We start from the raw sequence: 133,952 nt of genomic DNA, 5'->3' as shown, positions 1-133,952 counted from the left end.
CCCCGCAATTCAAGCTCTTTTTGGGTGACCACCACCTGTTGTCGGTCCGCCAACATCGGCTGTGGAGAAGGGTTTGGGCTGCTGGAGAACTTCTGGAAGCGGGATCGAAGGCCAGCTGGCTGCCTACTAGGTATGTAAGCTTATTTTCTCTAGAGCTTGAGCTTCGGCAGCTCTCTTCGCTTTCGATTCAAGGATTGGATCAGTTGCACGGTCCAGACAGAACATTCCTAGTGTAACATGGACTCTCCGCTTGTGGGCAGGCTGTCCAGCTACTGACATCATCAAGTCGAACGCTGTATTTTCGCCACAGCTTCGGCCCGCTCTGCTTCAGCAGCATCCTCGGGCAGGATGGTCTTCGACGCCCACATCTGCTGGTGCTCAATGCTGGCGTCCGTATGCCGGCTGGTACGATTTCAAACTGCTGTTATCTCTCAACCCTCTTTGTGAGGCCTCTTTTCAGCCTTTTCATGGCCTCCTGATGATCCAACAACAGCTGCCAGAGTGAGTCCAGCCTTCGGAACACTTGTGATGACAAATCAGGCACTGCGCAGAAAGCTCTGATGCCATGTAAAAATATGATCCTTAAGAGGCAATTGCTCTTTTTTTTTTTTTTCGTCAACATGATTGAAATTGTACTCCATACTGTACTCTTAAGTAGAGGTTGAAGAGATTGAAGAGAGCTTTTTTTTTCCCGAAAATTCTGCGCAGGTGAAATCTGAATGGAACAAGTCCTCATGTGCTTTTCTCAAGCCATGAGGTTTGGATAGAAGAGATGCACTGCTGCCTGCTTCTCAAGTGGCACGGTCTCTCATTTCCTCCCGGAATTTGATGTGTTCCTCCAAACTCATAGAGATGATAACGGAGCTTCAAACTCAACCCTCAAGTTTACAAGGCTAGGTCCTTGAATGCTTTGCAGTCGGTCATAAACACTGTAATGTAAAGAGCATCAAAACTCAATCTTGGGCTTCTGCTTTGTGCACAAAGGATTGATGTCGAAACACTGAACTCAACGTTTTTACATCAGCCATGGCAAAGAGTTATGATAAGCGTAGGGGACATCTTTTATGCTGATACCCCCCCCCCGGGACTCGGAGACAACTCCGTTCTTATAATGACAGAGGAGCTGCAGCAGCAAATAGATGAGGAAAGACAAGACAACAATGTCGGTTATTAGCAACTATTGGCATCGGCGAGCATCCCGGAAGCTCAAGGGTCGTTCTGACGTATCAAGACCTGTCAACGGAAGAAAGTATCCAAAAGATAAGGGCCTTCCCCCTTTCGGGCCGTTAACACAACGCGACCGGTGTAACAGCTCAGGGAGCTTCACTCGCCAACGGCTGCCCTTTTCTTCTTATCAGACTGCTTTCCAATTCCCACTTGACACACCAAAATCAGGCCAGCCATAAGAGTCATATGATCGTTGTGCTTCAAAGTTCAGCGGCTTCTGCCGCCCGACCAGAATCTTTGAGACAGCACTGAAGCTCAGCAGTCTCGTGGGATCCTGGCAGGACTTCTGGCAGCTTTCCTCGGGCCACGCCTTCCCCCTCCTCCCCCTTTCCCTCTTCCCCCCCCCCCCCCGGGGGCGTTTCAACTCCAAGCGGGAGCGCTAAATAAGGAATTCACGATGCCAGCTCAAGATCCATGTTCGCGCCGCTGCCAACATTGTAGAACGTTTCCTCTCGCGTCATCTTCATTCCCTTCCTTCTCTCCCCTGACTTTGTACTTACCTTGCAACAATGGTATTGTTTTCTATCGCCATACGTTGTTCTTGTCGCAAATGGCGCTTTCTCTCCTGCAGCAGCGCCCTAAATAACTTCTATGACCAACAAGGACGCTATGTAAACTAACGATTACGCATTTCCAGTTTCGCCATGACGCCCGATCCCGCGACGATACCATGCAGCGCTACCTATCATCAGCAGGCGGGTTGCAGCACTATTGATGGGCCAGAGCGGATGCTGCTGCGGGGGTGTTCAGGTGGATTCATCAGGCCGACAAGGGTGAAGAAGGTTACCCAGCAGCCTGGGAAGTCCGCCAGATCATCAACAAGCGCCGCGATGTGACGCCAAAATCACGCCCAAGAGATCAGAGGATGGTATGAGATCCCTGGCCAAGCTTATCCGCTGATGAGCGATGCTATCACCGCAGTTTGCTCTTGCTGTACGCATAGTGAAATTAAAATGTGGAGTACTACTGTGTATTGTGACAGCCCCAAGGCGTCTTTCCGGTGCCTATCTTCCCCTTTGTAACCCTTGTGTCTGAGAAATCGGAGAAGTTGGATGGTTGTCTCTGTCGCTGTTTGCTTCGCTGTTTTGTCGAAATTTAGAGACAGAGGTTTTTATTTTATTTTATTTTATTTTTTTTTTGAAGTTCAGCGGAGCAGGGAATGAAGGCTGTTTGAGGGATGCGGAGAATGCAAGCAATCTTGTGGGCAGAAATTTCTTTTTAAACTGTGGACGCATTCCACAGCCTCCAGAGATGTTGGAAGTTTCTTTCGAGATACAGGATGAAAATGCCAACGCTTCACAACCAGCGGCCCTTGGAGTTTGAGGTTCCCCCCCTCCCTGTCAGCTGCGCGAACGCGGCGCGGTCCATGCCATAAAGCCACACCTACTTTGAGCTGAGGTCCCTGCCAAGCCCTGCCTAGCCGTACGGCCTAGCCTTTCTGGGCTTGTCGCAATGGGCTTTCGTTCCGTTTCTGTCGCTGGTGTTTCGGTGTCGGGCTGCACAGAACCGCCCTCGTGGCGCACCTGTTACGTACTGCGTACAGCAGCCAACTCGACCCAAAGGGAGGTATCGACATCAGCATCTTATCGACTGGCTTGCCATGTGTTTTTGTTTATCTCCCTTCTGATTGACATCATCACTTGAGACAAGTCGGCCTTTGGCTACGGCTGATATGAATACGTATCGCAATTCCAAAATGCATGGCGGCGATCTCCCACAGGTCGTCAATTTTGATCATCACTTTATCACCTTACTGTAATTACCGGTATTTGTATGCTAAATACAGTATCTTACAGCTGCGATCCATGTACGCAGAAACGCGCTAAATACGAGGGTCCACAATTCCGCTCAACCTTGTGGAGGCTGTTTTTGTCGAGGCCCGAGCCGAACCGGGGGATTGCTGTCTTGTCAGCCAAAGAGTGCGGGTTTCGATGCATCAGGCTTCGCTGGCTTTTGTTGAGACATCAGGCTCCTCTCTGGCGATAGGGAACAACATTGCTGTCTGAAAATCATGATGCTGCCACGAGGCCCGCGTGGATTATCACGGTAGGGCTGATGTCTTTCGAGCTTCAGCTGAGTATATCAGATTCAGGTGACTCGAATGTTTGCTCAGCAGACCAATGTTTTCCAAGCAATGTTTTTGATGCCTCTCTGATTAAACCTAGGTCACCCCTCCCCCCTGATGGATGGATAGTCGTGGATAACGTCCAGGCCAGAGCTGGCACGCACAGGCAGGGCTGCACAGGAAGGCTTTTCCACCAACACAAAACTGCGCTGTATGCATGATCCCTTGACCCAGAGGTAATCCATGTCCCAGACGTGCCCAGGATAGGCTCGATGCGAGGTGGCATCGGCAAGCCCCCGCGTGGCTTCCCGTATCCACCACCGCCGCAGATGCTGCAAGCCTCAGTGGATGATGGGGGAAAAAAGGCCAAGGCCGTCAGTGGTGGAGGGCTGAAAAAGCTGCATTGGGCTAATGGTGTGTACTGCGGTGTGCTGGGGAAACTGAGAGGCCGGATGGTGAAAGAGGAGCTTGCTTGCGCCCGCTGCATCCAGTTCCCAACTTTCCAAGATCGATTCCCAGTCCCAGATATCCCATTATCCTCGCTCTCTAGCTCGCTAGTGCGCGGCATACTGTGTAGGTCCGAGAGATCGGGCGGCACTACTGACAGTGCCAGTCCAACGGCTCTCATTTCAACCAGCCCGCCCCCCCGTTCGACCTTTGTCGCTCTTTTTGTTCTTCTCTCTTTCTTTCGCCACTTGGAAATTCGAGTCGTTCAAGGCTTGGTTGGCTGACTGACTGACTGGCTGGCTGGCTGAGTGACTGTTCGTCTGTCTGTCTGTCTGTCTGAACGAACCATTATCTCTTGCCGCCGCCTCAGGAGGGGCTAGGTGTCGCCGACCTGGCCTCTCACCGTCAACACCCATAGGCGACCGCCAACTCACCACAAACACTCAATTGATCCTGGTTACTCTGCCCTGCTGCTGATAGGCAGCCGTCAGTACCCTCCATCTCGATTGATCTATCTACCTATCTCACTCTCCCAGTTTTGCCCGTCTCGGCGCATTGACGCTCGGCCCTTGCTCATCCAACAACGGTCACGTCCTCACCATAAATTCCCGCGGCCTTCTCACGTTCAAAAACTTGTCTCCTCCTCTCTGGACTTCTTCGCACTCGTTACTATCTGCTGTGTCCAGCCTTTCCTCCCACGTTGGAGGGCATCCTTGGCTTAATAGCGCTATTATAGCCTGTCAACCACGCTCAGGCATTCGCTACTACCCGCCGATCCCCGTAGCCCGGTACCGTTTTCAATATATATTTGATATACTACTCCATACAGCCTGCGCCCCGCGCAAACCTGTCATTGCGATCAGCTGGTTCATACCGCTTGTGCAGCGGCAGAGTCTTGCCTGGTTGTGTGTGACTCGACAGGTTGCTAAATTTCTCGGGTTTCTCACAGGCTTTCAGCCAAATACTTCGCGCCAATCTACAAAAAGTGAGGCCAAGATCGGGCGCTGAGAGCGCCACTGACATCATGTCGCTGTTCGATAAGATCAAGCGCAGTCTCGAAGCTGCCAAAAAGCACCAGGCCCAGCAGGCAGAGAAGCAGAACAAGGAATCAACCGCCCCGCCCTACAAACATGTCCCGACACACGCCGCCTCTGATGCCTTGCTCGGCGGCCCACCTACCTGGAGGGAAATGGACAGGCCAAAGATTGTCGAAGCCAACAAGCGCCGCAGCGTCCTCACCGCCAACGGCATTGGCATGAGCGGCATCTATACTCCCGTGCACGCCGGCATGCCCCGAGTATCAAGCAACCTCTCTCATGTCAGCTATCCTTCCGCCTACGCCAACCCTGTTGTCCACTTGCCACGCAACTACAGCTACAGCAGTATCCCACCGGCATGGTCGTACCAAAATCGTGAGATGCACTACGGACTTGCGGAGGGTGGGACCCTCAAGGGGAAGGAGATCGGACGAATTCGATTTGACCATGGATACCCCTCAGCACGAGCCAGCCGGTCGTCTAGCAAGGTCTCGACCAAACGCATCTATCGCGAGTCTGGTCCTAGCCCCGATTCCCCTTCAGAGAACGCCAACGATTCGTCTAGCTCCCAGGATGATCTGGAGATGAAGCCCGTTCGGCACCCGGCATCCCATTCCTCGTTGAAGACCGCGTCCAGTTCGAGGAGACCGGCCAGCGATATTGGGAGTCCACACCGCTTGCACCCAAGCCATGCACGCAGGGTTTCGGATTTGGACTACGGCCGGAGCGCCTATGTCGTCCCTCGGACACCATCTTTCGGGTCTGGCATTCCTCCCGTCCCGTCCATTCCTCCGTCGATTGTTGGTGCCGCTGCTAGCAGCTCGCGGGCATCCTCGGCTGGCTCTTCCTCAGGTTCATCGGGGAATGAGTCCAATGCTTCGAGCACGACTGCCCCTAGTAGCACATCGCCTAGTGAGGACGTGACTCCCGCGACAAGCGCGACAATATCAAAGGATCAAGTCGCTCCATCAAGTTCCTCCAAGGATCCTCGGCCTGAGAGTTCTTCTGCCCAGACTACGACCGGCACACCTGCCCCAGCAACCGAAACTCAGGCTCCCGCTCCTACTACTACTGCCTTAACAGCACACGAATCTTCAGCTCCCAAACCCACAAGCAGCATAACTGCCCGCTCTTCTTCATCCCCTCCTGAGAGGGCAAAAAAGGTCAAGCCCTCGGTACCAGTCGCCGTTGAGGAAGAAGAGAACGAGATTGTCCCTCCGCCATCACTAGAGCAAGCCAAGGCTCAACAACGACAGGCTGCAGCTGCTATGGCTGCCGCGGTCAGTACAGCTGCAATTGCTCCTGCACCTTCTGTTGTCGAGGAGGCTCCCAAGAAGGCAGAGAAGGTAACCGCAGCAGCGGCTAAGCCTAAGTCGGTCAAGTCAGGGAAGCTAACCAAGACGCTTGCGACTGCGACTGCGACACCTTCTGTACAACAGACGAAGCCGGAGAAAAAGAGCCGGTGGTCGTTGAGTCTGGGGAGGAGTAAAAGTGCTGTTGCTGCTAATTAATAATCTACGGGAACAAAAGAGAAGTTCTAGCATAGATGTGTATTCGATCATTTGTGTCAGCATTTCCTTTGTCCCGTCGGATATCATGGCGTTAAACGGGAATTTAGGGAGGGAATTGTGGGTCATTACATACGGCTAGGTATCTGTTTTTTTTTTTCTTTGTCTTGTATGGATATCAAAAATTTTTTTTGTTGCAGGATTAGGATTTGGCATGTTCCTTTGACTCTTAGATATCATAGGGTTATTGCTTCGTTCTTTGGGTGGGAAACGGGATGAGTACTGTTCTACGTAACAGACAGACACGGGATTTTTTTTGCTTTTGACTGACATCTACCTGCATAGACGGAGTTGAGGCTCTTTGAGTGATGTTTATTACAGAGATCATATTCTGAAGTCACAGAGTACAGATAATTGAACGATTGCAAAGACTATGCGTCAGTTTCCTTTTGATGCTGGGCTACAAATTAAGAGAATACAATCCTTCATTTCTAATATCATCTCTCTCTGCCACTGTTTGTGTTGTGCCTTGAGCATACGACAGCACTAACCACTGATAAGATACTACGAGAAGAGTTTTCGCTCGAGCTCCCCCTATCTCGATTTCGTAATGACTGCCTTGCCGAGGCCATACCGAAATGTGTTTCAGACCAGCCATCGGCATGTTTTAAGACAACGCATATGAGCAGAAAAATATTGACACCCAGCCCATGGTTATGGCTCCCTGTGACACAAACTTTGATATCGAAATACGTACGACCTGACCAAGAGAAGCTGAAAGATATGCAAGCATGTAAGTGAAGCTGCAGTTCTTTGCCGACCGCAGCAAACTGAACTAACGTTTCCCACACATTCTACCTCATAAGAGCAAATGCAAAAAAAAAAAAAGAAGGACTAATCATACCCATGTTGACCCATGTTGACCATCTGCAGCCATCCGCCTGTGCAACGGAGACGAACCTGGTCCCCTGGAACGACGCCGGCATATCAGTCAGGTTAAACTCTAATCTACATAATCACGAAGGTGTCACAAACAGGGCTGTAGAAATCTGGAATATACGGATCCACGGTGAATGTCAACGAAATCCCCACTCGGATGCAGGATCAGGCATTCGGTTCTTTACCCGAAACCGAAAATTGAATGGTTGAAGAAAGGGTGACCAGGTTGGCGGGATCTTTTTATGCAGAGAGATATTATCAGTCGGGTTGGAGAATGTTTAGAATTGAGCCACGTGGAAGGGCTTATCTGAAGAGCCAAGGGTGAGGGAATGAAAATGTTTATCTTCCCCTTTCGGATCTACATCGACGCAAGGTATCGGGAATAAGAGCCTCTATCGGCACAGTGGTGCCTGTGAGTTTAACCCAGAAAAGCAAAAGATAGTGATCAAAACAAAGGGAGGGTTGGGGGGGGGGGGTGGAGGGGTAAGGTAGGTAGGAGTTGAGTGAGTCAAAGAGAACAGATCCCGCGTCAGACGTCCAGATGTCCAGCCACCCACCTCACTTTCTTCCTTGCCCCTCCTCAGAGTCACAATAATACAAGTTCCTAGCTTGCATATCAAAATAAGTTAAGTAAATCACAGGTGATCGGAACGAATTGTCTCCGAGTCAAGTAAACACTGGAAGGTATGATGCATCTGCAACGATGAAGGTGTTGTCCATGCTCTGAGAGGGTAAAAACAACGTCAGGGTTGCAGTGTACACAGTATGCTGCCACAACAGCCCTATCTTTCGGCAAGGTAGGTCGCACAGCTGCCGAGCAGAGGCAGAAAGTTCTAAGCTTAAATGCTACGTTTGGAGCCTTGATGAGATCTTGCCTGAAGGTTGGTATTTCATGGAAACATGTTGCGTAGCGGGCAAGTTGTACAATTTTGTTACCTTCAAACCTCGTTGAGCTACCTAAGAGTTTCACCCGCAGTTTGATGAGTCCGAATAGGGACTTTTGTCTTTGGGAAGTAACACACAGATAATCCGTCAATAATGCTCTACTATGATTTTTTTTTTCCAAAGTTTGCATGGAATTTAGCATCTAACGACTGTGTATTACTGAGAGAAACCTCTCAAGTATTAAATCCACGGATGAAAAGGCGGCATTGCAAGCACTGCAACTAAAACAAAGATGGCATTAAAATTAGGAACCGATACCTACCTAGGACAGTAGTTCAGTAAACACTGCTGTAATTTAATATTCTCTCAGCTGCTCAAGCTGGAATGCCTACCGAGAAGCTCTCTCGTGCTTGTGCTTATCCGAAGCTTCAGTTGAGGCTTCTTGGTGTGAGTTATATCTAGAGCTCAAACAGGTCTTGAAAAACTGGGCCACGAGAGCCCAGTAGTGAGTTTCTGGATCGGCGCGAGTTCCTGTTTTCCAAGCAAACTTTGGAATTCTCTCATTTCATTTTATTTTTCGATTTTGGACTGACCATCATGGATTCTTTGAATGCCCTTCCATCTCATCATCATCAATGTCATTACCGCAGTCGACTCTCAGCTCTTCGATCCCCAAAGCTCCGATCTTGGCTTCAAGTGAGATGGACCCCAGCGGGTCCTGAAGCGGGATCCCATCCTCAAGAGCTAACCCAAATTTAGCAGTTAACCATCATTACCAGGGCTTCTTGCAAGCCGATTGGCCAGCCTTGCGGGAGAGCTGCAGCAACTTACTCTTACTGTGCCCCACAAGGTGTCGTCAGCCTTGTGACGGCGCGGTCGAGCTTCCCAATTACTTGATCAACTTGCAACTCTGGCTTCATCGCCGACCACCTGCTCGGCTAACATCAAGTCCCCCACCCAACGCCATGGTCGCGCTGTCATCCACGGTCGCTGCTCCATGACACAGAGGCAACTGCGGACACCGGGTTTGCTTTGCTAATTTGCTAGCGCTGACCATGGCGACCCTCGAGGGACTCGTGGCGGCCGCGGAGCAGCTGGTCTGGCTCCTGTACGCGACTGCTCGCGACGAGCCGCTGCGCTTCTTCTTTTTTCTGATCTTGCCGACGGCTTTGCTGGGCGTGCTTTTCGTGAGTTTTCCTCTTACTCGATGTCTTCCCAGGCCAATTGCTAACCTACTGTCCGCAGATCTACATAACTCTGCACTTCTTCGCTCCGAAACCACGCCCTCCTTTCCCCTCCGAAAAGACCTACATCACTACCCAACCCGACGGCACTATCAGCTCCCCTCGGCCCCTCCCATGCTGGTACGACCGCTGGCGCGCCGAAGGCCGACACAACGAAGAATACCCGACCATCCCTCCCGGCTTCCCGGTCCCCGACCAAGTCACAATCGAGCCGGCCGAGGTCGAAGTTAGCGTCGTCATCCCCGCCTACAACGAAGAGAAGCGCATTACGCCGGCGCTGGAAGAAATGGTCGAATACCTAGACGCACAATTCGGCCGCCCTGAACTCCCCGCCGCCCCTCCCCAGCAGAAGAAGAACGGCAAGAAGGGCAACCGCCCAACAACCCCCCACCGGACGGTCTTCAAGCCCGGCTCGAACAAGACCCCCGCCGCCTCGGTGCCCTCTAATGGTGGTCAACCTTCCGGGTATGAGATCATCATCGTCGATGACGGAAGCACTGATCGTACCGTGGACGTTGCCCTCGCCTTCTCCAAGAAGCATCAACTCCACGACATCCTACGCGTAGTAAGGCTGGTCAAGAACCGCGGCAAGGGCGGTGCTGTCACCCACGGGCTGCGGCACGTCCGAGGGAAGTACGCCGTGTTCGCCGATGCGGACGGCGCAAGCCGGTTTAGTGACCTGGGACGGTTGATCGAGGGGTGCGAAGATGTCGTAGATGCGTCCGACCGGGGCGTGGCGATCGGGAGTCGGGCGCATCTGGTCAAGAGCGAGGCTGTTGTTAAGGTATGTCCCCTGTTTTTTTTTTTTTTTCCCGTGTCCCGTGAGCAAACAACACTAACGAGATGTAAACTAGCGCTCCGCGATCCGTAATTTCCTCATGCGCGCCTTCCACTTCGTGCTCATGATCCTCACGCCCCCCGCCACGTCCCGCATCCGTGACACGCAATGCGGCTTCAAGCTGTTCTCGCGCGCCGCGCTGCCGCATATTGTGCCCTACATGCACATGGAGGGCTGGATCTTTGATATCGAGATGCTGATGCTGGCTGAGTCGGCTCCTGCGACGCCGGTGTTGGCGTCGGATGGGTCGGTGATTGGGACGAGTTATGGGATTAAGGTCGCTGAGGTGCCCGTAGGATGGCACGAGGTGGAGGGGAGCAAGGTTAATCTGGTGAAGGATAGTATTCGAATGGCGATTGGACTCGCTGTGTTGAGGGCGAGCTGGATGTTGGGGGTTTATAGGAGACGAGTAACATAATCAGCCGGGGTGATCATGTGATCATGCTATGGGAGGGAAAGAATCAACGTTTCAGAGCCATTTGATCTTGAAATAGAACCTTTTTTTTTTTACTACCATCATCATCATCCTCATCATCCTCATCATCATCGCATACCAAACATCTCATTACCATTACAGTCTACTTCGTACGTATGTACTGTACTATTCTACCTCGTCATCCATCCATCCGTCCGGTCCTATAAAACATAGCGATAAAAACCCTTCTTAAGCCATCCATTTTTTAACCAGTCAAATCCCAAGAGCATAGCGCCATTATTACATCTCATCTCATCACCCCAAGCAAGTAACAACCCCACTACACCCCTTTTACTTCAGCTCAGTCGCAAACACCGGCAAGAAAACCACGCATGCCTTCCACCAGATCATCACCGCCTGCACCAGCGCCACGGGCAGCATAAACACCCCCAGAACGCCCTTCCCACTGCAGCAGTCGATCATGTTCAACCAGATCGCCAGGAACGCCACACTGAAGAAGTGATACGCCAACGTCAGGGGACGCTGCAGCAACCCACCAAGCAACGACACGGGGGCCTCGGTCATGCCCAGCTGGAAGTAGCGGAAGCAGCCCTTCTGCAGAGCGCGCAGCTGCCAGTCATCTGCGGCGAACAGGCTGTACAGGGCTTGTGCGAGCACGTTGATGATGGAGGTCAGCGACTTGCGCTTCCAGTGGAAGGTGCTCATGGCGCTGTGCACGGCGTTGTAGTCCGCCAAGTCGGGCACGCGCTCCGGGTGCAGGAGCTGGGAGAGGAGGTAGGCGTCATTGAAGGCGACCGTCATGCCGCCGCCCGTCAGCGGATGCCGCATGTTGTGGGCGTCGCCGAGCAGGATGACGCCGTCGTTGCGGGTCTGCTTGCACGAGGGCAGCCAGCTGTTGGGCATCGACTTGGGGATCTTGCCGTCGGCCATGGCCTTGCGCACGGCGGGCTGGACCTGGGGAGGCAGGGCGGGGAGGACCACGCGCTCAATGTAGCCGCGGACACCGCCTGTCTCGGGCTTGGCGGCGTCCAGGGGCACGTCGATCAGGGCACGGGTCTCGTGCGTGCCGATCTGGTACAGTAGAGCGAGCGCGCCGTCGCCGATTACGACGTGGCCGTAGCCCTGGGACGGCAGCTGGCAGTCGATCAGCTCGAGGCCGTAGAACTTGGAACGCACCACGGGCTCGGTGCCGAGCAGCTCCTTGCGGAAGATGGAGGCATAACCGTCAGCGATGATGGTCAGCGAGCCGAAGAAGCAGTCGGGCTTCTTCTTGCCCGTCTTGGGATCCTTGGTCTGTGTCTGCACGCCCAGCACGGCCTTGCTGTGGGTGTCCTTAATGGTAGCCGTGACCTCGGTCTCGAAGACGCTAATGTTCTCGTGGTTCAGGCACTTGCGGCGCAGGTTCATGATGAAGCGGCCGTGATGGAAACCGCGGCCCTCCGGACGGGAAGTGAACTTGGTGACGTCGGCGTTCCAGATGATGTTGCCGTGCTTGTCGACCGGCGGATACGGGAAGGAGACCTCTTCACCACGATAGATGACGTGGTAACCGTAGCACGGCGCGGCGTCGATGCCCTCCAGGCAGTCCCCCATGCCCAGCTTGCGCAGGGTCTCGCAACCGCCGGGCTGCAGCAGCTCGCCGACAATGCGGTCGGGCTCGTGCATCCAGCGCTCGAGGAGGATGACGCTGCGGCCCTGATTGGCGAGGGCATAGGCAATGGCGCAGCCGAAGACACCAGCACCGACGACGACCACATCGGCCTCGTGGTGCTGCTCTCTCCGCTCGACGACGCGAGCCTTATCTGCTTTTGTGACAGTCTTGGTCGCCATGATGTGTGTGTGTGTGTGTGTGTGTGTGTAGTATTATGGGGGAGGGGGGTGTATGTGGGAGTGTTTCTGGAGGTGTTGAGGGGACGTTCCCGGCGCCCTAGCGTAGTGTGTGTCAAGCAGGGTCGGCGATGACGATGTCGACAGTGGTGACGTGGGCGTCAATGGCAAAAGAGGCGTGTGGTATGTGATTGCCGTCCCGTATCTCTCTGTGTGTGATGGACCGAGCTCGCGATGGACGTGGTGGACGTTGGCGTTGGCGACGGCAGCAGCGTCGGTGTTGGGGCGTGGTGTCGTTGAGATGGAGCAAGAGGTAGGATTCAAATCAATGGATGGAGTCGGGGGCCAGATTGCCTTAAATTATTAACCCTGTCGTCTCCCCTCCAAGACCCCCCAAAAATTGACAGTCCTGCCAAAAAATCACAAACTCCTTCTGCAAAGCACTGCAACGTGCAACGCAATCCAACGCGAATTGTTCCGATCGGCAGCGGTCCCCGTTACGGTCGTTTACTAGGCGTATAGGGAGACTCGAGATGAGCCAGTAGCAGAGCTCCAGAATAATCCAGCGACGTCAAGTGAAGCAACAAATTATTTTCTGTTATTTCAGCTTTTTTTTCTGGGTCGCTGTCGTTAGAAGGTCCGATCTTCTCCTGGATATCGTCCCATCTGTCCCAGACGGCAGGCACCGCGCTACTCCGCCGTAGTTCGCGTCCTCCTGGCCAACCAATCAGTGCCGGCGTCGCCACTTAGCCGCCCCTGTCGCCCCCGACCGCCCCTGACCGCAAAATTCACATGTCAGTCGATGGTGGCCTGTTCTCTGCCTCCGCGGCCAGCCGTGGCAGGTGGTCCGTGCTTGTGGCTCGTGAGCCCTCGATGGATGATGGTCCGTGCTGCTGAAGTGGGGCTGGTTCCTCTGGTCTTGGCACACGGTCGACACGACAGCCCAAGTGATGACGGAGCAACCATTCAGGGCCTTACCTCCTCATTGACTTTTTTGGTCTTCTCTCTCTTTTCTTCTTCTGGCTGAAAAGATACGTCAAAAATCAAACATCCGTTCCATTTATGCCAATGTTTTGTAGTACATGAAATGCACATAGCTATACAAAATATAGCACAAAAAAAAAAATACAGTTCCTCGACCTGGAGGTGAGGAGCAAATACTGGGTACATCCACCCCATCCAACTCTATGGGGAGCCCAACGCCCAGGCCTGAGCCATCCATCCATCATCTACATCTACAATGCTCAATCCTCTACGCCAACCCTCTAAAACGCCTCTACCGTCGCCGGTGCCTTAACATGCCCCTCTATCTCCCTCCTCAACTCCGCAAAACAATCCTCCCCTTTTGTTGTCTGCTGCCCCGCCACTCTTACAACTTCCTCCTCCAACTCATCATCATCATCATCATCACTCCTCTCATCTTCCTCATCTCCCTCATCCTCCTTCCCAACAAAATTAACCAGCCTTCTCTCTTCCCAGGGCAACCTCACACCCCTATCCCCCCGCTCCGCAACCCCCATCTCTCCAATCGCCCTCTTCAAAATCATCATGGCCTCCCGCTCAAACCTCTTCCCCTCCTGCCTCAACTTCCTCCTCATCTCAACTATTTGCCTTATCCCCGCGTCAATCATCTCCCTGGCCTGTCTCCTTAGCGTGTCACTGGGCGCAGGACACCCCCTAGCTTGGGCAGCCCACAGTCGGGCATGCCGCAGCGCCGAGCGCACAGCTTTGTGCTCGCGGTAGGGGCTGGATAGCGCGCGGGCGATGGTATCGCGGAGGGAAGGCAAGTCGAGGAGAGATGCATAGGCAGCAAGGAGGATCTTGAAGTTCTGCAAGTTGAAACACGGCGTTGGTGTTACCTGAGCACCCCCATTCAACGGGGGCAGGGAATCGGGTGTCTGCGGACAAGCCCTCACTTCCGCCGCCTTAAGCGCATACCCAACCGCAGCCTGGAAATGCCCTGCCGCAAGGCACGCCAGCGCGGCTCGATGCAGCGATGCTTCCGTAAGCCGTACCCCGTACCGCTGGAACTGTGTCAGCGTGCGCTCAACCACGGCATACACCTCCTGCCCGTCCATCGCCGACGCAGACGCCACCTCCCCCAGCCGCATTGCCAGCACGTAGTTAATCGCGCTTGTGACATCCTCTCCCTTAGCATCCGCCTCCTTAATCAGCTTAAACACCCCATCCCACATGGCCGGCCCACCTAGCCTAAACCTCGCCCTCACCGCAAGCCTCAACGCCTGCGGCGAAAGCGGCAGACTGGTGTGTCTCGCCCGGCGATACAGCCTCAACGCCGTCCCCGGCCTTCCCAGGGACAACGCCTCCTTCATGTTGAGCAGGATATCCTCCGCATGCACACACTTCGCTCTCGTGGGCAGCCTCGTCCGCTCCAGCTTCAAAGACAACAACCTCCGCAGCACCGGCCACCCCACGTACCTCGCGTCCTGCAACGCCGCCACGGCCATGACCTGCTCCGTGTGACGGTCAATGAGCGCCGGGTTGAGCTGGCGGAGCCGACGGAACAGGAGGCGCAGCTCGCGGAAGGGAAAGTTCCATTGGCGACGGCAGCGCACGAGAATGGCGTTGGTGAAGGCGGCGTCGATGGGGAAGCCGGCACGGGAGCAGCGGTCGAGCCAGGCGATGAGCGAGTCGACATCGCGGACCGCGGCATAGTGCTTGGCCATGAGGGTCACGGTGTAGCTGCAGAGGGGTACGGCTAAGTCGTCTAGGTACTCCTGGACGAACTGCTCTGTTTCTCGGATGGAGTGGGTTTCTGCGTAAGCTTTGAGCACCGGGACGAAGACCTCGGCGTAGGCTCTGTGGTCTCTCTCGGTTAAAGGTTGCTTCTCCTTTGCGCGCATTGCCTCGAACGCCGTGCGCACGGCAGCCCAGTCGCCGTCACGGGCATAGAACCGCGCAAAGATGCCTTGAACTCTAATATCAGACTCCAACGCTGGGTTTTGCTGGACCCCTTCTAAGAAGTACTCTTCCGACTTCGTCTCGTTGCCAGCCTCCAGCGCGAGCTCGATCATAACACGGTAGAGCGAGTTGGCATTGAAGACGTTATCCTTAAGGGTCGGCTCCCGCAGTGAGTCAAACATCTCCTCGACCTTCCCAAAATCCTGTGTCTCGCGCCACCTGGCAACCATCAACTTCATCACCCACTTGGGATTGAGCTTCGTCTTCGCCGGCCCGGCGCAAACCTTCTGTAAGACAGCCAATACCTCCGCGGGGCGGTAGTTATGCGCGTTCTCAACGCACTGGACGATGACACTCCCCACGGCGTGAATGCCTCTGGGTTCGGCTGGGTTTGCAAGGGCGTAGGTCGAGAGGAACAGCTTGACTGCGTCCTTGTAATCGTGCCGCTCGTAAAGTTTTGTTAGGAACCATGACGTCAACCGCTCGGCATCGTCTCCCGCGATCAGGTTGCACCGCCGGTAGATGCCCATTATGCGGTGTGTGCGTTTGGCTGCGAAAGCAGCCTCCATCAGTCGACAGCCGACTTCGTATACTCGCGGGTTGGGCCCGGAGGGGCGGATAGTGTAGGTTGGTAGGTACAGGTTGACGGCTGGGTCGAGGCTGCTCTGTAGATAAACGTCGCGGGATACCGTGGCCGGGTCGGTCCGCGAGAGAAGTGTCTCGATCAGCGTCAAGGGCTCATGATCCATGTACACTTTTTCGTCGATCGGCCCGCGGTTGATGATATGCTGCAGCAAGGTAGCAGCCTTATCGATCATACCCAGTTCCTGACATGTCCTGCACAAGAGTGCGGTAGCTTTCATCCAAGCTTGGTGCTGGTTGTCGGGAGCGAGGTTTTCCAGCATGGCTTCGAGCACGGTTCGCTGGGCGTTGGCGACCTTCTGCCTGTCTTTTGAGGCGCACGACTCGTGCACCATCGCCACGATCTCATCATTGCTGGGGAAAGCAAACTCCTTGGCCAGTTGGGACGGTGACCGGAGCCAGTTGAGCGAGGGCGGCTGGATCGGCTGTGGTCGTTTAACCTCAGATGGGACGCTAAACGACGGCGGTTTGGCCTTCAGTATCGGTATAATCGGCTGTGGCTGTGTCTGCTGGTGTTGTGTCGATGTTTGCGTCCGTTGTGTCTGCTGCCTCTGTACCTTCGCAACCTCCTTGGCCCTACCCTCCCCAGGCCCGAACTTCCCCAAGACCGCTTCCTCCCCCTCTTCCTCAATCCCAATCCTCCCCGAGGTACCAACCTTCTTCTTCCTCCCCACCGGCAAAGGCTCCTCCACCTTGTCATCTTTCTTCTCGACCCTCAAAATCTTCATTGGCGGCACAGCCGTAACCAGTCCTGCCTCCACAAGCGCATCCTCCTCGACCCCCAGCGCCAGCGCAATCGCCGCAGCACTGCTATTACTCCCTCCCACCACACCGCCCCTACTGCTCGTACTTATCCCTCTCTTCTGTTGGCCACCATTGACGATGACAGCCCTATGGTACGCCCTCGCATTCTTGATCCTCTCCCCGTTTTCAACCGCGCGCATCGCATTGTTGATCTTGCGCCGCCGGTCCTCGGCAATGAGGGCTAGTGTGCATGACGTGCCGACGACCAGGCCACGCAGGGCGGTTAGGGCTGCGCGCTTGGAGATACCGCTGGGTGTAGGGAGCGGGCTGTTAGAGGTTGGTGACATGGTGGCTGGTTGTGTTTGGTGAGTCGTATGGAATGTGGTATGTAGGGATAGCGACTTCGTTTTTCCATGTCTAAGAATTATTTGCGGACGTTTGAGCTCGGGGATGGGTCAGCGCATGTTGGGAGATCGGCAGGTATGTTCATCGAGCTAAGTTTCAGGTCTTGTCGTCGTGGGATAAGTGCTCGTGATACTCGGGGTTGGCGTTGATGCCGTTGACGTTGACGATCAATTTGCTCGATTCTTCTTTTTTTTCTCCCCTCCGACGAACTTCCCGGACGCGTCTAAGTTAATGAGGCCGTTTTTTTTTCAACTCGATATGTCGGTGCTCAGGCTCTTTTGGCGTGTAGCTGACGTCGATGTCCACTCATCATTCATCCCATCCCAAACCAAGCTTGCTCTCCTTTCGTAACTTTCTCTCTCCCAGCTGCTTGCTTGCTCTTTTCTCGAGCTTCCCAGTGTCCCGCGGTCATTTTCGGGTCTGGGCTGATCTGATCGCGGTCTTGGCGCGGGAGCCGGTACGTACCAGTCATGGTGGGGCAGCAAAAGAATCGAAAGACTCCGCATAAGCTCGGGCCAATGAGACGCGAATTCGGCCCCACCCCATGAGGCAAAAAGCTGCCAAGAAAAATTCTGGGAACCTGGTAGCTGGGAGGGAGGGATTGATGCATTTCTTTCTGTGTAACTGCATACAAACCTCATTCTATCCGGTTGAAACAAACGTGATGAGAAGACCAGATGAAAATGACAGCCCCAAAACAAAATCCATTCGACAGGAGAAGTGGCGAATACATTGCACATCTACAAGTCTATCTGGTGGTATGTATCATCTATCCAGCCCGCACCAAGAACGCCCCAAATTATGCCACCCTTCAACCCCATTCACCTCCCTTCTCACACCAGCCCCTTTCCTCCCATCCCGACCTATCAAAACACACAACCAGTAAAATAGTACAAATGGTCTATGTATATGGTATACATGATTGTACAACCCATCCATCCAGCCGACCGGTAAAACACCGACATTCCCGTCCCCAATCAACCACGTCTAATGTAGATAGACAACACATTCGCTCAATCATGAAATAAAAAGCACACACACACACACACACACACACGCACGCACGCACGCACGCACGCACACACACACAGCATTAAAATCAACCCAACCCCACTCTTGTCATCCACTTTAGGTGAATGAGCCCAACTACGACTCAGCCAACTCCTTCCTCTCAACTGGCATCCACGTCTCGAGCTTGCGTAGGATCGATTGATACAGGAACAACATGCATCCGCTTTGGATGCTGGTCCAGGCCGCGCGGGGGCCGACACCACGGAACCAACCGGCAAAGCCCTCCGTCTTGTAGATTAGCCGCAGACCCGTGATCATGGACGATGTCTCGAGAGTGACGGCGCCCGGCTTTGGTGTGTGTGTTGACGGCGAGGAGGTCGATATTAAGCGTTTTTGGTGCTTTGACGCCGCGTCGGTATTAGAGGAGGATGATGTACCTATTGATGTCGGGGATGACGATGCTGGTGGGGGTTGTGTCGGTTGAGGAGGAACAGCAGCAGCCGGCTTAGGATTCGCCGCGGCCGCGGCTTCCGGGTGAAGCTGGGTCTGTAAACGAGTCTTGACTACATCCAGCGGGCAGGTAATAGTACCAGCCAAACCGCCAGCAGCAGCACCAGTCAACAGCTCAAGCTGCCAACCAATATCACGGCTGCCCTTCCAGTCGTGGGCCCATTTCTGCCCCTGCTCGTAAAACATGAACTGCAGCGCCGAGAAGGGCAGGTCGCGCCAGAGCGTGGCGCCGTAACCGTAGAAGAGCGCGCCGAAGCCCTCGGTGCGGATGATCGTCCGTACGGCGTCTACCGTGCCCTTGTAGTTGTACCCGGAGTTGAAGTAGGGGTTGTTGTAGCGACCCTGCAGCTGCAGACGGGTCTTGACAACTTCTGAGGGCACGTAGACCGTCGATGCGGCGAGGTCGCCGATGAAGCCTGGTTAACAATCAGCCTGAGAAAGATTCCCGCGAAAAGATCATGCTGGGGGCACTGACCTGCCATCAGATAGGCAATATGAGGCTGCACCCCGGCGTCAAGCATATGCCGTTTGCTATACTCATAGCCGCCAAAGAACAGGCAAGTAGCCGGGAAGGAGCCAGACAGAGCGGGCACCCAACCGCCGTACAGACCGCGACGGATGCCCTCCTGCCGAAAGATGGTGATATAGGAGCGGCCAAGCGACGTATACTTAGGCGGGATATGCGGGTCGCCCTGCTGCCGTGTCTTGACAGTGTCTAACGAGTGCATGAGCATATCGCCGCTGCTCCCGCCAATACCTCCCGCGAGCATGCACTGCAGCAGTTGTCATCTATCAGCACTTCTCTTCCAGCATAACATTTAACATCCCTGTTTGTTGGTGGTAGGTGGGAACGCACATGCAGATAAGGCGGGCGCCCTTCCTCCTCTCCATCTTGGGTCCTCATATTATTATTACCACGGCGGACAAGCACACGTTGTAGCGGTTCGGTCTCGGTCTCGATTTGTCAGAATGGCTCTCGTTGGGCTCGTTAAGCGGAAAGATATTGGCAGTGGCGATACTGAAGAAAACAACGGCGACGACGGAACAAACAGCGCGTGGTTCTCGGTATGTCCATCATCGAGAAGCGGCCGGGGTGCAGAGGACAGGCCGACTGCGCGGCAGGCAGCCGTCTCGAGCGTGGGGCGGTCCGGACTGTGACCTCGGGGCAAAGCTGCTTCGCCTTCTCCCCTTCTCCTCTTCTCCTTGACTTTTGACCTTTTTTTTTTCTTCTTTCTTTCTTTTCTGTCTGATAGCGGTGTGACTACGGATCGGGAATCCTACAGCCAAGCACCACAGACTCTCGCATGGATCGGCCCCCGCGGGGTGTGGCCAAGAGCGTGAGCGTAGGTATATGAATGTGTAAGCGAAAGAATTGCGCCGCCCCGGCAAGCGGGTAAACTTTTTTTTCGCCTCAAAAGTTTGTATTTCCGTTTTTGTTCCCTCTCAGCGGATACGGGCGAACGACGGGAGTCACAGACTCGTGGAGTCTGGGCCGACGGGGGACTCAAGTCAGGTATCCGTTCGGTTATTCAAGGACGCGGTTCAGGGGCCCGCTTAGGAGAAGAGCAGGACTCGTAACGGTACTGAAAGGTCCTGGCGGAGGGGGGAAGGGCGGCGCGATCAAAACCGATTTCCCACTTTTCGACGCTCGAACAAATTTCGAGACGGAAACCGACTGGTTGGGTCCCTCAGAGTCGATCTGAGCGGGTCACTGCGGTTTTACCTTTGGGGTCTCGCCGGGCTCCATCGTTCTTTTTTTCGCGGCATGTGGCCTGTGCGTGTCTTATCGTTATCTCGGGGCATGGAATGGAATTGGTTGGGCTATCGTGACGTTGATATCGGTATCGCCGATGCGCCAAACGTGCCGATGGGGCCCCTCGCAGTTTGAGATCTTGTATCACAACGAAGCTCTTGGAGCACGACCATAGATCAATTGGTTGCCTTTGGTAGTTTTCCTCAAAATCCCAGCCCGTATAAACAATATTACACTCAATCATATACACAAACAACCATAAGCACACCATACAATTCCATCACCAACCACTCAACCCCTCGCCCTTCCTCGCTCAACCCTTATCTCAGGAGGCTTCCAATCCCAACCCTCATCTCTCTCAACTCCTCCGATGCACCCCAGGCCTTAAGGGGTGATCCCACCACTTGACCCGTCCAGCTCTCGATAACGGCGACAAGACGTGCGTGACCTTCCCCGTGATCAATCGCACCGAGATAGGACCATAATGATTACTGTCCTGGCTGCGATCACCATTGTCACCCTCAACCCAGACATGCCCCTCGGGGATGGTGGCAAACTCGTAAGGGTACGGCGCCCTCGTGCGGACGACATCACCCTCCAGGCCCACGATGCGCTTGACGGTGATTTTCCTCGGGTCGTAGGGGTTTCTAGACTCAATGTAAGCTCACTCACACCTCCTTCCCAATCAACAACCTCAGGAACAGGAAAGGGAGGAGGAGGGGGGGAAAATACCTAAACGTAACAACCATTCCCCTCGCCAGCCCCTCCTGGGCATAGAGCTTCCAAACCAGGCACAAATCCTTCTTCAGACTCTCATTGTACTGCGGGTTGAAATAAGGATACATGGACGGCCCGCGGATGAAGGTCACCTCGGCGACGTACGTGTTGAACCAGATCAGCGGCGGGATCCAGGTCGCATAGCGGATGAGGTAATGCGCGAACTGCCGGGCAAACGATCTGCCCCCGAGCCGCCCACCTAGTCCGCCCGCGCCGGTCGCCATTGCGGCATTTGTCTAGCTTGACTTGGTGCCGTTTTATGTGTGAATGTACGTGCGTGCTATCTACCGCACAGACCGGCTGCTGGTTCCATGGGCATGGGTGTGTTGGCCGTCAAGACAAACAATGGAGAGTGAGACGAAAGCTGGAGTTGCGTTTGATGGACTCCGTCATCCAAGCAGAGATGCCGCCAAGACGCGGGTTAATGCGATACTTGCCCCGATAGCTGCATACTCAGGGTCCAATCCGTGGCTGACTCATCAAACTCAATGGACACCTCTACGACCAACTCATCGTTTCTCACCCTTCACTTTCATCTCAATTCGTTTTTCTTGACCGCTATGTTTCTCGGATGGCTACCAATGTCTATCATCTCTGGAAAGCCTTTTTGTGATCCCCCAGACGCCAGCCATACCATCTTCTTGATCGTGATGATGACCATGTCCGCGCTATCTGTCGCCATATGGTCGCCTCTGCCCTGAATTACACACGCATTCTCTTCTTCTTCTTCTCTTGCTTGCCGATCTGCAAGATGCATGCATGCATATATGCATGCATTGCCTCTCCCAATCTTTGATGAGATTAAGATTTCGCAGAGGAAAACACACCAACCAACCACTCCTTTTGAGCCTTTAACAATGCCCTTAGACAACCTCCGGTAGGTTCTCGTCGCTCTCGCTGACGCTCTCGTCACCGCTGACCTCGGCGTTCTCGCGCTCGCGCTTCTCCATGAGCGCCTGCAGCTCGGCATCATCCGACTCGGTGACCGCCTTGGGCTCCATCTTGACGACGAGGTGCCCGCCGGCCGCCTCGATGCTCTTGCGGATGTCGACAATGGCTTCCTCTAGCCGCGCAATGCCCGCGTTCTTGTCCAGGCAAGTGTTGGTGAGACTGGGAATGTCAGACCGATTGCCTTTCACTATCTGGGATGCAGGAAGCGACTTACACATAGAGAGGGGGAGAAACCAGACGGCACTTGACCTGCAGCTCGGGGGTGTTCTTTGCCTCGGCGGTACGCAGAGCGGCCTTAATAGCGTCGATACCGTCGTATCCGAAGCAAGTGACCTCGATGTCGGCGCGCACCTTGGTGGGTTGGGGCGTCAGGCGCTTGCCAATGTAGCCCTTGAGCTCTTGCTCGACCGCCTCGCTCGGGAACTCAATGCCCTCCCAGACGTCGGGGTTGCTGCGTAAGTCAGCGTCTCCTCTTTTAACGTCCCTCCAGCACATTGACATACGTTATTGACAGCTTGAAGGCGTCGAGCGAGTGGCCATATTTCCGGTTGAGCGGCCACCCTATTGTCTCATAGAGGCGCTCGATCGGGGTCTGGGTCTTCTCGGCGACGTGGCGCATGATGGAGTGGACAATCTTAGACTTGTTGTACCGCTCCTCGCACTTGACCACATCTTCGGGCGACACTCTGCGCTTGGAAAGGTCGATGTAGCCTGTCGGGTCTTAGCATCGCCACACTCATCCCGTCCTAACTGGTACTCATGTTTCCACGCACCCTTCTCCTTGTCGACACGCAGCACGACGACGACCTCGTTGCGGCCAACGCGAATAAGCTTCTGGATAGAGCGGATGCGTCGCCTGGACAGCTCGGAAAGCAGAATCATGCCGTCGATGTTATCATACTCGAGGAGCTTGACGTAGGCTCCCATGTCGGCGATCTAATGTAGTAACAAGCCATCGCCGGTGGTCAGTCTCGGAGCAGGGGAGGAGAAGAAGGAACAAGTTCGATATTCTCATCGGCGCCGGTAGGTAAAACTCAAGCAGGACGGTGGTGATAACAGCATCGTCATACCTGCTTGACATTGACCATGACATAGGAGTCAACCTCGGGGTATTTTTCTTCGTAAAACCGGCAGTTTGTGAACGACATCTTGACGTCGGGTGCCTTTTTTTTCCCAGGCGGGGCTAGCGATTGAGATAGGAAGCCTTTGGCGGGGGTCTACTTTTTTTTTTCGAGTCGAGTTGACTGTTTGAGGGGAGTGCACACCAGCGGGGGCGATGATCGGGGTAAAGGTGTTGAAAACTTCGGGAATGGGCGCAAAAGGTTATGCCGTCGGTCGTCAGCGACGAGACACACACACAAGACTAAGTGGGCAAATCGGGGACGCCTGGGTCCTGGCTGCGGGTGGGAATCGTTGGGTCGGAAGAAAGGTGAGTCCAGTGTGAGCTCAAAGAACAGTCATCATCAGGCCCGCAGTACACCCACCACGGATATTTTCAGCAAAAGCATGGGCCACAGAAATTGGGCCAGGAAAGTGGGCTGTGGTGGCTCGTGCGCCATGCTGCGGGGTGTCCTTGGGGTTTTCTGATTGGTGGACGGGACTTGATCTCGGTGATGGTGGGGCAGCCTTGCCCCGCGATAACATCAGGCGGGTTGGGTTGATAGACTCGTCCTTGTCATCGACCTTGGCGCCTTCTTCAAGGGGAGAATCAAGCTGTGAATGCGATGCTTTAGAATATACAGAAAATATATCTAAAGAGATCTAAGGTTTGATCAAAAAGCTCTGAGATCACATTCGGACTCCGTGTGAGGAGCAAAGCAACGTGCTGCTATTAGAGGAAGTCCCATCCGGAAATAGAAAACGACCTTATACCCCCGAACCTCTCCAGACTACGATGATACCTTTTGTGTTTGTCCCTAGGAGGGTAAACAACGATCCTTCAAACTGTGTACCGAATCAACTCTTATCGCTATGAAAGGTTGATAACTAGCTAGAAATTTGGGATATGAAATAAATTCAAAGATCATACAAAGTTGTTTCCCAAACTTCAAGCTTTTGCTTAGCGATAACACCTTTTTTTTAACATTGGACACATGCTTCAGGAGGTTCGTAGTCATGTCATTCCCCTCTACCGTAAATGGCTTAATGTTATTTTTTTTTCGTACAGCTAGTATTGTCATATATATCAATAACTTAAACAACCCATGTTTATCCAAACCGTCCAACATACTATAGACATATATACAGACAAGGATGATACACCCATCACACTACCACAAAGCCACCGCTTCGACCCTCACGACCCTCTCCGTCCGTTCATCCCACAACTCCCTCCCATTCCAACACCTCGCAAACCTCCTCGCCTCCGCGCCATCCTCAAATGACAATACAAACTTTGAAAACGCGGTCCTCTGCGCCCGCTCCTGCCTCCACCACTCCGCCTTCTCCTTCGCAATTTGCTTCGCCCTCTCCAGCTTCCTCCTCTCCCGCTCCTTGATAGCCTCCCAGTTGACGGGCTCCCCCTCTACCGGATCCGGAAGCGGAGGCAGGTCTTCTATTTCGCTGTCTGGGATGGTAGCCGGATCAGGCTTCCATTTCCCTCGCGCGAGAGCGCGCGCCTCGGCGGCGCTCTCACCCCGCACAGCCATCGGCGAACTACCCGCTCTAAGGCCCTGCACGGGCCAAATGACGTTCCATTTCGGCCCCTGCCGTTTGATCAGCCTCCACGGCAGGTTACGCTCTTTACCGTCTGCAGCAATCGCTTCGTACATCGCTGAAAGGGAGAGTTTGCTCCCCGTCAGTTTGACGAGCACCCGATGACCGGGAGGGAGCCATTGCTTTTGGGTTACGGCTGAGCCGGCTGGCTCGGAGGGGGGCGTGATTACTGAGCGGAGGTGGTTCGTCACTAGGTCGGGGACGGAGGCGACTTGGGCGAGGGTTTCTGGAAGAAGCAGGCGTTGTTCGGCTTGTTCTTGAAGGTAGAGAGGTGCGTTGGGGGGTAGTTTGGGCACAGAGTGCTGCCGTTGGCATTGCTCCTGCTGCTCGGGGTCCTGCTCATCAGGGGGGCGGCCTGGATAGGAATTACGTTTGGCCTCGTTGATGTAGGAGATGAGTTCTTCGGGGGAGAGAATGACGAAGTCGAGGGGTGCGGTGGGAGGGAGGAGAGTAAAGATGTTTTCGGACGGGTCAGACGAGGCGTCGGAGGGCGCGACATCGCCGCTGAAGTCGAAATCGGGCCAAGCTTTTGGTTCGAGGGATCGGCGTGCTTGGCGACAGCGACGGGTGAGTTCGTCGGCGTAGGCTTGAGCTGCGCCGCGCGTGTCGAAGAAGAGGAAGTACTGGCCTCGGGGCTCGCGGGTGAAGGGCGAGTGGGATTGGATGACTGGTTGATTTGTCAGCTAGGATTAGATACGGTCATAATGTGAGAAAGACATACCCTTCGTAAGACCGCTCGTCCAGCCATCCATATGCTGGCCCTGTGGTGAGAGCCTATAAAAATCCGACTCAACCAGCGACCTTGACACGCTGTTAATCACAAGCACTGTCTTCCCTCCCTCAGTGAAGTCCTGAGCTGAGCGTTCCGCATGTCGGAGATCGGGATCAATCTCGGTGAACCAATTGACGAGTTCCTCGCCCAGCGTCGTCATCTTCGAGGGGTCTTGCTCATCTGGGGACGGTTCGGAGGGAAAGGGTTGGCGAATAGTTGGTGGAGGGGGCGGCTTGGGCGCTCGGGGCGCTGTTCGCCGGGGGCGTGTTGGCCTGTGTAGATCGAGCGAGGCTTCTTCAAAGAGAATTTGAAAAAGGGATTTGGGTTTTTCGGGTTGTGAGGAGTCGGGAGAGTCAGGGGAGGATGATGAGGACGAAGACGAAGATGAAGATGAAGATGAAGTCTCTGGGTCTGAAGATTTCGAGAGACGCAACGCGGTCGTCGAGAATTGTCTCGATGATTCAAGCCCTGTTAAGCATGCTTCATGACATCTCAATTGGCGCGCGAGACGCCAGCCGAGGCGCGGGCAGCTCATGTTGGCGATTGTGTTGTGTCGTTGATGTTGGATGAGTGAAGATGAGTGTTTGGTTGTTAATGGAACTGGAGATGAAATTGTCAGGTTATTACAATACGAGAGATACGACCATGCATTTGCCCCTGGCAGATAGCAGCGGCTCATTTTCAGCAAAGCATAGAAGTTAACACCTCTAGAATTATAAGTACTTCGAATCGAATAGATCAAATTGTTCCAATTCTTTTCAGAGACGCCCAATGCTAACAAGATACTCGACTATAACTGAGATGTTGTGGATCCGTCCTTCTGGGCTTACATCGTGTTACCGTAATTTACAAAAGCAGAACCTTAAACGAGATTCACCCCACCATGATTTTTAGTTTCTGATTCCAGTTTCACCCCTCATCTCTCAAAACTGTTTTCCAACCCTCAGCCCCTGAGTTGGGAAATTTAATCGTACACCTCGAAGACTTAACTTGAGGGACACAATAGTACATTTTACTGCTATCTGATGGACAATCCTAACAAACAATAACATCACCATCACCATCCCCATCCTCTTTCACCAAAATGAAGTCCCTCGACTTCCGCGTCCGCAAACTCCACGTCAACACAGACGCCGACCGCCGCCTCTCCAAACGCCAGCCCTCCCGCATTTACGTCAACGAAGAAGCCCTTATCGAACTAACCGGCAGCAAAGATGGCGGCCGTCCGGTCTGCGTTGAACGTGTTTCGTCCAACCCCGAGGAGCCCCCCTCCCGGCACGAAGCCACCCTCTGGAAGGCCCCCGAACGCTTGGACAAGACCGCCACGCAAATGTACGATGCCTTCCGTGATGCATGCGGCTTCAAGATAGGCGAGACTGTGCGCATCACGTCAATTGGTGGGACGCTGCCAGATGCGGAGCAGGTTGTGTTGGAGCAGTTGCCGGGACAGGATGGAACTGAGCCGGAGTCATTGGCGCCGGATGAGATTCCGGGATGGGAGTTTTTCTTGGCGGGGAGGTTGAGCCAGGTTGAGCATGTGTATGCGGGTTTGGTGTTCAAGAACTTATTTTTGAGGGGCCCGGAGAGGTCGTGGGTTGTGGCGAGCGTTAATGGGAGGGCGACGGGGAATGCGAGGTATTTGGATAAGAAGACTGTTGTGAGGGTTGCGACGAGCGGGCCCGGAGCTGTTCAGAGCACGGGAATGGCTGGTGGGAAGTTGGAGGTGACAGGTATTAGGGGGTTGGATGAGCCGATTAGCAGGTTGAATGACCTGCTGGCCTGCTTTACGGATGGATTCCAGGTTGGCAGGAAGCCAGCTTACCGGGGGATTGTGATCCATGGTGGGCATGGCACCGGTAAGACGATGCTGCTGGACCAGATAGCTGCTACGGGCTGGGGTACAGTCTTCCGCATTCACTTCAAGGACAAGCTGGCCGACATCCAGGAGACCTTCCAGCGTGCCCAGATGCAGCAGCCTAGCATCGTACTGCTGGATCAGCTGGAGAGGTTGATCGACAAGGACAGGAACAACCGGGCCGCCGTGATCCTCGCCCTCTGTGAAGCCCTGGACTCCCTGTCTGCGCATGCTGCCACAACGGGAGAGCTGCCCCAAGTCGTGGTTATCGCCACCTGTCTAGACTACACGACCGACGTGCCCGAAGAACTAAAGGACCCAGGTCGCTTCACCTGCGAGATCTACCTTCCCCTGCCAGACGTCGAGGGCAGGAAGGAAATTCTCGCATCACTCGGCCTGGCCGTGCACCCAGACCACGAGCAGGAACTTCTCCGTCACCTGAGCGAGCGCACACACGCCTACAATGGCAAAGACCTGTGTCGCCTGGTCCACGAGGCTGAGCTAATCGGCCGTGTGCGTTACCGCAAAGAGCTCAAATCATCCAGCTCGACACCAAATCGCCTGCTCACTCCTCCCCCAGGCGAAGGCGAAGAAGACGAGCCCGCCCCAGCAATCTCATCTCCCGCCGCAACCAAACCTCTCTACCTCCTCCCCTCCGACTACCACACCGCCCTGCGCTTGATCCGCCCCTCTGCCATGCACGACATCAACCTCAAACCGCCACCCATCCGCTGGGACGACATTGGCGGGCAAGAAACGGTCAAAACCTCCCTGCGTCGCGCAGTCCGCTTATCCACAGAACCGCCCGAGGTCCTTTCCCGCTACTTCGACCGCCCACCAAAGGGATTCTTGCTCTACGGCCCGCCGGGCTGTTCCAAGACCATGGCCGCGCAGGCGATGGCGACGGAGTCGGGGTTGAACTTTTTTGCTGTGAAGGGGGCCGAACTACTCAACATGTATGTGGGTGAGTCGGAGAGGGCGGTAAGACGGTTGTTCCGCAGGGCGAGAGAGGTCGCGCCGAGTATGATTTTTTTTGATGAGATCGACAGCATAGCCGGCCAGAGGGCTGGGTTTGGACATGGAGGGGGCCATTCCAGTAGTTCTTCTTCAGGGGGCAGCCATCATGGGGTGAATGTGTTGACCACGTTATTGAATGAGATGGATGGGTTTGAGACGCTACATGGGGTGGTCGTTCTTGCAGCTACCAACCGGCCTCAGGCATTGGATCCAGCGCTGCTCCGTCCGGGGCGCTTCGACGAGCTGATATATGTCTCTCCTCCTGACGAGGCAGCAAGGAAGGCCATCTTCCAGAAAGTCGCTGCTGCGAGGAAGAGCTGGCATCCAGATGTGGATATCGACAAGTTGGCCAGGGAAACGGAGGGGTATTCGGGCGCCGAGATCAAGGGTATTTGCGCAGCGGCGGGTGTGGCGGCGTATGATCGGTATATTGCGGGTGGCGAGCCGCTGGTGACGATGGAGGATCTGGAAAGGGCAGTGAGGAACCAGAAGAGGCAGATTACGAAGGAGATGATAAGGGGATTCGAGGAGTGGGAGAAGCAGTTTAGGAAGTTTTAAATCAGCTTCTACTCGCAGGTTGGGATGACCCAGAGAATAGACAAAAATAGGATTATGGATAGGGATGCGGATATGACAAATATAAGAATCGAATATGTATACCTGAACATTGCTATGTACATGGGCCGGCCATCGTTTTAAAAATCCCATTAAAAATGGCCCGTTCTTCAAGCTCTTGACCAGTCCCGAGGTATCTCTAAGTAAATAAGTAGTGCCAATGTCAATGTACAAATGAAACAAATCAGCCGTCAAGGCAGGAAAGTTTTGCTCCAAACGCCGTGCCGTCGAAATCAACCCATTTGCAAATAAAGCTGTCGCAGACAGCAAGAAAACAACTCCCCTTCCACAAGAAGGGAAAAACCAACTGAAAGAGGGTCAAAATGATAGTAAGAACCAAACGAACAAAAAAAAAAAGTTCATCAGGTCAAGCAACATCCAAAACAACCCTCTCACTCCTCCTAACATCCATCCCCGGCGGAGGAGCCAATACCGTCACCGGCGTCGACCTCCCTTTAATCACCCCAATGGTAATCTCCTCCTTCCCATCCCCCTCATCCCCTCCCTCATCCCAGCTCTCGTTCCCTTTGCCTTTTTCATCTCCCTCCGACCCCCGTCTCTGCGGCCCCGGCGGAACTTGAGGCATCTTCGACCTTGCGGTGCCGCTCCCAGCGACGGTGGCACTCCGCTTAATCGTCCCCTCCCCCAAGAGGATTCTTTTACTGCCTGCCGGCGGGCCGTTGACTTGTCTTAGGACAGGGAGCAACTTTCTTTGTTGGCGGGAGATACTAATCTGTCTTGCAATGGAGATCTCGACCGCCGCTTTCAGCGCGGCGTCTTCTTCATCTACCGAAATGCGGGGGTCTCGCGTCGAGGGGTTGAGGAGGGGGTCTGAATCCGAGAGATCGCCATCGAGATCTAGCGAGGGTTTCCTACCGTTGTTAAGGGTTGAGACAGAGGGCTTGTGGACGAGGTTGAGGTTGGTATTGGACGGATTGCGAGAGAGGGTTGTTGGCGCAGGAACGGGGATGTCGGTTGTAATCGCCATCGGAATGGCCATTGTCCCGGGAGAAGGGGGCGTTGTGGTGAGAGGGGAGGTTGACGAGGAGGGGGAGAGGGAGCGCTCCCTTCCTGGTTTATCGTTGGGTTTTTGGGACCCGGGGGAAATAGTCGTCGCAGTTGTAGTGGTTGATTCGGGGGAAGAGGAGGAGGAGGAGGAGGAGGGAGAGGTTGTTGAGCCTAAGCCTGACATCGACGGCGGCGTGACCATCTGCCATTGCGGTTCCGGTGGTGGAGGGGGGTAGAAAGGTAATTTGCGGGACATGTTTGGTACTGGGGTGGTTCTGCCCGCGGTAGCGGCCGTTGGGGGAGTTGGCCTCAGTGTCGTAGACGCAATTTGGTCCGTCTCGTCGTCGCTCGCCTTCTCGGTTTCGGACTCGGAACCTGTGTCTGAATCCGAAGAATCCAAAATCAAACTCGACTCATTCGGGTAGAAATACACGGTCGTCGGTGCCCGGCTGGCATTACTAGCCGTCGTGCTCTGGCTCTTTGTCCGAGCATGCATGGCCTGCCTCTCGGCCTGCATCTGCTGCTCACGTATTCTTTCTAACCACTCGGCGCGTTCCATCGTCCTGGGCGATGCCTGCGGGATGTTTCTCTTCCTCTTCTCCTCTCCATTATGCTCATTATTCTCAAAGTTCGCTCTGGATGGACTAAGTAACGCCGGCGAGGTATTCGACCTCTTAAGGCCCTTCTGAGGCGGTGGCGCCAGTCCACCGGGCATAGAGCCTCCCATGCTATCCGTATTCCCTTTCGCGGTTGGCGAAGGAGGGAATAGCACGAAAGCAGGGCTCTTCATCGGCTGCGGGGAAGTTGCTCTACGCTCCCTCATGCGCGCCTTCATCTCTTCTTCCATGACGATACGGGTTTCGATGCGTTTTAGTTTTTCGAGGGCGATTTGTCTTCTTTCAAGGAGGGATGGCTGTTGTTGTTGTTCTTGTTGCTGGGACTGTTGTTGAGATTCTTGAGAAGACTTGTCGCGGTTCAGCACGCCGCTGAACATGACGCTGTAGCGCTCGAGACGGACGTCGGGGATCTCGACGTCGAGAAATAGCCCGCCAGTCGATGTCGTAGTTGTGCTCGGAGTGGGCCAGCGGTCTTCAAACGATCGTTGAGGAACTAACCTTGGGGGCTCGCGTAGCGTCGAGGCCGGGTCGGGCGCTAGCATCTGTGGTTCAGGCTTGGAGATGATGATGGGCTTGTGCTTGGGAGCTTTGCGGCTGGAGATGGTGTTGCTTCGTGAGACGATGGTGTTGCTTCTAGCTGGAGGACGGGATTCGATAATCGCATTGCTCTTCAAGGGGTCAGATTGCTTGTCTATTTCCTGTTCTTTCTTCTCCTTCTCCCCCTTCCTCCCAAACCAACCACTAAACAGCTTCCTCTTCTGCGTCTTATTCCTCTGCAGTCCCTGACTTTGACTCTGCTGCTGCTGCTGCGTTTGCTCACTCTGCTTCCCCCCATCCGGCGTAGGCGTCCTCAACAACCTTCCCTTCTCCCTCTCCTTCTCCTTACTCGGCGAATACCCACTCGTAATCACCGTCTCAGTCTGCCCCTTCCATCCCTGATGCGGCAGGAGTGTACTACTCCCATTCAGAGACCCAAGCCCGGACCCCGTCCATATGGGCGCATCCCTTGCCGGACTCCCCAAGGCCATACCAATCGGGATCTCGCCCGACGTGACCGACTCGGGGGTCTGTACGCGGGCCACCATGGGGGCCGGAGAAAATGTCCGGGTGACGGTCGTCGTGCGCTGCGGGCTGAGTTCCGGAGTCAACATGCCCGTAGGCTTGCCACTGCTGCCGGACATGAAGGGAGCATTTGGACGAGTCAGGCCCATCAGCGCCATGTCGTCACGGGAGATGCGCTTGTTGTTGAGATGGTTGCTCCGATTGCTGCCGAAGGAAGAGGAAGAGCCTGATCTGGAGGAGCCCGGGCCGTGCGAGGTGCTTGGCCGTTCGGGGAGGACCGTTCGCGATCTGCTGGGGTTGCTGGTTAAGGGCATTGTGCTCGTGGTGGTAGGGATTGTATGGGATGCATCGGGGGTTGATATGTCGTCGGGTTTGGGGGTATTATTAGTTGGTTTAGTTACTATAGAGGATGATATCGAGGTTGAAGTCGAACTCAAACTCGAACTCGACGACGTCAATGGCAATGTCGAGCCTGCTATACCAACACTACTACCAACACCGCTCGGCGGAGCAGGCAAAGGGCGATCCAAGTAAGGATTCTTTCCTCCAGGGAAGAAGACGACAGCGGGGGGGGGGATATCGGCATTTTGAGGCAGCGACCACGGGGTTAGCCTGGGAGGAGCGCGTTTCCCAGAACCGGCACCCCGGCTCGCTTTCTGGCTCGGGTTCACCTCATTTTGGTTCCTGGAGGGCTGCCTGGGCTGTCTGCTCGCTTTGCTGGCACCAGTCGCAGCCGTCTTGGTGGTCCTGGTGGGCAGCTTTTCCTGGTGAAAGGATGCATTGTTCGGACGCAGGGCTCGATCTGATACAGAGCCTTGTCCCTGGTCTCCTTGGGACCCCTGGTCATCCTTGTCATCAACCTCTTCAGCAGCGTCACTTTCCGAATTGACAGGGGCCTGCGCTCCCCTTGCAGCAGCCTGTGCAGCCACACCCACGCCGTCCAGAACCTCCACTTTTACTCCCGCACTCCCGCTTCCACTGTCCTCTGCCGGGCTTCCCCAGAGCCCTGTCGTCCCCAAGGCTAGCGAGTCTAACCGCATTTGCCATGGCGCCGCCGCCGTTGACGCCGAGCAGCTGTGGCGTCTGTGCCCGCTCGACCACTCAAAACTCGTGCCAGGGGCCTTTTGATCAAACACCCATACAGATGGGACAGGACAGGGCTGCGGGCTTTTGATGAATTGACACAAGTTTCGAAATGACGTTATGATGGGCCAATATTCGTGCCGGACGAATCGATAAGCAGAACGCGGGGAAGGAGTTTGTGTGGTGGTTGGGAAAAGGGGGGTGGGAGGGACGGACGGCTGTCTGCACGATGATGACGGGCGTCGACGTCCGCTGCATGTTCTCAGCGTGTTTGTGTGTTTGTTGTGCGATGGTACCGTAGCAGCAGGGTAATATTAGAAGCTGGAATATAATGGTCGACGAGATACGGTACGGCTACATTACAATTGCACTTGTGGGCAGAGGAAAGGATTCATTCGGGATTTGATGGCTTGGGAGATTGTTGCTACATATTTTTTTTTTTTTTTTGATTATCTGCCATCTCATCTCGTCACGGGCTTTTTCGCCATTCGAGTCGAGACTTTTTTTTTTTTTTTTAACTTGAGCCTATAAGTCTGATTCATTAGACACAGCCTTCTTGAAGCCGTGTTGGTCTGAGATGGACGGGATAACAAGGACGGATATTTTGATGTGGCTGATCGCCAACAGGGTTGAACAGTCGATTCAACCTATCATCCAGTTCAAAGGACTTCCACTGCATTACTGTGTAAAGAAACATGACGCGCACATCAGTCTGTTTAAACGGATCAAAACAACCATCGATCGAGCATCGATGATTGATGAATGGTCCCATGGTACCTACTGCGGGGATCACCGAACTATACCCTCCCCCTCATCGTCCCCTTAGTTGCAGCGCTGGCTCCTGGCCCATGTCTCAGCCTGCCTTTGCATGCCTCTCCATGCTTTTCTATGGCTAGGCAATGGGCTCATACCCGTTCGCCCTGTCCATCCTGGGTAATTCCCTCACTCGGCAGGTCGGCAGGTCGCGCGGGCTATCTCACGGTCCACGCTATCTCTACCGATCGGCTCATGCCAATTCTGTCGGTGTTACTATCACTGTTACCATGGAGTCGTTAACGATGTCACTTTTCAGGATGAGCCAACTTGGCATCTGCTCTCTCTCTCTCTCTCTCTTCATCTCGACTTTCTCGGCCCCCTGTCGAAACAAAGCCCAGAGCGTCAGGGGTGCCCGTTTCGTTCATCCTTGCTTAGATGTTTGGCGACCGTTGGCCGTTGCGGGATATGATGCCAAGCTTTTTCCTCTTTTGGGGGGGAGGGGGAAACACGGGGATGTTCCGCTGTGAGCCCTTGTTCGTGACCGCATCACCATTGTTGCCTATGAGATTGAAGGGCTGCTTTCCTTTTCGCCGCCGTTTCCTAGCTGCATCTGCAGGACATGCAGCTAGCTGTCGTCAACTTGCTCGTCGTGGACCTTAAGCTACGATATATGACATCGCAACTACGAGCAAACATAGCAGGTAGCGATCGCGTCGCGTTTCTCGTCTGATTTCGTCGGCCAAGGTCGTGATGCCAAGCACCTCCGTCTGCCGGTACCGAAAACACTACAGGGATCGCGACGACTGTCAGGCACGGCGCTATGTCTCAGAAATACAAATCCCCATAGTCCCACTGGCGACAAGATGGCAGCGTAGCAGTCTGGCCTGGAGCCTCGGAAGGGGCATGTCGGTCAGCAAGAAGGAAGCAATGCAAATTTCCATTCCGTTAACAGCCTTGTCGACTGTGACTTGTAAGGCTCGGAGAAAAATGCAGAAGTGTATGTACAGCAGAACCATGGATAGCAGCATCGCATAAAACACGGCAGCATCCCCTGTGGCACGCGATTAGCCACCCGACGGTTAAACACACGGGTGCAGCAGTTTTGCGCGCCGACCTTCTAGAACATGGAACACGCGAACGGCAGGACGCTCGCTGATTTGCGTGATCTGCCTCGCTGTGTCACGGGCGCGCGTCTAAGTCGGCCCACACAGCATGAAGCATTGTTGTTCCAGACCTTGGAGGCACTTGGGAACTTTCCGACCCTGTAGGGGATCGCTACAGAGGATCAATTGGCTATTTTAGAATTCGTGGTGTGGGAGTTGAGGATATCTGGGGTATTGATTATAAGATTCCCGGTGTCGTAGCCAGGAACCATGCAGACAAGGGCAGCAATCCTTTCCCTTGAAAAAAAAAAGGTTATTGGATAAAGTCTAGGTTGGCAAAGAGAGTTCGATCATTGGACTTGGGCGATTGCAGTTGATTCAAAATGAACTCTTCAAACATTACGTATAACTCTTCAGGCTCTGTCAACCCTTTCTATGAGCAAGACTGCAGCTGCACAACATCTTCATGATAACTGCATTAGCGTGTAATAACGAGGAACTTGCTGCAGACAAGCAGTTGAAAACCCCTGCAATTACCCCAGGACATGGATTTCTTAATAGCATCTCATGGTTCTTAGTTGTGCGACACAATAACCCGAACTGCCAGCATGCAAATGTTGAGCAAGACAAAAATATAGCAAAATGACGATATCACATTGAACGTTGTGAGGTATCTGTTCGCAGTTGCCCCGGCGTTAAGCTCCATCGAGGCTGACACAGCTTTCCGGCTTTGGTCTTGTCTTGGGCTCGCGGCGGCGAGCTCGGCTTTTGAAGGACGATGATGGAATTCAGTCGACTCTTCTCCCGCGCGCTCCTCAATGTCATCTTACCCACCCATACCTTGCACCTTGCCGAACACCCGGCAACGGCCAGCTGCTTACATAATCCTACCCCTCCTCAGATGGCACAAAGCAAGCAGCAGGCAGCCCCTCCTTTGGCTTGTCTGCCTGCCTGAGGTGCTCTTTGATGCCCACCCGCCCACCTCTGCTGGGCACTGGCAAAGAAAGGTGTGAGAGAGAGGGGATCCATCCATCTCTACCCGTCCGGTAGGTGGGTGTGGGCTCAGGTGGGCTGGCGGGGTAATCTGGTTTTGGCTTTGCTTGTGTGTGTGAGGAACCCGTGAGAGCCTGACTTGTTTGGTGCTTGTTAAACGAACCCGTGAAGTGAGGGGCCTTGTGGTCTTGACCCTCTTTCTCTTGTTCTCTCTTCTCCCTCTCTCTCTTTTGCTTGGACTGGGGACCACAGCACCAACACCAAAAACATCCACCGCTCGCTCGCACCGCCAACCGATCATCAACACCGCCAGATCAACAAACTCCGCCCATTTTTCCAACCTCTTCTCCCAGGCCCCCCCTGTCCTGTCCGAGCCTGGACTCCGCCGCTACTTCTGCTGCATAACTTATTGCCCCCGTGCTGCCCACTAGAGAGGTTTACTCTTCTCTGCCTCCTTTTCGAAACTCTCCAATCCACAGCTCCCAAACAGACAGTCACCATGTCCTGGCAAGGTATGCTATGTTGTCTTCCCCTTGTGTTCCCTTGACGCTGCCCTCGGATCCCGACTCCACTTGTGCAGTGGTGCAGAGCTATCCGTTGGGGTCCTAGCTCTAACCCCGGCAGTTTTGCTTGGAGTCGATCTTGGGGGCTCGCGATGCCTGCTATCCTGTGAATCAGAGGCATAGAGGGATATGTTGAGCTAACATGGAGTTTGTTTATCTCCACAGCCTACGTTGACTCGAGGTATGCACGCACCCCACACTGCCTGACTACGACCAACCGATTATCTTGCTTCTTCGACCACTCTTCTCAGATATCATATCTGATGCTGACTGCCTGACTCTTAACAGCCTCGTCGGCTCCGGCCACATCGACAAGGCCTGCATCGTCAGTGCCGCTGGCGACAGCACCTGGGCTGCGTCCGCTGGCTTCTCGGTAAGTCCTCGCCCTGCCTGCCCTTGAACTGGCCAACGGGCCTTGTACCTCGACTTCTTCCATTCCGTGGTCCAGACAGAGATCTAACACCTCATCTCCCACCAGGTCGGCGCCGATGAGCTGAAGAAGGTAGCCGCCATTCTCACTGAGGCCGAGAAGAGCTCTGGCCCCAAGCCGACGACCGAGGACGCTCAGGCCAACGGTTTTTACATTGCTGGCGAGCGCTACATCATCACCCGTATTGATGGGCGCACCATCTACGGTCGTTTGGTACGTTCCCCCCCCAGGACATCTGATACTTGAAGCGAGGAAGGGAGGGATGCTGATACTAGCTTGTTAAAAAAAATACAGGGCAAGACTGGCGTCTGCATCGCCAAGACAAAGCAAGCCATCCTGATCGGCCACCATGGCGAAAACACCATTGCCGGCAATGCTTCACAGACTGTTGAGGCCCTGGCTGACTATCTTATCAAGGCAGGTTACTGAACTGTGTGTGCGTGGGGGGGGGGATGTGAAGTCTAGATTGAGGCTGAGGGACATTTGAGTTTTGGGTTCTGAAGACAGGGAGAAGGGGAGAGGGTAAGGAGGGAAAGGAATGAAGTGAAAAAAACAGAGGGAAGGAGCCAACACGCCAGCCCTTTGATATAATACTCTACCCCGGTATTACATCAACGCGGTGTGTTCTCTTTTTTTTTTTTTTTTTTCTCTTTCGTCGCACATTATTGGCAATTGCCGCTGCTGTTGTCTCTGGTGTTGTTGGATGCTTGTTGCTTTTGGTTGGATTATGGAGACCTGATAGCCTGTCTGCCTGTCTTTCTTTATATGGCTGGCTAGAGGGCTAGAGGTTGGAGGACTTAGAGAGTAGGAGCGAGCTGTCCATGTTTGGTATACGTGGGTACAAGCTCGTAGAGGAAGACAGATGGTGAATCAAATCGCATAATAGACCTGCTTGTTTTGTCTAGTGGCGAGAAAGGGTTATGAAAACTTGTTATGGGGATGGTTGATCTGTCTTGTGTATCCCATTCCATTGACTGTTTTGGTGCTGGAAGCATGAATGAAATAAAAGTTCCTCTGTGTGGTTTTCTTGTTGTCCTGACCCTCTGCATGTGAGTCCATGAAGTATTCTGCTACTCCTTCCTGGATAGTAATTCAAGTAGGCAGAAAATCTCTATTCTTCTTCTTGATCAAAGCAACGCCAGGTGCTTGCCACCATCATTGTCCTTCCCGTCTATACATCAGATTGTACCCGTTATATGAGCCCCCATCCTTTCCAATTTCTCCCCCTTTCCCCCCTTCCCACCACCACCCGAAAGAGGATTCGACAGCGATTATTATGTACGGGTAAGGAATCAACCCTCAAATCTCTACCAACTAACTCTTACCAACCCCTTCCAACCAGTCAGCCAGCTCCTAATCATCACACCTGTATCTTTCCCCCTCCCAATTCCTGTGTCTTCGTAAACCTCGTGCCATCACCATCCATCCGTGTCGTCGGCATTAAGCATTACAGTGTAGTAGTACGTAGCAGATAGGTAGGTTGTAGGGTAGATAAGAGGAGTAGAGAGCAGTCCACGTCATTGCAAGATGTCGAAACAAGGAAATCGTGTCTCGTGTGTCTCGTATTGTTTCAAAACGCGTTCATCGTGTCATGATGTCGTGTTGCTGCCGTGGAATGTCTCATGGTTGAGGTCGTGTTCTCGGTCACGACCAGCAGCAGGGGAATGATATTCTCCCTTTCGGGAGAGGAGACAGAGAGCATTAACCAACCCCATCCCGCTCTCCCTTCTGAAGTGAGTGCCCCCCCTAAACAGGCAACTCGGCATTCCTCCTCGCCGCAATCCCCGTCCGATCAACCGCCATCCCGACATACGGTCCAATAACAGGCAGATTCCTTGCGAATCCGGCAATGGTACCCAAGAAATCGCCAAACAGCACCGCAATGCCGTACAGCTCGACCAGGAAACCGATCAGAGGCCACCGCAGCAGGATCAGCGCCACGCCGGCGAAGAAGGCTGCGCTGCCTTTGGCTTTTTGCTTGCGAGCAAAGAAGAGGAGGGTTTTTTGCGGGCCGATTATGACGGTTAGGCCGATGAGGAAGAGGATCTGTGGGAGAAGGGGTGTTAGTTTGGGGAGGTGGTGAATGAAGACGGTGGGGAAGGAGAGGGAGGACATACGTTGCCCATTGCCAGCATGGCGCGGTCGAAGAAGAGGAGGACGCCGCCAAGTAGAAAGAAGGCGCCTTCATTGGGAGGAGAGGTAGGTTAGTCCATCCGTTCTGTCTCTCAAAGGAACGGTCGTGTCGGGGGGTCAAGGGAAGGAGAGCAACACCGCCAACGGCGGCGGGCGCAGAAGGGATTATAGACTCGCAACATACCGCCTGAGCAGAAGGCGACGCCAATTTCTATACACATAACTTATTAGCCATTGCTCCTTCGAACTTCGTAAACAACGTCGCGCCTCGACCAAAAAGGCGGCGCGCCGATGTCAGGAGGGGACAAAAAAACGTACTCTGCGACTCAGACAGCCACATGGTCGGCATTTGTTTCTCTAAAAGAGAACTATAATATTAAAGGGGTACTGAAATTGGCTCCGAGAAGAAAAAAGGTAAAAGCGAAGAAAGTCCCGCGGGTAGGAACAACCAGGAAAGCGTTCCGCAGGGAGAAGATAAGAGCTCTCGTTGAGGTTGAGAACGCGACAAGACGACTTCGTGGTCCGCGGCGGAAGTAGAGGAGCAGGGCCCAGGCACGGAAGTCCACGCAGGGCAGGGAATGCCAAGGCCATTTGCCAGGAACCCGTGCTTGCTGCAGGGCGGTGGAGAGGTGGAGTTAATTTAGGTCGTATTTTGATTGGTCAGGTGAAAACAGTGGAGCTGACCCTTTGTCAAAAGTTTCTGCGTCGCACCGCCGCAGATTTTTGAACATTTCATCTCCGCCAGCTGACACTGACAGCCAACTCCAGATGAAAGCGGCAATCACCTGGTGGTGGTGATGTTGCACCACCATTGTTTGTCAGAGATATTGGATGAAATCCATCAGCGAAATGGGATGCCTAGAGTTGTGGAAGGCACCAAGTTTTTTTTTTTCTTTTTTAATCGGCATCGCAAAATTGGTAGGTCATCTCTTTGAACGATGTTCACACATCACAACATCTCGCCAAACATTGCCGCGACGGCTCCAACGCATGCTGGAGCAACTGAGTCTGGCTCTCCCGTCCGTTCTCGGTGGTCTGTCGTTTTACATTCAATGGCATATAACAAACACACATGGCCACGATTAAGCCGGAGCGTCGACTGTCATCTTGTGGCTGAGAGGCTGCGAGTGCGTAGTCGGGGCTTGACTTTGTTGGTCAGACATTCATTCATTCCTTGGGGAAAAGATATTAGATAATTTATTCTGAGTGGAAGGAATTCCAATTCATTACTCCGTTGTTTGAATTACATGATGTGTTGTCATGTTTTCCGTGTTCCGTTATCCATCCAAAACGCCATTCCGTTGAGAGCCCTGCCCCAAGGATTAATCCCACACCGCCCACAATTTTTTTTCTCGCGCCTAGAAAGAACCCCTGAACTCTCGAAAGAACTAAAATGATGCCGTCATCCAGCCGAACCTCTTGGACGCATGTCAAGCAGCGCTCAACTCGCCCTCCCGCTCAGATACTGCCAAATAGGCAGCGGCGGCCACCCAAACACTCCAGACATGGTCAGCACCATGCCGGCCGACATAGCCAGCAGGCTCATGTACCAGTAGAGCGACCCTCTCTCCTGCCCAATCATGAGCTGGTGAAAGCGCGACATGATTCTGCGCGATCTTCTTCGGCTATCCGGTTACCTCAGTCAGCCTCTCGTCTAGTATCCCTCGAGTTTACAGAGGGGGAAGCATACTGATGATGGTGCTGATGGCCGTCCTCCGCGCAAGGCGGCCGCGGGCCAGATGGCACGGCGTTGCTTCTAGGATCGTTGGGCACCAAGGGCGCGTCTTCGGCTGGGCTGGTGGTTGCTGAAGTGGTCCCCGAAGGGGTTGTTGTGGGAGAGGTTGTGCAGCTGACGGCGATGGGCATATAATGGGATGTGCGTCGCGAGGGAAGGGCTGAGGGTTGGTTTTCTTGGTCAAGATGCGCTGCAATGGGCGCTAGCTCGACAGGGGCAACCTCGACGGTGGCCATTATTCAGGTTTGTTGTTGCTAAGTTATAGATAGGGGGCGGGGGGGGGGGTAATGGTTCGAAGCGTTTGGAGTCAAGGTTATCGATACCATTGGTGTCGTGTGGGTTGCTCTGAAATTAGACAGTAGCAAAACAGCATGGCTTGATATGCTTCCGGGTTGCTGAAGCAAGGGAAGCCGCGAGCTAAGTCTGAGGTTGCGAGAAGTCGGTCATATGAATTATCACGGCCTACGGCAGGCGCTGAGGAAGAAGTCCGAATAAGCCATCAATCGTCGTTCCTCCCTGCCCATACCATACCACCATCCAACTCCAAACGCCAATGGCCCGCCCTAAAGACGCAAAAGAACGAATCAATCCCTTTATTTCAACACAGTATGCGCGCCTCTGGCCTCCAAGAACTGCTCCCCCATGCCCTGCGGCAGGTTCCTGATCATGGCAAAGATCTCCTTATTATGATACCGCAGCCGTGTCTTCGGATCCAAATACGGCGCCGGCAATCCCGTGACATCACAGTAGTGCTTCATGGGCGCCAGGCTCGGCGCGCTCTCAATGTTGGTGTACGTCGCAGTCGGAGCGGACGATGCAAAGCCATTAGCCGCTTTCTTATCCGGTGCCTGGGCACTCGCGAGGCTCTTCTCCAACACCAGCTTCTGCAAGCTGCGCGACGCCTGCGCCAGGTTCGGCTGGCCATTACTCGCGGGGGTGCCTGCGCCACTACCATTGCCATTAGCAGGTGTGGAGGTGCCGCTAGTGGACAGGCCATCGTTGTTGTCGTTGTTGGCGGGTGTGTCGGCGCCGCTGCCGCCGCCGTTGTCGTCGGCGCGAGGGGTCGCCACGGCCGAGGTGGACGAGGCTTCTTTGCGCTGCGACTCGCCCAGGATGGCCTTGATGGTCTTGTTGCGGCGCTGGTTCGGGCGCCAGTTGGGGTTGCGGAAGGTCTTGTGAATGGAGTGCAAGTCGAGCTGCTCGACCAGCGCCTGGTGCGCGGCCTGCGCCGATTGTGCGTCGGGGTTGGACATGGTAGGCGATCCTGGTGTCGAGTCGGTCGTAACAGGCGGCGAGGAGGTTGAGGAAGGGGTTGCAAGGCCGGGGGCGACGAAAAGTGTTCGGTGGGAGAGGTCGTGAACTTGTAGCCGTGCCTGCCTGTGTCGCCGATTCTGCCGTCTCTGACCGCTTTGGAGTTCGCACTGTGCCGACGATCAATCAATAGCAAGGCAATCGGTCACTCGGCGCCAGGGCCTTGACTTCGCTCGTTCAATTCAGCGATCGCTGTTCTCAGTCTTGATTCTGACCTCGGGTGACGTGGAATTCTCGAAATAATCTCCCACAGATAATAATGGTATTATTTCTCATATGACCCGACTGAGAGTATGTAATTGCTGATAAATTTCCAGGAGAGCCCTCACGAGCATCAGCAGAACTTGCTGCTGTCGCGTATCATCACGAATGTGGTATGAAATCGAGTCTGGGCTGAGCGCGATGCCAACGGAGATATGTCTGACAGTGTTTGAAAATAGGAGAAGCTCAACGAGGCCATCATGGTGATGAACAAGACCCTTCAAGTATGCTAACACAATTTGGTCACAAGCTTTGACTAAGGTCACTAACAGGTCCAGGAAATCAACATCCAGAACATGAACATTGAACTTGTGGCCCAGATGTTTAAGAACTATCAATCCAACGTCTTGTTCCATCTGGAGGGTAAGCCTGCCAAGGAACCTTCAAAACGTGGGATCACATACTAAATTACACTCATTACAGCTACCGATAACTTGAAGGATCCGGCATAAGGTCGAAGAACGGGGACATGGGCACATGTATTTATATATATTGATATAAATATATACATATATATCATTGGATCGCGTTGCCAGGGTCTTGTTTGCCTATCCGGCCTACATGATGCTAAGGGTTTATGACAAACTGTGTTCGAGTCTATGAAATAAAGACAATATTTGGAGCCTTTTATTCATGACAATGTTAATTCTGATAGCTGTTTCCCTCAAATTTTTTCTCATCTCTGTCTTGGTCTTTATTCGAATGAAAAGTCAACAATCACACAACACCCCGCGATCTCAGCGCCGTTCCCTGCCTGGTCCCGCACAGTGTTTCTTGATAATTGTACAGTCTGCGACACTGTAAGTGTAAGACGCGGTCCAGCTTCGAGATCCAACGGACTCGAGACCTGAGACGAACTTTTGAGCCTTGGGCTGCGCGCACACGCCATTCGCATCCCGTCAACCCATCGCTTCCGTCGCCAGACGCCAATGCATCGCCTGTAACTCTGATTTTCCGTTTCCACATTTCCCGTGTCCCAGAATACCAGCCCAAACCAAACCCTCCCTCGAGTTTGATCGCATCGACACCCACCACATCCCCATCATCATCATCATCATCATCATCATCATCATCATCGACGATGGCGCCCTCTGCTGTGGCCGAGCCGCCGCCAATCCCTCAAAGGGACGAGCCCTGGAAGCGACTGCCGCCGCCGACAGTGTATCCCGTCAAGGAGGCCCGATTCGAGAAATACATTCCCCCACAGCTAGACGGCCGAGAGCGCGCCCTTGCACAGCCGCCAGGCCAGGTCGCCATCGTCATCGACAATGGTAGGAACAAATCTTTCTTGTTACAATGTCTCTCTACCCCGCTGACACATCCAGGCTCCCACTCGGTCCGCGCGGGCTGGAACTTCGAGGACAAGCCGCGACTGGCCATCCCCCCCATCATGTCCAAGTACCGCGACCGTAAAATGGGCAAGACCTTCTCGTTCGCTGGTTCCGACTGCTACGCCGATACTACCGCCCGCAGCCATATTCGCAATGCCTTCGAGGCTGGTACTGGAATCGTCAGCAACTGGGACGTCATGGAGCACGTCCTAGACTATGTCTTCGTGAAACTGGGCATGAACGAGTGCGACGGGGCCATCGATATGCCCATCGTCATGACCGAGGCTGTTGCGAACTTGCCATACTCGAGGAAATGTACGTCTTGAGAGCCCTGTTAGTAGTCTGATATACACATATTGGCTGACCTCGCCTTCCCCTCCCCCCTTCTCTCTCTCCAGCCATGAGCGAAATCATCTTCGAGTGCTATGGCGCGCCGAGCCTAGTCTACGGCATCGACTCTCTCTTCTCCTTCCGCCACAACCAGGGTCAGACCGGCCTGGTCGTCTCCTCCTCCTACAGTGCGACACACGTCATCCCCGTCTACAACCGCAAGGCCCTCCTCTCACAAGCCATTCGCCTCAACTGGGGCGGCTGGCACATGGCTGAGTACATGCTAAAGCTGCTCAAGCTCAAATACTACACCGGCTTCCCCGGCAAGCTTAACTCCTCGCAAACCGAGCATATGGTGCGCGACTTCTGTTACGTCTCGCTCGACTACGACCGCGAGCTGGCCGGCTACCTGGACTGGACCGGCCTGGAAGACCGCGAACGCATCGTGCAGTACCCCTACACGGAAGAAGTGGTTGTACAAAAGACGGAGGAAGAATTGGCGCGCATCGCCGAGCGCAAGAAAGAATCCGGACGTCGCTTGCAAGAACAAGCAGCCAAGATGCGTCTTGAGCGCCTCATGAAAAAGGAGCAAGAGCTCGAGTATTACAAAGACATTCAGCGGCGCATGCAAGGCGAAAGCAAAAAGGAAATCAAGCGTCTCCTCGACGAAGCCGAGCTCAAAGACGAAGCCGCCCTAGAGCGTGTCATCCGCGACCTAGAGCGCTCCATCAAGCGCGCGCGCCAAAAAGACCTCGGCGAGCCGGAGGAGGAAGAAGTCCCCGACTTCAGCCTACTCGACGTCCCCGACGACCAGCTCGACGAGGCCGGCCTGCGCCAAAAGCGCCAGCAGCGCCTCCTCAAATCAAACTGGGAAGCCCGGCAGCGCGCCAAAGCCGAAAAGGAAGCCGAAAAGGCCCGTCTAGCCGAAGAAGCCCGCCTGGACGAGGAACGCCGCAAGAACGACCTGGAAGGTTGGCTGGAAGAAAAGCGCCAGCTGCGCCTCGCCAAACTGAACCAGCTCAAGGAGCGCGAACGCTTGAAGGCCGACCTCGGCAACCGCAAATCCCTCGCCTCCCAAATCCGCATGAAGAACATCGCCAACCTCGCCTCGGACAACCCGACCGGCTCGGGAAGCCGCAAACGTCGGCGAGGCGGCGCCGGCGCAGACCAAGACGACGACTTTGGCGCCGACGATGCCGACTGGGGCGTATATCGCTCCGTCGCCATCGGCGCCAACAAAGGCGACGACAGCGACGACGAGGAAGGCGAAGAAGACCTGGAAGCCGCCATTCGCTCGCTCGAGAACGATCTCTTGCGCTATGACAAGACCTTCAGCTACGACATGACGCTCGACGCGCAGCGCGACTGGTCCAAGTCCTTGCTGCATGCCTTCCGCTATGGGCCACGGCCGTTCGACCCATCCTCGCAGGCGGAGACGCACCGGGTGCATCTGAACGTGGAGCGGATTCGCGTGCCAGAGGTGTTATTCCAGCCGGCGGCGATTGCCGGCGTAGATCAGGCCGGGCTGGTCGAGATCGCGGGGGATATTTTGTGCCAGCGGTTACCTTCCCTCCCTGGCATCCAAGATGCGCCGGACGCCTTCCTGCGGGATGTTTTCCTCACGGGGGGGAATACCCTGTTCCAAAACTTTGATGAGCGCTTGCGACAGGGGCTGATGGCGCTTTTGCCTGTGGGGGCGCCGTTGCGGGTGAGGAGGGCGCAGGACGCGATCCTGGATGCGTGGAGGGGCGCGGCGGGCTGGGCGTGTACGGAGGAGGCAAAAGCGGCGTGGATTACGAGGGAGGAGTATCTGGAGAAGGGAGGGGAGTATATCAAGGTGAGTCGTTTTTCCCCCCCCCCCTCCCCCTCCCCCAAAAAAAAGCCTCTTCTATGTGCGTCTTGCTTGATCAGGATGCTAACTGTGTATAGGAGCACGACCTAGGGAACGCCTTCGCTTGAGGCCAACCAACAAGTGGGAGTCCGTTGTCGGCGTCAGTTGTGGAGGTTAATTATCCTAGCTTTACATAGATGATGTCTCCGTCTTGGTAGTTTCTGTTAATTGCTAGCACGTGGCTTTCTACGTCTGTATGCGTCTAATCAATCAATCTGGTTCTGGGTTGGGACGGCGGGAAAAGTATATGGCATTCATGGGGCTAGGAAGCGAGGACTATGTAAATTTAACGATATTGTGCAAAGTACCTCCTGGTTCGATCTAGAACAAGTGTCTAAACGATATGTTGATGGCTCGATTCTTCTACCTCACAACAACTTTCGCCCTTCAAGCTGCTTTTCTCGCTTCTTTGCCGTTACTTACTCCCAACATCAAACCGAAAAAAAATAATAATATCAATAAAAATACAGCCTCTTATACTCTATCCATAACCTTGTTATAAACCCACAACAAACAACAACAACAACAAAAACCGACTATTACGCAGTCCTACCGATACTAGTAGTAATAAAACTAGGTACGATGGCACAAAACCAAAAACTACAGAATACACAAGCACACCCTTCCTCCCTCATTCCATCCCCTTCCCTCAGATCCCAGTGAAAGCATTACCCACCCGACTCACTTCCTACCTACCTGTCTACGACGCCTAATTCATGGAAAACATACCACCCTGCCCTACCATACCCGTCTCCCCCTGACACTCTCAACCTTAACCCCCCTACGTGGATAGATATCTCAAATTCCCTTCACGAATACGCATCCGAACCTCTCTTCCTCTTCCTCTTCTTCCTCTTCTTCTTCTTCTTCATCTTCCTCCCCTCAGCAAAGCAATCCGGATCCCAATCTATCTTGTCACCCCAGTACAGCCTCGCACCATCCCCTCTAGCTTGGTTCTGGGAGATCATCTCCTCCGAGACTTCCCAAGGCGGGATGCGCAAGAGCCCCTCATGCTGTTGCCGCTCATCGAGATTATACGCCGCGATGGTGCTTCCTGAGTCCTGAGAAGACTGCAGGACTGCAGGTGTGAATCGCCGGGGGCGTTGTGGTGTGTGGGCGTCAGAAGAAGGCTGCTGTACCGAGTCCTTCTCGCCCGACGGCTTCAGGTTCTTGAGTGTTCTCCGACGAGGTTTACTCCCGTTTTTTGAGCTCCTATTTCTCAAAATGATATTGGCAGCCTCTTCCCCATCTTTCTCGCTGCTAACATCCCCCCTTAACTCCGTCATCCCCTCCCCATCCTCATCACTCTCCCCAGGTTCCGCCTCCCTCAACAAAGCAATCAACTCCCTCTCCACCTCCCTCATCTCCTCCCCCCTCCGCGGCACAGCACCATCATCCTACATCGGCGCAGCAGGCAGCCCGTCAGATCCGGCAGAAGCAGTGGCAACATCGGCCTGCAGCTGTCTCGTAATCTCAGCCGCAGTGCGCGCGTCGTCATCCGCAGCGGCCGCAGCAGCAGCCGCTGCGGCCGCCCGGGCTGCAGCATAGGGGTCCTGAGCCCCTGGCGCTGGTCTGCTCCCGGCAGCGGGAGCGAGGTGATGCTGGTCGGGACGATGGTTGGGGCCGGCGGTGTTGTTAAGACCGGAAACAGCCTGAGCGGCGGCGGCGGCGGCGGCATCAAGGTTGTTAACAGGCGCAGGAGGCTGCGCGCCAGCAGGCTGGGGGACGCCTGGTTGCTGCGGGGCGTCTATCCTGGGGGGATGGGACAGGTTAAGACCCGGAGGAGGAGGGGGATGCTCGCCCGTGAGCTCGAGCAGGCGATTCTGCAGCTGGAGGGCGTAATCTCTGAGAGCGCAGTTCTCGGCTTGGAGGGCCTTGAAAGCAACTTCCATCTGCTCGTAGTCCTTACATTGCTGCTCCAGCTTCTTGATGTACATCTCCTTCCGCTGACGGAACGCTCTCTGTGTCACGTTAGCATTTCACGTAAAGGGCAAAACCGCGCAGCTCTTCTAACAGCGAGTTCTGAAACGAACGTAATACCGGCTGGCAGGTTGGAGGTGGGTACTAACCTGAGCAGCTCTGTTCTGAGCAGCGCGCTTCGACTGCGACAGTTCACGCTTCGGCTTGCGGCCGTCAGCAGGAGCCGCAGCCGCAGCCGCTTCGGGGGCCGGAGCGGGCTGGGCAACGGGAGCCGGAGTACCTTGCATGGCGACTTGCTGGTCCGGAGGAGGAACGCCAGCCGGCATCATGTTAGGTGTCGGAGCGTACTGGGTATGCGCCACCACAGCAGCAGGGTCGTGGGGAGATCGCAACTCTGGGTGGATCTGAGCGTCGGTTTGGGGCAGCTGTGGGTGGGCGTATCCATGTGGCAGTGGTTGAGCGGCCGCGCCGGACGGCGATCTACTGGCGCCCGGGGCCTCGGGGCCCGGCTGCGGATGGCCGGCGTAGGCTTGGGTCTGGTAAGCAGGTTGGTTGGCCTCAGTTTCGGGCTGGGAGACGCCGGGCTGTTCTTGAGCACTGGGCTCTGCTGCTGTAAGAGGGCGGGCTAGTCAGTATAGCTGATATGTAAAAGGACACGAAGCTACTACGAGTTGCGGATGCGGATGTAAGCGAAGCATAAATCGAAGCGTAGTAAGATTGTTTAACAAATCAGGCTGCCACGGCACCTTGAGTCCGGGGTAATGGGTAAAGACGGAGACAGTGAAAGCGTGCAAGCAGCGATTGCGCCAGAGTATCAAGGGATATGTTGGGCGATTATAGATCACCAGTGCGACCCAAACATGCGTGCAGTTCTCTGAGACAACAGCGATTGGTCTTGGCGACAGCGAGGAAAGCGCCGTCATTGCAAGCCAACTTGCTGCTCCCCGTTGTTTGCGAACCCAAACTTCGGTCTGTCTTCGATAAATAAATATATAAATATAAAAATATAAAAATAAATAAATAAATAAATAAAATATATATATATATATCAAGACTGCCACTCTGATTGGGTATTCGTGTGTTGAGATGACAAAAGATGAAAATCAGAAACAGCACTGGCTGTGTGTGGAAGTGTCTCTGAGATCCGCGGCGGTTGGCGCTTCGATGACTTACACAACCTAAGCCTCTCGCTGCTTGTATAACGCAGCGTGGTGCCAGGTGGGGGAGAATTAGTTTAAAAAAAAAAAAGGCGTCGGGGGAGGGCGGGCAGCTTCGGCAGGGTTGGAGGGGACCAAGCAGATGGGCAGAGCAGAATGCAGCAGACGCGCTCGCGGCGGGATGGGATGGCGCCGTTCTTGTACCCTGGACGGCGGTCAAAAGCTCCCGGAGCAACTTTGCGTCGGGTGTGCCCCGCCGTGTTGTGGGTGTCGTGAGCGCTGTGGACGTCGTGTAGCGATCAAACTTTAAAACAGGGAGGGTCAAAGGTTGTGTGCGGGGAGATTGCGCAGCCAACAATACCTCAAAAAGGACAGCAACAGCTAAGACAGGACCTCTATGCAAAAAAAAAAAAAGAGTTATTCTGCAGCGATATCGTAACAAGGGTGCGGAGCTGCTAGAAGAGAAGAGCATATCTGCAGCTATCATGGACGCACTCTCAAGGATTAAGTCCGTCTAAGCTGAAGCTGTCATGAGCGTTGACCGGCGACTCTCTCTCCCTTGCGACCAAGCGTGACCTTTGCGCTGGGTGCATGTTACATGATTCCAAATCCCAGAAAGCTTTGCTGATAAGTGCCGACAATGGTGGTGATACAGGCCCCGGTCGCTTGACCGAAGACGACAGCAACGGAAAAAAAAAAAAAGAAAAAGGGGGGGTGCAGGTAGAAAAAAAATAGTCGAACTTAAAAGAGTTGCACTCACCGTTACTCGACATGGCCGACCACTGAGCAACGACTCGAAGGATAGAGTTCCGGCTTTCTTACTCAGCAGCAGCAAACTACCGCCGTTCCAAAAAATTGATTCGAGCTGCAGAGAGCGCGCGGATCTTCTGTTGCCGAGGCGCAAGACTATTTGTTTCTTGGATGGCCGGCGCTTTTACTCGATGGTTAGTCAGCTTAGACGGCATATTTTACCTGCGATGCGAGCTCACCGTTTGCCGATCGCCACCACCTCAGAGTAGAAGGGAAAAAAAATAAAAGATATACTTGGAGGAGGAGAAAAAGATGAGAGCACGCTCTAGGCAGCGGCAGCCAAACCGATAAAGCTTCTTTGAAATTCCTCTTGCGAAGAAGGAAGATGGTCCTGCGCAGCACAACAGGCAAGTGTTCTCCGCGGTGCCTGCTGCTGAAGGCTGCGGGCCCGGCGCTGCTGGCTGCAGGTTGATCTCGTAAGCAGGCAGTTGCCGCAGCTGGGACTCGAGAGGATCGCAAACAAACCCAGATCGATCAGATCTGGCTGGTCACACCTCAACGCTCAAAGGTGCACAAAAAGACAACACCGATCGGCGAGAAACTCGACTCGAGGTTATTATGGCTTGTGCTGTCCTCGGTGTCTCAAGACAGGCGCGCGTTGTCTGTGTAGCCCGGGGGGGGTTTGCGCTTGCGATGGGAATCTTTGTCAGATGTCGATTGCTTTGTCAGCAGCAGCAGCACACGCTGTTGCTTGTCTTAAAGCAAGACGCCGTCTTGCTTGCAGGTGTGGGTGTGGCTGGGGCGCGGGGTGCGACGCTGCGGGGTTCGGGGTCAGCCGCGGGGCTTTCCGGGATCGTTATTTTTCCGGTCCGAGAGAGAGCTCTGCCTTAAACCTTAGGCTCGAGGGCTTCACAACAACCAAGTATTCTGATGTTAAATATTTGTCTAAAGCTATGTACAGTCTTTGATGAATGAGAATATATAATAAGCTCTCAGCGCTAACCAATATTCACCACACATTCATGCATGATTGCTAGTCTGCAACTATTCACAGCCGAAGTGTTTGGCTATGGAGCCTGGGATTTTTACGAGGGAGCTTGTAAGATGTGACTACCCAGCTCATCACGCGCAGGGCAGAGCTTATTGTAATCAGCACTCCTGGATAAAGAGTTCATAGATAGTTGTCATGGATTATAGACCTTATAGTCGATATCTTAGCCAGATAATTTTTCTCTGCCCTGCTCTTCGCCGCTCTATCACCAGGTTTACTTTTCTCCCTTCCGAGAGTTACCGTAACCCCGTAATAACCTCCAAGTCAGACATCAAACATCTCCATCCTCCCTCACTTTCATCACCTCTTGCCATCGACCCGTCCCTCACCGCAATGCGCCCCCTTGTCCCCCGCCAACCTAAGGCCATCCTCATTGGCCCGTCTTCACCCAGACTTGGCTCCCCCAGATTCATATCAACTCGAACTCTCGCCAGCCAATTCCTTCTCCAACCCAAACATCGCCTCCAACTCACAAGAGCCAGAGCAAGAACCATGTCAACCGCCACTAACCCGCCAATCCCAACCATCCTCTCCTCGGCTGCCCCACCCAGTATTGAGCCTCAGTTTTCCCAGGGCACATGCGACGACCCAGCCGAGCTACGCGCGGCGCTGGCGCCGCTGCTGGTTGAGAATGGTGGGCGCTGGACGCTGATGGCAAATGGAGAGGGGTTGGAGAGGGAGTTTCGGTTCAAGACTTTTGCTAGGACTTGGGTGAGTGGCTACTTCTCTCTCTTGAATTCGAACATTAGTGGTTCTTGTTTGCCTATTTCTACGAAATTCATTCGGACGAATAGCCTAGAGGAGAAGCGGTGTGATGTCGACTGAGATGTTATCGTGACGTTGTCTTCGGGAGACGAGCTCATCATCATCTTTTTAGGGGCAATAGAAGACTCTTTTCAATGATGATGGTGAAGAATTGAGAATAAGCTGCTGCTGCTGTCTACTCTACTAAACATGTCACCACCTAGGATTTCATGACAGCCGTATCCCTCCAATGCAAACTCAAAAGTCATCATCCCGAATGGTCCAACGTGAGTCCTTTACCTCTCCCCCCATTCCCTCTCCGCAGCCTCAGCCCCAAATGCCCTTGAACAACAACCTAACCCTCAGCGGCCAGGTCTACAATACAACCTTCATCCGCTGGACAACCCACCACCCGAAAGGCCTCTCCGCGAAGGACATCGAGATGGCCGCCCTCTGCGACAAACTCGCCCAAGAATTTGGCGAGATTCTCCCTGCCGACAGCACAACCTCCTCAACCGCTAAGACTACCACGACGGAGTCAAAACCACCATCGGCAGCATCGGCCTCAACAGCTGGGGCTGATATCCCTTCGTGCGCTTTGTCTGGCTTAGCCAATCGTGCTGCGGGGTCGGCAGGAGAGTGCTGCGTGCCAAAGCACCTGCAAAAGTGACAACACCCCCCCCCCAAAATCTCTCAATTCTCGGAACGAAGCTGTAGATAGATAGCGATTAACATTCACATGTACCATATGACTTCAAACTCATTTCATCTTATGGGTGTATTAAAGAGTCTAATAATTACCGTTTTATGTACAGAGTGATTAGGCTACTAGTTTAGTTATCTTAAACCGCCTGTCCGCCAACGCCCTCCATGAATGCGTTGATACTTGATTCTTTCCCTTTACGTTTCCCGGATTCTTCATCACAGACGTCATAACGTTGTTGTTTCCAACCAAGAAAGCATCATGTCCCTTCTTCTTCTTCTTCTTCTTCTTCTTCTTCTTCTTCTCCTCCCATCGACTCAACAATCTCGCAACCTACTACTCAACACCAAAGGTGAAAACACAACGGCCCTCTGGGAGGACGCACAGCGTCTCACCAAAAGCCAGCGTGGTGGCAAGCAAGGTAAGTTACCCATTTACTGAGTCTTCTTGGCCTTGAGCTGAGCAAGCTTCTTCTCGCGGCGCTTCTTGGCAGCAGCCTCGCCGGCCTCGGTGTCAAGGAAGTAGTCCCACCAGCGGAAGCTGGAAGCGTAGTTGCCAATGAACTTCTCATGGTGCAGGTCGTGGTGGTCGGCACCAGCCCAGAAGGGGATGAAGTGACGCAGAGACCACGGGAAGTCGTAGCCGCTGTGGGCATCGATGGCCTGGAAGAGACGCAGGACGATCCACATGTACATGGTGAAGAGGTGCAGATCGCCGGTGAGCGAGACCCAGACGATGGGGGAGCCGACGACACCGAAGCCGAGGAGCATGACCTCGATCGGGGAGGCGTACTCAGCGGCCAGACCGAAGGGAGCGCTGTAGGTGTGATGCAGCTTGTGGATCGACTTGTAGAGCGGGCCGTAGTGCAGCGCGCGGTGGAACCAGTAGTGCCAGGCGTCCTCGATCACGAAGAAGATGAAGATCTGATAGGCCATCTTCCAGATGGACGGGAACGGGACGCCGTACTCCAGGCCGAAGTAGGTGGCGATGGGGTGGAAGAGCCAGATCTGGGGAAGCTCAACGGTGCAGTGGCCGAGGAGGACGAGCATGGCACAGTCGAACTGCTCCTTCCAGGTCGGGATCTTGGTCTGCTTGGAGTTAGCGAGTGTTTCGACTCTTGAAGGTGTGTTGCAGACGCTGCTGACCTTCTGAATCTTCCAGCGGTTGAAGAAGGGGATGGCGTCGATGATGATCCAAGGGAGGGAACGGCCAAAGTAGACGAGCTCGTGCATGACGAAGCTCATGATGCCGGTAGCAATGGTGTCGTTCTGCATCCAGAGATACCACGCCTATGTCCAGTTAGCTGGTGTTATTATTATTATTATTATAGTTGGGTTGGAAAAGGGGCACATACAGCCCACATGCGCTCGAGAATGTTCAGGTGGACATTAGCCTTTCCCACCTCCTCGAGGACGGTGGTGAATGCGGGAGAAGGGCCAAGGCCGGCAATGGTCGCGTTGCTGCACGCTCAAAAGTCAGCTTGACGTCCAGAACTCATTGGCAGCGATGTCGGTTGATAACATACGGGAATGCGATCCCCATCGCCTGGACTGTTGAGGTCGCCATCGTGGGCGGCGTGGACACGGCGCGACGTTACGACAGGCGGGGCGACGAGAGCAAGGAGACTCTTGAGATTAAAAAAGAAAGTGCAACAAAACCTCTCGATGACGGAAGTCAGAGAGGAAAGACTATTATAAAGGAGAAGATGCACCAACACCTTACACGCGTCGAGTGCCTGTCGCGACGGAGCGGTGACTGAGAAAAACAGCCTGAGAGGTTGTCAGGGGGTGAAATGGGATTTTTTATCGCTGTTCAAGCGCCAGGGAGCAATCGTTGGGTTGGGCGAGCCACAGGGTCCCACTGGCCAATCGCACCAGAATCGGCCCACACGCTTGCAGATGATTCCGGCTCCCGAAGAAGCCAAGTGGGGTTCCAACAGGGTCCATGGTAAATCTTGATTGGCCGCCGAAAGATCGGTCGAACCTGTCCAGCCCAAGCTCCCTGGAGCTTTGGTTCCTGCCAAGCCTGAAACATCCGGTAAGCGCACATTGATGATGCATGCATAAAACGGTGCGATCGTAGCCGACAATGACGCTGATAAGATCAGGGCACTAGGTATGCACAGACGGCTTGGAATGACAGCGGCAAACGCGGGGGATAATGAGTTTTAAGCGCGCTGGCAGTTCTATTTTGTAGTACCTCTCAGGATGGAGCATGTGTAGGCCGATTATCAAGAGCCACGTTGACAGTAGCATGTAGATCTGATATGCAACAAGTGATGTCCGAATACGGGTATGCATGTAAGCAGCTGCTGGGACACAGTGTCAGAAGCTCAGGTCTTAGCCTTCTGCTTGGGTCGCTGGCTGTCAACCCGAAGCGCCCAGTTAAAAGTTCGAACACGGGCATGAGATCATGCTCATCAGGAAGTTGACGGCACAGTGTATTCGACCGCCAACAACCGACGCTTTGCTCACCGGAAGTCAGAAATTAATTGCTCTGCTTCTCTTTCCTGTCTCAGTGTTGAGTTGATGGAATTGCAAAAAGTCAACACATCATCAGAGGAAATCTCGTTTTCGAGTTTTCTTTTTTTTCTTTTCGTAACCGCAAATCATAGCCCAAGTGGCTCTTTGACCCAAAAGACCCGATTCAACGGCGTGATATCTGGACCAAAAACCCACCCACCGCAACTCGCTGACATCTCGGAATCGGGATCTCAAGAGCAAAGCCACAAAAACAGCATCCCCACAGTGGGGAGACCAAGCCGTCCCACGTCCCGGAAAGCCCAACTTCCGGGAGCCAGGCGCATGGCGTGATTCGGGACGTTGAGCTTAACCATCTAAACATTCTGGATTCCGGGAAACGGGCTGCCGATACGGCAAAGTCAGAGAAGAAGTAGTTGTCAGACGAACACGAATTGACACGAACCGGACTTCTGACCGCGCAAGCTCGTCATTTTTTTTTTGGAACAACTCCCCCCCTCTCCCTCCACCCCCCTTTTTTTTTTCTTCTGATTTGTGCCCTAGGATTGCGGTCCGGCTCCGGTACACAGCCCAGCCCCGGCTGTTGAGTCGTCCCAGTCGTTCCCGGTAGTCCTCCCGGTCCTATCCCTGGTACGGAGAAGGTGACCTGGTTGTGACGGCGGGAGTTGGTTGGGAAGATCCCAATCCCACCCACTATGTCGATTGTGGCCGAGTTAGTAGACCCCTTCTTTTTATTTTTCCCACTTGTCCCCCACTCTTCTTTCTCTAAGTCAGCACCACACATCATCTCAGAAGCCTTAACCTCCGTTAACTCGGTCACTTCCGTTCTCCAGCCAGGTCCGTCGTCTGGATGCCCGGATCGACCGTGTGTCTCTGGTGCCCCTGACGTTCGGGCCCGAACATGAGCAACAACAAGTCCAGCTCGCGGCTGCGGCCGAAGCAGGCGCCGCCGAGGTTGGAGCCGGGGCCGTCGCGGCCTCGGCGCTCTCCACGCCCCGTGTGAACCACCTTCTCAAGATTGCCAGGGCCCTCTCCTCCAGCCTGAGCTCTGGCACTCCCCTATCATCGGCCCGGATTCAAAGCCTGCTAGAAAAGTCCGGCCTAACCACCGAATCTCCCGTCCAGCTGCTCGAGGCCAAGAGCCAGTACGAGATCGATGTCGAGTGGCTGTTGGTCGGCAAGGCCACCGTGCAGGTTTACGGCTTGCTGATGAGTGCCTTGCTGGACCAGATCATCCCCCTGAGCGACGACATCTGGTACTGGGACGAGGTGCTCGGCTCCTACCCTTACAGCGTGTTCTACACGGTGCAGACATCCCCTTTGCGCATGTGGCGATGGGGTAAGGACATCTACCTCGAGAGCGTGCATCGCTTTCAACGTATGCTCCGCGAAGAGCTCCCCGATCAACCGCAAGAAGTCTCTCCCGAGGGAGGAGCACCCGGAGGTGGACACGACGAAGCCGAGGAAGTGATGTCGATCGCGCAAACTTACGACGGCTCGTCCATCCTTCGCCACCCGCACGCTCGGGTCCTTGGGCCTTGGCACTCCTACCTGTCAAAACACTGGCGGCAGTTTTATCGCATCGTCCGGCAGAGCATCCGCGAGCGCAGCATCACCGACATCCAGCGCCGGCTGCTGTCGCGGGTCGATATCGGCCGCTCCGAGGCCCGGCAGAAACAAGCCCGCTTGCGCAAGCTCCGCGAGATGACTGCTACCGGTCTGGGCGTGCTGTTGGACGAGGGGCTGAACTTCAGTGATGCCCAGCATGACGAGTGGAAGAGCATGCTGGAGCGGAGTGTTGCGCTGATGGACATGATTCTGCCGTCGGTGCTGTGTCTGGATCTGAATGTCAATGAGTTCGAGGATCAGGTATTCAAGGGCGTGCAGGAGGATCCGGAGCTGTCGGTGCAGGCTGAGACGGCACATCCGGCTGAGAGACCTGCCGTGCTGGCGCGCAGGTTGTTGGCTCTGTTGCAGTATGGTTTGCCTGAACATCGGGTTGCTATGCAGCAGGTTGTGAGGGAGAATGGGCGGCCTTCGGGTCTGGTCAGGTACTGGCTCCCGGCGACGGCGCTGCTGGTGTCATCGTCGACGATCCTGAGGATCCTGGTCAATAAGCAGGATGATATCGTTAACTGGATCGTCAACTTTGGCGCTACCGTGCGCGACTTTTGGTTCAACTGGGTTGTGGAGCCCGTGCGCAAGATCGTGGGCACCATTCGGCATGAGGAGACCAGCGAGATTGCGATCATGAGCCGTGACAGCTTAAAGGCTGATCGTGAGAGCCTAGAGCGCATGGTTGTTGAGTTCGCGATGGATAACCCGGATATTGCGGTCGGCAACTCGTCCATCTCGGAGCAGGAGCTGTTCGAGATTCGGTCCAAGGTTAAGGAGGGCGATGTCACGCCCGTGCTGAAGGCCTACGAGAAGGACCTGCGCCGGCCGATTGTGGGAGCTATTCGTGGTGATCTCGTCCGCTCGCTGCTGATCCAGGTGCAGAAGACCAAGGTTGATCTGGAGGTTGCTATTAGTGGGATCGATGCTTTGTTGAAGAGCCAGGAGCTGGTATTTGGATTTGTGGGGTTGACACCGAGCGTGTTGGGTATGTTTCCTCTCCCTTCTCCTCCTCCCTCCCCCCCCCCTTCTTTCTATCCCTGAAGAAACCAAGCATTGCTTTGCTAACATGAGTCCAGTTCTCTACGGCATCTTTCAATATCTCCGCACAGTCTTCGGCAGCCGGGCTGGCCTGCGCCGGGGCCAGCGTGTCCGCCGCGCGATCCGGGTGCTCCGCAAGATTGACCGCATTCTGTCCGAGGCAACTACATCGGAGAACAACATGATCTCGTACCGGGATCACGGTCTGCTGGTGTGTGAGGTGCACGTGCTGCGTCAGCTAGCACATGGTGTCTTGCCTGGCGAAGTCGAGAAGGAGTTCCTGGAGGACCTCGATGATCTGACGAATTTGAAGAGCATCCAGGTGCAGATGAAGGCGCTGGAGAGGATCAGGTGGGCATATGCTGAGTATTTGGGACGGATGAGGTAAGCCGGAGGCAGAAGGTTCGTTTCATCCTCGCGCGTGGCATGGGTATCTTCTTCTGGCCATAGCCGTTAGGGGGAGGTATGGGATTGATTTGGAGTTGGATGGAAATAAAGGGGATGGACGGAACAGTGATTTTGTGAACACGGGCACGTAGACAAAGCATCCAACACGTACAGGGTCGGCATGATCGGATGAGAAGGTTGGGACGCAATTTGATGGGTAGCATGAAGAGAAACTTTATAGAAACTACCTAGACGGTGGCTCGAGGGTTGGGCACTCAAGAATCAAGAAAAGCGGGGGAAAGAGGGGGGGGTTTTGGGTCCAAACCACTGCCGTCACCTCTCTTCTGTAAAATCAAAATCATACGTACTATTCATATAACTGCCAGAGAATCATGATATACGGTTACTCCATATATGTTGTGCTCGTCTCTCCTTCAATGCAGGGGCTTGACGTCGTCGCTCCCTATGGTGGATTGATTCCCCCCCCCCCCCTTTTTATCTCTTGGGCCGTCCTTATCAATACGGCGGGGCACTAAAAAATAATCTGTGAAAGCCAACCACCGCCAGGGACCGGAAGATAGTGGGGCTTCCCCCTGGCTGCTTGCACCGCTTTCACCGTCGATTTTGGCAGCCCAGGGGCCAGGAACGCCAAGGCCAGGCAACTGAGAAGTCACGGGCCAGCTGTTGCTGTGGCCCTCTAGGCTCCTCTAACTCGGCCAGAGGCCCGCCCCACCAGTGTGGCCTGCACTGTGGGCTGGGGAAACTGCCTGCCCGCTGCGTCGTCAGAAGCCTGATGTGGATGTCTATGCCTTGTCGATGAGGCTCCCACTGGGAACTGCTCCAAGTCACACACACTTCCACTGATGAGAACAGTGAACGCTGATCCACGTCTGTGAGAGTGACTGACTGACTGACGGGTCACGGCAATCCGTCACGGATAATCGTTGATCAACAACAACCTTTGGGTCCATCTAATCGATACGCCAGACCGTGCCAGTGCCGCAGCACTGACACCGCCTTGCAAGGACACGCGCACTGCACTTCTTGGGCGAGTGAATCAAAAGGACACAATTGCTGCACCACAGCCCGACTTCCGTCCAGTCCAGTCCGGTCCAGTCCAGTCCAGTGCCTTTTGAATCTTCGGATCAACACAGCCGTTGTTGAGCAGCAGCACCCACAGCAGCAGGACCGTTAGCGTCGAACTGCTCCGTGGATCCCACAACACAGCAGCATCAAGCCAGCCATACATACTTCGTAACCATCCATTCACCTCTCGGTGACTGGGTCTTCTGTTGCAGGTGCGTCGCGTCGGCTTAGTGCGGACTGCAGTCTATCCCCCTCCTCCTGCCCTCTCTCTCTCTCTCCTCCTCCTCCTCCCTCCCTCCCTCCTCCTCTCTCTCTCTCCTCCTCCTCTCTCTCTCTCCTCCTCTCTCTCTCTCTGCGATTCCCTCCGTCAGTCATCTGTCATCTACCTATTCTCCCCCCTCTTCAACCTCGACACCGTCTCCAGCAAGCCCGCCACTTGCCCCCTGCACGCAACCGCTGCCGTTGCTGTTGGCGAGACGACAATTCCCACCTACCGCTCGGTTTTGCTCTGCTACCTGTCCGCTTGCTTGCTTGCTTGCCTCGTTTCGCGCAACGCTTTCTCCAGGAAGCACAAACCAGCAGCGACACAGGCATATAACACACATACACACGTTGTTACCCTCGACACCGGCAACAGAAAACGACTAACCTGCGCTGCTCAGTCCGCTTCAGCCCGGCCCGACCTTTTGTGTTCGTCGCGCCTCGGAATCTCAAAACGCAACGATACCCCTCGGATCTGTCCTCGACGTCCCGAGACAGCTGTCCTTTCATTGAACATTCGGCCATCACGCGGCAACGCAAACCAAAAAGCAACCACCGGCCAGCCAGCTAGACCGACTTATCGTTTTATCCAGCGACAAACCGTTTGTTCCGCTTCTGAGCCTAGCTCCGAGGCGACTCTATCCTCCGTATCCGAAGCCGGCGCTCTTTTTGTGTTATTCTTTCCTACAGTCCAGCCGCTACTATGTCATCCAGTAACAGGAACTACGATTTCTTGGTAAATCGCGCCCCTTCCCCTATCTCTTGCGATAAGCTGTCGCACATATCTCGCAGGCCGGGCGGAGCCTTGCGCAATATGTATCCATTTATGCTTCGATAAACATAATGCTGACCGGGTTGTACTCCGCAACAGATCAAGCTGCTGCTGATCGGCGACTCGGGCGTGGGCAAGTCGTGCTGCCTGCTCCGCTTCAGCGAGGACTCCTTCACACCGTCGTTCATCACAACCATCGGTATCGACTTCAAGATCCGTACGATCGAGCTCGATGGCAAGCGCGTGAAGCTGCAGATCTGGGATACCGCCGGCCAGGAGCGCTTCCGCACCATTACCACGGCCTACTACCGCGGCGCCATGGGTATCCTGCTGGTCTATGATGTGACGGATGAGCGCTCGTTCAACAGTACGTTTTTGCCGCCCGCCCCCCCCCCTTCCCCATTCCCTTTTTACACTTGAGACAATCACAAGAGTAGGAAGCTAACGCATCCCAGATATCCGCACCTGGTTTGCCAACGTCGAGCAACATGCCTCGGAAGGCGTCAACAAGATCTTGATCGGCAACAAGTGCGACTGGTAGGAGAAACGCGTAGTCTCCACGGAGCGCGGGCAGGCCCTGGCCGACGAGCTGGGCATCCCCTTCCTCGAGGTCTCCGCCAAGACGAACTACAACATCGATAAAGCCTTCTACAGCCTCGCCGCCGACATCAAGAAGCGCTTGATTGACAACCAGCAGAAGCAGGAACAGGCGGCAGCGGGTAATAACGTTAACGTTGCGGGCCAGGGTGGGGGAGAGGGGAGCGGGAAGTGCTGCTAAGCGTTTTTGTTTGGCGGGAAGAGAAGGTATTTATCTTTTAAGATATCATTTTTTTTGGGTGGTTGGGTTGGGTTGTGATGGACGATGGATGATGGGGAAGTGAGGTATGGCAACGACATGATACGGCACGGCACAGTACGGCACCCGAGAACGCACGATATAGCATGGCATGGCACGCGCAACGACAGTCTATGGTTTCCAGCTTATATTGACGAAGCCTGTGGTTCTCTCCTGTCTCTCTCTCTCTCTCTCTCTCTCTCTCTCTCTCTCTTCTCTCTTTTGCAACAATTCCCAACCGATCCGATCCGTGTTTCTCATTGTTGGACGACGCCCGGGTATAAGCGATCGTAGGGAGATGAGTCCATAAAATGCTGAACTACGGTTGAGATGTTCGGGTCGTTGCGTGCTATGGGAATAAGAACGGGATGGGATGGTTCAGTTGGGGGAAACAGGCTAAACTGTGTCGGGTGTCGGTCTGCGCGTAGGGTAGGTGGGATTTGGGGAGGGAGGAGGGAGGGTCGATTCGAGAATAAGGGGACGGACGGCTCGAAGCCCGAGTTAATGGTTCAGCTTCGGGTCCTGTATTGTTGCCTTTTGCTGCCTAAAGAAGGGGAGGAAGAAGGGGGGGAGGATAGCGAGGGATTAGGTTAGTTGTTGGAGAGGCAAACATCCAAGCGAGGCGTTGGCCAGATCCTCCCGGTTGTTTGTCGTTACAAGGTAAAGGAGGAATGGAGATGTATCAGAGGTGAGATCGAGATCGGCGATTGGGCTGTGTGTACTTCGTCTGGTTTTGTCAATTGGGAGGAAGGAGGGTTTATGAGGGGTGGAGACCTCAAGATTTTCTTTTCTCCTACCTAGAGATCACTAGAGGTAAACGGAACTGTTTGGTCAGTCACATGCCAAAGAAGGGAGGAGGGGTGAACGCAAAGCTCCTTTTGCAAAGCTATCTTATTGCTCTCTCTCTCTCTCTCTATGGGTTATGGAGTTTTTCGGGTCCTTTTTTTTTCCTTTTCTCTTTTTTTCTTTTGTCTATCTTCACAGTAATATACATTTAACGTATCACATTTGATTCTTAACATTTGATTCTTATTGCTTTACTGATATTAAGCTGAAGTGAATTGGTATTGTTGATTCTGGCTCACTGGAATGATGATAGCTTCGGATGGATGATCCCCATGCAGGTTCTGATAAATAAACCATAGACACTACTATAGCAAGTAGAGGCAAACAAATGAAGGGCATCTCAACAGACATTACATTATCAATTTAACGATAATGCACATAATCTAAACAATTTATAAATGCAGCCCAAATGAACCCCGTCTAAGATGCAACGCCTTTATCCCAAACCAAACACATGCGACATAAAACAAAAACCAAACTAAAATATCCCATCCTGAGACATAAGCATTCACGTATAACATGTAACATGTATCCCACAGATCATCATCAAGATGATAAAAATGATGCCAGCAGCGCGAGCCGAGAGTGTCTACAACTGATCCTTTGCGTGCGTGTGCGCGCCTGTGTGCGTGTGCGTGTGTGTGTGTGTGTGGCTGTAGTCTAGCTATCGGAGATCTTTAAGAGACAATGACAACATGAAACAGAAACAGAAACAAAACAGGAAATCCAACAACATGTTTTAGTTGCTCTAAACCATCCGAAGAAAATAAAGTATCACAAAATCAAGACAATACCGCTCAAAAGCTGCTGCTCCCAAACTAAGTCACGCCTCCCCCCACCCCTTCTCATGCTCCGAGATCAGGATCAGGACATGACCAGCGCGAGCAGCGCCATGCGGCAGTACAGGCCATATCTCATCTGTGATTACCAAGTTAGCAAACACCCCACAACCAAGTACTATGACTGAGGCTCACCTGTCTGAAATAAGCTGCCCGCTGATCAAAGTCCACCTCCTCAGCAACCTCCTCATTCCTCGGCAATGGGTGCATCACCACCGTCGTCGGCTTAGCATACTTCAGCGTGCTGTAGTCAATCCTGTATGAGTCCTTGACCGCCTCGAACTCCGCGAGGCTCGGGAACCGCTCCTTCTGCACACGCGTGCAGTACAGGACGTCAGTGCGGCCCAAAATCTCGGGCGTGAGCGCCTCGCTCTCACACAGCAACTGTCCGGCATCAACAAGCTGCTGGCGCACCGCGGGCGGCAGGCGCAAGGCCTTGGGCGAGACAAGCTGCACCTTGACCTGGTAGTGGCGTAGCAGGTAGACGAGGGAGTGCACGGGACGGCCGTACAGCAGGTCGCCGACGAAGGTGATGGTCAGGCCCTGCATGGTGCCGAGCTCCTCGCGGATGGTGAAGAGGTCGAGGAAGGCCTGTGTCGGGTGCTCCTTGCTGCCGTTGCCGCCATTAATGACGGGGACGGGGCAGTACTTCTTGGCGACGTCAACACACTTCTCGTCGGGGTGGCGAAGGACGATGGCGTCGCTGTAGTTGGCCAGCGTGCGAAGGGTGTCCTGGAGGGTCTCGCCCTTCTGGACGGACGAGGTCGAGGTCTGGATAGGGATGGTCCGCCCACCCAGGCGCTGCATGGCAGCGTCAAACGAGGCCGATGTGCGGGTCGAGGGCTCGTAGAACAGCGTGCAGAGAACCTTACCGCGGAGGATGTCGAGGACGCCCTCACGCTGCACGCCCAGACGCATCTCCTGGGCGATCTGGAAGAGCAGGTGCAGATCGGCACGAGTGAATTGCGTCACCGACAGGACGTGCGACTTCTTGAAAGACGAGGGAGCAGCAAGCATTTCCTGTAGGGGCGAGACGAGAGGCGGGTGCAGGGGAAGGGGCGGGGCAAGCTCTTCGACGATCGAGCCGCGAGGACCGGCAGCGCCAGCAGAGGCCGGGGCGACCTCAGCGCTCTTCGACCGGCCGTAAGCCGACGACCAGGCCGCAGCCTGAGCCTTGAAACGAGTCTCAGTCGGGGTCTCCGGGGCAGGGGAGACGGGGAAAGGCTTGGATCGGACGACAGGCGACGAGACGTTGACAGTCGGGAGCGCACCGTAAGTCGACATATCGGCACCCTTGGGCGGGATGGGCTGGAAGACGCCGTCCAGGCAGGCAACCTGATCCTGGAACGTAACGCGCTGGACGACGCCCTTGAGGACCTTGCCGGCGAAGGGCGACCAGACACCCTCAGTCGGGACGGCGAAAGCACGGTCGAGCTCGATCTCGACGGTCGCGCCGACTTGGTCGTGCAGCTCGAAGATCTCCTTCGGGTTGTCGTGCAGGCGGGTCTTGACGTAGTCAACGGTGAGCCTGCCATCCACAACCGCAGTGAGGAGCAGCGGCAGGGCATCGGCAATGCCAACGGTGACATCAGCCTCCTTCTTGAGGAAGTGAGCCAGCTGGTAGGGCAAGCTGCCAATGGAGAAGACGTCGATGATGGGCAGGTGTTCCCACAGAGCCTCCTGGTCTTCGGGCGTCGGCAGGAAGTGGCAGCCGGGGCAGTCCTTCTGCGATAGGAAGAGCGAGTAGACGCAGACGTCGCAGGTGACCTTGAGACCCTTCTGCTTGCCGAGGGTGATCAGCTTGATGTCGTCCTTGGTGGTCACGGCCGACACGTGGATGCGGCGATTGTGCAGGCTGGCCAGGAGCAGGATGGAGGCCAGGTCGGTCGTGCGGGCATCCGTGATGATGGGCTTGTGCTTGGGCCAGGCGTCGAAGTGAGCCTCAACCTGGGTGACCTTGCTGATATTGTCCGACAGGTGGTTGAAGGGGATAAAAAGAGAGCCGACCTCACCGGCGACACTGCTGATCTGGTTAGCATTGTCAGAGGTGGCCGTGATGGACAGGTTGAAGTCGCAGTAGACGCCGCGCTTGCTGTTCTGCTGGGCCACCTTGAGTGACTTGACGTCCGAGATCGAACCGTCCTTGCTGACCGGCATAATCCTAATCATGCTGTAGCCAGCAGCGATCGAGGCCTGGGTGACGCGCTGGAGATCTTCCGAATCGCGAGTGACCAGGCCGGGAACAAAGGCGGCGATGTTGATCAAGCCAGGCAGCTGGATGGTGCGATGGCTGGTATGGTAATCGCGCATGCTGATCTCGAGGTCGTAGTGCCGGGCAAGCGCCTCGATGAGGATCTTGGCGTTCTTGACGTTGGTGACCAGCGGGATCTGGTAGTCAACGGCCATACGACGAGTCTTGTAGCCCTTGCTGACGTAGTTGGCCGGGCGGCGGTACTTGTTGTTGGACGGCAGGTTGATGTACAGGTCGATCATGTTGTTTGCCAGGTGCTGGGTTAGCGAGTACTCTGACTTCTGGTCATCCTCGTCCTTGCCGAGCACCTCGAGGTACTGAACCTGGATGCCGTGGCTGCCGAAGAAGTCGGCGGTACCGGCCGTGGCGAACAGCTTGAAGCCCATCTCCTGCAGCTTGCGGACCGAGGGAAGCATCTCTTCCTTGTCTTTGTACGAGCCGATCGATAGGAGAATGTTCTTCTGCGGGATCTTGAAGCCGGTCGACAGTAGAGCCTTCAGGTAGGCCTCATACTTGTCGGCACCGAAGCAGGCGACCTCACCAGTGGAAGCCATCTCGACACCCAAAACGGGGTCGGCACCCGACAGACGCGAGAAGGAGAACTGGGGCACCTTGACACCGATGCAATTGGCCGGACGGTCGATGGGCGGGTAGGCCTCGAATGGGATGCCCATGATAGCCTTGGTGGCCATCTCAATGAGGTCGACGCCCATGACCTTGGACACGAAGGGGAAGGAACGCGAGGCACGGACGTTGCACTCGATGACCTTAATGTCGTTATCTTTGGCGATGAACTGAATGTTAAAGGGGCCAGTGACGTTAAGAGCGGCGCCTATCTTGCGGGTGGCCTCCTCGATGCGCTGGATGGTCGTCTGCGACAAGTCCTGAGGCGGCAGGATGAGCGTGGCGTCACCCGAGTGCACACCGGCGTTCTCGACGTGCTCCGAGATGAAGTGGCCGACAAGCTTGCCATCCTTGGCAACAGCGTCCATCTCGATCTCCTTGGCGTTCTCGATGTACTTGGTGATGACAACAGGATGCTCAGGAGAGACCTCGGCAGCCTGCTGCAGGTAGTTCTCCAGGTCGCCCTCAGAGTAGACCGTGTTCATGGCAGCGCCAGAGAGCACATAGGACGGGCGCACCAGCACGGGGTACGAGACCTTCTGACAGAAAGCCTTGGCCTCCTCGAAGCTGGTCAGCTCCTTCCAGGTCGGCTGGTCAACGCCGATGCGGTCAAGCATGCGCGAGAACTTGTAACGGTTCTCGGCCGTGTCGATCATCTCGGGAGAGGTACCGAGGATCTTGACGCCCGCGCGGTGAAGGTGAAGGGCGATGTTGTTGGGGGTCTGACCGCCCATGGCGCCCAGGACACCGGACGAACCCTCGAGTTCGTAGATATCGAGAACAGTCTCCAGGTTGATGTTCTCGAAATAAAGCTTATCGGCCTCGTCGAAGTCGGTCGATACCGTTTCGGGGTTAAACTTTTTTTTTGGCCAGTTAGCATTTCTGCTGTCTTCTAAAACTCTAGGCAGGGGACACTCACGTTGACCATCATGGTCTTGAAGCCGTTCTCACGAAGGGTGCGGATGGCGCGGACGGAGCACCAGTCGAACTCAACCGAGGAACCGATACGGTATACACCAGAACCCAGGACCATGACACCGTGGTCGTTGAAGGTCACGTCATGCTCGCTGGCATTGTACGTCAGGTACAGGTAGTTGGTGTAGGCCGGGAACTCGGCAGCAACGGTATCGATCTGCTTGACGAAGGGGACGATGCCAGCATCCAGACGCATGCTGCGCACAGCAAGCTCGGTCATGCCCCAGAACTTCGCGATTTGTCGGTCGCAGAAGCCGAGCTGCTTGGCCTGGAGCAGCAGACCAGGGCGCAGCGGCTCTCCAGCAGCCTTGAGCTCCTTCATCTTCTTAGCGAAGTCGCTCAGGCCCTTGAGGCGGTCGAGGAACCACTTGTCGATCTTGGTCAGCTCCCAGATGCGCTGGACCGAGTAGCCGGCAGCCATGGCGTTGGCGATGGCGAACAGGCGCTGGTCAGAGGGCGTCTGCAGCTCATCGTCAATCGACATGAGCGCGGGCGTCTCGTTGAAGCCGAGGTTATGATAATCGATAGCGCGGATGGCCTTCTGAATGGCTTCCTCGAAGGTCCTGCCAATGCTCATGACTTCACCAACTGACTTCATGGACGAGCCCAGCTGAGTCGACACGCGGGTGAACTTCTTCAGATCCCAGCGCGGCATCTTAACCACAACGTAGTCGAGAGAAGGCTCGAAGCAAGCGCAGGTGACCTTGGTCACGCTGTTCTTGATGTCCTTCAAGGGGATGCCGAGACCCAGCTTGGCAGCGATGAAGGCCAAGGGGTAGCCGGTAGCCTTGGACGCCAGGGCCGAGGAACGGGACAGACGGGCGTTGACCTCGATGATGCAGTACTCCTTGGAGAAGGGATTGAGCGCATACTGGATGTTGCACTCGCCAACGACACCAAGGTGGCGGATGACGTTGATGGCCGTCGTCCGCAGCATGTTGTAGTCCTCATCCGACAGGGTCTGCGAGGGAGCAACGACGATAGAGTCGCCGGTATGAATACCGAGGGGATCGAAATTCTCCATGTTGCAGACAGTAATGCAGTTGTCCTGGCAGTCGCGCACGACTTCGTACTCGATCTCCTTCCAGCCTTTCATACTGCGCTCGATCAGCACCTGAGGGCTGGCGGCAAAGGCCTTGTTGCATAGGTCAAGGAGCTCGGCCTCATTGTTGGCGAAACCGCTACCCAGGCCACCGAGTGCATAAGCAGCACGCACGATGACGGGGAAGCCGATCTCTTTGACCACACGGAGGGCCTCCTCGACGTTATTGGCAGCAGCCGACTTGGCGCACTTTTCACCGATGGCCTCCATGGCCTTGGCGAAGAGTTCGCGGTCCTCAGTCGTGATGATAGTCTCGATGGGAGTACCCAAGACCTTCACGCCAAGCTTCTCGAACTCGTCCTTGAGCTGGATACCAACCTGCAGGGCGGTTTGACCACCAAAGGTGCAGTAGATGGCATCCGGCCTCTCGTAGACGATGACCTTGCGCACAAAGTCGGCATTGACCGGCAGGAAGTAGACCTTGTCGGCGAGACCCTTGGAAGTCTGGATGGTGGCGATGTTGGGGTTAATGAGGACAGTGTAGATACCTTCCTCCTTCAGTGCCTTGATCGCCTGGCTACCCGAGTAGTCGAACTCGCCGGCCTGGCCGATGCTGAGACCACCACTACCCAGGATGAGCACCTTCTTGACCGAGACGCGAGGGTTGCGCCGGTTGTTCTCCTCAACAGTGCCACCGGGGAACTCGACGCCCTTCTGCAGCAGGCTGCTGTCAGCCGCGCACTTGGCGACGGTCTGAATGAACACGTCGAAGAGAAACTCGGTATCCCGGGGTCCCGGCGTGCTTTCGGGATGGAACTGCACGCTGAAGTGAGGGCGATCAACATGCATAATACCCTCGTTGGTGCCATCGTTGGCGTTGATGAAGAGCTCCTTCCAGCCCTCGGGCAGAGTGGCAGCATCGACGGCAAAGCCGTGGTTCTGAGAGGTAATGTGGCACTTGCCCGTCACCATGCTAGTGCACGGGATGTTGTGGCCACGGTTGCCGAACTTAAGCTTGACCGTCTTCGCGCCAGCAGCCCGAGCCAGAAGCTGGTGGCCCAGGCAAATGCCGAAAATGGGTGTACGGTTGGCCTCAAGAGCCTTGCGCACACGCTCGACGGTCTCCTGGACGATAGCTGGGTCACCAGGACCGTTCGAGATGAACAAACCATCGTAAGTCTCGTCCAGGAAGTCGTAGTCCCAGGGGCAGACCAGGACCTCGACACCGCGCTTCAGGAAGCAGCGCAGCTGGTTGTACTTCATGCCGACATCGACGCAGAGGATGCGCAGGGGACGCCCCGAGGGATGCTTCAGGGCGGTGCCCTCCGGGGGTTTGTAGAGCTTGGGAGTCTTGATGGACACTATTCAATAAGAATACACGGTCAGCAAGAACAGGCTCTTATTATTGCGACTTGGGGCGCTCGCGGCAGATCAAGAAACTCGCCTTCGGCCACCAAGTTCTTCTTGTTGGGGTTAACCCAGTCGACAGTCTCAAAGTACGGCCTCCAGTCGCCGGGGATGCCGGGCAGCCCAGCACCCTCCGCATGGCCATTGACGCCGTTGGGCAGGCCACGCCTCTGCTGGAGCATGCGGCCCAGCATGCTACCCTTCTCGCGGATGCGCTTCGTCAGGGCGCGCGTGTCAACGCCGTACATGGCAGGTATGCCCTGCTCCTTGAGCCATGTGCCGAGCGAGGACTGCGCCAGGAAGTGGGAGAAGTCCTCGCCAGCGTATGTGGCTGTCACAAGGCCGGCGATATGGATCTTGTTGGACTCGAAGTGGGCGGGGAGGTCGCGTAGGATGTCGTCCAGCGCGTCCCTAGGCGGCACGCCGTAGTTGCCAACCAGGGGGAAGGTGATGACGAGGATCTGGCCGCGGTAGGAGGGGTCCGTCACCGACTCAGGATAGCCCACCATACCCGTCTGGAAGACCAGCTCGCCAGAGATACTTTTGGGGGCGCCAAAGCTGTAGCCCTGGTAGACCGAGCCGTCCTCCAGTTCCAGGGTGACCAGCCTCTGAGTGTCGGCGGCATCAATGTAGGCCGTCGCGGGCCTATACACTGTTTCGGCGGCCATTTTTGATGGTGACTGATTAATGGAAGGAAAAGATTGTTATTTTTTTATGTGTTGGAAATGGAGAAAGGGAAAAAAAAAGAGAAATTGAGGAGATGAGGAATGAAGAGTCAAAGCGATCGATCTGAGGAAGATGCACGTGCTCTGAGCTCTTGTGATGCAGTGCCCCGAGAGAGGATGATGGATGGAGGGGCAGGACTGTCCTGTGATCGGTGTAAGTCAGAGAGGGAAGCCGGATGGTCAAGGAGTCGGCTTGGGATGATGTCAGAGCTGAAAGAAGTCGCTTCGTCCTTTCGCCCTCGTTCAGTCCAATATCCAGCAGCGCCGACTCTTCTTCTGTCCGTCAGAAGAAGAAGGGAGGGAAAAAATAATGTGATAGAAGAGCAAAAGAACAGGCCAGCGACGTGACGAAGAATTTGTACGACCCCGCCACAGCAACGTCGGCCGTGTCAAAGCTTCAATTTTTTTTTTGTTCCATCCGCACCCACACCGCGATGTTGAGCGCGGGGCCCGCAGGGCGAGTGAATTGGACGCTGCCGAGACCGACAAGAATTTTGTCGTTGACCAATGATATTACGCCGATTGGCTGTGGCGGGGTATCTTGGCGGGGGTTTGGGCAGTGGCGTGCAGGGTTCATGCAGACTCAAGGTTTCGGCTGCCGCGAGATCGGATTTTTCGCACCCTCCTCCAGCCGCATCGCGACCCAAATTCTTTCGATGACTTCACAGCTCTGAACGATCGAGATCGCCAAGTCAAATGAAAAAATTCAAATTGGCCGAGCAAAGAGCTTCACAACGGACCCCAACTTGGGCTTTTGACCAACCGGAAAATCAAATGAAAAAAGCTTCCGGTATATATGTTTCGATCCACCCAGGGGTCGAACCTGGAACCTCCTGATTACTCGGATCAGATCGAGATCCTCACCGTAGTCAGACGCTCTGCCATTGAGCCAGCGGACCTGCTATGCTTGTTGGTAGGCTGCTGTCCTATCACATTTTTCAACTGCAGCCGTTTTGGTGTGGAGCTGCTCCAGGTCGCTCTCTGGTAGATCTTTAGTGGGGGCGGGGCCGTCGTTATCGCGGCTCAGTGCGCCGATCCAGTTGACCGGTTGGCTGCTGGCGAACTGCCCCGCAGAAACCAAGAAACAAGCGAACCAAAGCGAACTAGATACCAAACCAAAAAGCGAAAACCAAGAAACGCGGCTTATAACTGTTCTGATTGGTGAAACGGCCGAAAAGCATCTGAAATTGGAAACGGCAGGGCCGTTGCAACGGGCTGTCATTTGGGCTCTCACTTGCAGCAACGGCCCAGGGTTGGCAGTTGCCAGTTGCAACATCAGAGGGCTTTCACAGCGTGGTCTTACCCAACAGCAAATCTCAACCTTGGAGCGCAACAGCCAGACAGGGTTTTCAGGGCATGCTCGACCACGGAACGGCTCACAGGCTGGGCTCATGTCATTCGATGGGCACACCAAGACTCGCACCCCACGAATACTCGACGAGCCACGAGCCGCAGTTCGCGAGCCACTGGCGACAACCCGGCGTATCTGGCTTTTCTCAACATCGGATGCTCCAGGAGCGGAACGAAGCTCCTGCGCCAACCTGAAGTCAACAAGTGCGCCCACTGGCTGCTCGCTAGGTGCTTGGCTCGCTGTCCATCATCTTGCATGCAAGCCTAAGCCGATCGCAGCAGCATCGCAGGCGCAGGATCGCAACTGGGGGGCGATCGTGAGATCCATCATACTCCATGGGTGCCCAGCAGCCCAGCACGCTTGGCAGCGCTGTGGATACAGCCATCTTCTGATTTCCGGCACCCGTCATCCCACTTCATTTCCACTGCTGGATGTTCTTGCCAAATCCTTCCGCGGCATCCTGACTCGCATCGGCATCTTAAGATCGCAGTGGTTGCGCGAGTCGGGATGTTGCTGCTGTTGCCAAGGCAGTGGCCGCACCGAACGGCACAGAGTTGCGATGGGAGGGTATAACAGCGCTGAATTTAGCGTTCGGATAGAGATTGGGAGTTGGGACGGATTTCCTTTTTGGCGATGCCGCTACCCCACCATCCCATCCATTCAGCCCTCCATCTCATTCTTACTTACACAGTATGGATGTGCAGCGGAGACGGACGGGTATTACGTGAAGAGAACAGCTCACTGGCCAGTTGAGCGGGAATCTTGCGCATCGCGATGAGGAGCAGAGGACGACGCTGCGTAACTCTTCGCTGAGCTTCGATGAGACAGCATCGGATGCCACATGCCACGGGCAACATAGAGGACAGGGCAGCAAGCGACGAACTGCCGGCTGTAGTGGCTCTGCGAGTCAGCGTCGTAAAGTCGTGTCGTGCCGTGGGCCGTTCGGCGGGTGTCGTAGATATCGATACCTATTGATATCTGTCTTGCACGCGCTGGCTCAGCGCTCACTCACCCCAGTGTAAAGAACTCAAGGGACATGCAGTAAGTGCTTCGTCGCACCGTGCGATATCGGATGAGAAACGGTCGAGTAGAATATGCTGCATCCCGCGCGTCATTGTGGATCGCTGCGCACATGGCTTGCGAGATGCGCGCCCCCCCCCCCCCCTTTCCTAGTTCTCCCTGTGCCCTGGGAAGCTGCACGCGAATCTGGTTGTCCTCCGAGAAACAGGAAACACGCTCACGTCTCACCGTTCGCCGAGCGTGCGAAGATGCGAGTGCCCGGCTTGTGTGTGGTGGTACGGGGCACGGAAGCCGGTCATGGGGCCGGCGTGGGGAAGGTCGCTTAGGGGTCAGCGATGGCACCCCTCATAGGCCCATAGGGCGATGAATGGCGAAATGACGGGCATGTCTCAAGCCAAACTGGTGCAAGCGGGTTGGGGTTGGCTGCGAGCCGGTTGCAGCGTGTATCAGTGGGAGGGGCACCATGGCTAGCATGGCTGGGCATAGCCAGCATGGGTTGTATGTGGTGCCGTCTGGTTGCTATCTGAGAGTCCACGGTGTGTGTCTGGCAGATGCTGATCTCTATGCTGGCACCAGCAGTTCATGGCGGAGTGGCAGCCGTGGCATCACTCTGGGATCACTAAAGACTGCTCGCATGCTTCTCTGCATTGCTCCTACTACTGCCGCATGCCGCATTCCGTCCGGGAGACGCAGAAGTCCAACAGACAAGCAGACGCTAGGCTGGCGGTACAGCGGCGCGATGTGATGGGCCCATCATGGAGAATCGCCGGGCAGAGACAGTCCTGGAACTGAGGAGTCTGTCTCCATCGCCCACCCAGTTCAGCCAGTCCCAGGCAGCCTCCTCCTCGCCAACATCTCTTGGCGGCACCCACTCTGACCCCGCGATTCGCGATTCGTCACTGCGACCATGTGCAGCATGCTGACCCGTTCGGCACCCTCATTCGCCGGCTCTATGCAAGGACAACAGAACAGGACTCTGGCGGTGTAGTGATTCTCGTCTTGGCCAAGGCATGTGCACGGGCTGGAAGGCAGGCCCGGAAGGGGGCAGAAGGGCGCAGAAGATGATATATGTGCGCGAGGGAAGCCGGCGACGCGGTCGAGTCTGCTCATCAGCTGTTGTTCTGTTTCGTTCCTCCCTCTCCTGGCCCCCCCCCCCCAGCAAATACCCCCATGCTCCCGGGCCTCTCGACCGTGAGTGCAACACCCGACAAGCAGCGTCTGGGCCAGATTAGCGCGGTTGACAGGGGTCCCGGTCTGGGCAACCAGGGTTCACGGTACCGGGTGGATGCCAGGTCCCCTGCTGACCCCCTAGCTCCTCCTTATCGCAGCGGATCGACCAATCGTCTGTCACTGACCATCGGCTGGCCACTCATCAGTCGACTCGGGCGATCGAGGCGGGTCCCTTTATTAGTGGCCTAGCATCCAGGTCCCAGAGCGACTCCCCTCCCCGTCGTTGTCATCACCTCTTGCCGGTGCACATTGCGCTGTATGCGCATCATTTCTTATATTCTTGGGCCATTTTGGAGGATCGGGCACGTGTGGAAGGGCAAGATGCCTTACTAGTGGAGATCACAACGGCTGTCAAGGGAAAGTGAAGTGTATAATTCGGAGGACTTTGTGCTTCTGATGCCATCGCCTGTGATCTTCGCTGGGATCTTCGCTGGGATCTTCCACGTTTCGGACTGAAGAGGCAGAGTTCGAGAACCCAGAGGCCGAAAAGGAGACCGCCGACAGACCACAGGCGGCCAGGACAAGAAAAAGAAATTATTCCCAAGCAAAAAAAAGTCATCTCCAAGAATTCTCGACCTAACCACTCCCCCCGCTTGTTCGCTCGCTCGCCGACTCTCTGTCGGCCCTCCATCGACACTTGCTTACATATACACACCGACAACAACCCTCCAAAACCACATACCACACCGACTCGACCAACACCCTCCATGGCGTTTGTACGCCGCCATTGACTCGATCAGAGAATGTTGTCTGCCCTCCTGCGACCCTTCCAGGGCAGCAGCCGCTCGCGCATTGACGACGACCACGCCGACCTCGCTGACCTCGAACAGCACGCAACTTCTCGCCCCTCGCTCACCGAGTACCGAAACCATCCTCATGCTACTGCCGACTTCACCGAGGCGGACGATGACGACGATGAATCCAACGATGGCAATCCTCAGTCGCGCTTCCCTCGGAGTCGTCGCCCCGGCGATGACGACAATGGATTCGGACGCTCTTCGGGGCTTTTGCCTCTATTTTCTGACCACCACCTAGGTGAGTTGTCATAAAGCATCGATTTTTCCGAGTTTGTTCCCGCTCTAACAACCGTCTCTACTCAGACTCGATTCCCATTTACTCGACCACTCACCAGATTCGCCTTCTGGTCCAAAGCAGGGCAGAGACCACACTGACATGGGAGCAGCTCAAGTCGCCCCAAGTGTCACAATTCCTTATCAAGCCCATGCAACAGCAGATACGCGCTCAGTACTTCTCGCCGGGAACTGTATATTGCCTGATGGCAAATTGTCTGCAGTTCGAGAAGGAAAGCCATCTCTATCCGGGCAATGCCAGCACCAATGCCACGCGAGCCAAGGTCTGCGAGCTGCTGGCCATTAAACTCCTTCGCGAGTACTCTACCCGCGAGCTGATCGATGCCCTTTGCTACGAGTTCTGGCCGCTCCAAGGCTGCCCCGGCTCGCAGACGCCGCTCTCTTTCTCCGGAGGGAGTAGATCCATGAACGTAGACCTAAGAAGCTCGACCCTCGAGATCGCCATCCGCGCCTCGGCCAAGCACTTCCTGTCCCATCCCTTGGTCATGCAACAGATCGAGGCCATCTGGAGCGGCGCCATCAGTTTCCATCCTTCCTTGCGTGAAGTTCAGCGCCAGAGCTCCCATTCCAGCGGCCAGTCGCGCCGCCAGAGTACTGTTCGCACGCCATTGCTCGCCGACCAACCCCCTAAGGAGGACTTCATCCGACTGCGGACACTCGACCCTACCCATCGCTCAGCGGTTCTGTACGATCCGCGGACGGCTTCCCCATTTAAGCTCTCGAGGTTGCGTGTCCCACGATATCGTCGCCTGTTCTCCACCGGCTCGCTAGTCGTTCTCATTTGCCTGTACCTCGCTGTGCTAGGCCAGCGCTCAAGCAAGATCACAGGGCTGGAGCTTCTGTTCTGGTTCTGGAGTGCCGGCTTCATGCTGGACGAGATCGTCGGGTTCAGCGAGCATGGCGTCTCGTTCTATGTCATGAGTTTCTGGAACATTTTTGACCTCGGCAGCCTGTTACTCTTGATTGTGTACTACTGCATGCGCATCTACGGTGTGTTTCTGCTGGACCCTCACCAGTGGAATCAGAATGCGTATGACGTACTTGCACTTAACGCAATCTTGCTGCTGCCCCGGATCTTCAGTGTCCTGGATCATAGCAAGTATTTTTCGCAGCTGCTGATCGCATTTCGCCTGCTGGCGTTGGACCTGGCTGCAGTGTTTTTGCTTTGCCTGGTTTGCTGCAGCGGGTTTTTCGTCTTCTTTATTTTCTCCAAGGGCCGGAAGGACCCATGGGATCACGCTTACAGCATTTTCCAGATTCTGGTGGGATACACACCAGCTGCATGGGAGATGTGGCCCTCCTACGGCTGGCTGGGCAAGGCTCTCATGGGCTTGTTCTTAATTGTTGGCCACTTTGTGATCCTGTAAGCGCTCCCTGGCCAATGATGTGTTGAAGACGACGCTAATCTTACGAGCAGGACAATTCTTGTTACCGTCTTGGCCAACTCGTTCATGAATATCGCGTCCAAGACCAACCAGGAGTATCAGTAAGTACGCCGACCCTACCTCAACCCGACTTTTGCTAATGGCAAGGTTCCTTTTTGCTATCAACGCCATCTCCATGGTCAAGAACGACGCGCTCTTCTCTTATGTGGCGCCCGGCAACCTGTTTGCCTGGCTGTTAATGCCCCTGCGGTACTTCATGCCAGTCGACCAGTATGTTTGGCTGAACCGCATGGTGATTAAGGTCACCCACTTCCCTCTGCTGTTTTGCATCTACTTCTATGAGAAGTATATTCTCGCAGCAGACATGTACGAGGCGACAGACCTTGTGGACAAGCCGAGACACAACCGCGCTTCGACCGTCCACGACCTTGTTAGCCGGTCGGCCTTCTTTAGCCCCAGCATTCGTGTCCGTGAGGATTCGGTGTTTGGCTATCAGAAGGATCGCGTGCTTGACGAGGTCTTTCGTCGCGCGCCTGATGTGCGTACTCAGCGGCGCAACGAGAGGCGCAAGACGCAAAATAATGCCATCCGTACTTGGATGGACCAACAAGAGGCTGGGGGCTACACCTCGCCTCATAGGAATTATTCGACCATGGACCGAGTCGTTTCGACTGGCTGGGAGAGGCGGTTCAGCATGAGCCGCGAGCGGCCTTCGAGGATGCACAGGATTTATTCCGACATGCGGTCGGCTGCTAGCGACCCGGCCGAGTTCATCTCTGATGCGCCGTATCCGACTGCCTCTGAAGTCTCTAAGGAAGATGGCAGCGCCGCTCGCAGGGACTATGCCACTGACACTAAGGAGGTCACGGATGGTGATGCCGACGGCGACGACGAGCTTGTCACCAATGATGAGGACGAGGAGGACATGGTGACGACCAACAACAACGACGAGACCGGCACCGCGCAAGAACATGCTGTTGAGACCGAATCGGAGTACTTCACGACGCCGGTTAACCAGCGCTCCGGTAACCTCGAACCCTCATCCCTCGATTCTCCACGCCCGCCGACGTCACGCCGAGTCCCCCTGCACACGCGGACGCTCTCTTCGAACACCATTCTCTTTATGGGGGAAGAGGATGTCAAACAACAGCAACAAGGACACAGCGACTCGTCCGCGTCGGGCTGGCCTGCCCCCCCATCCCGGCCTGTGAACCGTCCCATGCGCAGCAATACCCTCGGTGATGGTCGTCGTTCGCCCCGGCGTGCTCTTTACCTTTCCCAGCAACGTCCACGCTCCATGGTCTACACTGGTTCATCCGGACCAGTCTTTGACCTTTCTCGCACGGCGCCGAACCGTCCCGGCCTAACCCTCGATACCAACATTACCAATACCACATCTCCATCCTACTATTCCTACACCTCTCACTACTCCTCTCGCCACGGCCACTACGACTACCATTCATACCACGCCCGGCCCTTACCCCGGCGCAAGTCTCTTGCCGATTTGATTCCTTCGCCGGAGTCCGTGATTCATGCACCACTCGGCAACGTCCCCTCAGACTACACCAACGCCGGCAGCGGCGGTAGTGGAGGCAGCAGGGGCATGAGCAGCAAGATGATGTGGGCCAAGATGAAGTCGCTGGAAGCCAGTCTGGGGGGTATTGCGCGTGAGATGAGGTCGTTGAGAAAATCGGTGCCAAATACGGCGCATAATTCGGGGGAGGAGGAAGATGGATTGAGAAGGGGGGCATTTATTGACGAAGAAGAGTTGGAGGAGGGGCTGGTTGCCGGAGGTGGGTCGGGAGGAGGTTCCGTGAGTGGGAGTGGTGGGGATCGCAGGAGGCGATATCATTGGCGGCATCAACAGTATCATCAGGAGAGACAGCAGCAACAGCAACAGCAAAGGTTGCCGTTCCCGGGGTCGGATCCTTCTTCGACAGCGTCAGTTGTCGGAGGGTCGGGGGCCTTCATTGAGGTTGCGAGGGAGAAGGATCGGGATAGAGAACGGATGGGCGGCTTAAGGAGGTCGCGGACCCTGCCAAAGAGAATTCACCACCATCATACATCGTCGCAATACCTCTCTCAGCAGCAGCAGCAGCAGCAGGCTGGTCCTTGTCCTTCCAGTGCTACGGGTGTCTCGAGCGGGAGAAGATCAAGCGTCTTCCGTAGTCCGCGCAGCGCAGCAGGTAGCTCAACGACGACCCCAAGTACGGCGATCAACACTGCTGCTGCCTCTGGGCTGGGCATTGCCGCGTCCAGCAGCAGTCGAAAGGGCAAGGAGAAGGAGGTTGGTGGTCCGGATCCTGTAGATGAGATGGCGCCTTTGCTGCCTCCACCGGCCATGGCGACAACCACAGAGGATGAGAGTGAGGATGTCAGTGAGGGTCATGCTGTCTCGCCTGGTGATACGTCGATGTTGGGATCATCGGCACGGGGGAAGAGGACGAGGAGGAGGAGAAGGGGGAGCGTTGCGTCGCTTTGATGGAGATGATAGGTAATGATGAGAAATGGGAAAAGAGGAGGAATGATGGATTTGTGAAGGAAAATGGAATATTTTTTGGCGTTTGGCGGCGGCAGATGGGGGTTAGGTTAGGTTAGGTAAAAGGTTAGGTAAAGTTCGTGATCGGCGCGGACAGACGGACGAACGGATGGATGGATGGATGGATGGGATGGGATGGGCCGATGGTCTGATGAGATGGGTTAGGAGATGGGAGGCCGAATTGTGTTATTACCCTCTTACTACTTTCATACCTGTGCCTTCTTCTAGTGTATGGATGGACTGGACAGGACGGACGGCGTCAATGGTCTGGAAAGTTTCGTGGATCTTTAGGGATCTGGTTGCGGTTGGGGTTGCATTGGGCGGCGTTTATGGGATACCTACCTACCTTATCTATCCGATATGGATTGTATCGTGTCGAGGGAAGGAAAATAGTCGCGGGCGATACCAAAACAAACAGCAACTTAGTTATTTTGTTACCCTCCCAGCTCTGATGTGGATGGATATGTGTGAAGGGAAATCGATGTGCTGTGGTGTTTGTGGAGTGGTAATTTGAGATCATGAGGATCTTTGGCAGCGGTGAGAGACTTGCCGGACAACAGGACGATGGCTCTCGTGACGGAAAATGTAACTATGGTGGAATGGTGTATAGATATATTGTCCGAGGTAATCATTTTGTCGAAAGGGAATGCAAGCATTCGAGTTTGGCTTCAACAAGGTACCTGGTGATATGAACCATGCAACGACCACGACCACAGAAGGACAGTGAAGACTGATGCTATTCAAAACCAAGACAAGTAAAACGATAGAATTGGGTATCAAGAAGCTTTTTGGATTCCTTACACCAGCGCCGTGGATAGTAGTCATCATGATGGCCGAGCGAGCAGCCGGTTGAAGTACACCACCGACCTGAACCATTCTCCTAGAATGGCCCGACCATCATGCATAAGAAGCATGCCCTCGACCCAGCGCATGTTACCCCAATGTCTGTCTAACTACCGCCTTTTCATTCATCCCATCCGAGCCATCACCAGCAAACAATGCTTTCCCTCCAAGACAGCCAGGTGGTCTCTCCTCTCGTTCCAACCATACCATCCCCTTCTCCCGCCCAACTTTACAAAATTGGCGGTTCCCGGCCCAGGGTAAATAGCTTAGATACCCCCACCGCTCCGGTCAACACTCACATACAAATTTCCTGGAATGGCCGCCTGCCGTCGCTCGTTCTCGTACATCTGCCAGCGCATGTACCGGATGAAGCCGTATGCTCCCGCCCAAGTGAGGGTAAGTGTTGTTAGGTAGGGATGACGGCTTTAGCACAGTTAGCTTGGTCTTATCTTTTTGTTTATCGGTCTTATGGTGCGAGAGGGAGTCAAGAGAGGGAAAGGAATGAAGAGTGAGTGTGTGTGTTGGGGCAGAGTTGATGAGTAGGACCAGGGTAAAGAACAGAGACATACCGAGGCCAGGACCGCTGATGCGCCGGGCCTGGAGTCGGCATGGGGGGGTGGTGGGCTGTTTGGGATACGAGCCGGGCCGATGAGGGAAGGCGGGCGAAGAGAGAGTCCGGGGCAGCAGCCCGGGGTGTGGTGTGTTGAGAGACCGCACTAACAAGACGGGGATGCGGAGACGGCAAGGTGGGGAGGAGGCGGCTTTGGCCTGACATGGTTCCAAATACAATTGACTTCTTAGAAGTTGTGTGTTGGACTTTTGGCTTTTACAACTGTTGAAGGAAGAGCTTGAGAGGTGGGAAGAGATAGACAGAAAAGGCAAGGCAGGTAGCAGCGGTTTATAAGACGAGAGGAGAGGGGATGTGGGACGATGCTAACAACACATGAACATTGTTGACCTTAGCTCGGGCTTGTTTTTTTTTTTTTTTTTTTTTTGGCACCAATGCATGATGATGTCTTTGGATGTGATTCATTGCAGGGAGATTGGCCGTGCTACAAGTTGATTTATTTTTTTTAAAAAAAATCTAGCTTCCGCATGGATGTGCAGAGATTTGTTGGGATCGGGAAGGACTATTTGTAGATCTGTGCTAGTTTATTCTCTCTCAAGAAACTGATTTGATGCAGATAGGACGAGATATCAACATCCTCCTCGTGAAAGTCTTGGCTGGTGCCGTTGAAACGGTCAGGGAGAGCATATCTTGTTTCATCCTCGGGAACAACAGGAATGTATTGTTGACGTGGGATTCCTGAAGCGGAAAGCCGAGCTTGATGGCGAGCACCCGATTGGCTAGGAGTATGAAAGGCGAGATAAGGGTTAGCGTTTACAACAACCCCCAAAGATACGAGGGTTAGAGTTACTACCTCTCATCCGGGATGCTGGCAACGGCTGCTAAATCGCAAACGTCATGCTCGATTCAAAAAAGAGGACGCTCAGCTTCGCTGAATAGGTGTCTTATCTACCTTCAAAGACCGCAGATCAAAATAGAATACTGTCTCTCTTTATCTTCTTCATGGATTACCAGAGAAAACCAGCTCATGCTGGTATCTCTGTTCACTACGTCAACAGCTCAGAGCTTGATGCTTGTATTCTGCGACCTGCGGAGCTCACTTGCTCCTGGTAAACCGCAACTCATTCTAGACAGGACAGGATCTGTCATAGACCACTGAGGTTTACCCCATGAGCAGAAGCCGCGTGGAGTTTAAAGCATTCGTCTTCTGTACAGCAGTTAACGAGATGCAAACAGAGTCGAGAGCCATATTTCTGAAAGAAACATTGAAGGACACACATGGCTTGCTGCAGAGTCTAGAACACGACGGATAAAAAGCTGCTGCCTGGTTACTAGCAAGGTGGGATCGTGGGCTGTATCCCGATAGGTGCCAGAAACCTGGTGCTTTGTGATTGGATGCGGAGCGACGGTAGTCAGGCTCACTTTGTCTCGTCTGACATGCTGGACCTCTATTATCGTCCTATTGCCGATCATATTTTGCTCCTTTCTACCCAGATATAACCACTTGTGGTGTCAATGTCCAAATAAAAACTACTAGTATCAGCTCGTAACACTTGACTCAATCAACGTGGGCCCTTTGGGAATCTTTCCAGGGCAGATTGGAATATACCCCTCCCCATGAAGCGAGAACAAAGCACAAGTGTCGAGAAGTCAAGTTGGTAAGGCTGAGTCTAAGTTTTCAGCGCAGCTCGGAGTTGCTCGGTTGCCTAGATTGTTTTGTATTTGCCCTCGTTTTCTCCTTTCCTTCTTTTCTATCGTGCCGTCAAACGTTTTCTTCCTTTTCTTCTTTCCCTCCACAACAGCTGGTTTGGGCCGGTTTGGATCCAAAAGCGCCATTGGAAGTTGATTGATCTAAGAGTCCCAACAGCGCCGGCCTCTCGGGATTATACTCATATCTCTTTCGGGCTGCGAGCTGAACCCTTGTCAGCTATTTCGATCAATCCCTCCAGATTCAAGTCCCCTATGTAGGAGCCAGATCGAGATTCGTCGAATACTCCCACTCAGGGTGACTCTCTTGCATTTACAGTTTAACTACTTGCTCTCGACAAATACAAAAGATCAATCCAGCGTAGTCTTAACCGATCCGCCAGGATGGCCACTTCTCCTACCCAAGACCGCATGGGGGAGCCTCGTGAGCCCATAATGTCCTCCGAGAGAGCTAAGAAGGACACTCTTCTCTGGGAACCAATCCGCTATGCCATAGCCACGCACATGACGGACGTCGCGTCCATGAAGCAGCCCATCTCGGGCCCCGAGGATGGCGATGTCCTTGCGCTCGTGTACTTCCCGAAGGAACCAACAAAACTCGCCCGCGACGGCAAGCCGTGGCCCGAAGTCATCAAGATCCGGATGAAGTCCGAGCGGCTGCTGTCTCTGGACTCACCCAAGATCAAAGAGATGCTGGGTGACCGGATGCAGGCTCGCTTCCGCCGACGGTTGAAGAATGGGCCTGCTCTAAAACGAGTTCAGGTACATCATCGACTTTACTCCCCCGGTCGAGGGCCAGGAGCTGGCGGAGATCACCGCGGCCCTGTGGCTACCCAAGATGGTGAAGCTCTGGTGGCTGGCCGGCATGTTTATTCCCGATGAGATCCTTGAGGTGCCGCATCTGCGCGGGCTGCCGGATTTCCCTATGCGACCGCTCGCCAACCGCCCTGTTGGACCCCTCCTGGTGCTGGGCCATGATGATGTGTGCAGGAGCAGGCAGTGTGTTTCGAGACCGCCGAGCGTGATGGCTCCTGATAGAGAGACTGAGCTTGTCACGCTGGGTATCACGAACACCACAGACTGGAAGGCGAAGCAGGGTGTGCCGGGGATTGTGGATGACGACGAGGCGAGGGATGATGATCGCGGTGGGTATATGGTGCGCTGGAGGAGGGTTGAGGATTATTGTCCTGAGAGACATCGGGCCACAATTGTTAGAGTTTTGAGGGCAATCAATGGGGATAATCTGTGGCTGAACTCTGCTGTTAGGATGTGGACTGTTGCTCAAGTTGGGCTGTGGTTAGAGGTTCCCCAAGTTGTGGTGAGTTGCCCCTGAGTTCCCTTCATGCCCGAGATAACATGAAGCTGACTTACATCTCCAGACTGATCGCGTTACACAGTGGTTTCTTTCACCCCCCAGCACCAAATTTATCGAGATCTGCCCTGAGCGTGCCTTTCAGATCGCCTATGGCCTCAAGAGCCCCAGCGTCTTGATTGCTGCTTTCAAGATCCTGGTCGCCGAGCGCGCAATCGACTATGCCTCTCCTACTTTCGCGACCACAGAACGCCCCCCGCACTCCTGGGTCCTCCGTCCCCGCGACGACTACGGAGACTTCCCCCCGACCCGGTCGAGTACGCAGCCCGGGCCTTCGCAGACCGTGTCGCTTCCCTGGTGAACGTTCTACAGTCTGACAAAGTCTTCTCCCTCCTGCCACACGACAACCCCGAATGGGCAAGGCTCATGGCCCTCGGCCAGGCGACCACCAGACTCCCGGACGACGACCCCCTGAAGGTCGCTTACGATAAACTCGTCCACTTCTTACTCACCGCATTCCATCTACTCGTAGATCATTGCCGGACCCCTCTGGAGCACATCACCCTCCCCCAGAAAGACTGCGACTACTTCGACAAACTCCTCGACCTCCTCGAGTCCCAGTGTAAGCACTGGATCCCCGTCCCCAACCGGTCTTTATGGAGCCTTCGCGGCACATACAACAAACTGAGCACGGCCCAGCGTGTGTTGACGCCCATCTTCTGGCGTCGCCTGCGCCGCCTGTTTGACGTGGAGAACCAAATCTCCCGTGCGATGAACGCGGCGCTCCGGACCGCCAGCGTCCGCTCCCCAGCCCTGCATTGTACGCTGAACTTGATGGCGGAGGAGTTTAACCGCCAGCTGCTTCTGGCGCTCACCCAGCCTGAGGTGGCTGACAAGGGGGAGGTTGTTGGCCCTGCCAGGCTGACGATCGACGCCGCTACGCTACCTCCCCACCCGCTGAAGGTCCTCGCCCAAGACGCGAGCACGCCCCACACAGGACTGGAGCATATCTACCAACGCTGGAACGAGAGCATGCTGCCGCGGTTTACTCTCAAGGGATTTACTTCTTCCTGCGCAAGGGCGTGCTCGACATGGTCGAAAGCGTGCTTGGTCCTGTGACGAGGGACATAGATCCCGACTCGGGCGTCATGCTCGTCTTGTCGGATTCGCTCCTCTACACGGCCGTCTGGGAGAACGAGATTAAATACCTACCGTTGTGGGCAGGCGGCTTGGATGATGGGTCGGGGGGTGTGTTCCAGGAGGGGGAGGTGCCTCCTCCGCCGCCGGCGGTGGCTGCAATTGAAGCTGATGGGGCTATTTGGGGAGGGAGGTCGGGATGGTCCATGCTTGGTGGGGAGATGAACGGAACTTCTATTGCCATGTCGGGTATTGAGGGTAGTGAGCTTGATCATGAGGATGATGGTGATACGGTTGTGTTGAGCAGAGGCAGGGGGATAGATGGCCCCTCGGAGGTATTTAGTCTCGCCAGTGGGGAGACAATTTTCAGGAGTGTGGATGTTAATATGAGCTGTGCGAGTGTGAGTACGATGGGTGTAGTTACGGCTCCGCTGTCGGAGATGGAGTTTGAAGCGGTTGGTTATGAGGGGATGAGGGAGGTTGAGGAGCAGCCTGCTCAGAGCCAAGCTCAGGCTGTGGTTACTACTACTACTACTACTGCTGCTGCTGCTGCTGCTGCTGCTTCTGAGAGTTTGGGGGAGAATGAGAATGCTGGTAGCAGTCAGCAAATGAAGATGGTGTTTGAGGATTCGGACTTCGATGTGGAAGAGGAGGATGATCTGGATCTGTTTAATGGGGAAATGATTTGATGGGGGATGGCGTTCGTACTAGCTGGTGTTGTGTTGTTATTGGATTCTGGAATGGATGTCGGTAGCATTCTGTGGCGTTTGGAAGGAGGAGGAGGAGGTCGCCCGGGGGGAGGGGTTGGGGGGGCGAGGAGAGAGAGAGAGAGAGAGAGAGAGAGAGATGGGGAAGATGACGGATTATCCGGTAGCATTTCAAACCTCTGTTGGGCAGCGGTCCTCGATCATAAATAGCATTAAGCATTAATCGTACCATACCGTTGGCAGGACATTGAGTACAGTAGCAGCAAATGAACTTCATATAGGTAATTAAGCCAAATGCAATGCAATGAAATACCATGCTATGCTATGCTATGTTATGCGCTCTATATCCCAATCTCCCCAACTTACTACGTACATACGTACATACCCTCTAACTATTTCTCACATCCCACCAACATCAACCCCTATTCAGAGTATTCCCGCTCCCCTTCGGATTATTCTCGATAAACTCGTCCCACTCCCTCGCTTTCATCGTCTCCTCGTCCGCCTTCTCAATGTTATCCTCGTCCGGCTCCGGCTGCTGCCAGCTCTTTTCTCCCCCTCCCTCGATAATCCCGCCCCGCCGTCTCTCCTCCTCCAAGTACTCGTCGATCGTCATCGTTGGCAGGTTATGTCCTGGCCGGAAGACTCCCTTCGCGATCTCCTGCCGCGAGTTGACCAATGTGAATGGGCGCAAAGGTTTGCCATCTGTGGACAGCAATGGTCCTCCCGGGATGCGACTACCGGGGCCGTATTGCAACGGTGGGTCAAGCTTCTCGCTGTAGCCGTCTTTGTTCCTCTCCTGTTGTTGTCTCCGACGAGCGTCCTCCTCTGCGGCCTGCTGCTGCGCTTTTTGGGCTTCGCTTGGTTCCGGTGGCGCCATTGCCAGAATTTCCCACTCCCGGTTGAGGGATTCCAGGGCTTGGAAGGTCATGTGTACCGAGTACTCGAGATGCGCGAGGTGCACCTGGCGGACGAGATCTTCGTCGCCGCCGTCCTGCTTGCCGTCTTCGGCTTCTTCTCCGGCGCCGTAGCCGGGTCGACTGCGGAGGTACTCCAGCTTGGCTTTGAGCTCCTTTTCCTGCCTGTAGTTCGCAATCTTGGCGTTGCGACGAGAGACGGGGTCGGATGCCGCCGGGATGGTGCTGAACGTGGTCGGACTATCGTGATATTGCTCGAGGAGCTTCTTATACTGCTGCGATAGTAGGCCGTAGCTATCCAGCAAGTGGAGAAATCTCTCATAGGCGTCGCGAGCGGCTGACACTAGATGCTTGCGCTCGGAGGCTCCTGAAGAAGGGAGTTTTTGCGTGAGCTCGGCGAGGTAGAAGTTGGTCAAGAGGAAGGGCAGGTCATTGGTGTGCAGATCCTCGAGGGATTCGTTCGGGCTGAAGAGCGAGAGCTTGCTGATCAGGGTCAGGCAGTCATTGTAGAGAGTGATGGCAGAGGACACGGCGTCGCGGTAGTCGGTGGACATCGGGGGGAAGCTGGTGGTTTCGAGGGAGAGGCGTTTGGCTTCGGCGTCTGCCCAGAGGGCTTTGAGAGAGCGGGGTTCGTCCATTTTTGGAGGATGGGTTAGGAGTTCTGCCGCAAGTCTATGGTGTAGAGACTCGAAGCTAAGTGGCAAATCAGGGTATGTATGGTGTGCCTGATGGTGACGAGTTCGGTGATGTTGAGTGCTGTTAATAAGCTAGAGTTAAGCTGGAGCTGGAGCTCGTTTCTTCGAATTTCCAGGTTCATGGATGGCTGCGGGATCCCAGGTGATGCCCCTCCTGTGGGGCTCCTTATCTTATCGAATGGCGGGGTAGCGGGGTACAAGGGGTCGGAGACTCGATCGACATTCACTTCCCAACCAGCGACTCAAGCTCGAAGATTCTAAAAAAAAAAAAAAAAATCATGAACGTCATTGCTTGAGAGCGAACCAACTGACCGTACCAGAATCTATCTCAATCTTTCGGAATGGGGCTATGAGTGCTTGTCAGTTAGCAGTGGGATAGAAGTGGGGCACGACCCCTGGATCAGGAGATCCTTGACTCTGCTGTGCTTCTGCATGACTCTCATCACTTGGTCCTCATCCTCACATCCCTTCTTTTCCTCCTCGTCCGAAGTCAAAGCTACAGCCTCTTACCAATCCTCTCAGCCCAAATCTATGCGCAGCTCTTTCCTCCAGCTGCCAGTGCACTTGCGTCCTGCGATTGCTGTTTTTCGATCGCGTACTCTGAGCTCCAGCAGCAGAATGGCGCTGCACCCGTCGCAGAACGTGGCCAAGCTGATATGTACGTTCAACCCCAACCCTGGACTGAGTCAAGCCCACTTAACTCCCCCCTCTGTGTTGCCTAATCCTCCCTCCATTTGCATCACCATCATCACCCACAAACATCACCGCCACCAGACTCCAACTCACACAACACCCTCCAGTCGCCCCGACCGGTACGCCCAAGCCCTTCGAGCCGAGCGGCGCCACCGGCCAGGCAGCGCAATTCCTCAAAGCTGAACTAATCGGCGGTCTACGCCGCGCCCATCTCAATCCCGACGACCCGATCGCCCAATTCCACGACTGGTTCCGTCAAGCCTCGCAGCCCGAGTCTGGCGTCGGCCATCCCGAAACCTGCACCTTCGCCACGGCCCAGCTCCCCTCCGGCCGCGTCTCGGCCCGCATGGTGTACCTGAAGGAGCTCGACACCAAGGGCTTCGTCATCTACAGCAACTGGGGCACGAGCGGCAAGGCTCGCGACTTGTTTGGCTCAGCCGACGGCAGCAGCGTGGGCAACCCGTGGGCGTCGCTTGTTTTTTGGTGGGAGCCGCTGGAGAGACAAGTGCGTGTGGAGGGTAAGGTGGAGAGGTTGACGGCGGAAGAGAGTCAGGCCTATTTCTCCACGCGCGTGCGTGGTTCCCAGATTGGGGCCTGGTCGAGTCGGCAGAGTGTGGTGTTGAAGCCGAACCCGGAGATTTTGGGCGACGACGGACGCGCGCAGCTCGAGGCGTGGGTGAGGGAAACGGAGCAGAGGTTTGAGGGTACAGACGATATCCCTGTGCCTGACTTTTGGGGCGGCGTGCGCATCGTGCCCGAGCGCTTTGAGTTCTGGCAGGGGCGGCAGAACCGTCTACACGACCGTTTCGTGTATGATCGCGTGCGTGGGGAGGACGGCGTGGATCGTTGGACGCTGGAGAGGTTGAGTCCGTAGGTGCGACGGGGGTACATACAAACGGTTGACATACAAACAGTTGTTTGTTTACAGACGCAAGACGAGAGAGAAGGCTTTGGGTTGTAGGCGCCATTGGACTCACTGCAGCTGGGCCGATTTTTTGAGTGGGCAAAACAACAGAGTCAAATGCTTAATCACCAAACACAACAGATCAAACATCTTCACTTTCTTTTTTCTTTTTTTTTTCCCTACCTTTACCATGTCAACTCACACTTCACCATATACCCAGATAAACGAGCAGCAAAATACAACATAGGCTCACCAGATATTTTTTTTTCCCAGTTACCGATTCAATCTTTATTTCTTCCTGAATCCACGCCATCTTGGCTGAACCTGATCTGCAAGACTGCCCAATCGCCCAACGTTTGCTTATAAATCCATATCTCACAAGTCTTGTCATTATTATTCATACAAACACTCTGAGTGCAAGGTTTTCTTGCCGACGCATTCGGTAGGTAATCTTGGAGCCATGGGGCCGATGTTCCTGGAGTCGTCATTGAAGCCTGACCAGGCTCACAGTCCGGTCACCAAGCCAGTCGTCATCATGGTCCACGACGCTCCGATAACGGGCATGAGCTCGCCTCAGCAGTCACCTTCCCACAAGAAGAGCTCAGACGCCGGCGATACCGAGGTAGATGGCTATGCGAAGGGCCTCAACGGTACAGACACGTCCACTGACCCCAACTCGCCGCCTGACTTCGACCCCTACGCCGATGCCGACCTCGACGTCCCCGAATGGGCCAAAAACTTGAAGCCCGCGTCGCCGGCGAAGAAGAAAAAGGTTTCCAATCGGCATCGCGCCGACAATGCCGCCTTTGACATTTGGATCGAGCAGAACCAGCATGCGCTGACGAGATCGGAGCGCAGGCCGGTCAGTGATAATGATAAGTCGTTCCAGGCGCTGGTCAAGGGCCTGGGGCATCAAGAGATTATTACCAGTCCGAGAGACTATCAATTGGAGCTGTTTGAGCGGGCGAAGGAGCAGAATACGATTGCGGTGTTGGACACTGGTGAGCCTTGGCTTCTTGTATGACCGACCGAGTGAAGCGTTTGGCTGATCTGACAGCCTAGGCTCGGGCAAAACCCTCATCGCCGCCCTTCTCCTGCGCTGGACCCTCCAGAATGAGCTCGAGAACCGCGCCAAGGGTATGTCCCGGCGCGTGGCCTTCTTCCTGGTCGATAAGGTGGCCCTCGTCCTCCAGCAGCACGCCGTGCTTGCCTGCAACCTGGACTACCCCATCGACAAGTTCTGCGGCGAGATGATCGAGGACGTTGAAGAGGACAAGTCCTTCTGGGACAAGACCTTCGCCGAAAACATGGCCATCGTCTGCACCGCCGACATTCTTTACAAGTGCCTGGCCCATTCGTACATCCGCATGGATGAGATTAATCTGCTCGTCTTTGACGAGGCGCATCATGCCAAAAAGAATCATACCTATGCAAGGATTATCAAGGATTTTTATGTCGACGTTGAGGAAGATAAGCGTCCTCGAATCTTGGGCATGACCGCCTCGCCTGTAGATGCCCAGGTTGATCCCAAGGTTGCTGCTGCTGAGCTGGAGGGTTTGCTTCACGCCCAGATCGCCACGGCTGCTGATCCGGCTGCCCTCCAGTATACCCTGACCCGGCTCAAGGCCGAGGAAATTGTCGAGTTTGACCGGCGCCCGGACAACTGGGAGACGCCGCTTAACCAGCGGCTCAAAATGCTTGTTGGTCAGTACGAGGTCTTCCACAAGCCGTTTGCCTTCACGGAGACGGCCTGTGCTGAACTTGGTCCGTGGTGTGCCGACCGGTATTGGCAGCTCTTCTTCCGGGAGGAGGATCTGGCTAGGCTTGAGGCCCGTTGTGAGATGGAGATCCTGGGCGTGTCGGCTTATAGGCAAGACACGAGGGAGCAGGTTAGTCGGGTGAGGCAGGCGTATGACTTGGTGAAGAATCATGAGTTTGGACGGCCGAAGCTGAGCACAGACTCGCTCTCGTCGAAGGTTATTGAGCTGGTGAAGGTGTTGAGGAAGCAGTTTGAGGATCCGGACCAGGATCCGCGCTGCATTGTCTTCGTCAAGCAGCGGAATACGGCTTCGCTGCTTGTGGACCTGTTGCAGCAGCCAGAGATGCATATTGAGGGGTTGAAGTCGGGGATGTTGGTGAGTGGATATATCCACCATTCTATAGCCCTGTTGACGAATATACTATTATACTGACTTGCTCTTGCTTCAGGTTGGCAGCGGCCGCGCCGACGCCCACTGGGACAACACCAAAGTCAGCTTCCGCAACCAAGTCCGCACTATCATCAAGTTCCGAAAAGGCGTCCTCAACTGCATCTTCGCGACCTCCGTCGCCGAAGAAGGCCTCGACATCCCAGACTGCAACGTCATCATCCGCTACGACCTCAATGAGACCCTAATCCAATACATCCAATCCCGCGGCCGCGCCCGCCGCCACGGCTCCATCTACATCCACATGGTCGAGCGCGGCAACCCGCGTCACCGCCGGCGCCTGCATGAAAACAAAGCCAACGAGGACGCCCTCCGCCGCTTCTGCGAGGCTCTCCCCGAAGACCGCAAGCTCACGGGTAACAACTTCAACATGGACTACTTCTTGCGCAAGGAAATGGGCCAGCAGCAGTATATTGTGCCCGGCACGGGCGCCAAACTCAACTACAAACAGGCACTCGTCATCCTGGCCAACTTTGTCTCCTCTCTGCCTCATCCCCCTGAGACCGTCCTTGCTCCGGAATACGTCATTTGTGCCGTTCCAGGCGGCTTCCAGTGCGAGGTCATGCTCCCTCCGCAATCCCCCGTCCGTAGCGCGACGGGTAAGGTCCATCCCCGCAAGGCCATGGCCAAGTGCTCGGCCGCCTTCGAGTTATGTCTCAAGCTGATCAAGGGGAAGTACCTGGACGCGCATTTACGGCCTGTCTTTACCAAGCAGCTGCCGGCTATGCGGAATGCCAGGCTGGCGGTGAGTGCGAAGAAGAAGGCCGAGTACCAGATGCGGATTAAACCTGAGATGTGGGCACGGAGGGGGGAGCCTAAGGAGCTGTATGTCACCGTGCTGGCGCTGGAGAACCCCGGGGCTGTGGGCCGCGAGACGATGCCTTTGTTGTTGTTGACGCGGGAGCCTTTGCCGAAGTTGGCGAAGTTTACGCTGTTTTATGGGCAGGGGCCGGATAGGACAAGTCAGGTCCGGTGTGTACCTGTGCCGGGGAGGATTGTGCTTGATGAGGAGGGACGGGAAGCGAAGGCTCTGGCCGGGTTCACGCTGAGGGTTTTTCATGATGTGTTCAGTAAGGATTTCGAGGCTAGGGTCGGAGATTTGCCTTATTTCATTGCGCCGGCGACGAAGGGCCATGGGGAAGGTTTTGAGATCGAGGAGGATGTTAGGGGATTGGTTGATTGGGAGGTGGTTTTTCGTGTGCAGGAGGGTGATCGCATTCCCTATGACGTTGATGCAGCTGGGGAATATGCAGATGAATTTTTCAAGGGCCACTTTGTAGTCGATCCCTATGATGGCTCGCGGAAATATTTTCTCAGGGGTCGGCGGCATGATATGAAGGCCACGGATACTGTGCCTGAGGGGATTGTCCCGCCGGGCCATGCTTGGAGGGGTGTTTCGACGAGGGATATTCTGAATTACAGTCTCACCAAGTGGAAGAGGTCGAGGGAGAAGACGACGCTCAATCCTCAGCAGCCGGTTGTTGAGGCTGAGTTGATGCCGTTGCGGAGGAATCTGCTGGATGATAATATTGGGGAGGATGATCTCGAGCCGAAGCAGTGCTTTTTGGTGCTGGAGCCGTTGAGAATCTCGCCGGTAAGTCCTTGTGGAGGAGAGGAGAGGAGAGGAGAGGAGAGGAGAGAAGAGAAGAGAAGAAAAGAGAAGAGAAGAGAAGAGATAGAAGACAGGCTAACTGGAGCAGCTCCCCGCCAAAACGGCCATGATGGCGTACAGCTTCCCTGCCATTATCCACCGCATCGAGTCAAATCTCATCGCCCTCGACGCCTGCCGTCTGGTAGGCCTCGATATCCGGCCCGATCTCGCCCTCGAAGCTTTAACAAAGGATAGTGACAACACAGGCGAGCACGATGCAGAGCAGATCAGTTTCCAGCCTGGCATGGGCAACAACTACGAGCGTTTAGAGTTCCTGGGCGACTGCTTCCTTAAGATGGCCACCACCATCGCCATCTTCACGTTGATCCCGGACAAGGAAGAGTTCGAGTACCACGTCGAGCGCATGCTACTCATCTGCAACCGCAACCTCTTTAACAATGCCCTCGAATTCAAGCTCGAGGAGTATATCCGGTCTATGGCCTTCAACCGCCACTCCTGGTACCCGAATAACTTGACCCTCAAGAGCGGTAAAACTATCCAGCCGCGCCGGACCCATCTGCTAGCAGATAAATCCATTGCCGATGTCTGCGAGGCACTCATCGGCGCAGCACTCTTGACAGGCCAGGATCGCGCTGGCTCGACTGCCCCCGAGCAAGGTGCCTTCGACCTCGCCATCCGCGCCGTCTCAACCCTCGTCAAGTCCCCCCGCCACTCCATGTCCTCCTACTCCGAGTACTACTCCCTGTACACCCCTCCGGCCTGGCAAACCGCCCCCTGCAGCTCAGCCCAAGTCGACATGGCTGCCCGCTTCGCCTGCCGCCTAGGCTACACCTTCCGCCATCCCCGCCTCCTCCGCTCAGCCTTCCAGCACCCAACCTATCCCTCCGTCTACGAGCATCTTCCCTCGTATCAACGCCTCGAATTTCTCGGCGACGCCCTCCTCGACATGGCCATCGTCGAGTGGCTGTTTGCCCGGTTTCCCGGAGCCGATCCGCAGTGGCTGACCGAGCATAAGATGGCCATGGTGTCGAACCAGTTCCTTGGATGTCTGGGGTTTATGCTGGGTTTCCACAAGAACATTGCGTGCTGCTCCCCGCAGGTAGGGAAGGACCTGGCGAGGTATGTCGCCGAGATGGAGGAGGCGCTGCTCGCGGCGAAGGAGGATGCCGTACGGGCTGGAAAGACGGAGGACGACTGGGCGCGTGACTTTTGGTTGAATTGCTCGCGCCCGCCGAAGTGTCTTCCCGACGTGGTTGAGGCGTATGTTGGGGCGGTGTTTGTAGATAGTGGATACAATTTCGGGGAAGTACGTGCCTTTTTGGAGAGACACATCCGTCCGTTCTTCGAGGATATGCGGCTCTACGACACGTTTGCCAATAATCACCCCGTGACCATGCTCGTGGCTGTCATGCAGGGTCAATTCCGCTGCCAGGAATGGAGGGTGCTCGCGAGAGAGTTGCCTGCGGGGCCGGTCGCGGTTGCGTTGGATGGCGAGGACACTACTAGTGGGGGGGAGTTCGGCGAGGGCGAGACGCGGGTTGTGTGTGCGGTACGGTGTCACGGGCAGACCTTAGCTCATGCTGTGGCAGCGAGTGGACGGTATGGAAAGGTAGCGGCGGCGAAGAAGGCGTTGGAGGTGTTGAGGAAGATGGAGGTGGAGGAGTATAGGCAAGAGTTTGGGTGCACATGTGCTGGAGAAGAGGGGGGGAATGAGGAGGAACTGGAGGCTCATGCTTCGGCTGTTTAATGGGGCTGGATTTTTGGGGTGTTTGCGTTCTTATTTTAAGGTTGCAGTGAATAAGGGGGAGGGGCAGATCCATGGATGGGGAGGTATGGGTTTGATATTGCAAAACATTAGGCATCTATACTTCTCTGGCGAGCTCCTTCATTTGCAATGGAGCCGCGAATTCATTGTACACTTTGACCTTTGACTTTAGCAACTCCTTACCGTCGTAGACAAAATGGATGCAAGCCCAATCGATAGGGTTGCTCGATGACTTCAGGGAGTTATCGCGAACAACGCCAGAGTCTACTGTCAATCTCTCTGTATATCTTCACAAGTCCTCAATCTCTCAATTCACAACATTGGCGTTTCACAACAGACTTGTCTTGAGCGCAGTTCATTACCATATCTGCCTTCTGGCAATCAACTTTCAATATCAAGGTAGACTTTAAGGCTAATCAACCCGAGATGCAAAACTTGCACACCCACTCAATCTTAGAATCGATGTTGCTTATCAGCCCCGAAACGCTCTCCAACCCAAGATGCCATGTTAATGTTAAACCTCAAGAATCAGCTCGAACCTCCATCTCCTCTTCTAACCCCCGCCTGCTGCTGTTTCCATCTCCGTAAACATTCGTCATACCCCAGTAACGACTCGACTCGAACGGATGAGGTGACCATTCACGGAGAATGCTACACTCTCCCTGCCTGACTTCCTCACATCGACCCAGTAGCTCTCCCTCTTTACTATTTAACATCAATTCCTCCCACGTACACCGGGGAGTTGATGTATACGAAGCGACTTCCTTCATCTTGAGCTTAAGTTGCTCCGATGTATGTACCACAAGAGGGAGAAATGCCCTCTTTTCAAGGTTATACCGATTCAAGCTTGCTGCGTGTAGCAAGTCTGAGCTTTGAGCATCTTTTTTGCAAGAAAACGATCACGCCACTTGCATCAACTGAACCTTCGACAACCATGTGATCAACTCTGGTAGCTTTCTTGATTGGATGCTTTTGGAGCTCTGACTTCAAGTTCTGGGCTGCCTCGCGGCAGTAGGTTGACGTTAATTTGAAAAAAAAAAAGATCTTTGACATCAGGTCAATGATGTATGCCATATTTGCCTGAATAACCAAACATGTTTCCTTTGGATAGACGGTGGTCCATGATTTGTTGCAATAGCCTTCGTATCGGTCGAAACCGTCACCGGCAAGACCAGGGTAGAAGAATATCATATCGTCAAGACTCGGACAATCTTTGAAGGGGGCTTGACTTGGAAGTACGGGTGATCTAGGGATCCCCCAGGAACTGAAAGCACAATAAGCAAGGTTGTTCCATCTCTCCAACAGACTGGTCAGGAATGCAGCAAGCTTTCCTAATGAGTGATCGAAGCTGGTCACCTCGGCAGCCAAGACAAACAGGTGGGCTTTGTAAGATGGAGAGAGTTGCCCGTGAACTGAATGAACGACAGGAGATTCAATCCTTTCCAAAAGTATTATAGCAAGCTTGAACGAGCGTATGCTGACCGCAGTACGTAAAAGATCTTCATCTCTTCTCGTCCATGAGATGTCCAGGATCTTTCTGGCAAGGTCTCTCATCGTTTCCGTACCGAGCTTGGTCTCAGAGAAATAGCTTCATCCAACAGTTTTGTAAGTACTCCGATGGCTAGCCTAGAATTTGATTAACCCTGTTAACGACGACAGGACCGGCTCCTCCACCAGCCAGCCCAAAACAATTTCAGCAAGAGTGAGGTATTGGATTCGGCGATCCACTCTTGACAGATCGCAGCTCAGAAGTTGTTGTTTATTCTCTGTATTTTGCAGGAACTCAACTGCCGATTGGTGGACAAATGACACAGTGCTATTACCTAGGATGTTGTCTCGGCGTTCGCGAACGTCAAGGAGAAATGCAGACCGTGTTTGCAGGTGAATAGCAGTAGAACGGCATCGAGAAATCCACTCGTCATCAAGAAGCTGGAGCTTGGCGTCACATAATAATCGTGATCGATACTCTGCATCTCAGGCGAGCATGAGCAGTGCTACACAGGGTAGCTTAAAATAGGCGCTTGGCTGGATAGGAGAAGTCCATGTCAGCATCCAATTGAGAAATCTTGCGGCGTCCTGGCGATAGAGCACCTGTTCAGTCGGATCAAGCCGTCTCCACAAGGTTTCATACAGTTCGGAGATCTCACTAGGCAATGCTTCTAGTCGTTTCTGAGGCTCTGAAGGCGTGTCATGCTTGATGCTCCCAGTGACCACGCTTCTGACTACGAGCACGACTCATAGAAAAGCACCGTCGCTTTTCGAACATGTCGCGCGAACCAATTGACAGAGATCAGAGAACACCGGCAAGAATATTGTAGGGAAGAAAATGGTCAAAAAAAAAGGCCGAATAAATGCAGACAAATGAAGTTTAACAACAACATAACCCACAAGTAGATTAGTAACAACTTATATACTCCTCAGTAAAGAAGAATCGTGTCGCGTAAGCTCTAAGCCTCGGCATGCCTTACCAGTGGACACCAGCCCGGTGAAGGTCCGAATTATCTAACGGCGCATCCTCCCTAATCCCCTCCCAAATCTCTTCAATCCTCCTCACAGCCCCCTTACTCAACGGACCCCTCTTTACCCCCTCAACAGTCGCCCTCAATTGCTCCTGGCTCCGCGCCCCCACAATCACCGCATCCCCAAACTCAGGACTCAACTTCGAGTGGTACACAATCCAACGATACGCCAGCTCCGCCATTGCAACCCCTTCCTCCTTTGCAATCCGATCCCACTCATCCAGCGCCCGCAAAAAGCTCGGCTTGGTATACATCGGCCGGTAGATCGTCGCAAGCAGATTGCCCTCGGCAAACCTGCTCCCGGAAGCGAACAGATCGTCGCGTGACTTGGACAGGAACCCGCCTGCGATGGGGCTGTACACGTAGAAGGCCATGTTGTGCTTGCGGACAGTGGGGAATATCTCGTTTTCGGTGCGCCGGGCGACGGCCGAGTAGTTGCCCTGGTAGACGGAGGGGACGACGAAGTTGTTTTCTTTGGCGATTTGCACGATTTCGTCGATTTCGTGCGCCAGGAAGTTGGATATGCCCAGGCGCTTGAAGACGCCTTGTTTGTGGAGGGCGTCGAGGCCGCTGAGGGTTTCTTTCCAGGGGACCCGTTGGTCGGGCGCGTGGATGTAGTAGACGTCGAGCTGAGGATGGGTTTAGTAAAAGAGGTCTCGGCGGTAGGGGTAATGGAAGATAAGTACACTCTCAGCCTGAACTTTCTTCAGGCTCTCTTGTCCATCTCTGATGACGACGTCTTTGCTGCTAGGCTCGGGGCCGAAAGACCCTGGGGTCTTGGAGTCGATGGTGAAGCTCGAAGCAGCTCCGGCTCGGCCCAGCAGTTCTTCGTTGTTGCCGTAGATTTTGGCTGTGTCGACAGCATCAAAGCCAAGCTCTTTGGCGAAGTTGAGGAAGTCAACTGCTTTCTCAAGAGGGCCATCGAAGAAGGCCGTGGCGGAACCCAGGACGAGTTTCACTCCGTTGTCTGCGATCATTGTGGGATTGAAGTGAGGGTATACTGAAAGAAATATTTGAGAGTAATGTGCTGGTGTGTTTGTCGATGTATTGATGCCATTCTGTGATTCTCAACGTGAGGATTGAGCAAGACTTTATACTCTTTGCCATGGCCCTCATCGTTTCTGCATCCCGTCCAAGTGAAGGCATGAGTTGAAGAAGTTCGGCTTGTCTCTAAGCATTTCGGAGACTTTTGCTGCTGACGCGGCTCTGAAATCGGATAAAAGATTGAATTATGCTGACAGATACTCCAAGCCGTCAGATCCGTTCTCTTAACTCCTCAGGCCTTTGCCACCCGTCGTCGTCAGCTGTTGGGCCTGCTAGGACGATCTGCAAGGTACCGAGAGCTGTGAAAGCTGGACGAGAACTTGCCAACACCTGCATATGATATCGGTTTTGATTAACTGGGAAAAGTATAAGGGTTAGATTCAGCAACCATAAAGTTTCCCCTGATGTTACATTTGGGTCTGAAGTCAGGGGGTAAATAAAAGGGTTGTTCGGGGTAACATGGGTCCAAAAGAAGCCATGTATAACCCTAACCCTGCCACCCAGAAACCACTTGAACCAGGGCCCAGACAGGCGGGCGCGTCTGCCTAGAGCATAGTCGCGTCATTGTTGACCACTTTATCGTTCTTCCTTTTGTATTTCACCTTTTTTTTTTCGCAATTAATTGCCCATAATCTTCAAAAATTCTTATCGGTAAGCGCTAAGACAGTATTCCTTGTAGATCGCAAAGAACGACATCACACTTACCAGCAACCATGGCGTACGGTGATGACGATGACGACAGGCGCCAGGATGAGGAAGAGGAGGAGCTGGATGAGACAGTCAGTGTTAACGTCTCATTGCCAATCTAACCCTCATCATTGCTGACCACCCCGGACAGGATTACAAAACCCAAAAAGATGCCGTCTTGTTCGCCATTGACGTCAGCGCATCCATGTTGCGGCCGCCGTCGCCAGCCACATCCAACGACAAGAAGGCGGCAGCGACGGACAGGGACTCGGCCGTGGCGGCGGCGCTGAAGTGCGCGTACAAGGTCATGCAGCAGCGTATCATTGCGCAGCCCAACGACATGATGGGTGTGTTGCTGTTCAATACGCACAAGTCCAAGTTCCGCGAGGAGCAACCTGGCGGCCATACCGGGGCTGCTTATCCCCACTGCTACCTGTTGGTTGACCTGAACGTGCCCGGCGCCGACGATGTCAAGAGGCTGAGAGCGCTGGCTGAGGATGGGGATGATCCGGAGGGGATCCTGGTTGCGTCGGATGAGCCGGTCAGTATGGCGAACGTGCTGTTCTGCGCCAACCAGGTGTTTACGACCAATGCGCCTAACTTTGGCTCTCGCCGGTTGTTCATCATCACTGATAATGATGACCCCCATGCGAAAGACAAGAGCGCGAAGTCGTCTGCTGCTGTTCGTGCCAAGGACTTGTATGACCTGGGAATTGTCGTCGAGCTATTCCCCATTACCCGTGGGGAGGACAAGTTTGACCTGGCCAAGTTCTACGATGTAAGCGGTTTCCGGCCCTAGCTCTTATTTCCTGGGGTGCTGATGGCATTTGTTATAGGACATCATCTACCGCGACCCTGCAGTTGAGGCGATTATGCCGGACGCGGTAAAAACGTCGAGAGCAGGAGACGGTTTGTCACTCCTGAACTCACTAATCTCCAACATCAACTCCAAGCAGACCCCCAAGCGGTCCTTCTTTTCCAACCTTCATTTTGAGCTTGCTCCAGGATTGACCATCTCCATAAAGGGATACCAAATCCTCCATCGACAAAAACCGCAGCGAACCTATCCTATCTGGATGGGCGGTGAGAAGCCAATGCTTGCACACCCAGAGGCTGTCAGGGTGGACTCAGAGGCTCGGACAGTAGATAAGTCTGAGATCATGAAAGCCTGGAAGTTCGGCGGCGAATTCATTCGTTTCAAACCCGAAGAAGCGGCAGCCCTGAGGGAATTTGGGAGCAAAGTCCTTCGTTTGATTGGTTTCAAACCCCGCTCCATGTTGCCCAGCTGGGCTTCTGTGAAGAAGTCCGTCTTCATCTATCCCAGCGAAGAGCTATTTGTCGGATCTACCCGAGTGTTTTCTGCTCTGTGGCAGAAGCTTCTCAAGGATGACAAGATCGGCATCGCATGGTTCATCCCGCGCGTGAATTCGCAGCCACAAATCGTGGCTATCATCCCATCCGAAAACCCCGACGAAGAAGGCGCAGCGACGCCTTACTTACCAGCAGGGCTTTGGCTGTATCCCTTGCCGTTTGCCGACGATGTCAGGAAAGTTGATGCCTCAGCGCCACCGAAAAAGGCAGACGAGCTGGCGACCAAGATGCGAGAGATTGTGGGCAACCTCCAGCTACCCAAAGGCATCTACAACCCGCTCAAGTACCCGAATCCGGCTCTTCAATGGCACTACAGGGTGCTACAAGCCATGGCACTCGAAGACGAGGTGCCTGACGAAAACGACAAAGAGGACCTCACTATTCCCAAGTACAGGCAGATCGCCAAACGGGTGGGGGGATACATGGCCGAATGGAAAGAACTGCTGGAAGAGAAGACGAAGGCTTTTATAAAGAGCCGGGCGTTGAAGCGCGAAGCTGAAGATGAGGACGGCGGCAGACCGGTCGCAAAGCGGGCAAGAACTGTTCCCACTATCAAAGAGGGCTCCGTTTCGGGCTCTAAGACTGGTAATGCAAAACTCAAGGAGATGTTTGAGAATGGGACCCTCAAAAATATGACGGTTGCCGATTTGAAAGATGTGCTGGCGAGTAAGGGTGTGAGCGCGACTGGGAAAAAGGGGCAATTGTTGGAGAAGTTGGAGCAGTGGATAGAGCAGAACCTGTACTAATGATTCGTCATGATTATGTGTAATGCCTTGTAACTTCTGAAGCTGGGGGGCAATTGTTTGCATTTCTGCGGTAATTATATCTTTATCAAGAGTCTTGAACCTGAAAAACAATGTGAGATATTTGTTTCGTCCCATCTTCATCCTTTATAAGCAAGGCGGGGGGAGGGAGGAGGGGAAAACTGGAGTTTCGAACACACAGGTAGTCCGTTAGCTTCAGGGGTTACTTTAGCGTTGAGTAACTTTTACACGCGTTACGCGGAAAACAACCTCCTCTCCCCCGCCCTCTCTCTCTCTTTCACCATTTCGATCGCGGCTGCGCGTCAGGCGGGACCCGTAAAGCCACGCCCTGAAGACAGGCGGCTCCCCGTGGCTGCATCCAAACTCAACCATTTCCGGGAGGTGAACGCGTTGGGAAGGCAACATGAAGATTCGCGACGACGACAGTTTCGATTCAGTGCACCCCAATTGCAATGAGTTTTAATCTCGTTGCCAAATTTGTTTTTTTTTTTTTTTGGTTCGAGGCCGACTGCGGGACGCCAGAAAGCCCGGGATGAACGCGTCTGCTGCGCCCTGAGCCTCGCCTAGATCAGCGCGACGTGTCACAAAATATCCATCTCCGGATATCTGGCTCATCTACGTCATGGAGGCGTTGCTGGGCGCTTCCACGACGAACTCCTCGTGCGCTTCCATCGCTGACCTCCAGATTCAGCTGCGCAACCTTCTGAATGCCCGTGTTACGCCCACACGCGCCGAACATATCTCTGCGACCTTCGAGATCCGTGCGAGTGCCATCTTCGACATCCCCGGGAATGAAACCCTCAACAACGCGCCGCACATCGACCCACAACTCGCCGGTGTGGCCTCGAGTGCTGCACCGTCTGTGGCTGAGAATGGTGCACTGGCAACGACGTACCGTGTCACCGCCATCGATGCCTTGATGAACCAGCCACGCGACGACCCCAAACTGCAGACTTCCATTAGCAAGCACATCATCAACTCACTGAGTGAGGTCGATGCGAGCACTTGGACGGTGCGCCATGTCGGACCAAGTGAGCACGGCTGGACTTTTACATACATCTGCAAGGACTCGTGGCAGTCATGGTCTCGCCAGGTTGCGAAGACTCCGGCCAAGACGCTCATCGGGGAATGGAGTGAAAGAGCAGGACAAGATCCGATTCATATGGGTATGTTTTTGGTTCTGGTGGGTTGAGCCAAGCATCCCAAAGATGTTGACCAATCATTCAGCTCGCCCGGCGTTTGACTGCCGCGGCTCTGTTAAGATCTCCTTTGTCAGGTCGACGAGGACGATAGACGTTAAGTACGAGCATACGCCGCTTCACAAAACGGTCGGCGAGCTTATCGACCTTCTTGCCCCTCCCCCTCCTGCTCCGGTTTCCAAGACGCCAGTAAAGAAACCGAAAGAGCCAAAGCCCAAGGAGCCAAAGGAGACGAAGCCCAGAACATCGAAGCCTTCGAAAAGAGGTCCAGGAGAAAATGGGGTCCCACTGGACGGCAAATCCTCGCGACAGTTCAAAAAGCGGCGAAAGAAGGACTCTTTACCCCCTGGTGCTGGCGTTATTCCTTCGGAGATGCCAAACGACTTGCCTGTAGGGGAACTGTCTACCCGGCCGTTGTACAACTCTCATTCAGAGGCTTCCACGCATGGACAGCCTGCTGGTTCGAGCAGTTACCCTGAAACCCTCGTCAGTACCGACGGCCCGGCACCGGAAGACGTCGATGCTCTTATGGGCGCCATACTCAATCTTCCTCCCCGGGAGATACAACGCCGGCGCGACGTTGCCATCAAGCTTCTTACCAATAGTGGCATCGATCCAAAGACCCTTACGGCGGAGCAGTTTAATATTTTTGCCAATCAGTCTCCAGAGTTACAGCAAGACTCTCTCGCGATGTTCATGAAGTATGGTGCTGAGCGGCTACGCATCGTTCACCCCAACCAGGACAGCACGCCTGCGGCAACGCCGAATAAGAACGGTACGTCAGCTTAGTCAGCAGGTCAGTCGCCGACGGTTAAGCACAAGAAGCTGCGAAAGAAGACATCCGAAGTGGCCGCCGCAGATGTAGTGGCCGGGGAGGGAACACCGGTGAAGCAGGCCAGATCGATTTGCGATAACTGTCGCATCATGAAGCTCAGGGGCAAGGTACGTACCCCGTGTCGATGGTATCTGAGTAGGTATGTGTTGGGACGAGTACTGACAGCGTATGTAGTGTGACAAGGCCTTACCAGCTTGCACACTATGTGTCGCGAGTGGCGTTGCCTGTGTTTACACAAAGCCGTGGAAGAGCCAAGTTGCGGAAGGGGCAACTTCTGATGCCATAGCAGCACCAGGGGCGCCCGGTCCGCCTGCGCCTGAGGATGCGGCTAACAATGAGCTCGGTAATCTGGGCTCGCCTGGGTTTCGCAGCGTCCCAGCCGCCGAGCCTGCTCCTCCCATAGACCCCCAGGGGAATGGTCCAGCTCAAGACCAAGTGCATGATCACTTGGTCAGTCATGTCGCTGAGCCGGTGAATGAGCCGGTTGCCGCAAAACCCGTCCATCAACAACTTGAGTTGACCTCAGACCCCTTTAGCCAGTATCGACGCTCATCTGGCGTGAGCCTTCTTCCTCAGGCAGCAGCCACTGCTGTCCCTGGGCAGCTTGCACATCCGAGCATACCGACAGCATCGGTCGACTCCAATCCGTTAGACTACATTCACAATTCTATTCCAGAGGCCACGGATGGGTACGTGTATGCCCAGTCCACTGTGTCGACTCGAAAAACAACCTCTCATTACAGCGAGCCAAGCACGTCCTCTTATCATGATCAGAGCGCCCCCTCGGTCAGCCAGAATTCGCGTGGCACTTCAGGGAACGTGCAGTCGACGATATCACGGCAGAATTATTCAACAATGCAGCCCACAAATGGGGCTGGAACAAGCAGTACTACAATGAATACACAACCAAGCACCTGGCGGTCCCTGTCAGGTGTGTCTGCCTCTGCATCACAACCGTCGAATGACTCTCTCCAACAGTCCAGGGCCAACTCGGCGCCCGTCTCACAGGCATATGATGATTTACACCAGCAACAGCAGGCTTCGACTAGCTGGTCTACTCAGGCTTCGCAACAAGCTGTTTGGCCTTCTCCCCCGCAGACTGCCGTGCAACCTGTTCGCTCGAGGTCACGGCAGCCTGGTCGGTCACAAGCCCAGACGCAGTCGAGCAGCATGGCAACTGCCCAGCAAGGGAACCAGTCATTGCCGATTACGTCTGGCCCGACTCAACAGTCGAGTTCGACGCGGAGCTACAATTACAACCAATACTCGACCGGTAGTTCTCAGGCCGACAGGTCTAATGACCACATAGCGTACCAGTCGTATGGGACTGGGCCAACTGCTGTTCAACTGACCACGCACCCATTGGTGGACGGCTACAGCTCTCGGCTACCGTCGACGTCTGTTACACACTCTTCTACATCATCCTCTCAGAAAATGACTCAAACCTACTCGACCACCTTCTCGGCCAACACAAGCCAATGGGGGACAGCTTCCTCAACCGCGCAGCAAACTAAGAGCTCTCGTGGTTACTGCACCACTCAATCCACAGCAAGCAGCACCGCCTCCTACAACCTCCCTCCCACAACCCAACAATTCCAATCCGTCCAAGGCTTCGACATGTTCCCACAAGTCCAGCCCCAAGCCCGCAGCTCATCCAGCCTCTACACCCAACGAACGCAGAAGCCTCAACAGCAAACCTACAGCAGCTACATAGCCCAGTCCCAGCAAGATCACCAACAGCCCCAGCAACACCATCACCAGCAGCAGTCTCACCAACAACAACAACACTTCCAACGCACCGCTGCCGCTAGCACAACCCTTCACCGCCATCAACGAACCACTTGGGGCGGCTACAGCACAAGTACGACCAGCTCAACGGCTACCACGTCCTCAAGGTTCGGGTCTCTGACTGCCACGGCGGGGACGGGAAAGGCGTATTCTAGTGCTGTGCATGAAAGGCAGCATCACTGGTCTACACTGGCCGAATTGGGACTCCGTGCAGCGGTTGCGGCTGCAGGAAAGTGTGCTGGAACCGGGGCTGGGGCCATGGATGGGGACCACGCGTTGTATGATTTGGTAGGGAATAATCCGTAAGAGGTCCCAATGGGATCTGAGGTTGAGTTGAAAGTTATGCGGGTAACAAAGGGGGAAAATTATAGGATGAGAAAGGAGGTACGTACATATGAAGGGTGGCATACATACATACCTTGATTTGCTTGCTTGAATGGGGTTTATTATTGTTGAGTGTTATATGGGATTCGGAGAGGTGGTAACTCGCGAGAGTTGCTTTGCCTTTTCAAATCAAACAGTTTACTTGTTGGATGGAAGCATAGGAGTCTGGGAAATGAGCAAGGGTTGGGAAAAGATCACAACGGGCCTTGCATTTCTGGCGTGGTTTGTTTGGTTTTAATTGGCTGATGGGTGGATGGATGGCTTTCGTAATCCTAGCTACGTACTTCGTAAATATTGAGGATGACCTACCACTTGATCTCAGTGTCTTTCTGAGTGTCATGAACAGACCGGGCCCGCTCAAGAGATGGACAATCATCCTCAAATTCCCATTTCCTCATATGTAGTGAGTCACGCACATGCCGACATCACTAATAATGCAAAGGAGCCAATCCTCAAATGCGATCTTTAGGTAATTCCACTGTATCTACTCGCTTTGTCTCACCCATTACTAAATGGAGTGGGAAAGATACCTTGGTACCTATGTAACAGGAAAGAGAAAAGCCTCAAGTGTCCTGGGTCAATCAGTCCATAACCGCAACCTCGTAACCGCAGTGAAGCGCATACTATTGAGCCTAGTACCTAATAAAGTACGATACGTGCGCAAGTATCTAGCATCTCTTTAGCATCTCTTCGTAGAAGGGAAAAAAAAAAAACAAAAACAAAAAACAAAAAACACCTCAAACGCCGCCATATCCGCAGATCGTCAGTCAGCAAATATCTAACACCTGCAAAGATCTCGGAAAGGAAAAGCAAAAACGAAAAACTTAGTCTACATGTAACAGCTTCTCCCCTCCCTCCTTCTCCTCTTCACTCGCACTCCGGCTCGCTCCTCAAACTCCGAAATGAGCTGAGCTAACCGACCGACTAACTGACTACATGCCTTATGACATCGCGAGCCCTGCGGCTGGCCACTCGGCGAAATCACAGGATAGATAGGGATTCAGTCAGCAGCAGTAGTCTGTCAAGATTAGTCGGATGGATAATAGAAGATGATGTGGTTGATGGAGGGAGTTGTAGGTAGCAGTAGTAGGTAGCCAGAATCTCATCTTCTTTTCTTGTTTATTCGATTGTTGGGTAAATTTGTTTTGCTTTTTGTTCCCAGCCCAAACCAACCGGACCAACCAGAACCTGCCGAACAACCAACTAACTAACTAGCCCTTGGATGGGGGATGATATGAAAAGAGAAGAAACGGATCAGCTGCAGCAATCGATATACGACAATGTGAAGAGGGGGAAGGCAGGTTGTATGCATCGGAACAGAAGTGGACTAAAAGAACAAAGCTTTTCCTGCGCCGGTTCTCCAGAGAATTTTTGGGTCTTGGTGGGTTGGTGTGTGTGTGTGTCTTTGCATGCGGTGTTGAGGAGCTTTGAGGATGGCTTAAGCCGACACAGCGGGGGCCTCAGCCTTGGTGTCGACCTTCTTGGCCGGGGGAGCCTCAGCGTTGTCGTCCTCGCGCGCGCGCTTGCCGTTGGCCTCGCCGTTCTTAGGGGCGGTCGACTGGATGGTCGGGATTTGCACACTGTAGGAAAGCTGTTAGTAAGTGACAAAAAGCAAGACGACCGAAAGAAAGTAAAGATAGCATACTCATTGGTGCTGGGACGGGTCTCCTCCTTCTTCTGCTCGCGCTTCTCGTGGCTGTCGCGGGAACCGCCACGGCCACCACGACCACCGCGACCCCTACCACGGCCACGGCCGTTTTTGTGGCCGTTCTTCTGATCATCACTGTTCTTCTTGTCGTTGCTGTTGCGATCGTTACCGTTGCGGCCGCCACGGCCACGTCCACGACTACGGGGACCGCGCTCCCTGCCCTCGAAGAAAGTCGGCTTGCGGCTGGTGCTGGGTTGAATGATGCCCTCCTTAATCTGGCGATTCTTCTCCTCCAGGTAGTCGATCTTCTTCATGACGATCAGAGGTTCCTTGCTGTCCTTCCAAGTCGGCTTAGGATCCAGCTTGACGAAGGCGTCCGCGAGCTCGGGGCTCTCGAACTCTACGAAGACGGAGCCCTTGAAGGTGTCATCGGCCGTGCGACGCAGCTTAACCATCTTAATAGGACCGTAAGGAGCGAAGAAGGCCTCAATGTCGAACTGCGTCGACGGCTCCTCCTCGCCGAAGCCCTTGACATAGACGCTGGACTCCAGGCGGCGCTTCTGCGCTTCGGTCGAAGACTTGTAGGGAACCTTGCGCTTGACGACCTCCTCGCCCTCAGGACCGGAGATCTCGAGGAAGTTGCTCTCGCGCAGAGCGGCCACGACGGCGCTGTAGGGCTGGAATTGCCTCATGCGCTTGAAGCTGCAGATGGTCTTAAGGGGCATTGGCTTGTTCGCCTCGCCGCCAGTGCTCTCCCACATGAACTTGTCGATGGGAAGGTTGCTATCGCTGAAGTAGAACTCAACCTGGGTGATGTGTCAGTTTAGTTTGGCTGGCTGTGGTTAACGCATCATTGTAGAAATTGTCTTACCTGAGCGCGAATCTTGACGGGGTCATCAGTGACAGGCATGGTAGTAGGATCGAACTTTTTGTTCTTCTTGAATTCCTTCCGACCGGTCTGGGGCTTCTGCTCGGAGGCTTTCTCATCCTTCGTCTCAGCGGCAGCGGCGCCGTTCTGGGGCTCAGTGGTCTCCTTAGCCTCAGCAGTCTCAGTCGCCGGGGCCGAAGGAGCGGTCTCCTGGGCAGTCTGAGTCTCTTGGGCGGCAGCGGCCACCTCAGGCTGCTCCTTCGTGGCGACGTCGCTCATTGTGATGAATGTTTTGAATTGGTGGCGATGCGCCAAAGGACGATGCGACAAGATATGAAGGGGCGATGGGGGAAAAAGTTAGAGAAGAGATGGCAGATGGATGACGGTCAGGTACAGGACACTGAACCAGCAACTTCTCGAGGATGAGGAGGGTAAACGGAATTGGACGGGAAGAAGGAGGGTAAAAGTTGTGCGATTGGGGGGAGAAAAGCGACAGTTTGAAGAGAAGTGACCCAAATTTGTTGGTGGGGTAGGAGGAAACTGAGCGGCGCATGCGAGACGATAAGTGCAGATAAAGCAGCCAGAACAACCAGGAGCGCTGGAGCAGGGGATCGCACATGTGGCCTGGGAGTCACCGGGATGCGCCAGCCACCGCGAGTCAACGTCGACTTGACTCGCACTAGGAGAACAATTTGCAGCGCTTTAATCGACAATCATTACAACTTACAACACATTATGGACTGACACATTTTCTCCGACACAAGCTATTGTAGACTGCCAGCTATTGTACCCAACACAGCGCTGTCGCACAGCAATCTACCTCTTCCGCCTTCAGACCTGCCTATTGTAAACCAAACACTGCAAAATGCACCGTACGTTGGCAGCTACAGTCGCCCCATTGCTTGCTGGTTGCTCGATTGCTCGGTTGCTCCGCACACTCAAGCCAAATGTCAACATTGGCGGCGCGACTCCCTACGAACCAGCGCAGGCAGCGAGCGTGTCAAAAAATAAAAAAAAAGGGAAAAAAAAGGGGTCCCCGCTATCGGGACCCCACCACCTCATGCATGCAGCGCATCTCCAGCTTCTTTGCCCCGAATTGCTCACTGCTCAATATGCTGCTTTCTGCCGCTTCTTACCGCCCGCTAGCAGCTGACTCAGAAAACCAAGCCGCGGAGGGCCAAGTCACGTAGCCTGGCCCGAGCGCCAATCTCACGTGAGGGGCAGTGGCCGGGAAGCGGGAACAAGGGGAAAATCTTTTGCGACAGAAAGTGCTGGGCAGGCCGTTGAGATAGGTGAGCAGCGAGCTGTCGTGCCAACCATTGACAGCGCCAGACACGCCAGATTCGACCACCAGCTTGTTCATACCTTCTCTGCTGGTCGAGCTCTCTGCAGGGCGAAGCAGGGTCTGGTGTGAAGTTGCACGGGGGTGCGCCAATTGCACGCAGAGATCGAGTGTACCTCGAGTCAAGCCTGAAAAAAAAAAAGCCTAAACAACAACCAAGATGAAGCAGCGCAGGTTGATGCGTTTCCATGGCCTTCGTCGGCCTGTGAGTCGAGCTCTGTTCCTCCCACGACCCCATTCCCGGCTGACCTGCCCTCCCCCCAGCGTGTCCGGCAAACATGGAACAAGTACAACCTGTACAATCTCGCCCGTCTGCGGACGCCCTCCCTCAACTCGAAGACCTTTTTCCAGCAGAAATGGATCGCCAAGTCCCTGACCCGCGGCTACCACGGAGAGCACATCAAGGAGCATCAGTGGGAGCGCATGTTCAGCCGCCGTCTGCTCTCCGCAGTCAACATGGACCCCCGCTACATGGCCCGTTACGATGGTAGTGAGCAGGGCGCCGGCCGCGGTTCCGGTCTCAAGGGCATGACCGACAAGATCAAGAACCCCGGCAACCTTAACCTGCCGACTCCTTACATGCAGATGACCTTTGCTCCGCAAGAACGTCGTCTGGATATTGCCATCTTCCGTGCTTGCTTTGCCAGCAGTGCCAGGCAAGCCCGTCAGTTCGTCCTGCACGGCGCTGTGACGGTCAACGGGAAGAGGGTATGTGCCATATCCTGCGCTTTGTTAGGGCCCTGATCATATCTGACCCCTTCTTCCTACAGATGCGCCACCCGCAATACCTCCTCAATCCCGGCGACATGTTCCAGGTCAACATTGAGCGCGTCATGACCGCAACCGGCAAGCCGAAGCCCTACCACCAGGCCCGCGAGGCCGAGCAGCTTATGGGCGGCTCCAAATCCGCCGAAGGAGAGGAAGGAGAAGGGGAAGAGGCCGAGTCTAAGGAGGAGGAAATCCCTGCCGAGGCCGAGTCCACACCCGAGGACCGCGAGGCCCGGCGCAAGGAGCACCTGCAGAAGCTGGCGGACCTAAAGAAACGCACTAAGGCCATTATCGAGGACAAGGCGACAGCCAAGCAGAAGAAGCAGCTGCGCGGCTTCATCAAAGAGCTCAACAAGGCCATCCAGCAGGCTGCGAGCAAGAAGGACCTGCGCGAAGCCAGCGAACTGCAGCGCGTCGAGGCCGGTCTTGCCGAACTCTTCGACACCCTGTCTTTGACTCCAGCAGAGCGCCACGCCAAGGAGCGTGAGAAGGCCGCTGCGGAAGCCAAGGAGGACAGCAGCGAAGAGGTCACCGAGTCGGCCAGCACTGAACCCGCCGCCGCCGAGTCTTCCCCTGCTCCCAGCAGCGAACTGGTCACCCCCTCTACCACCTCCGAGCCCGCCCAACAATCCTCTTCCCCTTCCCAAACCACCTCCAAATCCACCGCCGACGAACCCCTCGACCTCTCCTCCCTCGAGAAAAAGATCCTCGCCCGGCTCCTCCGCGAAGAGCGCGAGAACCCCTACGACCCCACCAAGCCCTACAAGACGCCCTGGGAGCCCAAGCCGTGGATGTCGCCCTTCGTCTTCATCCCACGCTACCTCGAAGTCAATCAGCGCATCTGCGCCGCCGTGTACCTCCGTCACCCGGTCGCGCGCCCGGGTCGTTCCGAGGTGCCCTCGCCGTTCTCGAATACGTTGGCGCAGTTGGCGTTTAATTGGTATCTTAAGAGGCGTTGAGCAGGAAGCTTGTTGGGGAGACTGGTTCTTTCGCATTTTGGTCAGTTCGGTTGGAGAGGGGGGACAGTTGTGGGTTTGTAATAGAGGCTGCTGGGTGGGGAGGTTAGACTGTGGTTTGGTTGGGTTAAGAGGTACACCGGCTTAGGAGGAAGGGAGTTATGACGATCCCATTCCCTCCATGAAAGACGGTTGTGGATGCTGCACGGGCTGACTGGCTAGTTAGCTGGGAGGTAGGTTCGGTCATAGACAGCCGAGACATGGAAGAGGAGGAAAATATGTGTGCATACCATGCTACGACGAGTCTGGCTTCTTTTTCAAGCCCCAGCTTGCATGTATTCTATCTATTTACTAGAGGTGTAACTTGTACAATACCATGGAATGGATTGGTATTTACGGCCTGCATTCTGGTTCTGGCCATCTAAAGGTAATTTTCGTTAGGCCTGGTCATGCAAAATAGTGCTTTGTCAACTTTAACCGTCACAACAGACATTACACAGCAAGTCGATCAAAGTATCGATAGCAAAAAACCATTTATTCATTACCACTTGCATCAACCTAAAAACTTGACGCTCCCCCTCCCCCCTTCCAAAAAAAAAAAATCGACCGCAAGGGCGAGGCATCACCAAGAGTAAACCACAACCATTTATTTCAGACAGACACTAAGTAAAGCCACACACAGCACAGCACATAGACACACAGGCACAAGACAATAAAAACTAATGTGAGGGAGCACTAACTAATTGACTAAGTAGACATAAAACAACTAGGAAAACAGGCCGTGAAGGGGGGTGGGTAGTGTGTGGCCGAAGCCAGCGCGAGACTAGTTAATAGAGACAGAGACAGAGAGAGCGAGTGTTGACCCGAGGGCGACAGGAAATTTGACTGATGACAAAGTTACGAGAAAAAAAAAGTGAAAGAGGGGTGTAAACGAAGACAGGAAGCCGAATATCCGGGTATAATCGGGGCAAAAAAAAAAAGGGCAAGATAAAAAACGTGTGAGCAGATAGCCGTTCTCTCCTTTTTTTTTTGACTCCTGCGCCCTCTCATCCAAGCACGAGAAAAAAAAAAGTAAACCTCCTCATCCCTTGTTCCCGAATCACTACCAATTTCTCCATCCGCAGCCCGCCCTGTATTCATAGATAACGCTCGTCCCTTCAGGTTCCAAAAGAGATGTAGGAAAAAGCAACCCATTACAGTTAATCGGAGGCATATCGAATGACTTGCTGGTCATGAGAGAACCAGCAGGAAGCCGGTTGCGCCGTGGACGTAAACCGACGTAACCGCAGGAAATGGTAGGGAATAAAGGTACAACCTGATCATCATGTCCCCAGGTCATACCATTGTCCAATTCTCATTTCCCCATCTCAGAACGCTGCCCCCAATCCCGCTCCCTGACGGAAGCCGAGACCGTAAATGGGTACCGAAGCAAGGCGAGACTGCAAGGGCCCACCGCTGCAACAAGCGTCTTCGACTGCCTCCGTGGCCATTCATGCCGTGAGCATTAGAGGGGTTGCAATTAAATACCGAGGACAGGAGGGGAAAGAAGAACAACCAAAGGAAAGAGGCGGCGGGCGGGTGCAGCATGATACTGAGACGGGTCGTGGAAGAGATTGCAAGAGGTGAACGGGCGTTTACCGAAGCGAGAAACCCTTCCGCTTTGGTTCCTTCTCCAGTGGCCGCCCGCTCTCGAGTCTTGCCTTCTTCTCTTCGAGCTCCATCCGCTGCCGCTCGAGTTGCTCTTTCATCTCGCGATGGCGAGCATAGAGCTCCTCTTCGCTCTGCCGCAACTTGGCCTCCTTCTCGGCAACCTTCTGCTGGAAGACCATCTTCATCTCGGCTTCCATCTTGGCGAGCTTCTGCTCGTGCAGGAGACGCTCTTCCTCCTGCTTGACGGCCGGGTTGACCTCCTTGAAGACGCTCGGGTCTTGTGAGACGCCCATGGCGAGCAGCTTGTCGGTGCGGTAGTTCTCGTAGAGGACGTTGTTGGTATGCTCCTTGAGCTCCTCCATGTGGGTACGGATGAGCATCTGGCGGAGCTTGACGAAGTCGCAGTGTTCCTCGTTGTCGACCTCAATGATACCCCACGGGTACTTGCGGCCACGGACCCTGCGCCCATCGGCGTTGACGACCTCAGTGTTAGCGCCAACAACGGCGAAGGGAACCTTCGACATGATCTCGTTGTTCTCGGCGATCGTCTCCTCGTCGTCCAGCTCGTAGCGGGGACCCTCGAAGATCTGAATGTTGTGGTACTTGATATCGGCGAGAATCTGGAACTAAGTCAGCTTTGGTCCAGGACTACATCATATGGAAAAGAACGCACCCTCTGCTTGAAGGCAGTAACCTCCTCATCGGTCAGAGTATCGGCCTTGGCAATGACAGGGATCAGGTTGACCTTGGTGTGGAGGCGCTTCATGACCTCGATATCGAGGGGTTTCAGGGAGTGGCCCGTGGGCTGGATGAAGTAGACGCAGGCATGGATGCGGTTGTCGACAATATTGTGGCGGTTGATCTTGTTCTCGGCATCGAGATAAGCATCGAAGCGCTGCTCAATGTTGTCGACAATAGGCCTCCAGGACTCATCGTTGTTGACGAAGTCACCAAAACCGGGGGTATCGACGACGGTCAGCCGCAGACGGACGCCCGCCTCCTCAATATCCGCGCTGATAGACTGGATCTGAACGGTCTTGGGCACGATGTCCAGGCTGGGACCTTTGCGCTCCTTTGGGGGGTACAGGGAGGTGTTGAAGAGGGTGTTAACCAGAGTCGACTTTCCGAGACCAGATTCACCTGACACATTCATGAGCATCTCAAGCTGAGCGTAGGGACTTGTGTTCGAACCAACTCACCGACGACCATCACGTTGAAGTTAAAGCCCTTGCGGACGCTCTTGCGGTGCCACTGGTTGGGCAGGTTGGCGAAGCCGACATAGCCTGTGAGCTTGCGGCGGATGATGTTCTTATTGTCGGTGCTGCTAGCTTGTTGGGGAGCTGCGGCCTTGGTGTCAGAAGGTGTCTGGCGAGAAACCTCTGATCCGGCTGACGAAGGGTTGTCAAGCTGCGCGCCTGGCGCCGCCGGCTGGGGGTTGGGGATGTTGTCAATACCGTTTGAAGCTGCAGAAGGGTCAAGTTAGCATCCACGCTCACACAGTTTCCTGCTTACTAAGAATACAGTGGCCGCGGGCATCAGGGACACGCAAGATGCTGACAGTCGTCTACTTTCTTGGCCGAAGCTTCTTCGGCAACCATTGGCTCAGGCTCAGGCTCAGGCTTGTGTTTGGGCTTGGGCTCAGGAGGAGGTGGTGTCGGACTCTTCGGATACAGCTCCTCGTAGTTGAGGGGTTTCGTCATCGGCAGCATTGGCGCCTTGGAGCTCGGGGGAGGTCCATAAGGCTGCACTATGGTTCCGGGATTTTCCAGCTTGCTGATGACGGCCGGTAGGCTGCTGACGCGATGGCCAGGAGGTGTCTGAAAGGGGAATGGATCTCGAGGAATAGAGGACGGAGAGGCCAGCTTCGTAGTATCTGAGCCCGCCTGGCTCCTGGTGCGAGACTTGGCATGTTGGATCATGGTGTTGAAGTGCATCTTTGATGGACTGTAGGCAGTCGGATGCCGGGTGGTTTATGATGACAGTCCAGTTTCCAGAGGGGTGGGGAAAAAAAAGCCAGGCTTTCCCAAGAAATCCTAGAGATGGCTGGCTGCTGGATTTCGGGCTCGCGTTATCGAAGCAACCTGGAACGAGGAGAGATGCAGACGCATTCCCGGCTCGACAGGAAACCTCCATGGAATGGAACAGACGACCGACACACCACGCAGTCCGGGCCCATCCCGTCCTGAGCTGTTTATGGCGCTGAAGACCCAAGAGCCGCAGCACGGCAAGCGTTCCCCGGAATGGAGCCCACGGCCTGGGCAACTCCCCACAATGGAACATAAAAAAGTGAGCCGTCCTTACCCATTGTGACTACTGGTATGTTGTGGCTGTGGTAGCGAGGGAATCAGTCGTAATCGGGAGGAAGAAGATCAAAACGAGAGGAAGGCGCGAGTTCTGTGACAGGCCGAAAAGGCGTCTGCTGTTAGCTTTGTCGGATGGGGAAAAGACACAAGCATGGACAACGGAGAGTGGGAGGAAAGGGGAATCGATAGGTGCTTGTTGCGGGTTGCTGTGTGCGGCTGCTGGAAGGTGACGGGAGCACGCGACTGGTCGAGACATGATGCACGCCCAAAGGGAGGGAACCAACGAGAGTTAGCGGGCTAGGGAGCATCCATTGGAGCCCAGACCGGGCTCGGGCGACTCCAGCGCAACTTCCAGCTTCCAATACCCGCGATTTCGCGACACCAAACCATCCGTATAGCATAGCCTCTGCGAAGACGCAATGGGCCATGTGCGCAGCGGAATCGCAGCGTCGAGCAACACTTGACTCAGTCAGGGGGGCAGCCATCACATACCAACTCGGGTCAGGGAGATGACACTCGTAGAGTCGCGTCGTCGGGAGGGGGGGGGGGAGAGGTCGATCGAAGCGCGACGGCTCGGTTGCTCGATGGAAGAGGAAGGGAAAATGGGCGGCGTCAAAGCTCACGCTGAAGGCGCGTAGGAATGACGACGAAAAGAGCGATGAGAAGGTCAGGAAAGGCTGAAGGGGAATGGGAAGGCAAAGGTTAGGCAGTCGGGCCAGGCAGGCGTGGGCATTCAAGAATCGAGATCAAGGGAAAAATTTAGGGTGACGGTGCGACGACCAGGCCTGGGAGATTAAGCTGTTTGGCTGCTTCCGCTGGGGGAGCAAAAGGGGTTTGCGCCAATCCTCCCGCTGGGTCGCTGCGTGCCAAAGTTGGCCTGGCGAGAGAGCTGCCCAGCGCAGGGGCCGTGCTAACGGTAGATTAGCTGACCGGGGTCTGGGTGATTCGCGCAACGTGATTGGCTGAGAGGAGGGCAATCCCCAGGCCAAGCAGCGTGACCTCTTTTGGGCTGGGGATCCACTGCAAGCCAATGATGGACGTCGATGTTTCTCGCTCGCCCGCACTGGACACGAATCCACACACGTCCGCTGCACGTTCGGGCGAGCTGCAAAGGGGGCGAGGAAAAGCAACAAGCAAGCAAACCATCCGATGCGGACGATGACAGCAGCATATGTGCAACTCACTCGACGGCAGGGAAACGGTGGAAGCGTGAAACGCTAGGGCTGGATACGAGAGGCAGACGACCCCAGATCACGTTTTCTCGTGATGGGAGGACCCTGGCTGCTGCCCGCCCGTCGGCTTGGTCTGGGTTCTCGCAGACTGGCATCCACTTTCCACGGCGATGGACGGCGCCGAGCATTCCATCCCTGACCGGCGACGGGAAGATGATCCAGACGGTCCAGCGGACGTCCGCAATTGTGACAGACAGTCAACACCAATTTCTACACTGCAGTTACGGACAGTAGCATCTCCGTCCCCAATAGCACCATATTCGTGTAGGCATATTAACTTTCAGGTTTACTTTTAAGATGCTTCACCTGCGCTTTGTACATATCTTGGTTCTTGGTGTTCTGTACCTATTCGACAACAATCAGCATAGTCTGGACGCGGCTCGAAGGGACCCGACCAGGGGTCCACCGGTCCCCTAGTCTCCCTATCTTTTATGAAGGACATGCCCTGATTTACCTGAGCATTTATTTCGACAGACAGCCTTTATCCGTCTCGACGCCAGAATCAAGGCATCATCCACGGTTGCCGCAAGCCTGCAAGTGTGTGGACCCTGCATTGAGAGAGCAAGGGGCCGATCTAGATCATGAGAGCGGCTTGCCCAATGGCAGAGAGCATTCCATTCCGTCTATCGTGCAGCTCCAAACATCCGCTCAACGATTTTAGTGACCATGCAACGCAGAGTTGAGGTTGCACAGGAGGGGTTGAGAGAGAGCTTCCAGCCTATGAAGTTGACGTTGCGAGTCGACTCGACCCCTCATTTAGTTCTCTAGATAGACTGTTTGAATGAAAAGCCCTGAGGACATCCGACCCAAGTTTCATCAACAAGTTGTTGAAACTAACTGATGTCGAGAGGTCGAGAAACAAGGAAACATCGGCTGTTGAAATGAGGAGTGGGTCCTCTCTGCAACCCAAACAACAACCCTGTCCCGCAACAACACCACATGGGCGGGGACCCTGATTATCGCCGAGCCCCTTGGTGAAGATGATGACATTTGTTGTTGCCAACAACTGAGTTGCGGTTGAGTCTGATCTGCATCCGTACTTTTTTATAACGACTTCATCTTATCCCTACACACAAATTGGAAGGCGGTAAACAGCTATAAGGCACAGGAGCTCATCCAACCAAACAGGGGTTAGGGTTACCAACTTACAGCAAGACATGTCTCTAAGAGTCTTACAGCTGAGATAGAGATGCACTTACACGGCAAAGACATGACGGCTCTAAGCCGTCTGAAGGTTACCAATTCCTCATGGGCAAAATCAGGTCTGTCCCTGATAAGAGGCAGACCACGGATATCTCGATATGGCCTGGGCATGGCTATGCTCTCCCATCCACGCCGCTCATTCCTCCTATCCTCTCGCCCAACAAAAACGCCCCTGAGCAAGCGTCTCTCCCTAATTTTCACCAGCATGCTATTCGCATTCTGGCTGTATCCAAGTGATAGCCATCATCACTGTCATTCCTTAGCCCATCTCAATGACGGCCGCCACCACACCAGTTCCTTCCACGACAGACCATCAAGAGAATATTCCCCCAAAGAAGACGAAGAAAATGAAACAGCCTGGTCCCGCTTCGTCCACTCCATCTCCAACACCACCTTCATCCCCTCAGCCGACGCCCTCTCCGACAAGGTGATCGACATGCTCATGCCGGAATGGACGAAGCTCATCCCAGGCTACATCCGCAAGCTCCAGCGCGAGCTGAGCCTCGCCCCGGGCTCGCTGGCTGCTGAGATATGGCGCGAGGCCCAAGATCCCTACGTGCACCCGGAGATCCGATACGCCGCTAAAGTCCGCGTGTCGAACGACTTGTGCGATGAGGAGAAGGAGTTTTTGGCTAGGAGGAAACGGATGATCGTGCCTGCGCTGGCGAAGTATCTGGGTGTGGATGAGGGAGATATTTGTCCAGATGATGTGCCTACGATTGCGATGTGTGGTTCGGGAGGCGGTTTAAGGGCATTGGTTGCGGGTACGGGGTATTTCTCGGCGGCTTCGGAGGATGGACTGTTTGACTGCGCGACGTATGTTTCGGGTGTGAGCGGGTCGTGCTGGTTGCAGTCGCTTTATTATTCGTCTGTGACGGGCGGGAGTTTTTTGAAGGCTATTGACCATTTGAAGACAAGGTTGGGGACGCATATTGCTTATCCGCCGGTTGCGTTTAATGCGTTGACATCCTCGCCGACGAACAAGTACCTACTTAGCGGACTGATTGAGAAGCTTAAGGGGGATCCAGGTGCCCAGGTTGGTCTGGTTGACTTATACGGCATGCTGCTGGCAGCTAGACTTCTAGTTCCAAAAGGAGAGCTAGGTGTCCATGAAAAAGACTTCAAGTTGTCCAACCAGCACATCTACATCAAGTACGGGCAAAACCCCTTGCCCATATATACGGCCGTCCGACATGAGATCCCAGAATCTTCCTCAGAAGTAGAGGAAGAGACCAAAGCCCAAGCCCAAGCCCAGGCCAAGAAGGATGCTTGGTTCCAATGGTTCGAAATGACCCCCTACGAGTTCTTCTGTGAAGAGTTTTCCGCCGGCATCCCAACCTGGGCTCTGGGTCGCAAATTCAACAACGGCTCTGATGTCCCCTCACCGACTGCAGAAGGCAGCACCCGCTTGCCAGAGATCCGTTTACCATTGCTCTTAGGCATTTGGGGCAGCGCTTTCTGTGCTACGCTTAGTCACTACTACCGCGAGATCCGGCCGCTGGTGAAGAATCTCACTGGCTTCGCTGCCCTGGATGACTTAATCTGGGCATATGACAAGGACATGAGTGTTGTCCATCCCATCGAGCCGGCTGCCATTCCCAACCCGGTGTACGGGATGCATGGCCGACTGCCGCAATCTGTGCCCAAGGGGGTGCTCGACAATGAATTCATCCAGCTGATGGACGCTGGAATGTCGAACAACCTGCCTATCTACCCCTTGCTCCGGCCGGGTCGCAACGTTGACCTGATCATCGCCTTCGACTCCTCAGCCGACATCAAAACCGACAACTGGCTCTCCATCGTCGAGGGCTACGCCAAACAACGCGGTATCAAAGGCTGGCCGGTCGGCATCGGCTGGCCCAAGGAGGACGAATCCCCCTCCCGAACGGCTGCTGAACTCTCCCAAGCAGAGAGAGCAGCCGAAACCACACCCTCCCCTCAACCCCCTGCATCCCAAGCCCCCATTGAACCCTCTCGCAATATCCCCTTTGAACAATCCGTCCAACAAAAAGCCTCTAAAACCCTAGGCTACTGCACAATCTGGGTCGGCACGACCCTCACCTCTTCAACGCCTACCCCCGCAACCCCGATCTCCCCCACGACCATCTCCCACCTCCTTCATCCCCACGCCGGCATAGCCGTCGCATACTTTCCCCTGCTAGCCAACGAGAAGGTCGCGCCGGGAGTGGATGTCGCGACAAGCGAGTTCATGAGCACGTGGAATTTTGTATACACACCGGAGCAGGTTGAGCAAGTGGTACGGTTGGCGAGGGGGAATTTCGCGGAGGGGAGGGATCAGTTGAAACGGGTGGTCAGGGCGATTTATGAGAGGAAGAGAAAGGCGAGATTGGAGAGGGAGCAGGCAGAGAGGGAGAGGAGGTTGGTTTGGGGGTTTGGTGAGTTTGTTTAAATGAATGAAGAGGGTATGATGATGATGAGCAGATAACCTGACAGATGAAAAGATGATAAGAAACATAGAGCTCACGAAGAGAGAAATGGCAAATCTAAAGACGTTACATCATATCGTATACATACATAAGCCACATTTTGTTGTCTACATCACCAACAGAATAATATACATACACTACACTGGCACGCCCGACCTTCTTTCCCAACTCCTCTCAAACATGTTCACCGACCAGGAAGCTTGTGCATTTGCTTGCATGCTGCTTTGCCGACCCGGATGACGATGATGGCGCGATTGTGCTAATATACAAAGTAGACATCCCCTTCACCTCCTCTCTTGTTCTTTTCCCAGAAAACACACACACACACACACACACGCGCACGAGGAGCGTGGGATCATGTTGTCATCATTCTCTTTTTTCCCCCTATATTCCCTCTATACTCCCATCGTTTCCCCCTCCACCACCCCCCCCCCCCTTCCTTCCTATTTCTATCGACCACAGATAAGGGTATCATGCCCCCTCTCTTCATGCCTCTACAACACACCCACTGCACGTATAATAATAAACCCCCACAAATACAGCCACAGCGACAGGCACAGCTTACCGGGCAACAACCTCACCTATATCGATATACACAGGCTCCCACGGACGAGCATCCTCAGCCAGCATATCGCTCGGCACACGGACATGCTCGCCCGGGCTGTACAGGTACCAAGCTTTGAGGGCGTTGATGGCTGCCTTGGTGCGGGCGTGCTCGAGGCTAGAGGCGGCGCCCTCGCCGAGCTTGTCCTTGCCGGAGAATATGCCGACCACGAAGACGGGGGTTCGAGACAGACGACCCGTCTCGCTCAGCAGGCGAGCAACAGGCGGCTCAAAGTCCTCACGGGCGCACAGCATGGACAACTCGCGGGTAGGCACATGGAAGGCGAACAGTTTCTCGAGGTCGAGAGTGCGCGAGAGGATGTGGGCCTTGACGAAGGCCTTGACGGGCTCGCGGCCGCAGTGGGCATAAACGGCGCCGACAATGGCGCGGCAGGCGTTGGCGTAGGCGCGCTCGGCGAGTTCCCGCGTGTAGGCATTACCGTACTCCGTGTCCGAGCGCTGCTTCAGCTCGGCGGCCTTGCGCTCGGCGTCCTCCTGGTCGTCAACCAGCTCGCCAAAGTCGTCGTCAAAGACCACGCGGCTGCTCAGCCCGTGCCGCCACTTGTACTTCTTGACGCCCTCCAGCTCGGCGCGCCGGTAGCCGAAGGTGACCAGGGCCTTGCCCGGGTTGTGCAGCGAGAACTGCAGCAGGCCCGGGTCGACCTCGCCGCCGGGGGCGGTGGTGTGCTCGATACCCCACGACCGGGCTACGTGGTGCAGGGCGGTCGGGCCAGCGTAGCCTTTCATGGCGGCGTATAGGATGTTCATGGGCAAGCGCGGATAGCGCACCATGAGCATCTCAGCCACGTGGTAGTTGATGATGGTCTGGCCGACGAAGGCGAGGTTCGTGTTGTTGAACAGCGGGTTCTCGTCGGCAGAGGCGTCGACCAGCGCGCGGGCCAGTGTCTGGAGGGGCAGTTTTTGCGGGAGCGATAGACGAGCATGCAGCGCGGCCAGCTTGGCCGACTTGAGCGCGCGGTCTGGATGCGGGGAAGGCAGCTTGGTCACCTTGGGCGGCAGCTTTTCGAGAGGGGGAAAGCGCTCCAAGTTGAGGCCTTCGTAGAACTCGGGGTCTTCTGGGACGTTGATTAGTTTGTCGGGGTTGGGCGTTGTGCTGGAAGGCGCCGATGCCGCGGGGGCCGCCGTCGACTGGTATCTCGCGGGGCTGCTTCTTGATCTAAGGCTAACGGACACGGAAGCGGAGGCCCCGGGGGCCATCGAGGTGCAGACTGGGGCGCCAGAGGGCCGGGCTGCGAGCAGATGGCTCGTCCATCTGTCGAGTCGTAACCTCTTCATGGGGATAGATCGGTGATTATGGTGTAGATGTGGTGAGAATGATAAGGGTGATGACCGTGGTGGGGAGGGACCGCACGCAAAACTGAGCCTCTTTTTGGGTCGGTAAAGCCTTTTTCCTCCCGAATAGAAGCGACTTCTAGGCTCCCAGCGCACTCAGCTCGGTCGAGGACGGTCGTGGGTGGTATACTGCCGGTTGTGTGCGGTGCCGTGGCTTCCCAATCGCCGTCAGTCGCCCGTGGACGGAGACGAAAAAAGTTCTCCAATTGTGATGAGCTCGCTGGACCGGCCCGCCGCGAACAGGGGTGCCACCTGGCCCGCTCTCTACCATCAGCGTTCAAATCTAGCCAATCCAGAGCCCTATTGTGCTGACATAAGCATCTGTGCCAAGCCCGGGGCGGCCTTGTGCTTGGCGGTCGGTTTAACGGGTACGTACCCCATCTAACCCTCCAGCTCCCAGGGACCGTTCCCCTCCCCACCCTTTGGGCCCAGGCCAGCCAGTGAGATCGCTTTTTCGAGCCGTTTGATTGATTGGCCCGCGGTGTGCACAGACGACAGCGGCGAGCAGCAGCAACGTTCTGGAGCAGCAAAGCCACTTCGACATCTATCCAGGCCCTCCCAGCACCAACCTCGCTTTACTCCTCGTAGCCGGTCAAAATGGTATGTGTGTGCTTCCCTAATTGATTTGTTGCCCTACTGACGAGCATATTCCTGCAGGGTGGCGGTCCCAAGATCCCGTGAGTTCCCCTCCATCTGGTCGAATCAACGCACCACCATCGCCAACAGGCGCCCATGCGCACCAAGCACGACGACGACTGACCTGCCTGCTTTACCGTTCAGCTACCCCAAGCACGTCTGGTCGCCGGCTGGTGGTTGGTACGCCCAGCCGGCTAACTGGAAGCAGAACACCGCCATCTTCGGCCTGGTAATCTTTGGCATTACCGCCATGGTCTGGAAGTATAGCGCCGAGCATGAGGTTCGCCATAAGATGCCCGAGCCCGACCGGTTCTATCCTAGCAGATAGTATGTCCTTTCTCTCATACGTGGGTGTTCAGCCAGAGACAGGGCTAATCGTTGAACAGCTGGGTCAAACAGATCAAAGACTACGAGCGGGCGCAAAAGGAGAAGCAGCAGAACAATACCGAGGCGTCATCATAATGCCGCAGTGCTTTGCCCATCGGGGTGTAGACTGTACTGTACATGAAAAATAGAGGTTGTGTTCTGCTTGCCAATCATGGAAACAAGGTCATTGTGTTGTCTCGGTTTTTTTTTGTCCGACAATGACGCCGCCTGCACCATGCCTTCTTTGTTGCTGTCAACGTTCATAAAGCTATTGTGGAAACTCTGAGGTGCCATGACTCTCATAGCATTCAGCGTGCCAATACTCAGCTTCCAGCATTCGAATCCTCCCTATGGTATCCGTCCCGGTCCATCTCTCTGTCACCTAATATCACCATCCGCAATGGCTAACGATAGCTGTTTCGTCCCCGACCCCAAATTCACCTTCTACTTCCAGCCCAGCTACAATATCATCTGCGCCATCTGCCACGACACCCAACTCTATCTCTCCTCCGAGAGCTTGCCGCTCAAGGACAGCGACCCGTCCGTCCTGCCCTGCGGTCATGTCTTTGGCCACGAATGCCTGACCAGCTGGCTGCGCTCGCACAACACCTGCCCCGTGTGCCGCTTCGAGCTCAAATTCGAGCTCTGCCCGCACCGCATCCTGCCCCGTCGACTGACGCGCGAGAATGTTTTCTTGTGCCCTCTGACCGTCCCCGACGGTGGCAAGGTTAAGACGCAGTGTGCTAAGTGCACAGTCGAGACCGGAAAGCGGGTGTATGGGGACATCTGGAAAGACCTCGTGGCGCCGTACTATACACATAAGCGAGATTATGAGCGGACGGGGGATGAAAGGTATAAGCGGCTGATGGAGGGAGAGCTGAAGCTTATCACTCGTGTCATGAGCGAATGCACTAATGTCACGGATCGGGAGTGGTGAGCTCACAGAGAGAGTTTCAAGGTTGGTAAGTGACCTTTCCCGAATAAGTTACGCTCATTTCAAAGCGTTTCTTCTAACAGGCGATGCTTGATAGTGAGGCAACTGATAAGCCAAGATTGCACGTTTTGGCACTTCCCATAGACTTCTCAGTTATTGTGAGATTTTGCTGGCAGGTAAGTACTCCCCGTACAAAAATAAGCTGATAGCTTGTAGGTCGCACAGTTCTCCGTTATGCCGGGTTTAAAAAAATCCAAGCAAAAACATACAACACGGGGGATTCCCCAGTCGTCACCGACCTGAGTACTAACCCCGCCCTTGCTGGCTTATCTATGGGAGAGCGGACGGGATCCCGAGTTTTCCAGCAGGTATGGTCGTATGTGAAAGAACTTAGTCTCAAATTTAGTTTATAAAGGCTGATGGGCAGTAGAAACTATGATCTCTGAGCCATGGTGACGGTGAGCGTTTTTACCCGTTCGGAGTCCTAACCATTGTCTCTGGCCTGAAGGCTCAGAAGTTTCGAGGCCCCACATTGGCTCCATATTATCAAAGAAGCACTTCAGTTTACAAAACGTGTACTTACTATCTCCACGCGATTCCTTTGCGTGTTATGCCCGAAATGTTGAGAGCTTATGGCGATTAAAAACATGTACAGACTACTTCTCAGTTCCGCTAGCTTCGCGCCTCTTGGATAACCTGATCATTTTCGAAGATCTCATGATCGCTTGATCTGGAAAGAGGGGCCAAAAGTACCTGGACATCCGGATTGCCTTAAGCCATTGGTCAAGCTACAGGTAAGTTAATGAGGAAATCATCTTAGATACTAATTTCATTGGGTTCAGCAGTATCTCTGAATCCATTTTAGGTCCTCATAACATTGTCTCTAGAGTCATGCAAAAGAGACTCTTCTTTACTTGACGTTGTTTGGGCAACTCTGGGGCGGTTTCACGGGCTCCACATCTCGGTCTTGGCTTTATGACCCCACGGACGTGCGGGCTGGTTGAGCCGCTCGTCACCTGCGAATTGCCAAGCTTTTGGAGCTTGGGCAGCTCCACCCACGCAGCTTGCATCGGGACTTCTTGTGAGTGAGAGACTACCTGCCTTATCCACAGCGGCCTCCTCATTCACCCCAGAACCGGGCCGGCCCAGCTGGCGCATCATGGTTTCGTTTTGCTGCTGGTGAGAGATTGGTATGTTTTTTCCACAAAACCCGTAACCGAATTTGTTCTTCAACATTTTTTCATTGGCAAGAGTTAAAAAGACTGATCTGAATTCAGGGCACACTTCTTCATCTTCCTCCTCCTCCTCCTCCTCCTCCTCCTCCTCCTCCTCTATCACAATGCCGACCCCCCACCTACACCCCAGGTCGCGCATGACCTCGTCCCTTTTTGCGACCACCGTACTGGCCAGCTTTCTCGTCGTCGCCCTGCCCCACGCCCTACCGTGCCCGGCGCCCAGGCGCGCGCTGGCCGACGTCGGCGACCCTGCCTCTACGGATCCCAACGCTTGCCCCAAAAGGAGAAGACGGAGGAAAATCGATGATGGTGCTGTGACGGGGTCGGAAGAAGGTAGCGACGTGGTCGAGTTCAACGGAGGTGATTGCGAAGGGAAGTGTGCTACCACTGCGACTACCCGCCGCAGGCATCGCGAGTGCCCTGTGCCGAAGCCCGGTGGGATTTTGGGCGAGTGGCTGGGGTTTAATAAGCCGACGACCACTACGAACCCGATGAATACAGAGACGACTAAGACATCGCCACAGAGCCAGAGGTGATGCGTGGCTGGAGTATTGGGGGGTTAGATTTTCAGAGAGACGGAGCTATGAATGGGCGAGCCGCCTTCTGGATGTCCGACTAGAAGGGGCAGATGTGCTATTGTATTATTGGGAGTAAAGAGGGCGGCTCTATGGGCTGGCATGGGAAGGGCGGTTTACAAAAGAAAAGAACATAGAAATAGAGAAAGACGGGTATAGGGGCTATCTATAACAGCATATGATCAATGATGCTCGATATATCATACATATTTAGGCGGTAGTTTCAAATCGATTCCTGAGAGACATGCATGTTTATCCACTCCTAACCACTTCCTTTGAACTGGCCACTCCTCATTCGTCAGGACCGACTTTAAGTTTTCTTCCCTGATCATTTTCCAGCGTTTTGGAACCGTGCTGGTTTATTTAGTGGTAGGCCTCCAACCTCCAAGACAACCAATACCCCAAGCCCGTCGATCAGATATCAGACATGGGATCACAGCTCTTGATCAAGCTTACTTCTGCATATGGTGCTGAAACAATGTGGTTTTGCATCTTAAACCGCTGAAGATTGTTTAGGGCTGTCATCACTTCTTCTTGAGTATAAAACCTCAACCTCACGGTCGTACTGATCAGCAGGGTTAGGATGGGGTCTGATCGACAATGCGTTCCAGACATAAAGTGTGTTTCTACCATTGTGACAATCCGATCTTGTAAGACTAAGATCCAAATACTAAGGCAACACATTCAGCTTTCCGGTTGGACTAAAAGAGTTTGTGAGCAGTGACATACTCAAGGGGGGGGGGTACAATAGGTAGAGCAGGCAGGGAGCGTCCGTGCTTCTCACTCTTTTCGACGGGCTAATGTTATGACGGCTGGTGCTTGTACAGATACTCCGGAGTAGTGATGATCCTGCCGGCAGGATGTTCCTGTCCTACCGGTTTAACCGTCCGGATGTTTCATCGACAGAGTTGCCAGCTCACCAACACGGATGCAGGACAGCACATTCTACCAGATGCGAGCGAGGGCGATAGAGACACCGGACGTATATCGCTTTTTCTGTGTCTGTCATGGAGGTTGTTGAGTTGGAAATGCCTGTTGTGCTTGGTGACCCTCCGTGAAGATCTTGAATCTACGTTCTGGTGTTGTTTCACTTCGAGGTAAGAAACACCAAGTCTGCGGAGTCTAAAACAGTAACTGACATCTCCAGCTGTGCTCGCTGCCTTTCCTTATACCTTATTGTAATTCAAACTCCAAAGCAGGGTCACAATGAAGCTCTCCACGCTCCTCTTCGCTGCCTGCCTGGTGTCGGCCCAGCTCAACATCTCCAACGCACCCTTCAGCAATATCAACTTTGAGAACCTGCGCGGGGTATTTAATTTAGGCGATCTCAAGCTCAGCGACCTGCAGGTCGGGGGCCTGAACCTGGGTAACCTCGACCTGACCGACCAAACCGTAGTTGCCGAGGCGATTCTGGCCATGCTGCGCAACTTTTGCTTGGGTAATGTTCTGGATCTGAATGCGATCCTGAACCTCAGTATCGATAATGAGCTGGACCTGTTGTTCCAGCTCGCCCAGTTCGCGCAGCTCGGGCTCTTGGACCTGTTTGGGATTCAGCAGCTTTTTAATAGGGGCCAGGTATTGAATAGGTTCAACCTGGGTGAGTACCCAGCCACTCTTTGGCGTCAACCCCTGAAAATCGAGGAGACTAGCAAGTGCTTACTCTGTCATCGGATCTCTTCAAGCGGGAGATCGACGAGGCAAAAAAGACTATGAAGCGGACAAAGCTTCGCCACCGCCAAAGCCAGTTTGAGGCAGCAGTGCGAGCAGCTGCTCCTGTCCTCAACAGCCATCACCGAGGAGACTGCTACCGCTACCGAGTCTGAGGCTGAGGAAACCGGTGCTGCTAGTGCTGAGATTGAGACTGCTACCGAGACGGAGACGGTCACGGCCGATTAGGAGGAGTCAACCTTCACAGTTACAAGCAAGCCCTCAACTTCTTCCTCCAGGGCAAAGACGATCTCCGCAGCAGCAGCCCGCACAATCTTTTTGTCAACTTCATCTGCTACCTCCGTCGAAGTGACTACTACGATAGTCTCCTCCGCAGCCGCAGCGATCACGGCCGCACGGGGCGCCGCTAACAGCCCGGTGCCTGCAGCCCCTGCCACATCGACTGCCTCCGCGGCGGCAGCTGCCAAAGAAGCTGAAGTAGCACGCGATGGTGCGGGTTATGAGGCAGACAACCTCTCAGACATGACTCGCTGAAAAGGGATCCGAGTGGTAACTGGAGCTGCCCAGTTGGGCCCTATAGGCCAGGGGGAGTGGAAACTGTCTAGAAGCGTTCAAGGCAACGCCACACCTAACCTACTTGCTTAACGACTGGCTGTAGAGTGTTGTGACGGGGGTCTGGGCATGTGAGAGAGGAGGAGTTCTGGTTTGGGTTTGGGCCGATGTTTCGTTTCAGTTTGATTTTTTTTTGGGAAAAACAACGTGAGACGGGGATATTGCTGTCTCTATAGGTCCCTTCGCGCTAGATGCGAGGGAGTTAAGAAAGCTTTTGGTTCTGGGAGTTCCTGGTTACTATTTTCGCCGTGCTTTGCAAGAAGAAGTAGATAGTGATTGTAATGCGCAAAAGAAGAGATTGAAGAGAAAGTTCTCATCGTCGGCTGATCTCAAAGACTTCGAGAGTTGAGTTGAGACGACTTAGATTCTGCCGAAGCCTGCAAGCCTGTCTCTTCTCAACTCTCAACCGACCGCTGCCTCAACCCGCGGCTTCAACCCTTGCTCGGCCCGGAAGCAGCCAAGTTCCGGATTTCAATGGAACCCAAGAAGCCATTCACATCACTGCTGGGCTTGCTTGCTTGGCTTCTCGGCGTCTGATCTTCAGCGGGCTTGCTGCTTCACGCACGAGTCTGCGACAACGAGGTATTGGAGCGCTTGGGCTCATGTCGCAGCCGCACGGCAGGAGCCGTTAGATGGGCCCATCTTGGTGGGAAAATGACCAATGACAGCTCGTAGATTTTCAACACCGCTCTTGGCGGAAAGGCTTGGCATTAGTGGGCAACTTCGTGGTTGGCCACAGGGGGTCCGAGCTTTCAGCCTCCTTGCAACCCCAGATTCCTGGGCCAGAAGCCGATGGTTGAGTTGGGGCTGCACTCGCAGGTTTGACGGTCGCTTCAACAGTAAGCTTATCCAAAGTCTGTCGTCATCTCCGCCCGACTGTCGCCTAGCCCCGCGTTACACCAAGGGCCGAAGGAGAAGCGACGAAAGAATGAGATGAGATTTTTTTTCCTAACCTCGGATGACAGCGTCCAGTGACTTGTTACCGGCTTTACAGGAGGTAATAGAGGAATTCGGACAAGACAATCGCTTTGTTCGAAAAAGTCAATGATTACTGATAAGTATATCCAAAACTTCTTGTCAAACAGCTCTCATCCAACCGTGATTTACGGTCTCATGTCTACCCTCAATTCAACTTTTTATTGAAACCTCTTGTGCCCTTTGCTCCCCTAACAAAGACGCCGCTATTGCCTTCTCAGCTCAACAATTGACTCACCTCTCGCTTTGTTCGACGAAATCGCTTCGAAACAATCTGCCCATTCTTGGCGGAGATCAGGGAAGTACCTTCGGGTCTGCAGGCCCAACCGTAAGAGGCAAATTGTTTTTTTTTGTTCCTGAAGCTGGGCCTTGAACCTTGACTTCAGACGGTCACAAGGGTCCTCTGCAGAATACGCTCGGACCTCGAGTATCCCGTTCTCAATCTCGAAACCGCTGGCACCCTATTCCCCCTCTCCCTCCCCAACTTTAACCAAACCACATATCTGGATCTTCTGTGGCTCCTCATGCTAACCAAAAATTAACGTGCAATACTACCATCTCCCCCCTTAGATCACAATGTGTTTCTCTTGGCACTACATCAGACCCCGACTTAAGCTCGGCCGATGATGGTTCCGTGCATGGGTGACGTCGCGGCAGCGCTGGGGTTCTTCTCATCACCTTCTGTCGAGGCACAGCTTGATCTCGGATATCTCCTTTTGGACCCTGGACTGCTCATGTGTGCTCCCCCAATCTGGTGTTTGAACAGGATCCTTACACCCCTTTGGATCCTCTTCCCTACCCTGTCTGGACAAACAGAGTCGGCCACAAGGTGCCTTCGCACCGTAGCTCATCCCGGCTCATCCCAAATGCCCCCTTGCCCACGGCGTTTTACCCGCCGCCTTGGCCCATCGACGCCGGCTACCTGACACACGCCGGATGAATTCTCAGTGTCCCTTTCGAGCATACGTCATATCCTTGGACACTTGGCGCGAGGCTCCTGACTATCCAGGGTCACGGATGGTGCGGGATGTTCGTTGGTCAAACTAACATATAAGACCACCGGACGACCCGTGACTCGCCCTTCCCGTTTTCCTCATCATCATCATCCAACCAACAATCCAGCTCTCAAGACTTCGGTCTACCATCCTCTCCAGTCATTCATTCTGCTGTCGAGCTGTGCTCGCTGTTTCTCTTCTTCACTCCTTTCGCTTCACTTGACGTTCTTGAGGTATGTCGACGACGACAATCCTGACCCTATGATGATCAACGACTAACATCATCTCAAAGCTGTGCTCTTAGACTTTAATCCCTTTTATACCGAGTATACGCTTAGTCGTTCTCTCTCGTTCCATACATCAACTTCGTCAAAATGAAGTTCTTCACCGTCATCGTCTCTGCTCTGTCCACCCTCGCTGCCGCCGCCCCGGCCGTCACCTCGACCACAACGACCGACGTCGCCAAGCGGTCGACCGGTGAGGTCGTCGATAAGCGCGCCATCACCTTCGACCTCGGTCTGGTCAACAACTTCAGCGGCTTCCAGCAGGTCAATCTCAACTACCTGCTCAACATCAACGCGCTGCAGCTGAACCTGCTGCGCAGCTTCGCTGAGATCAACAACTTCAACGTGCTGCAGTTCCAGGGCCTCTTCCAGCACCAGGTCTTCGACCTCAACAGCCTGCTGCAGCTCCAGGCCCTGCACACCTTCTTGCAGATCGGCCAGCTCGGCGTTCTCAACGGCTTCGACCTCGCCGGCCTGCAGCTGCACTTCCTCAACCTCGGCCTGCTCAACAACATTGGCGTCATCGACCTTAGCCAGTTCATCATCCCCTCCGTCGTCGGCCAGGTCACCTCTGTCGCCAGGCAAAGTAAGTAATCTTACTACTGCATACTCTAAATGAAACCCTTCCTCCTCCCCTCCCCTCCTCCCCCTCTTTAATCAACACGAGCAGCTGGAGCGGATTTCTTCCCCTTTTTCACCCCTTCTCCATGTGTCGGCAAACGTGTGTATTCACACGAGAGGCCCCCCTCAGTGCCGGTGAACTTCTTAGATCTGCTCATTCCGACGGCGACCTCCGCTCCTAGCAGCAGCACCACTTCGAGTGCCGTTGTCGTTGTCGATCAGCCTACGGCCACCTCAAATGTCGTCACTGCTGAGGAGCAGGAGGCCCAGGAGGGGGGCAGTTCGCTGAACTGACGCCCCACATCATCGCCCGATCCCGTGCCTTGCCTTCCCCGTCCGCGCTACTGGCAGCTCGTGTTTGATTTTTTTTTCAACTTTGTGGTTTTGAGCAATGTTCGGACAGTCTGCTAATTTCTTTAAAGTCCTGGTCACCAAGGAGTAAAAAGCGACGACGATGCTCTGGCGCTGCTTGCCCAGCCTGCCTAATCACCCCGCAATCGAGTCCCTTTGGGATTTGACAAAACATCACCGGGGAATGGGTTGATGTCACTAACCGGTGAACTAGCAGCGCGCTAGGTCTCTGGTTTCTGGGCACCCAACTCACAAACTACCTCTTGGATACCCCTATTTCATATGTATTGAGCCTCTCATATTTCTACTTCAAATCGTTGAATCTCGGCGGCGACAATGTCTTTTATCGGCTTGGTGCGTAGCTAGAGCGGTGGGGAAGGAAAGGGATGATCGTATTAAAGGGTTTTTGTTTTTGACATAAGAGGGGAGGGAGAGAGTGAAGAAGGAAAAGCGTGGAGAAAAGATGGATCTTAGATCGAGACGTCTTGATGATGCTGGATAAGAAGTAATCAACCGGATTGGTTACAGATGCCCTATTTATGAGGCTGAATTTTGAGTTCCAAAGTGATGAGTGAGTGAAATTTTGAGAGATGATGAGATAAGGTGAATCCTCAGTAAGCCAGAGCCTTCTCGGAAATGAGTCACCAGCAGTGTATTGTTGCAATTAGTCAATATCACCACTTTGTCAGGCAGTAGTGTCGGCGACTTTGCTCATTACAGCCAAGCTGGACGAGGGAGAGCTAGAAGAGGAGCTCGAGGCCCTGCAGCAGCAGGATTTGGAGGAGAAGATGCTCAAGACGGGCACCGTACCGGCTTCAATGATGCCTCTGAATCCATATCAAGCTAGCGTTCCATGCACAATGCACGTTGCTTACGGATTACTGGGGATGTTTATGAGAAGAAAGACTTTTGATATGGCTCTGTCAGTAGAAGAACACAATATCCAGATATATATATATATATATATATATATAAAAGCCCTAGAGAACAATCAACCAGACTGTTGTTCTGCTGGCCACACATCCACACATGATGCAGACGACTTGAATGGAGCATGTCTTCCGTCATGCACGATTATGTTTGTGCTGACAACGTTGTGACAGGATGAGCGTAAGATGGCCGTGGCGCGGAAGGGAGTGGCGCTATAGAACAAGCTGAATCAGGGGAGGGCAGACCCTTGTGAAACCGGCATGTATAGACGGCTGCAGGGGGACTTTTCTCGGAGACAATAATTAGCGAGAAAAATGACTTTTGTTTTGACTATTTGTCTTTCCGTACGAGATACGGATAGCAAGCTGCAGGGCTTCGGATCCGGGTCGCAAACATTTTGTTGATGTGAGTGTGGCTTGAAATGGTTGGATCCTTGGCTCCAGGGGCAAGGCTTCGGCCATGGCGCTAGGGTGTTTTGTTAGAACCACGGCATGATGAGATATATGGTCATTCTTCGTGAGGGCTTCCACCAAAAACGGCCTACTTCTCTCGTATCTACGGAGAAGAGGACCACGTATGGAAAATCGGCTCGAATGCATACGCTACTAGGGCACAGAAGATAATTGGAAAAGCATAGCCTTGTTTTGTTGTTTTGATAACCTTACTTATGACACCCATCACATCACATAACAACAACCTTTGTGGTAACTGGGCGTCAACATGTAGTTATTCCAGATACCAGATACCAGGACCTACCGAACAGTGAGTGGGCAGACACAGTCACAACAACACACCGGCTTCCCGAGATTTGTTGCCAGAGCGTGCATACAAGATGTGGATGGAACGATGGCGCTGCACGTCGAGCAATTTTGCGCTGGGATGATTGGCTGTAACAAAAGTCGCAAGCGTCCAAGTAAGCTCACGCTCAGCCCTGCCGAGAAGCTAAAGACTGCACAACAAAGTCCCAACTTTTTGTCCAAAAGGCTGCCCTTTCCCTTCCAAGCAGGAGGCTGTGTAACCACATCGCAAAAAGTTCCAGAAGGGGCGGTGGATATCTAGTGGTGAAGTGTTAGTGGGTGGTGCAGTTTGCGTAGTGGTGTCCTAATTATGCACCCCGCGCGCGCGGCTTAGATAGATGAGCTCCCACATGAAAGGCACACACGACAAGTCGAGCTTGAGTGGCTGTTGTTCAACCACACACATTGTTGACAATACCTGCAGGAAGGAGATAGACTCGGAATAGACATTTCGGTGTCTACAGAAATCAGGCTAAAACCGAGATATACCAAGATGGTAGTGTAAACAATGGGGAGGCAATTAACTGAAGAAATTGGACGTCTGCGTCTTGATAAAGGGGTCGTCTCGGCTTAATGGTTTTCCAGGTTTGTTTTGGTCAGATGCCAATGCCATGTCTCAACCAACAAGTGTCAGCGTCACATTACGGTGTCGTGTGCTGTCGTGTGTTGTGTGCTGCTGCGTTGTACTTGAACTGGAAACGAAGTCGGATAGAAGGCGATGATAAGAGATCTGCGTTGTCCATGATTGCCAGCGACTAGGTTGCAAGCAAAAGCGCAGCGTGACACCAAGTTTCCAGATTACGCAGTCAGCGGCCTCGCCGATGCGAAATTGATTTTGTCGTAGAGCTGAGATTCGGCATCGTGTATTTTGTTTGGATTTTGAGTTCAAAAACGATGCCGATCTGTGGGGAGAAAGCAACAATGGCTAACCAACTAAGCATCACAACGTCTTGTCGGGAACAGGCGGGGCCCGTTGCTCGCGCAGGCGGGAGTGGTGCAGATCGATTTTTCGGGGCTCATATGATCCGTGCACTGCCAGGGGATCAGGGGTCACTTTGCCCTACTCAGCGAAGCGAGCTCCGCAGTGATTGCCCACTTTTCGGTTTTAGGATGACATGACAGAAAAAAAAAAGCCATTGTTGTGGCTGACCGCAATCCATATGACGCCAGGCCACAAAATGAGTTATTTTCATCCCGACCAATTTTGAGACCTGCAGCGAGAAGAACAGCAGCTGTAGCGTAGGCGCAAGAATAAAAGCGGTGGCGATCGCGTACGGGATGCACAGGAAGCCAATGGCTCGGCAATAGGTGATCCTCCGGGCGACGGGCCACGGCATCGTCATCATCGAGCCTGGTGCAGCAATCGAGGGGCCCCGCCATCCTCCTGACCCCACCAATTTTCCGAGCAAGGCACCAGACGCGCCGTGGACAGTTGCAGTCTTTTGGAGCGAGCAAAAAAAAAAAAAAAAAAGCTTTCGGTGACGCGATTCCCACCAGTGGGAGCAGAAGCGACGTGGATGGCCTTTCATCCAGATTGCTGCTGTCGTCAGCATTCAACTTAGCCAAAAGATTTGGCCTACTGTCCTGCCTTTTCAAGCGGCACTTTTACTTGACTCTCCTTGGACCTGCCGCTGCCCGCCGATGTCGCTTTTTTTTTTTTTGGTCAAGATTTTCCTCATTCAAAAACAGCCAATCCAATCCGGGCGCGATAAAAACAAGCTAGTATATGGCACACTTTCGCTTGACTGTCAGACTTTTGTTGTTGTAGGCTGCAGCCCACGGCGCCGCTGGTCGTATGGGCCAGTCGAACGGGCGAAGCATTGGAAGCAGGCCAGAACAGTCAGTCAGCCCCAGGCTTAGGCTCTGCAGGCTCCGGGGTGCCTGAGCTGAAAGCCAAGCTTTGGTAAGCGGCTGCACTATGGGCGTGGCAGGCTGCGGCAGGCCATTTCTCGGAACCGGAGCCGCGGCCGTGCAGGACGATGTGCAGTCGTACAGCAGTGCTGACCTGTTGTGGTGTCTTCCGCGAGATGCTGGGCCAGGAAATGCGGGCGTAAGTATCATTGTCAAGCAACAATGAGGTGACAGCAGCAGCAGGTCCCAAGCGACAGGACAGGCCCAGGCAGGACACGACGGCCAGAAACGTGGACGCCACACTGTCCCGACAGCTCCTGCGATACGATTTCCTTCTTCCCCCCCTCCCCTCCCCCCTCCCCCCAAAAGTAGCAAGCAGTATAAAGAATGGATGAGAGCCCCTCTTCTTCGCAGACCGTATGGCACATTTCCTCCTTGGCAAGATCACTTTCCCCCTTCGAATGCATAGTGTATTGGAACCGAGATCTGGAATTAGGGCGGAGCCAGCACAACGCAGCTGGACACAATTGGACACGACAGCGACAACGCGACAACGGACCGACAGATCTTTGAACAACGCAAGCTGAGTCCGCCCGCCTGGGCCTTGGAAGCGCCTGAAGCGGGCTGCGGAAGGTAAACGCTAGTGAATGCAGCGACACCGCAACATCCATCTCGTCTCTAGTGTGGAGTCCCCGGACCCAGCAACCTTGCACTTGGCGCCAGTGAACACTCCGCCGCAGTCACTGGCTCGCAGCCGCAGTTGCTGCATTTGAACCCTCCGACAGAGAGAGAGAGAGAGAGAGAAGAGAGAGAGAGAGAGAAGAGAGAGAGAGAGAGAGAGAGAGAGAGAGAGAGAGAGAGAGACGAGAGGAGAGAGAGAGAGAGAGAGACAGGGACTCGCAGGAGGACAAGCCGAGACATCCTTGCCCACCTTGCGTGAGCCGCTCGCCTGTCTCCACACCAGCCGTCTGCTACTGTTACGGGATCCATACTCCTGCCCGTATTTATGACGGCTGCGAGAGCTCACAAACTCATCGTAGAACCCTCATCTCCATCATCTCCCATCTTGGGACCTCTGTCGATTTTGCCCTCTTCAAAAGCACGCGGTATCCGCCTGCAATTCCTCGCCGGCCTGCAGCATATCTGCGTGTATCCAGAAGCTCGTGTTCGCCCCTGGCTTAATCGCCTTGAACCTGGCCTGGGTCCATCAGTAAAA

The 133,952-nt window shown here is 54.4% G+C and overlaps 40 protein-coding genes and 1 non-coding gene across 41 annotated transcripts in view; 21 read left to right on the top strand and 20 right to left on the bottom strand.

The window, feature by feature from the left end:
* The window catches only part of CTHT_0032810 (uncharacterized protein), a gene marked incomplete at both ends in the record, with an annotated part of 4,709 nt that extends 4,653 nt beyond the window's left edge, over positions 1-56 (bottom strand). The window contains one exon of the mRNA XM_006693656.1: positions 1-56. This exon is cut by the window's left edge and continues 4 nt beyond it. Coding sequence (XP_006693719.1) covers positions 1-56 — 56 coding nt within the window.
* Positions 57-4,763: 4,707 nt separating this feature from the next.
* Positions 4,764-6,287, top strand: CTHT_0032800 (uncharacterized protein; the record flags this gene model as incomplete). Its single annotated transcript, XM_006693655.1, has 1 exon — positions 4,764-6,287. One exon carries the CDS (start codon positions 4,764-4,766, stop codon positions 6,285-6,287), a length of 1,524 nt encoding a protein of 507 aa, XP_006693718.1.
* A 2,876-nt stretch (positions 6,288-9,163) lies between these two features.
* On the top strand, positions 9,164-10,608 carry CTHT_0032790 (dolichyl-phosphate beta-glucosyltransferase-like protein; the record flags this gene model as incomplete). Its single annotated transcript, XM_006693654.1, has 3 exons — positions 9,164-9,295; positions 9,354-10,136; positions 10,207-10,608. 3 exons carry the CDS (start codon positions 9,164-9,166, stop codon positions 10,606-10,608), a joined length of 1,317 nt encoding a protein of 438 aa, XP_006693717.1.
* Positions 10,609-10,956: 348 nt separating this feature from the next.
* CTHT_0032780 (uncharacterized protein) lies at positions 10,957-12,456 on the bottom strand (the record flags this gene model as incomplete). Its single annotated transcript, XM_006693653.1, has 1 exon — positions 10,957-12,456. The coding sequence occupies one exon, from the start codon at positions 12,454-12,456 to the stop codon at positions 10,957-10,959; it is 1,500 nt and encodes a 499-aa protein (XP_006693716.1).
* Positions 12,457-13,718: 1,262 nt separating this feature from the next.
* Positions 13,719-17,108, bottom strand: CTHT_0032770 (uncharacterized protein; the record flags this gene model as incomplete). The annotated part of the gene is made up of 1 exon (XM_006693652.1): positions 13,719-17,108. One exon carries the CDS (start codon positions 17,106-17,108, stop codon positions 13,719-13,721), a length of 3,390 nt encoding a protein of 1,129 aa, XP_006693715.1.
* Positions 17,109-18,312: 1,204 nt separating this feature from the next.
* Positions 18,313-19,421, bottom strand: CTHT_0032760 (putative mitochondrial carrier protein; the record flags this gene model as incomplete). Its single annotated transcript, XM_006693651.1, has 2 exons — positions 18,313-19,103; positions 19,163-19,421. The coding sequence occupies 2 exons, from the start codon at positions 19,419-19,421 to the stop codon at positions 18,313-18,315; spliced, it is 1,050 nt and encodes a 349-aa protein (XP_006693714.1).
* Positions 19,422-20,798: 1,377 nt separating this feature from the next.
* CTHT_0032750 (mitochondrial inner membrane protease subunit-like protein) lies at positions 20,799-21,441 on the bottom strand (the record flags this gene model as incomplete). The annotated part of the gene is made up of 2 exons (XM_006693650.1): positions 20,799-21,087; positions 21,173-21,441. 2 exons carry the CDS (start codon positions 21,439-21,441, stop codon positions 20,799-20,801), a joined length of 558 nt encoding a protein of 185 aa, XP_006693713.1.
* Positions 21,442-22,080: 639 nt separating this feature from the next.
* CTHT_0032740 (translation initiation factor 2 alpha subunit-like protein) lies at positions 22,081-23,316 on the bottom strand (the record flags this gene model as incomplete). Its single annotated transcript, XM_006693649.1, has 5 exons — positions 22,081-22,327; positions 22,383-22,619; positions 22,672-22,879; positions 22,942-23,104; positions 23,239-23,316. The coding sequence occupies 5 exons, from the start codon at positions 23,314-23,316 to the stop codon at positions 22,081-22,083; spliced, it is 933 nt and encodes a 310-aa protein (XP_006693712.1).
* Positions 23,317-24,438: 1,122 nt separating this feature from the next.
* On the bottom strand, positions 24,439-26,190 carry CTHT_0032730 (uncharacterized protein; the record flags this gene model as incomplete). The annotated part of the gene is made up of 2 exons (XM_006693648.1): positions 24,439-25,550; positions 25,605-26,190. The coding sequence occupies 2 exons, from the start codon at positions 26,188-26,190 to the stop codon at positions 24,439-24,441; spliced, it is 1,698 nt and encodes a 565-aa protein (XP_006693711.1).
* A 549-nt stretch (positions 26,191-26,739) lies between these two features.
* CTHT_0032720 (uncharacterized protein) lies at positions 26,740-29,085 on the top strand (the record flags this gene model as incomplete). The annotated part of the gene is made up of 1 exon (XM_006693647.1): positions 26,740-29,085. The coding sequence occupies one exon, from the start codon at positions 26,740-26,742 to the stop codon at positions 29,083-29,085; it is 2,346 nt and encodes a 781-aa protein (XP_006693710.1).
* A 424-nt stretch (positions 29,086-29,509) lies between these two features.
* CTHT_0032710 (uncharacterized protein) lies at positions 29,510-32,869 on the bottom strand (the record flags this gene model as incomplete). Its single annotated transcript, XM_006693646.1, has 1 exon — positions 29,510-32,869. The coding sequence occupies one exon, from the start codon at positions 32,867-32,869 to the stop codon at positions 29,510-29,512; it is 3,360 nt and encodes a 1,119-aa protein (XP_006693709.1).
* A 3,394-nt stretch (positions 32,870-36,263) lies between these two features.
* Positions 36,264-37,186, top strand: CTHT_0032700 (uncharacterized protein; the record flags this gene model as incomplete). The annotated part of the gene is made up of 5 exons (XM_006693645.1): positions 36,264-36,276; positions 36,493-36,508; positions 36,616-36,700; positions 36,806-36,970; positions 37,052-37,186. The coding sequence occupies 5 exons, from the start codon at positions 36,264-36,266 to the stop codon at positions 37,184-37,186; spliced, it is 414 nt and encodes a 137-aa protein (XP_006693708.1).
* Positions 37,187-38,503: 1,317 nt separating this feature from the next.
* On the bottom strand, positions 38,504-39,230 carry CTHT_0032690 (putative golgi transport protein; the record flags this gene model as incomplete). The annotated part of the gene is made up of 4 exons (XM_006693644.1): positions 38,504-38,803; positions 38,875-38,939; positions 39,075-39,101; positions 39,209-39,230. The coding sequence occupies 4 exons, from the start codon at positions 39,228-39,230 to the stop codon at positions 38,504-38,506; spliced, it is 414 nt and encodes a 137-aa protein (XP_006693707.1).
* Positions 39,231-40,331: 1,101 nt separating this feature from the next.
* On the bottom strand, positions 40,332-40,861 carry CTHT_0032680 (uncharacterized protein; the record flags this gene model as incomplete). Its single annotated transcript, XM_006693643.1, has 2 exons — positions 40,332-40,515; positions 40,581-40,861. The coding sequence occupies 2 exons, from the start codon at positions 40,859-40,861 to the stop codon at positions 40,332-40,334; spliced, it is 465 nt and encodes a 154-aa protein (XP_006693706.1).
* A 357-nt stretch (positions 40,862-41,218) lies between these two features.
* On the bottom strand, positions 41,219-41,878 carry CTHT_0032670 (uncharacterized protein; the record flags this gene model as incomplete). Its single annotated transcript, XM_006693642.1, has 1 exon — positions 41,219-41,878. The coding sequence occupies one exon, from the start codon at positions 41,876-41,878 to the stop codon at positions 41,219-41,221; it is 660 nt and encodes a 219-aa protein (XP_006693705.1).
* A 317-nt stretch (positions 41,879-42,195) lies between these two features.
* On the top strand, positions 42,196-45,817 carry CTHT_0032660 (uncharacterized protein; the record flags this gene model as incomplete). The annotated part of the gene is made up of 8 exons (XM_006693641.1): positions 42,196-42,198; positions 42,254-42,310; positions 42,377-42,421; positions 42,476-42,560; positions 43,178-43,468; positions 43,523-43,843; positions 43,927-45,695; positions 45,788-45,817. 8 exons carry the CDS (start codon positions 42,196-42,198, stop codon positions 45,815-45,817), a joined length of 2,601 nt encoding a protein of 866 aa, XP_006693704.1.
* A 741-nt stretch (positions 45,818-46,558) lies between these two features.
* Positions 46,559-49,599, bottom strand: CTHT_0032650 (putative sequence-specific DNA binding protein; the record flags this gene model as incomplete). Its single annotated transcript, XM_006693640.1, has 5 exons — positions 46,559-46,961; positions 47,151-47,710; positions 47,819-48,279; positions 49,031-49,105; positions 49,587-49,599. The coding sequence occupies 5 exons, from the start codon at positions 49,597-49,599 to the stop codon at positions 46,559-46,561; spliced, it is 1,512 nt and encodes a 503-aa protein (XP_006693703.1).
* Positions 49,600-51,119: 1,520 nt separating this feature from the next.
* Positions 51,120-52,041, top strand: CTHT_0032640 (uncharacterized protein; the record flags this gene model as incomplete). Its single annotated transcript, XM_006693639.1, has 2 exons — positions 51,120-51,338; positions 51,697-52,041. 2 exons carry the CDS (start codon positions 51,120-51,122, stop codon positions 52,039-52,041), a joined length of 564 nt encoding a protein of 187 aa, XP_006693702.1.
* A 467-nt stretch (positions 52,042-52,508) lies between these two features.
* CTHT_0032630 (uncharacterized protein) lies at positions 52,509-53,640 on the bottom strand (the record flags this gene model as incomplete). Its single annotated transcript, XM_006693638.1, has 3 exons — positions 52,509-53,363; positions 53,429-53,534; positions 53,600-53,640. The coding sequence occupies 3 exons, from the start codon at positions 53,638-53,640 to the stop codon at positions 52,509-52,511; spliced, it is 1,002 nt and encodes a 333-aa protein (XP_006693701.1).
* A 1,609-nt stretch (positions 53,641-55,249) lies between these two features.
* Positions 55,250-57,597, top strand: CTHT_0032620 (uncharacterized protein; the record flags this gene model as incomplete). Its single annotated transcript, XM_006693637.1, has 3 exons — positions 55,250-55,266; positions 55,388-57,156; positions 57,248-57,597. 3 exons carry the CDS (start codon positions 55,250-55,252, stop codon positions 57,595-57,597), a joined length of 2,136 nt encoding a protein of 711 aa, XP_006693700.1.
* A 2,049-nt stretch (positions 57,598-59,646) lies between these two features.
* CTHT_0032610 (uncharacterized protein) lies at positions 59,647-60,493 on the top strand (the record flags this gene model as incomplete). The annotated part of the gene is made up of 3 exons (XM_006693636.1): positions 59,647-59,679; positions 59,815-60,082; positions 60,270-60,493. 3 exons carry the CDS (start codon positions 59,647-59,649, stop codon positions 60,491-60,493), a joined length of 525 nt encoding a protein of 174 aa, XP_006693699.1.
* A 1,767-nt stretch (positions 60,494-62,260) lies between these two features.
* On the bottom strand, positions 62,261-69,202 carry CTHT_0032600 (uncharacterized protein; the record flags this gene model as incomplete). The annotated part of the gene is made up of 4 exons (XM_006693635.1): positions 62,261-62,314; positions 62,371-65,967; positions 66,030-68,477; positions 68,540-69,202. 4 exons carry the CDS (start codon positions 69,200-69,202, stop codon positions 62,261-62,263), a joined length of 6,762 nt encoding a protein of 2,253 aa, XP_006693698.1.
* An 859-nt stretch (positions 69,203-70,061) lies between these two features.
* Positions 70,062-70,158, bottom strand: CTHT_0032590. Its single transcript has 2 exons — positions 70,123-70,158; positions 70,062-70,097 (listed from the first exon to the last, which is right to left on the bottom strand). It is a non-coding gene; the product is annotated as a tRNA-Arg (tRNA).
* Positions 70,159-73,603: 3,445 nt separating this feature from the next.
* CTHT_0032580 (ion channel-like protein) lies at positions 73,604-75,441 on the top strand (the record flags this gene model as incomplete). The annotated part of the gene is made up of 3 exons (XM_006693634.1): positions 73,604-73,895; positions 73,961-75,314; positions 75,369-75,441. 3 exons carry the CDS (start codon positions 73,604-73,606, stop codon positions 75,439-75,441), a joined length of 1,719 nt encoding a protein of 572 aa, XP_006693697.1.
* A 70-nt stretch (positions 75,442-75,511) lies between these two features.
* On the top strand, positions 75,512-77,818 carry CTHT_0032570 (uncharacterized protein; the record flags this gene model as incomplete). Its single annotated transcript, XM_006693633.1, has 1 exon — positions 75,512-77,818. One exon carries the CDS (start codon positions 75,512-75,514, stop codon positions 77,816-77,818), a length of 2,307 nt encoding a protein of 768 aa, XP_006693696.1.
* Positions 77,819-81,377: 3,559 nt separating this feature from the next.
* On the top strand, positions 81,378-84,131 carry CTHT_0032560 (uncharacterized protein; the record flags this gene model as incomplete). Its single annotated transcript, XM_006693632.1, has 5 exons — positions 81,378-81,655; positions 81,756-82,311; positions 82,373-82,662; positions 82,728-83,268; positions 83,337-84,131. 5 exons carry the CDS (start codon positions 81,378-81,380, stop codon positions 84,129-84,131), a joined length of 2,460 nt encoding a protein of 819 aa, XP_006693695.1.
* Positions 84,132-84,564: 433 nt separating this feature from the next.
* Positions 84,565-85,704, bottom strand: CTHT_0032550 (uncharacterized protein; the record flags this gene model as incomplete). The annotated part of the gene is made up of 1 exon (XM_006693631.1): positions 84,565-85,704. One exon carries the CDS (start codon positions 85,702-85,704, stop codon positions 84,565-84,567), a length of 1,140 nt encoding a protein of 379 aa, XP_006693694.1.
* Positions 85,705-86,379: 675 nt separating this feature from the next.
* Positions 86,380-87,328, top strand: CTHT_0032540 (phosphate oxidase-like protein; the record flags this gene model as incomplete). The annotated part of the gene is made up of 2 exons (XM_006693630.1): positions 86,380-86,419; positions 86,562-87,328. The coding sequence occupies 2 exons, from the start codon at positions 86,380-86,382 to the stop codon at positions 87,326-87,328; spliced, it is 807 nt and encodes a 268-aa protein (XP_006693693.1).
* Positions 87,329-87,893: 565 nt separating this feature from the next.
* Positions 87,894-92,924, top strand: CTHT_0032530 (uncharacterized protein; the record flags this gene model as incomplete). The annotated part of the gene is made up of 4 exons (XM_006693629.1): positions 87,894-88,359; positions 88,421-89,493; positions 89,567-91,159; positions 91,266-92,924. 4 exons carry the CDS (start codon positions 87,894-87,896, stop codon positions 92,922-92,924), a joined length of 4,791 nt encoding a protein of 1,596 aa, XP_006693692.1.
* Positions 92,925-95,406: 2,482 nt separating this feature from the next.
* On the bottom strand, positions 95,407-96,438 carry CTHT_0032520 (uncharacterized protein; the record flags this gene model as incomplete). Its single annotated transcript, XM_006693628.1, has 2 exons — positions 95,407-96,090; positions 96,148-96,438. 2 exons carry the CDS (start codon positions 96,436-96,438, stop codon positions 95,407-95,409), a joined length of 975 nt encoding a protein of 324 aa, XP_006693691.1.
* Positions 96,439-97,218: 780 nt separating this feature from the next.
* Positions 97,219-103,455, top strand: CTHT_0032510 (uncharacterized protein; the record flags this gene model as incomplete). Its single annotated transcript, XM_006693627.1, has 9 exons — positions 97,219-97,284; positions 97,344-97,970; positions 98,029-99,302; positions 99,895-100,493; positions 100,555-101,301; positions 101,392-101,468; positions 101,536-102,050; positions 102,176-102,292; positions 102,345-103,455. 9 exons carry the CDS (start codon positions 97,219-97,221, stop codon positions 103,453-103,455), a joined length of 5,133 nt encoding a protein of 1,710 aa, XP_006693690.1.
* Positions 103,456-104,971: 1,516 nt separating this feature from the next.
* Positions 104,972-106,328, bottom strand: CTHT_0032500 (uncharacterized protein; the record flags this gene model as incomplete). The annotated part of the gene is made up of 3 exons (XM_006693626.1): positions 104,972-105,113; positions 105,179-105,987; positions 106,053-106,328. The coding sequence occupies 3 exons, from the start codon at positions 106,326-106,328 to the stop codon at positions 104,972-104,974; spliced, it is 1,227 nt and encodes a 408-aa protein (XP_006693689.1).
* A 1,223-nt stretch (positions 106,329-107,551) lies between these two features.
* CTHT_0032490 (mitochondrial 37S ribosomal protein uS4m) lies at positions 107,552-109,118 on the top strand (the record flags this gene model as incomplete). The annotated part of the gene is made up of 3 exons (XM_006693625.1): positions 107,552-107,596; positions 107,656-108,099; positions 108,162-109,118. 3 exons carry the CDS (start codon positions 107,552-107,554, stop codon positions 109,116-109,118), a joined length of 1,446 nt encoding a protein of 481 aa, XP_006693688.1.
* A 1,631-nt stretch (positions 109,119-110,749) lies between these two features.
* Positions 110,750-112,699, bottom strand: CTHT_0032480 (septin-like protein; the record flags this gene model as incomplete). Its single annotated transcript, XM_006693624.1, has 4 exons — positions 110,750-111,385; positions 111,439-111,905; positions 111,965-112,228; positions 112,324-112,699. 4 exons carry the CDS (start codon positions 112,697-112,699, stop codon positions 110,750-110,752), a joined length of 1,743 nt encoding a protein of 580 aa, XP_006693687.1.
* Positions 112,700-115,708: 3,009 nt separating this feature from the next.
* CTHT_0032470 (uncharacterized protein) lies at positions 115,709-117,913 on the top strand (the record flags this gene model as incomplete). Its single annotated transcript, XM_006693623.1, has 1 exon — positions 115,709-117,913. One exon carries the CDS (start codon positions 115,709-115,711, stop codon positions 117,911-117,913), a length of 2,205 nt encoding a protein of 734 aa, XP_006693686.1.
* Positions 117,914-118,511: 598 nt separating this feature from the next.
* On the bottom strand, positions 118,512-119,849 carry CTHT_0032460 (mitochondrial 54S ribosomal protein mL44; the record flags this gene model as incomplete). Its single annotated transcript, XM_006693622.1, has 1 exon — positions 118,512-119,849. One exon carries the CDS (start codon positions 119,847-119,849, stop codon positions 118,512-118,514), a length of 1,338 nt encoding a protein of 445 aa, XP_006693685.1.
* Positions 119,850-120,503: 654 nt separating this feature from the next.
* Positions 120,504-121,004, top strand: CTHT_0032450 (uncharacterized protein; the record flags this gene model as incomplete). The annotated part of the gene is made up of 4 exons (XM_006693621.1): positions 120,504-120,506; positions 120,564-120,583; positions 120,687-120,869; positions 120,929-121,004. 4 exons carry the CDS (start codon positions 120,504-120,506, stop codon positions 121,002-121,004), a joined length of 282 nt encoding a protein of 93 aa, XP_006693684.1.
* A 304-nt stretch (positions 121,005-121,308) lies between these two features.
* CTHT_0032440 (uncharacterized protein) lies at positions 121,309-121,845 on the top strand (the record flags this gene model as incomplete). The annotated part of the gene is made up of 1 exon (XM_006693620.1): positions 121,309-121,845. The coding sequence occupies one exon, from the start codon at positions 121,309-121,311 to the stop codon at positions 121,843-121,845; it is 537 nt and encodes a 178-aa protein (XP_006693683.1).
* A 1,336-nt stretch (positions 121,846-123,181) lies between these two features.
* Positions 123,182-123,613, top strand: CTHT_0032430 (uncharacterized protein; the record flags this gene model as incomplete). The annotated part of the gene is made up of 1 exon (XM_006693619.1): positions 123,182-123,613. The coding sequence occupies one exon, from the start codon at positions 123,182-123,184 to the stop codon at positions 123,611-123,613; it is 432 nt and encodes a 143-aa protein (XP_006693682.1).
* A 1,245-nt stretch (positions 123,614-124,858) lies between these two features.
* CTHT_0032420 (uncharacterized protein) lies at positions 124,859-125,730 on the top strand (the record flags this gene model as incomplete). Its single annotated transcript, XM_006693618.1, has 3 exons — positions 124,859-125,249; positions 125,394-125,533; positions 125,599-125,730. 3 exons carry the CDS (start codon positions 124,859-124,861, stop codon positions 125,728-125,730), a joined length of 663 nt encoding a protein of 220 aa, XP_006693681.1.
* A 2,546-nt stretch (positions 125,731-128,276) lies between these two features.
* CTHT_0032410 (uncharacterized protein) lies at positions 128,277-129,101 on the top strand (the record flags this gene model as incomplete). The annotated part of the gene is made up of 2 exons (XM_006693617.1): positions 128,277-128,772; positions 128,956-129,101. 2 exons carry the CDS (start codon positions 128,277-128,279, stop codon positions 129,099-129,101), a joined length of 642 nt encoding a protein of 213 aa, XP_006693680.1.
* Positions 129,102-133,952: the final 4,851 nt, after the last annotated feature.

This window comes from Thermochaetoides thermophila (genome assembly GCF_000221225.1).
Source record: "Thermochaetoides thermophila DSM 1495 unplaced genomic scaffold scf7180000011816, whole genome shotgun sequence".
NCBI lineage: Eukaryota > Fungi > Ascomycota > Sordariomycetes > Sordariales > Chaetomiaceae > Thermochaetoides > Thermochaetoides thermophila.
The sequence above is the reverse complement of the archived record's forward strand: the minus strand, read 5'-3'. Positions and strand labels throughout refer to the sequence as shown.